This window comes from Poecilia reticulata, chromosome 23 (genome assembly GCF_904066995.2).
Source record: "Poecilia reticulata chromosome 23, P_reticulata-male-v2, whole genome shotgun sequence".
In the NCBI taxonomy this organism is placed as follows: domain Eukaryota; kingdom Metazoa; phylum Chordata; class Actinopteri; order Cyprinodontiformes; family Poeciliidae; genus Poecilia; species Poecilia reticulata.
This window is the reverse complement of record NC_088852.1, coordinates 3961136-4070824: the sequence shown is the minus strand read 5'-3', so window position 1 is coordinate 4070824 and position 109689 is coordinate 3961136. Positions and strand designations below refer to the sequence as shown.

The following is a 109689-nucleotide window of genomic DNA, read 5'->3' as shown; positions in this document are numbered from 1 at the left end:
GGCCTCAATCGGTTTGTCACTCAGGGTTTAATTAACCATTAGGGCCTCCAGGCTGAGGAGTAAATAACAGGTACGGAAGCAGCCAACCAGAAAATCTGCATACCTCCTGCACGCCTCCATTCACCTGGAAGAGTTCAGGCTGCAGTTTGGGAGGCTGTGGATGCAAAGAGGAATGTTAAAAATGCTAAAATATTAGACGACTGCAGTTTTTTCTACGGTCTACCGGTTGCTCAGTTCCAGCTCAGGAAACGGACATCAGTTTCCTTCAGCCAAAGGACTTCAGGTTCTTTTAGCTGCAGTGATTTGGCCTGGTTTCTAACCCACAACCTTCTTATAAGTTGAGTTTCCAAACTTTCTCGGTACAGTTTAGTGAGTCTGATGTTTTTCAGTTTCTGGAGCTGATGATATCAATAAAAACACTTTAAAGTCGTCAGACTTTGTTTGATTAGGGAGAAAAATTGCAAATTTGTTATATTTTCAGCTTGTCTGGTTCTCTTCCACACTACATCGGGTCAAACCAACCAACCCGTTCCCCTCCTCGCCTGTGGGGGCGCTGCACCAAGAACAGCTGAAGGAAACGACATAAAAATCTCTGGAAAAGACACAAGTGCAACTTCCTTATTCACAAAATGTCAACAAAAATGACGCAGCGCCAAATTTTAGCAGTTGTAGGATTTCTTATTTCTCCCTCTAACGCTAAACTCGCACTTTTGTTTTGATTGTATTTACCCAGAATGCCTTGCGCTACAGTTTGCTTCCTGCTATGCTCTCATCCACTTGGCGTTCGCATATGTATTCGAACCGCGACACAGTTCACATCAACCAAACCAAGATGTTGAATTCTGACCTTTTTTGCTCAGATTTCTGACTTTTGATCTCAGGAGAGAAAACGTCAGAATTTTTAGTTTAAAGTTTAAATTATTTTTTTAAGTGACCCTAATCATCTTCCAATCAATACCTACCTTTGATAGCTTCTAAATTAATCTTGGGGTCTTTGGTTGTCAAAATCACCACTTTTACAGCATTTTTGGATCCATTGTAATGGTTCAAACAGCAGAGTCTGCTTTTCTTTTTCTGCATCTGTTTGATTACACATTCTCACCTCCCCAAACAAACTTTCTAGGCAGATGAACTGGAGTTGAGAGCATGCTGAATCTGCAGCCATCTGGATCGTACCACAGGCTCGAGGTTTTAGGGTTAAGATCGTAGACCTTGGCTAGAGAGCACAGTCATATCACTTTTCCTTTTTAACTCAGCTGCTGCTAGTTATAAGAAGTGTTTATGGTCTTTAACACTGATTACCCAGAGTGTACATGTCAAAGCAGAACATTTTCCAGAGCATCGCGTTGACTTGACCTGCATATTTTCTTCCCTCAGTGCATCGCTTTGGTGTTTCTTTCCAAATGACACGAGTGCGTTAGCATCCTGTTAGCTGTGTTTCAGATTCAAACCTCAAATTTCTGTTTTTTTTTTTTATAGGAAACTTTTGTCTCAAACACAAAGTTGCAGAGCTAGAGAACCAACATTTCCATCTAAACTTGGACCTTGCTTGAATTGGATAAATCAGATTCAACAAAGAGGTTTGTAGAGATCCACGCTAAATAATCTTTATTTCTCCTTTTGGGATGAATAAATTAGTTTTTGAAGTGAACTGAAAACGGCAAAATCCACTGCAGTGTGTGTTTGTCCAAAGAAGTGAATATAATCCTTCCACTTTACTGTTTAACATTTAGAAATCAGTCTGTAAATAAGTCCGTTTCTGCCGGCTTAATCTTATACAACTGCTTAATGTCACTTTCATTTAATCATAAAGTTTGCAACTAAAATAATCTGCCACAGATGAATGATCTTGTGTTTTTCTTGTTTGTCTTGATGCACAGATTTGGGGTCAGTGACCGAACGGATGCACTGCAGCACCGGATGCAGCAGAGCTGTTAAAGGAACGAGGAGCATCAGCTCAGCTCAGCAGCGTCTGCAGATTTCATGTTCAAACTCTGAGGTAAAACCGTCATCCATCAACCAGCCTAACTGGGACCATTACAGTGAATGAAAGCTAATTGAAATCTGTTTTTTCAGTGGCAGAATACCATCAGAGTTTGATTTATTTAGAAATTTGTCGTTCTTGTTTGTTCACCTCCGACCTCAGCAAGCGTTTAAAACAGCAGGAAGTTTACACAAGAAGTCATTTGTAAGCGACGACGCTTGACCCGGGGTCGGCGTATCAGCTGGCGCTCCGATCTGATGAATGCTTTTCTGTTCCTCAGGAGCCGCAGCTCTGAGTGGTGTGGATGCTAAACTCCAGCAAACGAAGGACAAAAGGCTGGTAAAGAAATCTGAGAGTCGTCTGAAACGAAGCTGTCCCTCCAGCTGAGTGGCTGTTATGGGCTCATAAGGGCCGTTTATAAGACTGGAGCGCTGGGTGAAGGTGAAACGAAGAACGTTCTCACGTCCTCCGGGGCTGGATAATTTAAGTTTGGTATCTGGGAACCGAAGGTTCACGGTTCACGGTCAGCGGTTGCTGGGATTGTAGCTCCACAGGGAAGTGTTTGGTGTGTCAGAGGCTTTCCACTCACCTTGCAGGGAGCTGACGTCATCCATGTGAGTCTAAGAGTCGAGGAAGGGATATGACTTGACCTTTGGCCTTTGGTGAAATTCAGCCATTTGTCACGCATTACTGGATGTGAGGCTGCGGCTCCTGGCACATCTGGCCACGATGCAGGTCGTGTGTGTGGGCCGCCAGGAATCTGCTGATCCGTTGTTACCTGATGACGGTTCAGTCGAGTGTTTCCAGAGAAGCCTGGCTCTCAAACAACAAGCTGAAGAGAAGTAGTGGCTTTTTGTCAAAAATCAGACTTTTTTCTACAAATTTTGACTTTTGTTTCTTCCAAATTTTGACTTTTTTTTTTCTTCAGAATTTTGACTTTTTTTTCCTTCTGAATTTTGACCTTTTTTTCTCAGAATTTTGACTTTTTTTCTTCCAAATTTTGACTTTTTTTTTTCTTCAGAATTTTGACTTTTTTTTCCTTCTGAATTTTGACCTTTTTTTCTCAGAATTTTGACTTTTTTTCTCAGAATTTTGACTTTTTTTCTCAGAATTTTGACTTTTTTTTTCTCAGAATTTTGACTTTTTTTCAGACATTTTTTCTAGACATTCTGAAGTGTTTTCCTCAGATCTTCTCAGATTGTTTTCCTCAGAAATGACTTTTGATTCTGACTTCTTAGAATTCTTAAAAAATAAAAGTCAGAATTTTGAGTTTAAAGTCTGAATTCTTTTTTTAAAGTGTCCCCTTTGATAACTTCGACGTTAATCTCAAGGTCTCCGGTGGTCAAAAGCAGCACGTTTTAAGCTTTTTTGGGTGTCCATCGATTGGGACAATTCAAACACACCCTATTGTTGAAAAATGTGGCGTTAATCTGTCTGCTGGTGTTTAAAATGATTGAGAAAAGACGCCTTCAGGCCACTTTAAGGTGTTTACATTACAACAATGACAGGTATTTACATTTAGTCTCAAAACAGAAACATGCCCAGTACTTCTAATCACATTCAAAAACAGTTTTGAAAAGTTGATTTATTAACTGAACACAAAACGTTTATTACTGTTAATGTCAACAATTCATTTGTTTTTCTAAAAACGTTCAGATCTTGAATAGATTTTTCATTTTGACTCGTGGGACGAATCGCTGCGACGGCAGAAAATCTGCACCGTCTACGTTTTACAGAGACCATCCTGTGATTGACACGGTGAATCGGTGAAAGACAGCTGACCTTTGACCCCTAACGAAGGCTCAATCGGACAATCAGGACCAGTGAGAATTGAAATAAACCTGCGAGCGCCGAGCGGATGCATATCAAGCATCAAGCAAATCGAACAGAGTCGCAAATATTGAGTGACCTTTTCGCTCCGGGGAGAGAAACCTCTCCTCTCTGCCTGATTGAAATTCCTGGAGAGAAGATTTGAAGCAGCAGATGAAACCGGTCAACAGAATCACCTCGGCCTCAGGCAGCTTTCTGTTTTTTCCACCTCGACTCCATATGCTTAACTCTCATCATGTAAACCATGACGGGTTTTTTTCTGGGTGGAATCTGCTTCATGCAAACAATCTGCTCCTGTTTTTTATTAGATTTATCTTCCCAATCTTTATTAGATTTTCTCCTGCTGCAGGAACATCAAAGTTTCTTGTCATGGAGAAAATCAGAGACACTTCTGTGAGTTTAACAAAAGGTTAAGACGACACTAAAATGACTTTTTAATTATTTTTTCTACTGTAATGTGTAATTTTTCTTCCAATCACACATTACTCATTTAATTTTAGATTTAAGCATAATTTTCAACATTGATCAATGAAATCTAGAATCTTTTTGCTTTGTCTTGTTGTATGAAATGCAACATTTTTGTCCATTACGTCAAAATATACTGTGAATATTTACGATTGTAAACCTGCACATTTTGTGCGTCTGAGTGAATCTGATCAAATCTGAAGGTTATTTTTGTCAATGTCCGATTTATTTACACTTTAAAAACAGATGTAACGAGTGCTGCATAAAAACAATAACACCATAGAATGCAATGATGAAAAGAGAAAAAATAATACAAAAAAATAAGAGTAGCAAGTGAATAAAATAAGGAGAAAAGTTGCAGGTTAAATGCCAACGATTAAAACTAAGTTTTAAGAAGTGATTTAAAATAATCCAGACTGTGTTCAGATCTAATAATCCAATCATGATGTAATGAAATCATAGATAATTCCTTCAAAAGCCTAAAAACAAACATAAGATTTCACCTCTGCTAAAACCTGCAGGTGGTTAAAAACTTCATTTATCAACTGAACCAACTTGCTTGTTGAATTTTGAACAGAAATCAAAGACAAAAACGGAGCTAAAGAACCAATGAGTACGAATGTTTTTGATCTGACTTGGAAAAAAAAATGGCCGCCTTCAACATGTCGACATCCAGACTCTTAAAACCTGCAGCTGTCCTTTACGCTAATAACTAATAACATTTACTAAAATCACACTTTGACATTATGTGCCATGCTTCTTTATGACAAGCCCCCGTTGCTCTGATGCATTTAGTAATTGAAACGTCCTTCAGGAAGACGTGTTGATGATAAACGGGGGGAATGATGAACAGCCGGCTCGGCTGGCGATGTTGGAGGAATTAGAGGAAACCTTTTTACGCTGCTTGATGCTTGTCTTCAGTGATTTATGCTGCAGAACCAGCTCCAGTCGTCAAACCCACTTAGCTTCAGCTTTTATCTGTAAACACTTTGCTTTTTGGGGACACGTTTGATGACCTGCAGCTACGATGCGTTTACCTAAAACATCCTGAACTTCCGCTCACCTTTCACTGGGACTTTAATTACCTAAAAGCAATGGTTTAAGGGGGTAAACTTTCCCTGAGATGAGGTTGTGTGGCAAAAAGCCTTCGAAATTCAATTGTTCTTACATCTTTACAGCTCCAAGAATGGCTTCCAGTTCTCTCCTCCCAGCAGCTGCTGCTGCCTGCACTCGTCCAACAACTTGTCCTGGTTTCCATCGTCTTGCAGTGATCAGCCTCCCACAGACTCTGAGCAACGTTTTTAAACGGCTCCCTGAATCGCATCACCTCCAGGCCGACAGATTCAGGAGGAAAGCAGAGGAATTTCACAGCTGCCATCTGAAAGATGCATAAGTTTGTGAAGTTCATCGACACAAACCTTGTTTATTTCTCAAATAGATAATCGTATGCAGAAGTAGGACTGTCGCAATAACAAATTTCCCAGAAATTATCAATAATATTGAGAATATTTTCAGCTAATATGATTATGATGATGGTATAATAATGACAGTTTGCCTAATTAAAGAGAGGATAGTGGAGAACCATCATCTTTTATTTTTAAAATAGTACATTTTTCAAGTGCTCCTTGTTTTACAAAACACAACAGACTGACTATACGTGAACTTTTAATTTTATGTATAAGTTTGTACATTTAACTACAAATGTTTGCTGCGTATTCTGATATTCACACTTATTCAACAAGACATCATCTGCTTCTCTTTGACATTTCAAAAATATTGTTTTTTGGTTAACAGAAATGTTTTGGGGGTTTTTTGGCTGTAAATTAGTTTATTTCACAAAGCTGCCATGGAAACAGTTTTCCTGCATCACATGATCAACCATGTTGCCACTGGAAAAAACTTCAAGGAAGACAGGAAGTGATGAGGAGATGACGGCGCAACATTTAGTTTCTTTTATGACGTGAACAAACTTATTCAAGTGATTTTTTTAATTGCAGTTTTTTCAACATAAGCAGAATATTGACAGCTTTCCGTACGTTTTGAGCGTCTTTATTACCAGCTCTTTCATCATTCTTTAAGAAAAAGTTTAAAATTGATATCTTCAAACGATGCGTGACTTTTACTCTTTGACTTTTATTCTTTGTTTCTTAATGTCACACTCTAAAAAGAAAATGGTTGAACCAACTTAATTGAATTTCTTCTGTAGGTAACAAGCAATTAAATTAAATTCATCCAACTGAATTTATTAAGTTTAACCAATTCAATATATCATAATAATCCAACTCAATTTGTTAATTTATTTTTAACACATTTATTAAGTATGTTTAAAAGTAAAAAGGTCATTTAAGGAAAATATTTGTGTATTTAGAGTATTAAAATTTAGTTTGGAACTATTTAAAAGTTTGAGTTGAATTTCTGTAGAATTAAATCAAAGATATTTTAAATGTTTACTAGAAGAAAATAAATGATTTGAGTAAAAGTGACTTAAATTTGTCATGTTAAAAACCCGCTAATGAATTAAGCTATAAAAACTTAGGACTGAACTCAATTGTTTTAAGTAAAGTCAAAGCGAAAAGTTCCTTTAAGTTAAAGATTTGTAAGATTTGAGTTAAATGAACACAAAAAGTAAGTTGTCATAGCAAAATCAAAAGAATTAAGTGAAATTAGTGTAAATAAGTCCATAAGATGAACTGCAGCCCAAATACACTTTTTAGAGTGTAGCTGAGGTGACCTGGTGACCTTTTTTTTTGTCTTGTGTTTTTTATTTGTGCAAACAGAAATGCTACTGCAAGAAACTGTGAAATGTTTTGGATTGGATGGATGTGAAATTCCCTTCATGATTTGCTGACTCTTTAAGAAATGTCTCGCATACCATAAAGACGGCTCCAGGCGACCGTCGGTCATAAAAACGGCTTTAATTAACCACTAACAAACCGTCACAAGCCGTTTCCCCTCTTCAAACCTTTTCTTAGGAAAGCAAAATTCCTCGACACGATCTTCCAGTTCTCTAAAGAGATTCCCGTGATTTAGGAGGACGACGTCCACATCGGAGCCGTTTTATCCCAGTTTGACGTTTTCTGGAGTCTCGTTGCAGAAACCAGTAAACTGTAAGCTCATAAAAGCTTCTGCTCAAAACCACAATTACTAGAAAACCACAATTACCAGAACAGCCTCTGTAAAATTCAGCAAATTAAGTTTATAGGTCAAATAAAGTTATAGATGTGAATACGCACAGTGTGTCATGATTTCAGGCTCAGACTGTTTCTCATGTTGCACGGCTGCTGAGGGGAAGTGGGACCGATCAGAACCAGAACCAGAAAGTCACAATGATCCGTTTGTTTTATTGATCAAACTACTATTTTTGCACCTTTAATCCAGTTCAGTGTAAAGGAAAAAAAGCCCAAAAGGAAAAGGCAGGATGTCGAGTTCAGGTGTCAAACTCGAGGCCTGTGGGCCAAATCCGGCCCGCCGCAGCTTTTTATGTGGCCCTCTAGATTCTACACTAAACACTAAATCAATCTAATCGATGCAGTTTATATCTGTTTACTGATCAATTATATCAAACATTTCCTCCAGTTACTGTGTAAATTCACACAAAAACAACAAATTGGGAGTTTATTGCAGATTTTTCTCAAAAATTGTCAGAAACTTTCTTACTTGTACTAAACAGCTGCCTCAGCTTTAATCGATGTCAGATTATAATCCATGATCTATACGGAAAAACATAGAAAGTCGCATTTACCGTCATAAATATGCGCAAATATTTCCAAATTAGTTCCACAAACACTTTTTATTGCAAAAAATCACAAAACCCTGAAGGGACTGAAAAGACGTTCAATAGGTTTATAGTAGAGTCTTTTTTCCAAACTTTCCAAAGTTTTACACCAACATTCACATTTGTTTGAAATCATAAGTACTTCTGTAATTTTTGCTATTTAAACAAATAACTTCTGTAAATAAATTGGCAATAAAAATCACTGAACCTCGAAATGATCGCTATGACGCCATTTTTTTTGCAAGTGTGGGGAAAAACCCTCATTATTTCTCCGCTTTAAGGCGGCCGCTTGGAGTTCAGACTCGTCCCACCTGAGCCGTCGACATATTCTGTCTGACGTTTCTGTTCGCTTTTGAAAGTGAGCAAAACAAAAGACAGAGACGTGAATAATGGGATCACTAATTAGCTGCCGGGGCCCCAAAGAGCAGATCCGATGAAGGCAGCATCCTTAACCATGAGGGGTTTCGCCACCCTGTAAAGGAAGAGGTGAGAACTTCTCCTGGAGTCGCGCTTGGTGTCAAAACAGCTCAGAGGAAATCTCCCTGCCTTCCCTCCTCCACTGCTTAGTGTCTGAAGTCATCAACCAGAACCCGTACGACCGGAGAAAGCTGGAAATCTGGAGCGAGTTTTCCGTTTTAGTCCCGGGTGGTCTTGTTGTTAAACACGGACATCAGGCGTGAATGATCTCGCTTTGCGGATGAAACGGGAAAGAAAACCGTCGTCGTCTGGCACCGGAAGGCAGGAATCAGGGAAAACTAAATTAGGGAACAATGAAGTGAGCTCTGCCCCGTCCACAAGCTTTTGCTTTTCTTCATAAGGAGAGAGAATGTAAAACAGCTGAAACACTGGGTGCTTTTAAATCTCAACTTAAAACCCACCTGTTTAGAGTTGCTTATGGCTAAATTAGGGTTAGAGTGCGGGTTCTGATGTCTTCCATGTTTTTATGGAAGACATAAAAACATTACATTTAATGATGTAATGTTTTTTGTTGGTTTTTTTATTTTTTTAATTAATTTATTTTTTTAATCTCTTTCTCACTGTTTATTTCTGTTTTTATTTTAATTATGTAAAGCACTTTGAAATGCCTTGCTGCCGAAATGTGCTATACAAATAAAATTTGATTGATTGATTGAAAAGCAAGACGACCACGAATACAACAGAGTCTGTCGGCTTGTCTGAGTGCAAAGTGGAACCTACTGCACAGAAAATGGTGGGAAAATTGACCTGAAAAACTCAAATAACTTTTCATGTGGCCCTCTAGATTATAGACTAAACACTAAATATTATGTTACCAATCAAATCGATGCAGTTTTTATCCGTTTAATACCAAATTACATCAATCAGTTCCTCCAGTTATTGTGGAAATTCACAAAAATCAACAAATCCCCACTTTTTTTTTTTTGCGCTAAGACATAACTGTATTGAAGATTTCTTTCAAAATTTGTCAAAAATGTTCTTATTTGTACTAAACAGATGCCTCATCTTTAATTGGTGTCAGAATATAATCCATAATCTGTAGAGCGAGTCATAAAAAGTCACATTTACCAACATGGATATTGCAAATATGTCCAAATTAGTACCAGAAACACTGCAAAATATCGTGAAAAGTATCACAAAATCCTGGAGGGACTGAAAATATGTTCAGTAATATTTAATTTTAAGAATTAATTCTTATTTCAACAGTTTGTGATCCGGTTTTATCAACACATTCTGGCACAACCGGCCCTTTAAGAGCATCCATGATCTTGATTTGACCCAAAACGAAAATGAGTCTGACGCCCCTGACCGTTAATCTGACTCAATCTAAATTTACAGGAATTATTTGCAGATTGAGGATGAAATTTATCAACTTGCAGAAAGTGGAGTTCTTCCTCTGGGAGTTAAATTATCTCTGCATCCTGTTCCAGATGGAGCTGAAGACGTCCTGGTGCATCTGAAACGAAGTTGATTACGTCTGTTTCCTACGGAGCCACTTCAGTACCAAGCATCTGAACAGAATCCGTTTTTTTTGTTGTTTTTTTGGAGGTTCTGGCCCAAAAAAACCAGAACTTCCTGCTAGTTGACCTGAGAACGCCTTGGGCTTCTGAGCCAAGGTGAAAACGCCGCTGGGGAGATGATTGTCTGGGTTTCCTGTTACATCCATGACCCGATCTCAGCAGTGGCAAAATCTGATGGTTGTTGACTGGAGGCTAAAATGTGCCACTTTTAATCCATCCTAATCTCTGGGGTTAAAACAAGATCCTACACTACAAAACCAAAATCTCACCAAGTATTTATCGTCTAGTTTCTGGTGCAAATATTGCAGAAGACTAGACAAAAATACGGTAACTTATTAATAACTTATTGATTTTAAAAAGTACTAATTCTTTTTGGAGATTATTTCACGTATGATTTAAATAATCTGCCAGTTGAACCAGGACTTTAAGGTATTATTGACTCTGAACAAGCTTCTATTTCTTGCTGTAAAGCTACTTGTAAGTTAGTTCTGTTTTATTTTGAGAGGGATAAGATGTTTGCACTAAGACGTATTTGTATTTTTGAAGTTAGTTCTTGCTGTAAAGTTACTTTTAAGTTTTGTTTTAATTCGTGTATCGAGATATTTGCTTTCGGAAAACGACCAATAAATAGTTTGTAAGATTTTGGGGTTTTGCAGTGCATGTTTTTCACAGTATTTACAATATTCTGGCTCCCATAAAAACCAAAAATAATACATTTGATGGTTGCTATAGTGCCTTTGTATCCATGGTGGTCTTGTGTCTCTTGGTTGCAAAGAATCAGTGACCTTTTTCGGGGAACTGTTTGCCTCTCGGCCGTCGACGGCTCCCGATCCCACTGCTCCAAAAACCAAAAAAAAAAGCATGTTTCTGCAGCAGCAGAGACACATTTCAATGAAATGCAATCTGTTGTTGATATTTAAGTTGTTAAACTGCTTGTGAAACGGTCAGCTTTGCAGGAGGGAGGCCTTCCTCTGACTGTTGGCTTCCTTGTGACAAATGCGTAACATCTGCGTTGCTAACGAGGGGCAGCTCCTTCAAAGGGACGCGCGCGCGTGTGGATGGGAAGGAGATTAATTAGGAGCAGAATTTCACGCTTTGCAAACTCAAAATCCATGAACCCACACAGATTGTTTGAGAGTAAAACCCTGAAACTTGTAGCCAAATGAAGGCTAACTGTCTGAGTAGCTGTGCTTTATGTCTGGATGCACCTGAGTCCGTTACGTCAGCGCTCTCATTAAATTAACTCACAGCCCAGTTTGAGTCATGGGGGCTGTAAAGGATACGCTTGATCTCAATTTTGCACTCGTTCCTTTCTTCTCCTTCTCCACCTATGAGGATAAAGCAATCGAGGTTTCACGTACCAATGAAAACGCCGCCGTCGCTCCAGTGGTCCCATCCTGACACTTTAATTGGAGAGGCGTAAATCTGGCTCCTTTGTGCAGGAGAGGGGTAATTATTTCCTCCTGTCTGAGCCACCAGTGATCCCCTCTTTCCTCCTCCTTCAGCTTCATTTTTTTTCTGGCTGTCAGACACTTTCATTAGAGACCTGGTGAGGTTTTTTTTTTTTTTTACTGCTTTATTTTCCACAAATGACACAAACTTTCCCTGAAAGCTAATGTTGCAACAAAAAAAAAACAAACAAAAAAAATAAGCTCCCAAATCCTGGCTTATACCTGCATGCACACACCGTGAAGAAGGAAAATCTGCAGACAGCTTTTGATTTTATGGAAATATGGATGGAGGTCATTTTGGTTTGCAGCGGTTCTGCTTCAGCTGAATCCACAAAAGCGAAAGCCGCCGCAGGTTTGGCCTGGTTTCCTTACTCTGTATCGCTGAGCAAGGTCTCCTCGGTGAGCTCATTCACAGAAAATATGCTAACTGTAAGTTTGCTCTAGCCGTGTGTTTTTTTTCCAGGATCTCTCCTCCACACTTCGAGATGCATTCAGCGTTTCTCTTTCACCATGAAAACCACAATGGAGCCAAAACAAAAAAAATCAATTTTATTTATTCCAGTCATGAAATCCATCCTTCCTCTGAGGGGAAAACCTTTCAAATTAAAACTCTGGTTTAAGAAAGAATGCATGAGGGAAGCAAAATGTCTCCGTTTGGAGCCAAGACACCAACTCCTGTAATGTTCATCCATAATCTTTAACATGCTAGTGTGATCGTTTGCCGCCTTATAAATTATAAAGCTTCTTCCAAAGGGAGACTTCTTAACTCTTTAATACTGGACTCAAATATGGTGGCAGCAGCTGCGTTTTCATCACAAATGTGCGCAACACTTTTTTTGATACGCTAATAATGTCAAAAAGCGGCATTTTATTATCTAAAGTCGACTTTTTTGAGCTTCACATCATGTTAATCATGTTGTTCCCTCATCAAAAACATACCTGGAGAGATGCTTTGATTCTTTAATACGTGTTTGGGAAATCCTTTAATCTCCATGGCAACCATTCAGTGCCTGAGTGGACCTAGCCCCGCCTCTGAGGACGAAGCTCCTCCTCTGAGGTCCTTCAGAATAGCCAGCAGCAATTAGCAAACTCTAATTATACGACCTGCTTCTCGGTGCAACACTGGTAAAAACTTTAAGAGGTTAGCAGAGGAACCAGAAAGTTTCAGAAAGAACAAAAGTTTCTTAAAGAGACAGTGGCCCAATTTAAAGGCATTAAATTACTTTGTAAAATTTCTTTGAAGTCATATTTCATATATACAGCTTTTTTTTCCTTTTAACAACTGATACTGATTGTGCTATAAACTGATTCTGGAAAACATAATACCGGCGTAGCAATAATATCAGCTTTAAAATGTGGATTAAAAAACCTGGTTTTACCAAACAGACTTTTCAATACATTATAATTTACTAAGATACCAGAAATGAAGATGAAACATTGGCCAACATATTCAATGTGTTTGGTTTTGGCGACAGCACTCACCCAAATGTTCTGTAGGTTCAAAGTGTTTTTAATAACTTTGTAACTTTGTGTTTTTCTCCTTGTCCTGCTGCTGAAATGTGCTTTAACTTGATCGACAGAAAAGCAAATCATAAATTAGAATTTTAATAAAACCAGATGATTTTTTTGACGGTTTTTCAGATTAAAAGCAGAGATGGATGCCTGTGACCTGTGATGCCTCTCCATCACTCTGAGGTTTGGGTCCTTCTCTGATCTCTAAGGAAGGAAGGAAGGAGGGAGGGAGGAAAGGAGGAGGAAAAGGGGAGAACAGGAGGAGGGGTCCATGAGCGGAGAGTGTAATAGGACACCGGCTCACTCGTCTCTTCATTCTCCTCCTCCTCCCTCGTTCCTCTCCTCTGTCCTGTTCTGGCTCAGTCGAACCTGCTCTGTGAGCACTTGGATGGATTTCTTCCTGCCACCGTTGGAGACTTGAGGCGAGGAGTTTCTGGAGAAGCTGGGGTCTCGTTTGGTGGGCTTCCTCTCTGCGGTTGGGACAGGCTCTTCCCTGGCAGGTGAGTCCCTCTTCCTGGACCTTTTACTCTGAGGGCTTCTGCTCTGCGGTGCGTCGTTTCCTGCTGGATGCAGAGGGAAGTTGGCGGGCGAACAGGTGCAGAGTCCCACCACTGGGAAATAAAACTTAATCTGACGGAGATAGAATCACTTTGTGCTGCTTTTAAACATCGGGGTCCTGTTTCATATTTAAACGCAGCAGGATTTTCCAGAATGACTCACTGCTTGGCCACACAATCGTGACCTTTGTAAAGGTCTTCTGCAGACATTTCAGCAAACCTTTACAGCTTTTATTCCCTAATCAGTTGGTATGAAATAAAGCTTGACTCTATAACCGCAGCTGCTGCTCAGTCATGAGTTTACAGGCGCGTGCGGCTGCAACAACCCCACTGACGGCTGACTGACAGGGTGTGGTATGAACACGCGCTGTCCTGCTGGAGCCGGGACACAGAGCAACTTGTTTACCACTCAAAGTTCAATTCTTCATGCACAAAAAGCCGGAATGTGGGGGGGGAATGGGGGGGGATGCCCTGAATTGTATAAAAAACATAACTGGGAGCAGATGGGATCCCTGGACACAAAGATTTATTCTGAAAAGGAATTTGTCTTCCACAATGTGGGTTTATGAGCGGCTCCTCTGATGGAAAACTCATCGGGCCGAAAGCCAAGGACAGAAGATAACAAACACAATTATCACCACCCTCCAGAGAAAACACAACATCCATCGCAGCAGCAATCTCCTCTGTGCACAGACGTCTAATTGACGCTGCAGAGATTCCTGGCCGACTCGCGCCGGAGTTTTTTTGGCTCTGCAAAATTAATTGGAGTATTTATTATCTTTGCTCAAAACCGTAATGCAGCTTCTATCGGCGGCGCCTTCATTCATGCCTGCTGATGGGAGGTGAAAGTGTCTGAACTGGAGCCGGCGGGACGTCACCGGGCGCTCGGGAGATGAACTCCCACCATGATGAGTTGAGCAGCTGTGAGTTCAGTGCCAGACGCTCTCGCTGGGAGATCACCGTCTCTCTGAGCAAGCAGGGAGTGGTAGGTGTCAGCCAGGCTCGGCAGTCCAGAGGATCGCTTTACGTCTGACATCCAACATGAACGCCTTCCGCTGCAAAAACACAGTCTGGGTTCTACTGCAAGCATGAAGCAACACGAAACTAACTTCTCAGCAAGATTTAGTCAATAGTTCTTTAATTTTGATGAAAATATACTTGTCCACTGGCAGCTATTTTACTTATGACATTTTTACCAGATTTTATGTACTTTTCCATCAATATCGAAGAATTTACTTAAAATAAGTTCCTATATCTTGCTGAAAAGTTGTTAGTTTTGTCTTATTTCAAGTGAACTAAAATATTTGCGCTAAAAACCAGACAAGTACTAATGAGCAAACATGCAGAAACACAAAATCTGAAGGATTTTTTTGTCTAGTTTTTAATGCAAATATCTGAAGACAAAACTAACATTTTGTCTTGTTTCAGACATTTGCACTAAAAACTAATCTAATTTGCAGTATTAGTAGAGTTGAGGCTGTCGATGCAGTTTGAAGACGCAGGTTTTGTGGATGCTGTTGCATTGTTTCGAAGCCTGACAGGTGAATCCTGCATGTCTGCTTTGTTTTCCATACTGTCACTGTTGGACTCAGGGATGCTGCTCCCCATTCTAATATCTGGAACTTTGGTTTAGTGTTTGGTTTCTCCCATCTGCTCAGCTCAGCTTTGGTTATCTGTCACAGCTGCACCGTGTTTCTAATCTACCACCTGCTCCTGATTCAGTAATCAGCCTGTCCAGCTTTCACTTTCTCTGATTTCTGTTGGTCTCTGGAAAAGCACAATTATATTTAACTCAAAACATCTTATTGCACATGAAATAAGACAAAATTAACTTACTTTATAGTAACTTTTCAGCAAAGATATGTCCTTAACCCTTTCATGCATAGTGGTCACTACAGTGGACAGATTTCTAAAAGCCATTTTCTTGAGCTTCTTGTGGATTTTTATGTTATAAATGCACACAGACCACTGAAGTGGACACTAATGCATCATAAAACACACTATCAACTACTGGCCATCAGCTGCAAATGCAAAAAATAATTTTTTTAAAATCCAACATGGCCGACAGACAAAAAAGCAACCATCCGACCCGGTTCCTCCTCCTGCTGTAGACGACTCTTGCAGGTAAAAAAAAACAATATTATGACATCAGAAAACCCCTAAAGAGCAACAATACTGATGTATTTTTAAAATAGCAACTTTGTAATTGGAGAAATTACAATTGATCACCTAAAAAATAAAAATAACATTTTTTTCCCATCTTTATTATGCCTTAAGAAAATCAAAACAAAAAATGGGGCAAAAATCCTGACACAAAGGATCATAATTCATGCATGAAAGGGTTAATATTTGTATATTTATCATAAAATCAGTAACCAATGATGATGATTATGGCCAATTTGATAACTTTGGTAAATGAAACTATTGCTGATAGCGTGCACTTTTATACAGATACACAGTTACATCTCAAAATGCATAAACAAAGATGGCTGAGTTTTGGGGAAGCACTAAGCTGTGCGTTGGGTAGGTACTCACAGTGTGTGTGTGTGTGTGTGTGTGTGTGTGTGTGTGTGTGTGTGTGTGTGTGTGTGTGTGTGTGTGTGTGTGTGTGTGTGTGTGTGTGTGTGTGTGTGTGTGTGTGTGTGTGTGTGGCTGCACTGTAAGCCCTGCAGCAGTCTTAATGCGCCCCATGCTGCTTTACTGCTCTCAAGTCGAGCCAAAAGGATCTCATTCCTCATCAGTTTTCCATATGTTGCACCTGAACAGTTAAACTCCACTCCGCCTCTCCATCAATCATCCTTCACTTCGCTACGCAAACACACACCCCTCAGCCTATTTGTACACAACACCCCCAAACTAAAATTTTCATTGCATTCGTGTACTTTTCTTTCCTCGTGTCATTATTTTTTTACCACACATTCATAAGTCATGAGATCAGAGATTCAGACTAGCGGTAAATAATGCATGTTTCTTGTTTGTGGCATGCAGGAAGGTCACCGGTGCAGCGTGGGTTTGTACAGCACAGGTGCTGTAGCAGCTAGCTGGGGCGCATAAAGCAGACGATTCTTTCTGCAAGTCGAGAGTTATGCACTGCAGGAGATAACGGCCCGCAGCACAGCGCAGCACAGAGCAGAGAAGTACCTGCAGCCATCAATAATTGAGCTGCTCTTGTCCAGTTATGGAGAAGAAACAAGTTGCATCTGGAGCGCTTCCTCAGCTGGTTTCCTCTTTTGTGCAGATTTGCCTTATCCATATTTAACAGAGGTGCATGTGGAGCAGGGTGAAGTCAGTGACGTGATGTTCTACTCTGGGTTTTTGGTTAAATGTGTCTGTCCAGTGCACACCAGGAACGGTTAAAATGGTCAGTTTGCTATAAATGTCTCTGATTTGTTTTGTTTTATCGGCCGTTCTGGTGAACCAGCGGTCAGGAACCTTTAAAGTCCAAACAGCCTTTCTTCCCCCTGCAACTTCTAAATAGACTTTCTCTAGAGCTGACCCTTGACCCTTTCAGGAAGTACTTTTGATAAAAATGTACAACATGCTGCAGTTTAATGACAAACTGCTGCTTCATGTCGTCAGTCAGGTCAATTGAGTCACTGAAGCAAAAAAGTGTTGATTTGAGTTAATTTATGATTTATTGATTGGGGGGAAATATATTTTCAACTGCAATAGATGTTTTGGATTTACTTTTCTGTTTGCTTATACAGTTAAATCAGACATTCACACACTTTATTACATATTGTTGTTTTTTTTTATTTGAAAATATTAGTTTTTGTCACAATTGGTGCTATATAAACATGTTTTTTGAGAATATTGTGCGTAATTGAATCGTTTTCTCAGACCTGTTGTCCTCTGTGAAGCCTCTCCTGCAGGTGGCGGTGGCGGGTCGTTCTCTGAGAGGTGAAGACGTCGGCAGACCTGAGGGGTCGGCCGGGTCAGCGATGGCGCTTTCCCTCCTTGCTCTCCTCTTCCTCATCAGCTCTGTTTCCGGCCTCCATCAGCCGGTGCCGAGAGTTTTCCTGTCCTTTGGAGGTAAGAGAAATAAACTAGTTTATCATCAGCGTAGAGGTAAAAAATGTCAGGTTTAAAGTTGGTTTTCTGATCAAAGTCCTGTCTTTGACTCGTGACTTGGAGCCAAACTCTGTCCTTCCTTTTGTCTTGTTGTCGACCGAATCCACGACCTCTGAGGGAAGCGGTGCCGCTCGTCAGAACCTCCCTGAATCTGTTCCAAGTTAAGCTTTAATCGCAGCTCCCTGCTCTGCTGCTGCCTCTGGTTCTGATTCTTTAGGTTTGACACAAGATTATGTTCTTGAAATTTTAATGAAATTTCCTTGAAACCGGAGCATGTTGGTTTGAATCCATCTAGATGAAAGGGTCTGACGCTCACGTCCTTCTGGAAGTGAGGAAGTAGATGTTTGATTTGCTTCACTGTGGATAATCCAGAACCAAGAGGCTGTCGGTGAATCGGGTTTCTGCTCTCGGTTAGCAAAGCGCTGCTGTATGAAGCTGAGTCTCTGCTGTGGTTCCTCCATGCTGGGCCTGCTAACTTTCTTTCTTTTCCCTCCATGCTCTCCGGCTGCTCTGCTTATGTTTTCATTCCAAACGTAAACCAGCCTTGAGTCCAACACCAGTAAGCGGCTCATAGCTTGTCCTACAAGTTTAATGCAACAGAAAACTGGAAGCAAATGACTGAAAACAAAGGATATACAGAGCACTGCAAAAGTTTTTATACCGTTTTCCAACATCTGACCACTGATATTTTGTCCATTTCTCTTTTAAAAATGTCTTATACTCATTCAGACTTGATAGAGGATATTTATTAACATAAATTTTTTACTAATATTTCGGTTTGTGCTTGACTAGATTATTTAAACTCATGATGTCTCTCATTTTAGTTTTGGACCAAATCAAGATGATGGATGCTCTTAAAGGGCCGGTTGTACCAGAATGTATTGATGAAACCAGTTCACAAACTGTTAAACTATCAATATTATTATTGGACATCTTTTCAGTCCCTCCAGGACATCGTGATAATTTTTGTGATTTTCTTTTATTTTTTTATTTTGCAATAAAAATCAAAGTGTTTGTGGTACTAATTTACAATATTTGTGCTTATTTATGTTGGTAAAAGTGACTTTTTATTACTCACTGCGTAGATCATGGACTAAACAGGCAGCTGTTTAGTACAACTAGGAAAGTTTTTGAGGTTTTTGTTTTCAATGCAGCGTTTACAGACACATTTTTGTCTCATTTGGACTCGTTTGGATCGGAACGTAAACAGTCCTTAACACAGCTTGATACTCTGTTGAGTTAGTGGCAGTTATTAACAGTAACCAGGCAGAAAACTCGCAAAGTGTGTTAAAAAGTAAAAGAAAAAACTTTTTATTGCTGTAAAGATGATGCATTGTGAAAAATTCACATTTTGCATGTTTTATTTTTACGTCCATTTGAGTTTCTACTGTTTCTAAAAACAACCCAAGTGCTAAAGTAAAAAAAAAAAAACAAGCTACAGTTTTTGGCAAGAAGTTGATGTTTATTGGTGCCTGAAAAATGAAACATTTGATGCATTCAGCAGGCAGTGCCCCTCACCTAGCAACCGTGTTACCTAGCAACCCCAGATGAGCTCCAGCACGTTTGATCAGCTGGTTTTACCGCTGTACAATGGCTGCTGGAAAAGACAAGTGTTTTGTTGTTGACTTGCCATCCAGAAACAACACGCTGTGTTCTTGTTTGTTTTGCAGAAGGCTCCACTTCTGCTTTTCAAAGATCTATGGTGTCATAATTGCGCATCTGTTTGCATCTTTTCTTTGATGTAGGAGTGTAAATGTTGAGTTGTAGAGAGCAGCTAGCAGCAGCTTGCTTGCATTTAAAGTGACAAAGACCCAAAAATGGCTCATTCTGAAAGGAGCCCAAAAACTGACCAGACTAAAATGTCATTATCTAAGAATGTTTTTGTTTATAAATTGTAATGTTTTTTATAGCCCATAAACTTATGGTCAGTCAGGTTTCCAGAGGATACAATGAAATGGTTCCTTGTCATGTTCAAACTTCCTCTCCTCCTGACCGGTCTGCTATGTTCGCTGGCCTTCATTAAATTGTTTGTTCCCTTTAATGTATAATTAGATAATCTTTTGATTTGGAGCAGAGATTAAATCACAAACAGGTGGAGTGCTGTTAAGATATTTTGGGAGTCAATAGATTGCATTTGATTCTAATTAAGGGTATCAAAAGAAAGCAGGCTGAACACAAATACATGTATTTTTCAGAAAAATCACGACTGGATTGACCTACTTTCTGTTGAGCTATCAATTAAAATACATTCAAGTTGTGGTTGTGATGTAACTTAAAGTGTAAACGTGGTGCTAATACTTTCCCCAAGCTTGGTACCTGCACTGCTTCTGCGTCGTTTGAGTCTCTAATCGACCTTTTAAAATGCCAGGGCTGGTTTCCGTTTGCTTTCTGAACGTGGATTGAATTGCGTTTATTTTCCTTACCGGTAGATAACTCATCAACAAGCTCTGCCGTTTGTTTTTAATGGCCGTGTATCTGCACAACATGCATTTCCTTGTTTTAAATTTATCAGTTGATCCTTTTGGGGTAATTTTTTGGATGAGAGCAGCAGGGAACAAGTCAAAATGAGGATGTTTACTTAAGCTTTAAAGGCCAACATCAGGTGCGAGTTCACATTCCTGCTTCGATTTAGCTCATCGGGGGAAGAACCAGGGGATGCTGCTTTGTTTTGGAGTCAGAAATCATCGCAGAGGCGAAGGAATGAGTTTGGCAAAGGTGGAGCACCATATGTAGGGAGACCCCTCGGGATGAAGGAGGAGGTTCGTTTCTTAGACAAACATCGGAGGGAGTAATTCGGTGAGACTTTGAGTGTCGGACTGGGAAAGTGTTAGATGGGAGGTGACGGCGGTTTGGCACCTGCTGGGAGTTAAAAGGGTCAACAATTTGACGGGATTCCTGAAATCCCACATGGGATCTGCTCACTTTTTCAAGCCGGAACAAACTAATCCGAGAAAATAAATCCATACTGTGGACCTTAAATATTCCTCTGTCATTGCCGAAACTCAATCCAGGGGTAAAAGCGGGTCAACGGGACTCCCAGCGTACCCCAACGTCCTGCAGGGAAGCTGCAGCCTCCGGCATTCCTTTCGCTCTATTGGAAGAGGCGAAAGAAAGCAGGCAAACCGCAATTAAAACCGCATAATAAACAGCGCAAAACACAGCTACCCCAAATAATAAACCGTAAAGTGGTGCCTTTCTCTGCCGGGCCTCGGACAATAAACACAGATCCAGCCGAGAGGCAAACCTATTTAAGGGATGCCCAGTGTGATAAAACATAATTACCCCTCCACAGGGGCTTTAAATGTCACTTCTTTCTCAGCATCTATTCTGGTGAGTTTTATGGCAGTTTGATGCCGTTTCTGAGGCGTAATGAGCGTGTAATAAGAAATATAATTACAGTTTTTGGAAATGAATCCAACAACTTTCAGGATACAGTCTGCCTTTTGTGATTATGCTGCTAGCTATTCTGACTTAATTAGGATTTAGGAAACACTCAATTCAGTGGCGTTTATGTAGATTTTTTTCAAATATTATATTCTGATGTCATTAATAGTAAATATCTGAAGTCCAAATGTGTTTTTTGCAGGACAGAAAAATAAAAACAGAGATTTATGTTCAACATTTTGGCAATTAAACCATTATTTCTTGCTACAAAAATACAGCATGTTACCTTTTTTAGTTACATTTATTTAAAAAATGCCATTTATAACCCAGTTTGGCAAATTTAATCAAGTTTTTACTAAGCCTGTCGTAATAAACAATTAATCAATTAAATCGCATTATAAATTGAAAAGAACTTCATAATTTCCATTCTGATGATTTTAATCCATGGTTTTGATTGCGCGTAGTTTTATCAATATATTACTTGAAAATTGTCTCAAATCAAAATTATCGTTTAACAGAGAAATTACTGAAGAAGTCTTTGATATTTCCCACTTTCCCACTTGTCGCATTTTAACCAAACTATTCTCAATGTGCCTAAAAATCAGGGACAAGAAGCTAAAATCCAAACATAAACCTGTAAATCCCCTGTGAACCATTTCGAAAGGCTAAGTTTTCAAAAGTTGAACTTGGTGTAAAACATCTGCATGGTGCAGCTATTAAGTTGTTTTATGTACAATAATAATAATTCACAACACATGCAAGCAGCAGTACAGATTATTCCCACATGTCAAACTGTGAATCGAACACAGTGGAGGAAATGAATCTCCCAGTGAAAACGTTTCATTTGATGTTTATTTGTTCTGCTACTGTATATGAAGCCGAATCAGCCGTTGCCAGGAGCGATGCCGGGTCTCCCATCCGTCCCTCACATTGACAGATGGCTCGTTGGTCTGTTTACGATCAGCATCATTTAACCTCATCAACAGCCTCGTTCTGGCAAACTCTCAAATTCAATACAAAGCGAACCAGGAGACGTATACAGTGGCCGTGCCAACCAGCCAAATCAGGCCAGCTGAGGACCGAGCAGGTCTGCTCTGACGTTTCTGCGGTTGATGCTGATGTTGGCATGCTGAGCTATTTGGAGTGATTGATTAAAACGAGCTCCGTGGTTTAACGAGCGCTCGTTCGGTCCGGCGTGAACCACATGGCTTTGGCATGGAGATCAACTCAATGTGGGAGCGGATGCACCGGTTTCCTTTCATGACTCATTACTACAACCAGTTATCCTTCATAATTCATACGCAGCGGCCGAGTCGTCTGGCTTCTGTCTCTCCTTCATGTAGGAATGCTGTAGGAATGCAGGAAAGTTGGTAAACTTGACTAAAAAGTGTGTGACGGTTCAGAATCTGACTACAATGAGATGTAAAACTCTCCACTCAGTCACTAAAAGTGTGTTTTTCTTCAACTAAACCCTCCACTAATTGTTCGTAAGCTTTTCATCCGAGATGTTTGACTTCTTCTCTCTTATGGACATCCATCTAAAAAGATTGTTAATAAACAGACAATGTGCCAAGCACTACTTTCTCAAAAATCAAAGGTAAACGCTGACGCTTCTCCTAACCGCTCGGTGTGGCTTACTGCCCTTGGTTTACATAAAGCCTGCACAGTAGCTTCTTCGCCCTCTGCTTTTGAGCTTAATGAAGCCTGTAAAGTAAAATCAGTGAAGCTCTGTGAATACGAGGAATGTTTGGTCTTGCCAAGCTGACGCAGTGGAATCAGAAACCTTGTAGAGAAATGGAGCGTGACCGTTTGTTCCCCATGCGTTGGCATATGCTCCTGTCGTAGAAAGTCTTCATATCTGATTAAGTTATGCAGCATGGATGTTAGTAGGAGTCTGTCTCTGTCCCTGTTCAGTTTTGGCAAAGACTTTGACGCCTTCTGAACAGGATTGATTCGGCATGGGGGTTTGCAGTCAGAATAGGCCAACTTTTCAAAAGTTTTGACACACGATGGTGTGATGCAACGTTCAGTATGTTGTGTGGCGCTACGCAAGTGACGTAGCTGCAAAGAGTCAATACCGTGACCGTGAATATTTAACAGGTGTATTATTTCTAAGATACTGAAATTGTAAGAACTGAGGGAGACCTTTTCATATAAATTAGATCAAATTCTGGGCGAAGACAGTTCCACCTGGTTAAGCATTTCCTTGTCCTCTGTGGGTAATAAATACATCAGCAGTGAAAGTCCTCTGACCCGTGTCTCCTGAAAGTCTTCCCTTGCTGTGACAGTCTCCACGAGAGCCTCTGCGACAGTAAAATCCCGGAGATTTACCGTCTGCTGGCTGAGCGGAGAAACCAGAAGCTGATGTGTGTAGGGGAGAGGTCGCCGGCTAAAAGCCCAGTGGTTGACAGTGTGAGTTCGCCTGACTGCCAGCGGCATGGAAAGGCAAAGCCAGGTGCTAATTGGGGCGTCAGGAATGCAAACTAGCTGCTGGGGCAGCATCTTGGTCTGAAGGTCATCTCCAGTTTCAAAGCTTGCTGGGGGAATATTAGCCATATCCTTAACAGGTTTGGCTAGCAGTGAACCCTGCTGTTGACGTTAGCGCTGGATAAAATCACTCTGCACAATGCTCCTCATTCTCATACGTGGATTTAGCGTCTGCTTTGGAAACATGGCTGTCAGAACTAAAGCATTTGCTCCAGACACATGATTCCCATTATAAATGTCTGCATATAAATAATTGTCAGGCAACAGCCATGGGATTGATAGAGGCAGTTGATAATAAGCTTATGCCGACTGAGTGAGCTCTGGCTTCTGACATTACTGCACATTTATGCACGCTGGCTGAATTTTAAGTGCTGAGAATGCACAACAGGCCTGTTGGACAGACAATCGGACGACTCTGTCAGCCGATGCCACGCAACGTGGGTGGTCGACACCTTAGCTTTCCCTTTGCTGCATAAATACCGCAGCAGTTATTACAGTGTGCCGCCAGGGCAAGTCTCAAACAAGAGATGATGGCCAAAGGTTCTGGCTGCGCTCATTTTTCATCGCAACAAGCTGCCCGCCAGTTGCCTGGACACAGACTTTTATTGGCACAGTAGGCGTAGTGGTCTGCACTTCTTTTCCATAAGTGCAGCCATCCAGAAGTGAACTGAAGAGCTCTTAAACCAGCAGGTCAGACAAAGAGCAACAGTATTTGAAACCGAGTCTGAAGCTCTCATTGTCTTGTGTGGAGAGACGAATTGCAGTGGGGCGGTATAAGCTCCTTTACCATTTGGTGAATGGGGATTCTCCCACCAGCTGCCCCTAACAACCACATAACAGGTACCACTTCAAGTATATGAAGAACAAGCCTAATTAGCTCAGAGTTAATGCATGCAGGCAACTGATGAAGACCAGATTTACTAAGGACACTCAAAGTGGTCTGCATGGGGATCCTTTACTGTTTTTAACTACCCAACCAAGCTGACACCAGCTGCCTTTTCATTACGAATGTGCGCTTTTCTTACTGTTTACTGCTAATGTTGAAAAAACACAATTTCACAATTGCAGTGTTTCCACAAATTAAGAAATTTAAAAAAACATGGGAATAAGCTTGGTTCTTGATATGTCATGAAAAACCATTACAGTGGTGAATGTAAGCAGTTTCATTAAATATATTCATAATTATATATATATATGAATATATATTTATAACTCATCACATCAGCCAATCAGAGGAGACGTCGGCGGCTTGTTTCCCCCTTGTGTTATGTAGTGTTATATCACTCCATGCCACCAGGTGGAGCCGTCGACAAGAGCTAAATTAGAAACGATAAGAAGAGTAAGAGTGAATACGACGATATTGCAGAGGACATGACGGTACTGTGCTTTTTCTTTTAGTTCGTGTCTGATGTTCTTTGTTAAATAAATGTACTGAGTTATTCAAGAACACATTTTTCCACACTATTACAGTAAGCAGCAGCGTTTAGGGGAAATTATAGTTGCGATTTTACAGAAGAACTTTGGATTCAACACGTTCCTGTCCGATAAAACAATCGTCCTACTTCTTCCTATCTTGTCCGTTTCGCCAGTAGTAAAACACCCAGCTGTTGATTATTTTCCCAAAACGTGACTTTTGTAGAAATTGGTGTGTTTCCACACTTTGAAATAGGCCTTAAAAAGTTAGCTTCAAAACTATCCGTGCAGCTTAATCCATTTTTGATCAATTTAAAGGTACTTGTGTATGCCGATGAGAACTTGAATGTTGTGGACAGGAAGGATCTCAAACTAAAGCGGAAGAGAAACGCTGAAACCTCCAGTTTTACACTAATAATTATGTCCCTCCAGAAGATTCCTTCAATGCTGAAGTGACTCCAACTCGCTCATTTGGGCCTGGCTGCCAAAATTTCCAGACCCACATTTGCATCGCCCATGAAGATCCCACATATTTTCCAGCCGCTGCGAATCTCTAATATTTTACAATGCTACATTACAACAAACCAGTGTTTGTTTGGGGATCCCAAACCAGAACCATGGCAGCCTTGTTTACTGCTGTCCGACTCTGTTATTTGATCATGCAAGCCATTTTTGGAGCCAAGCCTGACAGAACACACTGAAAGGAGCCTCTTTGTGGCTGTCGCATTTCCTCACTTGGATATCATGTGTAATCACGAAGAAAAAACACAGAGAAGTGAGCGCTGAAGTCTCTTCTGCACTTAATTGTTCCCATACAAACAGGCACATAATGACAGGTCCCCTCCTTGTCAGAGCCACATGTTTTGGTTTTGCGTCCCGTGCTTTTTCACCACAGTCTCGAGACAAAAAGAAAAGAATGCTCCTTTTTAAGTCTGTGGGATGCCAAGCTCTGTTGGCCAATTCACCCTTCCACCCAGAGAAGGTTTTCCTCACAGTTTACAGACAGTTGGAATTGTTTTAGATGTTCTTACTTCATGCATTTGATGAGAAAATGTTCGTTTTAGTCATTTCACTGAGATGTGGTGACTTTTCTTGGACTTTTCACCCCATGTCGGGCCACAGAGAACTGAAACGTGACTTGGTTTTAGAATAAAGACTCGAGACTTGACTTAGACTTTACTTAGACTTAAAACTTGATTTAGAGCTTTTCCTGAAAGAAATTAGGTTTGGCTCGGACTTGTGAATTACTTCAGCCTTGACGAGGACTTGCCATTTAAAATCTTCTTCTTCAAAGATGTGAGAGTTAACTTGGACTTGTCTCAGATTTGAAAATTGATTTGGAGTTTTTCCCTGAAAGAAAAACTCCCTGACTTCAACCTTGACTTGAAGTCAAGTCTTGAGTTATAAAGACTTGACTTTGACGTATTCCTGAAAGACTTGAGACCTGGCATAGACTTGTCTCTCAGATTTTAAACTTTATTTGGAGTTTTTCCTGAAAGAAATTAGGTTTGACTTGGACTTGAAGTGACAGACCTGAACCTTGACTTGGACTTGTGTCTCAGGTTTTAAACTTGACTTGAAGTTTTCTCTAAGAAAAACTTAGACTTGACTCAGACTTGGCTGGAAATAACCAAGACTTTGCTTGGACTTGCCGCTAAAAGACTTGAACCTTGACTTGGACTTGGTTTGTAAAATTTGGGATTTGGATCTTCCTCAAAGACGAGAGTCAGTTTGGACTTGTCTCTCCATTTTTTGAGAGAAAACGCCAAGTCAAGTTTAAAATCCGAGACTTGACTTGGACTTTGACCTAAATATTTGAGACTTCTCTTGTATTTGCCCCTAAAAGACTTGAGACTTGACTTTGCAAAATGACTCTTGAGCATCTCTGGCTGAGATAAAATGCCAAGGGTGGCTTAAAATTGCAGCTCTCTGATAATTTAGCCAATTAAACATAGATTCAACAGTCAACTGTCCCTTTAAGCCCTTCTGATCTGATGATGCCTACCAACAAGTGAGCAGTAAGTTCTGATATGACCTCATCTGCAGCTGAAACAGCAATCTGTTGTTCCAAATTGGATGACCTCTGCAGTATCTTGGCGAAACAAAAGGCTTTTGTGGAGCTTCAACTCAGCTGAACTCTCAATTCTCCCGTCACCAACTTGCCCTTTTCCGCTAGCTGCACCGTCCACCATGCTGATCCGATTGGATTGCATCACAACCTGTCTGCCATGGAGCCAATAGGATATTATGGGTCAAAGCTCATAATCAAAGGCAAGACACAGGAGACTGCTGTGAGGTCCGTAGGGAGGTACAAGGCCCACCTGCCAGCATGCATAATACAAAACCCACCAGCTGTCAACCTTAAGCCTGGCTTTTTCTCTTCTCTTCTTATTGTCCTTCTTTTCTCACTCCGTCTTCATCAATTTGACTTTTTTTTTAAAACGGGAAATTAGCTCAAGAGTGTAATTTTATTGTCACTATCCTCTGCTAATCCACGCCTAACAAAACAAGACAGTTTACAGCAATTCCTCGTTAATTTTTGACAGTCTTTCCTCTAGGGAGTGACCTCAACCCCGAGGAATGCAAATAAACCAAACTAACGAGCGTCACGTACTCCTGAAAATTCCTTTTTATCCCCAAACACGCAGCGCAAACAAAAACTACAGCCTATTTAAACGCAGCATTCAGGAAATCTCATAAATAAAACTGCTACAACGAGGTCTTGGGGTGCAATTGGACCCCAACACCTGGCCAGATTAGTCAGACTCAGCCTGAGGTTATGAGCTGGGAGATATTCTGTAAACACACGGATTGGGTGTACTGTGCGAACCCGGAAAGTCTTGGTTGTTTACAGCGCCCCGCTGTCTCTCCGTCAGAGCAGGTGCTCCATCTGGCCAGCTGAACTTTCAGTTCTGGACTATAATGCTGCAGCAGTGGGAGTGACTCATGTGTTTGCACGAGGCTGAAGGCAGAGAGATACCAGATCCAACGGCACGCAGACTCTGCAGGGTCTCCGTTTGGCTCTTTTTGAGCGGACACACCCCTGCTGCATCTCATCCCAGAGTCACGCTCAACTCGCCTCCCACCCTCACAAGAGAGCATGAAGTCTCTGATTCCCCCCTTCAATGAGGAAACGAAACAGAGTCGCCATAATGTCGAGAAGTCACCACACCCCTGCAAGAACAATTTGTTTCCCTGGTGGAATGTTCTGGATCGGTTCTGTCTGTTTTACATGAAATGCTCTTTGTCTGGCTCGAGTTATTGCGCAACATTGTTTTTGGTGGGGAAGACAAAAACCTAGAGCTACAGATGGAAGCTATCTTAAGCTAAACATGGTGCAAAACATCTTTTATTGATATTTTCGCACATTGACTCTGATTTAAAAACCTAAACCTGGACTGCATGAAACTTTCTTTCCAGTGTTTTTGCTTTGCTTTTAAAGATTTCTTGAACTCTAAAGTAAATGTTGATTAAAACATGGCCAGTGTGGCGTTCTGATGGTATGATCAATAAACAAAGGACCATGATTTCACTGTAGCCTGTTGACACAAAAATGAAAAACAAAATGTCAATTTCAACCCCTATGACGGCAACCCCAGCCTGTTAACCCCTGCAGAGCCCAGTCCGTTACCTAGCAACCCAACCTGAGCTCCAACACGTTAGGTCAGCTGGCTTTATCACTGTATGCACTGTACAATGGCTGCTAGAAAAGACGAGTTTTGTTGTTGACTTACCTTTCAGAAACCACTTGATGCAATCAAGTTGGTTGTGCAGGAGGCCCCACGTATGCTTTTCAAAGATGTACAGTTGCATAACTGCGCATGTGTTTGCAGCCATTTTCATGTGCGAGTGTAAACTCTGAGTTGGGGGGATTGGGGGGTGGCCAGGAGTTTATTTGCAATATATGAACAAATGCAGCTCTGGAAAAAAAAAACCTCCGGGTTATTCCACCAAACCTAGATTTATGAACTCTTCCTAAGTTAAAACATTAATATTGTTGTCTCTAAATGAATATTAACTTGTTTTCTTTGCATTATTTCAGGTTTGAAAGCACATCTTTTTCAATATTTTGACCATTTCTTTTTCTGCAAATAAGAGACATGATGTCACAAGTCCATAGAATAAAAACACAAAACAATGTTCATTTTACTCAGATATATACCTATAAAAATTAAAATCAAAGAAACAGAGATCAGTGGTCTCTTAATCTTTTCCAGAGTTGTGTATATATATATATATATATATATATATATATATATATATAAAACTGTTTTTTTTCAGTATATTTTCTTTTTGTTGACTCTATAAGAATAAAAGTTCAATTTCTGACTATTCTTTCCTGTAAGACTGCCTTTGAGCTCAAGATGAGGCAATTTACCTAAAGCGCAGCTGAAGAGGGGAGTGAAGAGCCGTGGGAAACGTTCTTGTTCCTGAAGAGGTTAACTTGCCTTTATGTGAAGTTAAACACTTCAAGCCTTGCGCTGCGACCGACCGCCCCTGATGGGAGAGAGGGGCGCCTCAGAAAAAAGCCACTTTACCAAAAGATAAAAGGCCGAAACCTCAAAAGCATATGCCACACAATCAGGAAAATGTGACTTTAGCTTAAGGGATTGTGGCAAAGCACAACCAACCTGTTTTGTTGATTAGAGGAGGGAACACAAAGAGCGCTAAGAGAGGGTCAATACAGGAGAGGAAACAGAGGCTGCAGATCTACATTGCCGCCCCCGGCCTTCGCTCTCAGAGCAGATTGAAAAAGTGATAAATATGCATGAGTTTGGCTTCAATAGTGAAGGCCTTTGGTTAGGAATGTTCTATCTGTGGAGCAAACAGGCTGAAAATAACTGTCTGAGGCCGTTTATGGTGGCTGTGTGAACCATTCAACGAGTGACAAACTCTTAACAAGCCATGTAATCACGACTTCCCTTTAATTCAATCAGCGAAGCCAAAGTCATTCACCACTATGTTGCTCATTGACGAGTTTCAGACTTCCTGGTGAACTTCTTCCATCTGAAACTTTTTTGCGTGCAACTGAACTTCCGTTAAAAACAATCCTGTGGCAACTGATGACTCCAATTTCTACCCATTTCTTCTGGTCCTACCTCCATTTCATAAACAAACCAATTTTATTTCCACTTGTTTAAACCATGATGCATCAGTTCGTGTTTTTGTAGTAAATTATGTGCATTATTTAAGGAGACAATCACAAAAAAAGGTAAAATCTCATGGTAATTTCACTGAAACTGTCTTAATTTTTGAACCGTCTACTTTCCCGAAGCTTGTGGAGAAGAAGAACGTTGATGTCACACAGCAGCAAAATGTTTACAGAAGTAATAATGTCATCGTGGATTGATTTGAAAGTTTATTGACCAACGGTAGACGACAAGCTAATAAAGATCATGAACGCTCTTAAAGGGCCGATTATGCCAGAATGTGTTGATAAAACCCTTTAAGATTTTAGTGAATTCTTAAAATTAAACAATGTTGAACATCTTTTCAGTCCCTCCAGGGTTTCACGAGTGTTTTTGTGATTTTTTTTTTGCAATAAAAGTTAAAGTGTTTGCGGTACTAATATATAAAAATATTTATGTATGACTGTAAATGTGACTTTTTATTACTCGCCGTATAAATAATGGAATATAATCTGACATCAGTTGAGGTTGAGGCACTTAAACCCAAATGTTGATTTTTCTACAATAATTCACAGGAAACCGGATGGACTGATTGATGAAATCTAATAGAAAATAGATAAAAACTGCTTTGATTTGATTCATAAAATGATATTTAAGCACACTGTTATCTTGACATTGGTACCAAAGGGTTTAGGGGCCGGATTTGGCCCTCGGGCCTCGAGTTTGACACATGTGGGTTAGATGAACCACATGTTTAGTTTCAGGAACACATCATAACTTACTTGAGTTTGAGGCGCCTTATCAGGATCTTCCCTGGTCAGCAATCTTTCGGAGGATTCCCTAAAATAATCTGAAGAAGGTCTGGATTTCCCACGAGCCAGTGATGAAACACTGTCCACAAATCTGTCCCTTCTATACGTCCCCTCTCCTTTTTTTAGTTTTTGCTCTCCTCGCACGTTTGAAACTTGCCTAAACCCTTCGACTCGAGTTTTCCCTCACTCAGCAGCAGCTTAAGGGATAATAAAGCTGCCGTTTTATTTCTACTTGGCTTTGAACTTGTTTGAGCTTCGTCTCCAACCGTAGACTTTATCTAGTCTATTAATCACCTTAAGTGGTCATGACTACAGCCCTGTCTGCGTCAAGAACGCTCCCTGCTTCATGTGCTGCTTGTATTCAGGAGAGATTAGGTTGTTACTTGAGCTTGACAGAACAAAAAAGGTTTTGCTTTTATATCTCCTGACTTCTCGGTACTATATTGTAGATGGAGGAAGAGCTTTAGTTGCAGTTTCTTTGTGCCAAGTCAATATCTAGTGGCATCTGTAAGGCGTGTTTAAAGAACAGCTGCCAAATCCTGAAAGCCTCGATATCAAGCTTTCTCTTTTTTTGATCTGTTTATTAGGAATTTACCTCAGAAGCTCCTTTTATCTCGGTTTATTTGAACGTTTTCTTTTTACGTCCTGTCTGCTCCTTGCAGATCTGAAGGGGTCGCAGTCGTTTGAGCACTTCAGTATATCTGACAAGGCCATGGACTACAGGATCCTGCACATGGATGAGGACCAGGACAGGATGTACGTGGGCTGCAAGGACCATGTTCTCTCCATGGACCTCAACAACATCACCCATGGCACACTTAAGGTCAGCAGATGGTTTGAGTTAACGCGCGAGGAAAGCCGCTTCCTCCTCTGCAGTCCGTGGCTTTATTACCCCAAAAACAATATTCAAAAACAGGAAAAAACTATTTGCTACAATTGCTGCTGATTATAATAATTATTGGTTATATGCAAATTGCCTTATATTTGCCATAATCAGTGCAATTTTAGGGTTATTTGGAAAATCCATGAAACTGCCAAAGTGCTCTTATAGCAAATTGTGAATGCAGTGAAGGAATTATCTTCTGTGTAATTGACAGGCATGAAGTGGATAAACAGATGGGAAAGCATTTGGTTTTCCCCTGAGGGCCCCACGCTGCATCCTCTTCTTTTCCTCCAGTAAATTGCATGATATATTCATTTTTGCTTGACCTTTGAACCCCTTTCCGGCGGTCCAAACACATTCTCTGCAGATGAAAGCTGCAATTACTCGCACTGAGTTATGAAAGTGCATTATTTTAAAACCGTCGATTGTGTTTTTATTTTACAGTCTAATGCGTTGCTTTGTTTTTGTCGCCTGCAGATGTTTTGGCCTGCATCTACCAGCAAAATACAAGAATGTCAAATGGCAGGAAAGGACTCCACAGTAAGAACCTCATGTGTAACTTTTTGTTTTTTGGGTTTGACAATATGAAGTGATCACAAATGCAACAAATCAGAGAGAAAGATCCAGATAAACTCATGCAAAAATCGACATGTTTCACTTTTAGCAGTTTATCAAAGGTTAGTTATGTTTAAGGTTTTGATATAAACTCTACACAGATTCATTATTAAGAACCTGTTTTGTGTCCTTGATGAGCATTTGTGATCAAATAAATTCAGAATTCTACTTTTTTTCTGAGAATGTTTGGTTATTTATATTTATGATTAGATTTTGAAATAATTCGACACAGAATTAGAATTCTGAGGAAAAAAGTCAGAATTTTGAAAAAAGAAAATCAGAAATTTGATAAAAAGTCAGGATTTTGAGTAAAAAACATCTGAAATTTGAGGGAAAAAGTCAGAATATTGAGGGGGGAAAGTTAGAAATTTGAACAAGAAAAGTAAGAAGTTTGTTAAAAATTTGAAATTTGATTTAAAAAGTGAATTTTCAGGAGAAATGGTCAGAAATTTGAGGGGAGAAAAAGTCAGAATTTTGAGTAAATAAATCTGGATTTTGACTGGAAAAAGTCCCAAATTTGAGGACAAAATTCAGAATTTTGATGGAAGAAGTTAGAAATTTGAGGAAGAAAAAGTAAGAAATTTGTTAAAATGAGAAATTTGATTAAAATAGTCATAATTTTGAGGCGGAAAAAGTGAATTTTCAGGAGAAATGGTCAGAAATTTGAGGAGAGAAAAAGTCTGAATTTTGAGTAAAAAATTGGATTTTGATAGGAAAAGTCTAAATTTTAAGGCAAATAAATCAGAATTTTGAGGAAAAAAACAGTTTTATGAGAATATTTGGTTATTTTTTTGGATTTTGATACAGAAGCAGAAAAATCTTAATTATTTATTTTTCTTCAGTTTCCCTAAATCTCCTCCACACAAATACTGGCCAGCACTGAGGCTGTCACTGGAATATTAACTTTATTTTTCCAGCACCGATTGGAAAGCCTTTGTGTTTCTCTCTGGCACGATGGCCAAGATCAAAATCAAAGCTTTTGTCACCTGTTCCCAAATCTGTTTTCCCAAAATAAATCCTCCCCACCCTGAGGGATTCTCCTCCAGCATCTGTTCGCTTGTCCTAACTCCAAATACGCTTGTATCCAGCAGCAGATTTATGTCGAGGCACCAACTGGAGTCCCTGCTTTTAATGAGCGAGCTGGAGATAAACCGAAGCCTGTTGGAGTGAATCTACATCAAAGGTTGTAAATTAACCAGATCTGACTGATGGAGAGATTTCATTAGACGCCCTGCTTCTTGTTAGCTGCAACAGGATTTATAATGAAATCATCCGGCGAGCCTCAGAAGACAGATTCCTGTTCTCCTTTAATTGGATTGTCCTCAAGTGGTTGCAGCAGAGAACTGATGGGGATAAACAGAAACAACGGTGTAGCGCAAAGAAGCACACATTTTAAACCAATTTAATAAACCAAGCGGAAGCTTCACTTGCACAGCCTGGTTGTCATTTGCTGTTTCAAAAATAGAGGGAGAGCAGCTTCCAGTAAGTGAGTCGTTTGTGAGTAATTGCATGTGTGCCGCTGACACGCTCTCTCAAATATTCGGGTGAGCCGCCGTTTCCTCTGTCGGTTTAATTTCTTACCACTTTCTACTAGTTGCATTTTCTGTTTGACTGTAATTCCTGCCTTATTTGATCACTTTTCCTGTTACTGTCGCTGTTTCTCAGCTTCTGCCTCCCTCCCACGGTCGACTGCCTCAAAGAGTCTTTTTGTTGTTTGCTCAACTGAAATCCTACTTCCTATCTCTATTGTGCTGCGGGAAAATGTTTCTCATCTTTCAGATGTCAAAAATAAGACGGGAATAACTTGAATAAATAGAAAAAAGTCTGTTTTAAATTATGATTTCGCTTATAAAGGAAAAAATGCAAAGTAAACCAACCTGACCATGTGGGGGAAACTAATTGACGCCTGAAACTAGTCTCAGATTTTACTGTGGAGGAATTTTATCTTCTTTGCAGGATTGTTTTGGGTTTTCAAGGATGAGCAGGAAGCTTAACCCTGCAAAACCCAGACAAGAACAAAAAATAACAAAACAGTCTTATCATTGGTTTTTGTAGGAGTACTTTGGAGATAAAAATGTTTTCTGAAAGTATATTGGTTTGGTTTCTCATCTGTTCTTTAGCTCTGATCGTAATGTGTTGCTTTTCACGATATTTTACACTATTACATGTACATTTCTTGATTCTATAGTTCCAATTGCAATCATTCCTGAGCATGATTTGTATAATTGAACTCAATTTTCATAAAATGTCATAAAACACTGTAAATTCATGATTTGGTCAGGTTGGTTTTCATCGCTTCTTTTCCATTTCTGTGCAAAACTTTCATGTTGTGAGATTGTTTGCAGCAGAGGAAAAATCAAAACCCGACGTGATCGCGTTGAATTCAGGGTGAAGGCACTCGGGGGTCGAGAGGGAAACACAAGAGGAAAGTAAAACTTGATAAGGCTCCACGCATAAACGCGGCTCTGATCAGACGCGACCGCAGCAGGGTTCATGTGGTTCTGTGGAGATGAACGAGGGATGAAAGCGAGAAGCAGGATGGACGGACAGACAGTCATAAACCAAATGAGGATGGATAACAGAAACGGGCGTGAGTCGGTGAAATATTCAGTTGCAGCTCACTAATGGCTCTCGGTGGATTTCTGCGCGCTGACCAAGATCTGCAGCAGCTGCCAAAGCTGGAGTCATGTCCAAGATCCTGACGACTCCCTGGATTCGTGTTCTTGTCCTCCCCCACTTTGCTCTCTTTCTCTTTCTCCACACGTTTTCTGCAAGCTTTCGCTCAATTACCAACAGAGTTGATCACTCCCACTGCTACCGAGTTTGGTTACGAGGCAACAACCTGGCAGTGGTTTTCATGGAGCTTTATCGAAACATGCTAAGATATCATTGACTAAATATACCATGATACACATTTTAAAACAAAAAAACATGACATGCAGTCATAGGATACATTATGAATGTGTGTTTTTCTAACTTATTTTGATAAACGGTCTAAATATTTTTCGTTATTTCAACCAAAAGGTGTGAGTTTAGATAGTCTGGTAGGATGGTCTCACTTTTGAATTTATCCATTTTGTAACCATAGAGAAGTGCAGTAGCCTTCTTTCAGCCAGCTGATCTGAAGTGCACAGCACCAGCCACTGGTGGCAGCTTTAAAACTCTTCAGCTTTCTCTGAAATTTATTTTCATAGAAGCCTTAAAGAAGGATATGACACCAACCTTTCTGGTTTTATTATGCAAATCTCACGTTTTGTGCTTCCATTTGGGTTCAACTGCTTCCAAAAACGGTCCAAACATTTAAAAAAAACAACCATCCAGATAGTTTTTGGAAATGTTAATGTTTTATGGGGTCTGGAAATTGAGCCTTTTCAGAAACTTCTAGAATGTAGCGTCACAAATCAGCAGGCGCTGCCCGTCACCTAGCAACCCCAGACAGTTACCTAGCAACCCACGCTGAGCTCCAGCACATTTCGTCAGCTGGTTTTACTGCTGTGTGCGCTGTACAATGGCTGCTGGAAAGGATAAATGTTTTGTTGTTGACTTGCCATCCAGAAAGCACTTGCTGCATTCTTGCAGGTTGTGCAGGAGGCTCTACTTCTGCTTTTCAAGGATAAAATCAGATTATCTAACAATAATGTTGTGCAAAAAATGTGACAAACATGTTTTGTGTAGACCATAGACCTACCTTAACCGGTTCAAAAGGTCACTTTTTAAACCTTATCCCCTGACGTTGGAAACAGCCTGCGGTTGTTTCGCTGATCCTCTTTTTCCACTGGCCTCAATACCACACCAGTGAGCACTGCTGGGTTTATACTATCAAGAGCAAGTCATAATAGAGATAAGGTTGAGATACTGCCTCATGCGGGATATTATTCAGCAGCAATAAATGCGCAGTGGAAATGCCGTACACCTTGTGTTTATATCTGGAAAAACATCCAAGAAAGAGACGGGATATCTGGCCAGAGATCTGCTTGCTCCTTGTAAAAGGAAGCAGTGATGCTTCTGTGCTTTACTGTCACGTATGAAGATGATGCGAATAAAAGTTCTTAGAGCAGCGCTGATGATTAGATTCATTTCAGTTAAAAACCCACAGTGGAAACCTCAGCAATGATTAAAACAAGGCCCCTTTCAGAGTAACTTTGGATATTTGGCAAAAACTGAGAAATGCAGCGAATATGCTTCAATGTTTTTGAAAGAAACCCCTGAGATCATGTAGATAAATACCGTTTTATTTCAAAATGGCCGAAAAAACAGCATTTAAAAAAGGATATTCCTTCAGACTGTCCAAGAAGTTGTTGTTACAGACTAGAACTGGGAGAGGAAACAGTAAAAAGTATTTTTTTATTTTACTTTGTCACAGCAGAAACTTTTGTATTTAACATCTGTTAGAAATATTGCATGATATTCCCCTTTATTCAGATACAAGAAATGACAAACCTCTGGCTAAAATACAAAAAATAACCATCTACTTTTAATCTTTGGTTCCTTTTTGTTTTTAATTTGCTCAACTTTCTTCTCAACGATTTAAAAATGAGTTTAAAAGAACCAGGAAGTATTTTGGAAAAAATGTGTATTTCATTGGATTACCTCTGCGCCAAGTTTTGCCACAAGGGTAAAGCAGCAATTTAACAGCGACATTTAAATCCAGAATTTGATTTACGAGAGGAAAAAAACATTTAATTTAGTTCCTCGTGTTTTGGAAGGTGTTTAAGAGAATCATGGCAACGTATTTCCTCCATAATAAATTCATCTTTCCAGCTTGGAAAGTTGTAAGAAACGCTTTCATGTTGTACTTTTCTTGTCTTTCGCTTCACTTTCCAGCACGGCTGTGGGAATTTTGTCCGCGTGGTGCAGCCGTACAACAGAACTCATCTGTTTATGTGTGGCAGTGGAGCCTACAGCCCCGTCTGTGTGTACATCAACAGAGGCCGAAGACCAGAGGTGGGTTCAAAATGATGGATTCTCTTCATTATGGAAATAAACTAGTCAACCGCAGCTGAGTGAGTAAAAAAACACTGGCTATTAAGAATACCCTTCCAGACTTTTGGCTGTGGGATAACGCTACATCTGGAGCTGTAGGAATTGTTTGACAACTAGTGCATTTCAAATTGCTATAATCACATCACAGCATTAGTAAAGCTAAGCATTGCCGTATGTTTTTAGCGCGGTATTAGATTCCGTAACTGCATACGTGCCAAGTTTTCATGTCGTCAGTTTGATGCTGCGTGAGATAAGGGAGTAGAAGAAGAAGAAACTGGAGGTCTGCGCTTTTCTCGTCACTCACATCCGACCAGAAGAAAAGACAGGGAAGGCCTCCAGCAGAAAAGTAATTACTGTATAATTGTGCAACTTGGCATTTTGAAAATAAATCGCTCAATGGAAACGCGCCAGTTAGGACTTGCTAAGGGTTTTTTTTTTTACGACGCCATAGTGCCATTGCAGATAGAGAAAAGAGTAAATTTATGGCAAAAATAAAGAAATTCTGAGATTGTCAGAAATAAAAAAATTTTTAAAAAGAGGATTTTTTTCAAATATATTCAGCTTTTGAAACTCAGAAATGTTCACTGTTTTTCTTGAAAATTCCTGAGATTAATTAAAAGTGTTTTTTTAGCAATTTTTTTTAAATTAAACTCAAAATTTCCATTTTTTTGGCAGAAATGTACTCCTCCTTTTGTTCCATCTAAGATGGCTCATTGCAGTTCTTTGGTCGTATCAAAATTTGTTTATTCAGCAAAACTACAATAGAAACACTTTTTTGCGTCACACGAGTCACGTGATCAACAGCCGGATGTCGCCTCTGGCTTGAACCACGAAGAAGAAGAAAACAGGAAGTAGCTGAAGGATCATGTTTTTTTAATGACTTATCTCGTGAACATTTCGTATTTCATGGAAATAATCCAATTGCTAGTGATGGATAGATGAGGCGTCATGTATCGTTTCGACACATAGCAACACTGTGTCGATGCTGTGTCACTCAATACTGACACCTGCTGGACATTAAAAATTCCTACAGCCAACGTAGTGATTGGATGATCAAGTCTATACAATAAGATTTAAGTCTTTGTATTTTATTGAATATTATATGCTGTATTATGTCATATCTTCAGTTACATTTAAAATATATTTGATATACAGTCAATAAAGAATGTGAACATGTACCATGAAGTGAAAATGTAAGTGAATGTGTTTGGAATGACTGTTTTTTTCCCCACAAATTTTTATTAAAAACAAAAAAGTTTTTACAACATTTAGAAATTTAGACTGTTACGCTTTTTTGACAAAATTTCTCCTTCTGTAGAAAAAATGAATTAAACACTATATTTACAGCGAACCCTTCCGAAAATAACCCGTGAGGCGAAATCCGTGAAGTAGTAAAACCTTTAGTTTTTACAATTATTATACAGCATAATTAAATACTCTACATTGAAACCAAAGATCAAAACTTGTTTTCAGAGCAGCGGATGTGCGTGTGCATCAATCGGGCCTTATTAATGTGATCCGGAGTCGTGTCATTAAAGCATCTCCTCCAACCTGCACCGCCAGATTTACAGCCGTATCTACGGCAGAGCGGCGGATCTCATCAAACGAGCCTCGGGTCGGGTTTTGCGCTACTTCTGGCCAGTTTTTTTCCAGCTGGCATTCAAAGTTTCAGTTTCCATCTCCTGAGTGGCCAATCTGTATTAAACACCGTAACGGAATTGGCACTCAGGTAGAGAAGAAGCGCGGAGACTGTTTTTATCAATCATATGGTCAATCAGGACGCAGAACACTGTGAAAAAAAACTGCACAAAAAACTCTGCAAAGCAGCAGCGATACCGTGAAAAGTGAATCGCGTTACAGCGAGGGTTCACTGTATATGAAATAATTTATAAAATGCAACTGAGTAATTTGTAGAATGGCTGCATGTCTGAGTTTATCTGGGTGAATCTGGGACTTCATTCTCATGCCTCATAATGCCTCAACATTGAAAAGGTGGATTTATTTAAATAAGAGTTTAGTCAAACATATGCAACATTTAACCTGCAGAACATAAAATGAAAGTAAACTAAGAGTCAGTTTCAGCTGAATTTGGGTTCAGATAGATCAAGTAGAAACTGACAAGAACCGGATGAAACGACAAAAATGAAAACAAATTTATTTTCCAATATAAGATCAAAATGGTCCCACACTGCGGAAACATTTCCTTTGAAGCTGCTCCATAGATGACAATGTAAAAGATCAAGAATTCGTTTGGCAAATGCTTTTGACAGATTCGCTTCCTTATAAACACAGTTTGGCGTGTTAATGTCATTTCGAAACAGTTCCTGTATCGGTCACGTGACTTGCTGAAACCAATACGCGCAGCGACACGGTTTGGTCTGCGGGCTTGATGCGCCGACGCATCAGTGTTGCTGGACCCATCACTACCAACTGCGAATTTGTGTTTTCCGACATTCACAGAATATTGACGATATTTTTTGCACATTTGTAATGGAAACGCCGCAGCGAACCGAACAGAACAACATTCGCCCACGAAGGAGTGAAAACCAGAGTCTCTCTTCACTCTGAGCCTTTTGTCATTTGGGTTTTTTTGTTTGTTTGTTCTCCAGCTCGCAGCTTAATCATGTCACTGCTTCAGGAAAAGAGATCTGTTGAGCATGAAAAGTCGCTGTAGCGGAAAGTTCAGAGCTGTCCGCTTGGTCGTTTGTTCTTTGACGGTGTCCCAGCTTGTTGTGGTGTTTTGAAATTCAATATATTGGAGATGACAAGTTGTTTGACAGCTTGACAAATAACTTTTTTTTTAGTTGATTAATTCACTCTAAATGTAATTACCTAGTATTTCTTTAACCCCTACTTAACCCAGTGTCTGAAATCAACGTTTATTACTGTAATTCCAATATACAGTATCTTCTATCTTGCATTAAATAATGGCATAAAATCCCTTTTATTCATCTCTTTGTTGGTTATGACACCAAATGTTCCACTTTGAAAAGCTTGACAACATAATGAGGGTTGTAACAATATAATATAACTTAAAACGGAGAAATATGACACCATTTGTCTCGATGCTTTTCATTGAAGTGGGACTGATATTTTTAGTTCTTAAGAACAGAGAAACACTTTAAAATGAAGCAGAGATGAAACTCTACATGTACTGGCAAATAATCGCCTTTTAAACAAATCATAATTATAAATGTAAATAAAATATTGTGTTTTTTCAAGCTAATGTGAGTGTCTGAGAACGTCTAAGTCAACTTTAGCCACAATTAAAATGGGAAAAACCAGAAACAATGTCATTTAAATGGGCAGTATTATGTAAAATAACCTTTTAAAAAAAACTTTACATCACTTTATGTTATTTCTTCATCAAAACATACCTGTTGTGATGACTTCCTGGAGGCGGAGTTACAGAAAAGCAGGACTATTTAAAGAGACAGAGACCCCAAATGATCTTTTCTGTAATATTTGATTTATACAGCATTGTTTCCAACTACTGAATGAATAAAGACAAAGTTTATGGCTGTAACAGCATATTGACTTGATAAAGCAATAGGAAAAAACAGGTGTGTTGTTTTCCAAATTGAGTGCAAACATCAACATTTGAGAGCAAATCAAAGCAATATCTTTTTTTATGGTCATTGAAAGTTTATACAAAAATAAAACCAAACTTTAAGAAGTACTCTACTAAAGTAGTGTATCAATCGAATACTGATACCAACTTTTGGATCAATCCAACCCATCTAACCTCTAGTCATAACACTAAAAATCCCTTTATACCTCCTTACGAAGCTTCAAACATAACCTCAAATGACAACATGCTTAATAATATTTTACAGATGTAACAATATCACATCTGTTTGCATTAAAGAAATTGGAACCCATTGGTTGCACAGCTTGTATTCCCACTTTACCTTTTTTCTTCAAGCCAACATCAACTGGGAGAGAAAACTTTGCACTAAATGGTCAATCCAAGGTGTTAAATATGACTCTTTGTCTTTATAGGGTGTCATATTATAAATCCACATGAAATAGATGGTATAATTTATTATTTTACCTCTAAAATCTTCCCACAATCAAACATCCAGGTCAAGTCCCGGTAGATAACTAAAACATTCAGCAGGTTTTTAATCTCCGTTCCAGGAATCCGCCAGCTGCACTGCGTCCACCTCCATAAGCTTTTGGCAAACACACACATTTTCCTGGATTAATACTTCCTAACTGATGTCATCCAGCGAGCCGCATCCTAATGGATGGGACAGGAAGTGCTATCATTCACCCAGGTTGCTCTTGGCCTGTCGAGGCTCTGCCACTAGCAGGGTGTTGCAGTTTGGCAGCAAATCCGCCTGAGTTGGAAAGATGGCCGTCCAACACATCAGCAGGGAAATTCCTTGTCTGCACAAAAGTGGAATGTTATTTTAGTGTCCCTCACGGGCCGGTTAAGGTAAACTGACGAGGGTCTGGGTCTCTGTGCGTTATTTAAACCAAATGGACGGAAAATCTGGCTGTAAACGAATGAAGCGGAAAAATCCCGTCACATTCTCTGTCTTTCTCTGTGTCTTTGCAACAGGAGCAAGTGTTTTATGTCGACTCGGAGACGGAATCAGGAAAAGGGAGGTGCTCCTTCAATCCTCAGGTCAACACAGTCTCTGTCGTGATCAGTAGGTGCTTTCCTTCATCTTCGTTTCGTTATCTCCCAATTCATGTCAATAAAAACAGTGATCAGTTTCGCCTGCAGGCGGTTAACGGCTTGTCAGGAATTTGCTTGTGCTGCTTTTTGTCCAGATGGGACCGACGGCAGAAATGCTGTCGTCAGAGTTCAGGCATTAAAATGTTTTTCAGACCTGCAGCTACTCGGACGTCTCCCTCGTTTGTTTTGAATTAGACTCCTGAATAAATAAAATGCTTATAGTAAGTCTAAACTGAAGTAAATTACTCTAAATTATCTCATTAATTGGTTACATTTTTCTTGCTTTCTGTTGTGTGAAGTGCAGCAAAACACCCCCACAGCAAGATGCTGCCACTCCCATGCTTCACATTAAGATGGATTTCTCAGACATCATCATTTGGAGAAATAAAATAAAGCATAAAACATAAAATTTAGTTTAATCAGACAGCAAGATGTATCTAGAAAGTAACTTAATCTGTTTTAATAACTTTTTGATGTTACAGTACAGGATCAGTTTCACTGGATAATAAATCTTACCGCCTTAATTTAGATTCTTTGAGTTTTTTGTTTTGGACATTTTCATGTCTGGATCATAAAATATGCCCATGTTGTTTATATTTGTTGTTTTTGGCACCTTCAGACATCGGAAAACTTAAACCAGTGAGGTTTGTGAAAGCCCACACATCTCTTCCTGAAATATTTGCTCATTTTTTTAGATTTTTTTCCCTTGTTGTGACACAGTAAAGCTGTGCATTTCAGGTGTTTACTTGTAATACATCCACAAAGTGTTAAAACACATATTAATACTAGTTTGTGGTATCAAAAAAGTTCTCTGCATTTAAAAATGAGAAAAAAAATGACAGATTTTTAGAGGCCAGAAACGGGAAAAGTCAGTTCAGTCTGGTAAAATGTTGAACAGTGACACAATATGTACATAAATATGTGTCTTCAGGCAGAAACTTGATATTTATTTAAAAATTTTCAGGCCAGCACCAAACACAAAACCAGGCGAAAGTTTAGTTTTAATATTCAAAATTGTAACAGAAGTTTGAAACCAAAGAGAAACAGTCTTAAGTCTAAAAGCTCCATCTGCAGATGTAATGACTTAAAAACAGTCTGTTTGTGTTAAATTATGTGCTTTTGGTTGACCGATTTGTCCAATTTGTAAGTGTTTCTGTAAATTTTAATGAGTAATTGTGGTTTAAAGTTAGTTTTTTTTAAATAATTTCCTTATTTATCAAATTCTTTTTACACAAATGACCACATCTTCCTCTAAAACGTGTATAAACAAGTGATTCTAGTTCTATATTTATATTTTTACTAAATTTTCCACCATTTTGATAGTTTTTTTGTTTTGTTTTTGGTTTCCTAACTTAAATTTCCAACCAAATGCCAACAGTCCTTGGAGTTGATGTCTTCGTCAAGTTGAACTCATCGAGTCCTTTGATCTGATTGGTCGAGGGGTATTGGGTTGCGTTTTAGGCGACACTTTGCACCCTGGCTCGGCTTTCCGACACCTGAGCATTGCCGTGCCAGCAGCTTTCGGGCCAGGAGAGGAGCCTCACACGAAACGGTGATCCAGAGTGGAATAACCTGCAGGGCGAAGGAGGGAAGGAAGGAAGGCAGAGGATATAACCAAGCTTCTGGGTTTAATTAAATCACTTTTTAATTTGTTAATCAGCAGGTTTTAGACCCTCTGTGGTCGTCCACATGCCATCGGCATCAAAGCTTTTTTAGCAAACGCGGCTTGTGTGTGAGGTTTAATCATTGAATTGCAGAATATACAAACAAACTGAGCTTTTTTTGTCATGCTATAATTTCAAACTTTCTTGTGCTCTGCGTTTTACATGATAGATGTGCATTTTTATTCAAGTTAATACACTGTAAAACTTGGTTTGTTTGCACTTTTAGGGAGTTTTTTTGCCCATTCATGTTTGAGAAACTTGAATTGAGTGTCTATACAGCAACAAATTCTTAATTGTATTTGAATCTGGGCTTTGGCTGGACCATTTCATGACCTAAATATGCTTTGAACATTGTCATTTTTACTCTGGCAGTAGCAATCAATCAATCAAGTTTATTTGTGTAGCACATTTCAGCAACAAGGCATTTCAAAGTACTTTATATCATAAAAATACAAAGTTACAGAAGACACCACATGAGAAAATCAATAAACGTTACATTTAGCCAAGTGCCATCAATGCACATCAGATCTTGTGATTAATATTTAGCTCATGGCTCAAAATCAACTCTAGTCACATAGGTTTTTAGTGTTTATTTAAAGGAAGTCAGAGTTTCAGTTGTTTTTCAGTTTTCTGGAGGTTTATTCCAGATTTGTGGTGAATAGAAGCCGAACGCTGCTTCTATGCTAACAAGATAGGAATGATTTTAAATCAGAATCTAATCTAATCTCTCTATTGCCAGGCTATGTCTGTGTAATAATAATCTGAGGAAATTTAATTTAAGAAGCATTTCCATGCTTGTGCTATTCGTATAATTTATTAGTTTTCTGTTGTGTGGATTTTAAAAGCTGACAGACTGTTTTTAGAAAAGACTGGAGCAGCAGAAACCTAAATAGAAGTACAAAAAAATGTAATTTTGCATCAAAAGTCCCAGTCAAAGTTGAGATTTAACCAGATTTATTTTTTATTTCCCCTTTTTTCTTCACAAGTTAAGCACTGGTTTGTGTTCATATCCTTCATAAAATCCCAAACTTTCAGGCTGAAAAGGTGTTTTGCTGCATAATAAAGTCATTTTTGCCAAAAGAAAACATTCACGATAGAAAACATTGGCATGTTTCACTCTGCGTATTCATTCCTGCTTTTGTATTTATTATTCTGACTTGTTAGAATAATCTGGTGCCTGTGCGTTGCTGCAGATCAGGAGCTGTTCTCAGGCATGTACATCGACTTTATGGGGACAGATGCTGCCATCTTCAGGAGCCTGACCAAGAGAAACGCAGTGCGAACAGATCAGCACAACTCCAAGTGGCTCAGTGGTGAGAAAACTAAACAAAGCGAGAAATCACCTTTAATCATTGTGTTAAATAATAGAAATCCCTGTTTTTCTGTTTCGTTCAGAACCAGTTTTCATTGATGCCCAGCTCATTCCAGACGGGACTGACCCAAACGATGCCAAGTTGTATTTTTTCTTCCGCGAGAGGTTGACGGATAACGACGGGAACACTAAAAACATCCACACCATGGTGGCCAGAGTGTGTCCTGTAAGTATCTGAGTAAATCCCCTCTTTGATTCGCGGGTCGGAGTTTCCATCTGCAGCTTCTGTCTGCAGAATGACACCGGAGGGCAGCGCAGCCTGGTCAACAAGTGGACCACCTTCCTGAAAGCCAGGATGGTGTGTTCGGTTCTGGAGGACGACGGCACCGAAACACACTTTGATGAACTGGGTGGGTGAAAACCACACTTTATGTTCTGTAACTGTAGCATTTTTGGTCTAATTTCTAGTGCAAATATTTTTGTACACTTGAAACAAGACAACACTAACTTAAAAGTAACTTTCTAACAAGATATAGAAGTCAATCATTCCCTAATATTGATTAAAAACTACTAATTCCTCTTGTAAGTGAATACAATCTGCTAGTGAAATTAGTACTTTTGCTCAATATTAGAGAATTAATGACTCAAAAAAGTTCCTGCACTGTAAAACTGGTTCAGTTTCTAGTGCAAACATCTTAGGACACTTGAAATAAGACAAAACTAACTTCAAAGTACATTTTCAGCAAGATATAGGATCTTATTTGGAGTCAATAATTCCTTTATATTGGTGAAAAAGTTCTAGTTTTATTGGTAGATTATTTAACTTATTAAATGATCTGCCAATAGAACTAATTGTTTTCCATCAATATTAAGGAATAATTTACTGAAAACAAGCTTCTATATCTTGCTGAAAAGTTACTTGTAAGTTAGTTTTGTCTTATTTGCAGAAAACCAGAAACTAGACCATAACTACTTGGTAAGATTTTATGTTTTTGCAGTGTGTATCTTGCTGAAAAGCCAGTTTTGTGTTTTTGCAGTCAGACACGCTCCAACATCCTTTGTCGTTGGCCAAAAACCGAATCCGTCATTACTTTTAAACTCCTGCCTTCACAGTTTAAAGTTTTCCAGCGGTTCAGTTTTCCATAAACACCCCACCGACCATCCGATGTTTAACCTGGATTCTGATTGAAGCTCGTCAGATCTGTGAACAATATTGCCTTTGCTGAGCTTGTTCTTATTTCCTGAGCACAGCAGCGTTTCCCTTCACGTCCAGACAGGAAAGTTTTCACTGACTCGTGCGTCCAGAACTCGTTGGAGACTTGAAGGATGCGGAGGGAAACGTTTGGGAATGTTCATCTGTTTGTCCTTACAGAGAGCGTGTTTTTGCTGGAGACGGATCAGCCCAAAGGCTTGCTGGTGTTTGGAGTCTTTACATCCACAAGGTGAGCATTTTTTAGCATTTCTGCAGGCCTCTGAGGTTTTGTTCATTACTGAGTGGATAACAAGAGGAAGGCCTTTCTTCCACTGCATCGCGTTGCTCGATTGCATCGTTTTACAGAGTCTGTGTGGCATAAATAAAACCTTGTGTGCTTAATATCAGTCTTTGTGATTTCTGCATGATCTGCAGATCCCCACACTTTTTTGCAGTAATGCTTAAGTTGTGAGTTTCCTGCAAATTTTCCACCAAAGTGGTTGAAAACATTGTTTGTGTGATGCTGACTCCCACCTGCAGGTGGCAGTATTTCTTACTTCTGCTGCACTGCTTCCTCAACTGTAAATAGCCTGTTCTCAAACAAAACGTCACATTTACCATGATGCACAAATATTACAAAATATTAAGCAGATATTTCTGAATTAGCTCCACAAATCAGTGACTTTGATTACAAATAGAAAAAGAGTCACTAACTCCTTTAGTTTCAAAATATGTCCAATGTTATTTAATCTTATGAAGTGTTTATTGAGCTATTTATTAATGTTTTAACAGTTTGTTCATGGGTTTTATCAATGCGTTCTGGCACAACCGGCCCTTTAAGAACATCCATAATCTCAATTAGGCCCAAAAAGAAATGAGTTTGACACCCCTGGTCTAAGTGAAAGGGTTTCCTAATAAAGAAAAAGGAATTGTTAAATTAAACCAGAACTTATTATGATGGTATAAAACTAAGACATGCACATAATAAACTGAACAGCTCAGGTTTAGCCTAAAAACTGAGGAAAAAATCTCATCGCTTGTAGAAAGAAATAAGTCACTTGATCCATATTTGGTGTTTCTCAGGTTCATGCAAAGTTTACCGTAACGTAAAAACCATCGATATTGTTTCCTCCGTCTCTCCACAGTAAGATTCAGTTTCTTTTTCCCACCAAAGATGTTATTTTATGTGCTACTCAGAGCTGCTTTTAGTATCTGAGCAAAGCCACGTCCCATATTTAAGAGAAAATAGGAGATCTGCCTTCAGTGGCGTCTGACAACGCTTCCTTTCAGGCTTTTTTTTCGCTCGCACATCCTCTGAGACGTTGTTGTTAAATGAAGAACAGCAGGGGATTTTTTTACCGGCTGCGGTTTTTAATTTAATACATGCGCTTTATTCCTGCAGCTCCGTCTTCAAAGGGTCAGCAGTGTGTGCGTACAACATGGCGGACATCTTGACCGTGTTCAATGGGCCGTTCGCTCACAGAGACGGACCCAACTTCCAGTGGGTGGCCTTCCAGGGCCGCATCCCGTACCCGAGGCCCGGCACGGTAAGATGCATTGTCATCATGGTTATTTTTAGTTTAAAAAAAACAACATAAACCGTAATAAGTTTATTTGTATGGAACTGTTACGACTGGCTCAATGTCATAACAAAACGGGAGACCATGCAGGGGTTAAAGTGTAGAAAAATGAATATTTATTAACAAAAACAACAATGGATTGTGGATATCAGTATCAGTGGTGTAATGCAAATGCTTGGATGTGTTGTATGAGTGCATATGGAAGTGTTGAAGTGCCAAAACAAAGACAAACGCAAATGTGCAAAAAGGAGGGGAGCTGAGGCCTGGCAACAAAACACGACAAGCGTCAAGCGGCAGAGTGGACGCTGACGGGCGACCCAGAAGATGGAGACAGCCAGGTTTAAGTACTCTGCGTTCCCAATCAACCTGATCAGCAGCACCTGTAAAGGGGAGGAGCACAAGGACAGACAAAAGCAACACCTGCAGCCCAGCCCTTAAAGCCCAGGGCCGTAACAGGAACATTTAAGCAACAGGACAGTTTAAATTTATGAAACAAGCAATAAACATCACATTTTGTCAACCGCCATCATCTGTGTTTCTGCTTTTTTGCAGTTTTCTGGGAGTTTGTTCCAGATTAGTGCGGCGTAAAATCTTGTAATAATTGAAAACTTTGTGAGGAAGAAACATTATAATGCAGACAGAAGAGAAATCTATATAAATATAAAATAACACATGTGATTTTCAATAGTTTTATATGTATAAGTGCATCATCACTGCTTGTGTGGGACTTTTAAGGGAAAGCTGACTCTAATTTAATTCGCTTCATGAGTTTATATGAACGGAGGAGTTTTCATAAACACAATGCCAGGGCGGAAAGATAGAGAAGCAACTGAGTCGCAACAAGATCCTGATGATGTAGTAAAACAAAAACTAACAGCCAATAAAATTCTAAAAGTTAGAGAAAATTAGAAAAAGGTCGAACAAGTCAGACATGTTGGAGTTAAAAACCCTGCAGCACTTTGTGACGTTGAGGTTTTGCGACCTTTACGATTATTACATGACCTTTAGAAAATACTTTATATAGGTTTTCATATTTTTTTATAAACAACAACTACACTGCAAAAATACACAATCTTTTAGGTCTAATTTCTACTGCTAATGTCTTATTTTTGTTATTTCAATTGGACTAACTTACAACTTTTCAGAAACTATAATTATTCTTTAACTTTCTTTTTTGAAATAATCTGCTAGTTGAACTGGTACTTTTTCATCAGTATTAAGGAATTGTTGGCTCTTTTATTTTGCTGAAATGTTACTTTAAGTTACCTTTGTCTTATTTCAAATGTGCTACTAAGTAGTCACAAGAAATTAAACAAAAATACTTGATAAGATTTTGTTTTTGCGAGATAATTTCCAGTCTAACATTACGGAAGAAGATTAATGCCACTGGAAAAAAGTAGAAAAAAATCTGACTTTAATCTCAGAATTCTGACTTTAATCTGAGATTAATCTCAGAATTCTGACTTTAATCTGAGATTAATCTCAGAATTCTGACTTTTTTCTCAGAATTCTGACTTTAATCTGAGATTAATCTCAGAATTCTGACCTTAATCTGAGATTAATCTCAGAATTCTGACTTTAATCTGAGATTAATCTCAGAATTCTGACTTTTTTCTCAGAATTCTGACTTTAATCTGAGATTAATCTCAGAATTCTGACCTTAATCTGAGATTAATCTCAGAATTCTGACCTTAATCTGAGATTAATCTCAGAATTCTGACCTTAATCTGAGATTAATATCAGAATTCTGACTTTTTTCTCAGAATTCTGACTTTAATCTGAGATTAATCTCAGAATTCTGACCTTAATCTGAGATTAATATCAGAATTCTGACTTTTTTCTCAGAATTCTGACTTTAATCTGAGATTAATCTCAGAATTCTGACCTTAATCTGAGATTAATCTCAGAATTCTGACCTTAATCTGAGATTAATCTCAGAATTCTGACTTTAATCTGAGATTAATCTCAGAATTCTGACTTTAATCTGAGATTAATCTCAGAATTCTGACTTTAATCTGAGATTAATCTCAGAATTCTGAGGTTAAAGTCAGAACTGTTTTATTTTATTTTTTTCCAGTGGCCCCAATCCTCCTCCGTATAAAATGAAGAAAAAACAGATCTAACTTAATATTATTGATACTTTAAGTGCCATTCTGTTATGGAAATCAAATAAAATGACTCCATGGATAATAAGAGAGATTTTATTGGTTTAAACCTGTGATATTATTTATACTATATATTGTATAAACTGCGTTTCCAGTGTCCCGGCGGAGCCTTCACTCCCGACATTCACACCACGAAGGAATTCCCAGATGATGTGGTGAACTTTGTCCGGAACCATCCGGTCATGTTCAACGCCATCTACCCGGTGGGACGGAGACCCCTGGTGGTCCGCACCGGCGCCAGCTACAGGTACACGGCGGTGGCGGTGGACCAGGTCATGGCTGCAGACGGGAACTACCAGGTGCTGTTCCTGGGAACAGGTGAGAACCGTGTGCAGCCATGTCACTTCCTGTCTTATTTGTTTAAAAATAAAAATGAGGTGATATAAGCCCATTGTACTTAGTCCTGCATAGGTTATAACAATATTAAATTTTAATCCTACTCAGTTCGCATTAAATCACTCTAATGTTTCCCTGAGAGGAAATATCTTTAAAAATGTAAAAGCATTCAGCATTCTTTAACTCACACTAGCAACATTTCACCTTAAATTACATTTTCAGATTCAGTTACAAACATTTTTACTCTCATATATAAAATATGGCATCTAACCTACAAATGATTAATAAGAAACCCATTTAATTTGTTTATGCTTATGTGCAACAAAAGCATTTTAAATAAGTCTCGTGTCACTAAATAACTGTTTTCGCTCAGTTGTTTTATATGTAACTGATTGCTGAGTGCAGGCCTGTTGCACCCGCCGGTTATCAGATGAACAGATAGAAAAGCTCACAGCATGCAGATTGTGCTGCAGCTGAGCTGATAGAGGAATAGATGTGCATTGATTATTTGTACCGATTCACTCGGGTCAATCAGGTCATTCTGGCCTGTTTTCAACAAATGCGTAAAGCCTCAAACAAAAACAAACTTTTAAATTGAGTTAAACCTGTGAGTTAACTCAGAAATACTTTATATAATGTCAAATTAGAATGTTTTTCATTAATATTTAAATTAAAAATCATGTATGGTTTGTTCATAAAGTTCATCCTTTTATTCTTTTGCAGCTATGTCTTTGTTACTGTTGTAAAAATCTTCATTGTTTGCCTTTATTTTTAAAATTCTGACTTCTGCAGAGACTAGTAGACTATTATTTCACACTGAAATATGTGTTTTCTTTTACATTAACTCTAAGTTTCTAGTACCTTTTAGTCAGTAATAGTAAAAAAAATAAATAAAAATAAATTCCTCATAAGCGGCTTTTCTAAAAACACAATTTCACAATTGCTGTGTTTCCATTAAACAAGAAACACAAAATCACAAGTGAATATGTTTGTTCATGCAATAAGTCATTAATGAACATAATTCTCCAATTACTTCCTGTCGTAGAAAACGAGGTTCAAAAGTTGAACATTTTTTACTTTTGAGACTTTTTCCTGAATATTTCTGAGGTTAATTTCATTTATTTAAATTTTTCAGCCTCAGAAATGAAAGTTTTTCTAGAAATATTTTGAGATTAATTTCAAAATTAATAAAAAATCACAAGTGAATACATTTGTTTATGCAATAAGTAATTAATAAACATGATTCTCCAACTAGTTCCTGTCATAGAAAAATGGTTTCTGTTGCAGTTTTGTTAAATGAACCAATTTCGACATCCAAAAAAAAAAAGAAACGCCTCATCCTATTGGAAAAAATAAAATATTTTTGACATTACCGTGTTTCCATATTATTGTCGAAATGATAAAACCACCTGAAACTGCAACAATATCAACTGTGAAGAGAGGATATAAGTGAGAGAGTTTATAAAAGACACTTGAATTAGAGCATGAAAGCATTTTGGAAATAAAAATAATTAGTGAGCAGCAGATTCAGCAGAGAAAGACGGAAGAAAAACAACAGGAGCAACTTAAAATCTCCATAAGCAACACAAGAATCTAAATGACTAATAGTGATTCATCAGAGGCTTGATGACTCAAAACGCTGCATAATCATGTACATTTTCCCAGAGGGACACAAAATGCAAATGTGAAGTTGTAACTCAGGAAGATGAAGAAGCCGATTCATTAATTAGGCGGTCAGAGTTTGAACAGAGGCCTGCGTCTCTCTGTCTGTCTACAAACCACCTAGCTTGTATTTGCATGCGGAGCATATGGAGCGTTTATTTTCTTTTGAGTGTAAATTAGCATCGGGCTGCGGAGAGCGGCGGCTCCGGTGCAGCTGCTGGTGTCTGTGGATCCGCCGCTCTGATGTTTGGATTCCTGAAGAGAAGCCAGCGCCGGCTGAGTCAGGCAGGAGGAGGAGTAGGAAGAGGAGGAAGAGGAGGAGGAAGTGGTGGTCTTATCAGAGGCTCACAGGAGCTGATGATGATGATGCTGGTGCTCAGCTTCCTCCTACGTAGCCTGATGATGATGATGATGATGATGATGATGATGATGGGGGGAGGGGGGGTGGATGCTGAGTCCTGACCTCTTTGGTACCAGATCAGGAGATTCCAGTTTATTCCCGTTTTAAACGCAGTCTGGGAATTTGATCAAAATGTTTTACAGAATAAAAGAGGAAAAGAAAATAGTGTGGAAATAAATATACATCCATCCTTCATCCATCCATCCATCCATCCACCAACCATCATCCATCCATCCATCCATCCATCCACCAACCATCATCCATCCATCCTCCCATCCATCCATCCATCCATCCACCAACCATCATCCATCCATCCTCCCATCCATCCACCAACCATCCATCCATCCACCAACCAACCAACCATCCATCTGTCCATCTTCCCATCCATCTTTTTATCCATCCATAATCCATCTTTTTGTTCATCTATCCATCCATCCTCCCATCCATCCACCAACCAACCAACCATCCATCCATCCTCCCATCCATCCATCCATCCTCCCATCCATCCATCCATCCATCCACCAACCAACCAACCAATCATCCATCTGTATATCTTCCCATCCATCTTTTTATCCATCCATCATCCATCTTTTTGTTCATCCATCCATCCATCCATCCATCCATCCATCCATCCATCCATCCATCCATCCACCAACCAACCAACCAATCATCCATCTGTATATCTTCCCATCCATCTTTTTATCCATCCATCATCCATCTTTTTGTTCATCCATCCATCCATCCATCCATCCATCCTCCATCTATCCATCCGTCCACCATCCATCCATTCTCTGCATCATGAACCTTTTGTATTAAACACATCGACTCAAAAAAAGTGAAACATCTGAAACTTTGAACCAGATCAAATCTGAAATGAACCAAACGTTCTGAGCCTCTGATGGTCTGAATAAATCCTCTGGTAAAAGTGAATCAGCCCTACAACAGTTTCACCTTTGAGCTGTTTCTGTTTTTAGATGACCCTCTGCTCCTCTCTCTCCTCAGACAAAGGGACGATCCAGAAGGTGATCGTTCTGCCTAGCAACCGGTCCCTGCATGGCGACCTGGTCCTGGAGGAGCTGGAAGTGTTTAAGGTCTGAACTCCCGCCCGCCCGCCTGCCTCTTGTCTGTCCTGAAAATCAAACGCAGAGCGGTGACGGGTTCAGGTTGGCACCGCTGAGGCTGATGCAGCACAGCCTGCTGGGAAACACGCTGGCACAGACAGACAGACGTCTGGCTGCTACCCTGACTGACCCTTTGCACATGTTGCTTTATCCTGGCTGAAATCTGCACCGACGCTCCGGCTCCTTTGATCCCCGACGCCACCTGGGCTGCAGCGCTCTATGGAATCTGCTCTGAAAACACTCAGGATATTTCTTCAAGGAAACCAGGAGAAATTGATTTTAGATTTCATTTCTGTTGTTGCGCTAAAATAATCTCAGCAGTTGGAAATAACGGTGCCAATTGTTTTAAATTTAGTTTAATGGCTGCTTTCAAAAATCAGGTTGTAAGTAAAGAGGCTTTTTATGTATTTTACCTAGTTAATTTGAACTTTTTTGTTGTTTTTCATCCAGAATCAAGCTCCTGTCACAAATTTGAGAATCTCGTCCAAAAAAGTAAGGAACCCAAAAACCGTTTTTTGTTTATTTTGAGTTTAGTTTGAAGCGTTGTTTTACAACGGCATAAAAGAATACATTTCCACCAGAAGACCCAGAGATTTTTAGATTAGTTTCATAAATTTTGAAAAGTTTTCTGACTTTAAAAAGTTTAAGATTTTACTTTTGAAATTCTGAAATTTCCAAGTAGTTTTTTTTATTTTATTTCTTATATTAATTCCAAAATTTCTGCATTTTTTCGAGCAAATTTTAAAAATTTCAACCTGAGAAATTACCTTTTTTTTCTAGAATAATTTTTAGATTTTTTTTCTAGCAAATTTCAACTTTTCAAAATCCGACATCTCCAAGTTTTTTGAGAACATTTCTGAGATTAATCACAAAATTTGACTTTTTTCTTGCAAGTTTCATCTTTTCAAACTCAGAAAATTTTCTACAACATTTTTGGCAAGAATTGATTTCTATCTGTAACGACCCTAATATGGTGTCGTATCATTTCATTTCTCACCATGTGTAATTGGTGAGAAGTGAAAATCTTCTGGGGAAAAGCCTAAAAGCAAAGGAAATAATAGTTTCAGCACTCTGCCTCATTCTGCCGTCACTTATTAAGACAGAGGACTGACATCTCAACTGTCTGCTTTTGCAGCAACAGCTGTACGTCAGCTCTGAGTTCGGGGTCTCCCAGGTCTCCCTGCACCGTTGCCACGCCTACGGCTCGGCCTGCGCAGACTGCTGCCTCGCCAGGGACCCCTACTGCGCCTGGGACGGGCTGAGCTGCTCGCGCTTCTACCCCACCGGGAAAAGGTAGAGACGGCTTCAGGCTCTGCAGCTCCGGATAACGTATCCAGGGAAGCAGCTTTTCTGACGCTGACGAGGTTCAAAGGAGCAAAAGATGAAAATATTACACAAAAACATGAGTCATGTTTGTGTTTTTTGTTTATTAATCAGGATTAGATTTATTCAGCAAGTTCAACAAAAACCAAAATTGATTTTTTTTTGTAAGTATATATGGAAGACACAACTGGAAAAGAATAATCAAAAGTGAGGAAAAAAATTTGAATATTGATGAAAAATGTCAGAATTTAGAGAAAAAAAGTGTGAATTTAAAATAAAAAATCTGAATATTTAGAGGTCAGAATTCTGAGAAAAAGAAACCAGAATATTGAGAACCAGGTCGAAATGTTGAGAAAAAAGTTAGAATATTGAACATTTTGAGAAAAAGTCATATTTCCTTATTCCTCTAAGTTTTTTTCCATAGATGTGTCTGCATGTAAAGTGGTTTTACAAAAGAAAACTGAGATGTTGGTGGAGCATAATTACATTATCAGAGCAGAATTAGTCCACAGGTTCACACAGTAGAGTCACTAACTTCATTGTATTTCACTGGAAGTTTCTTCTATGGAGCACAATTAGTGTGTAATTGTAAAGAAAATATTTAATGGATTTAAAAACTTTTTACAAATAAAAATGTGAAAAGTATGACTAATATTTGCATTCTCTGAATCCAAAGAAACTCAAAAGTCACTTAATTAGTTATTACAGTTCAAAAACATTCCCACAGCCTGATGCTGCCAAACCACAGACGGACTTCTTCCTGCTTCAATTTGTAACCTAAAATTTCCCAAAAGTCTGTGATTACAAAGTGACAAAATGTGTAAAAGTTAAAGGATTGTGGACAGGTTTGCTGGGTGTTTTTATAACTTTTTTATTGAGAATATTGTAATTAATAAGTACAACAAATATGAAATCAATGAGCGGTCCAGACTGCGGTCAGCAGCTGATGCATAATCTACTCAATAATAGAACAAGCTGTCCTCATGATCCATCAGCGCACACTTGATGTCACAAATTCCTCATTTCCGTTCCCTTCCTGCCCAGACGTAACACAGAGCGTCAGGAATGAGCGACCTCCAAACGAACGCCCCTGCGGTCTCTGTGAGGCCCAGCTGCTCGTCTCCGGACCGCTCAGCCGGTCCCGGGTCCAGTTCAGTTTGGACCCGGAACAAAAAGCTCAACTTTCTGTGTGTTTTTTATTTTTTTTTTCTGCTCTGAAATGTGTCAGCTGCTCCTTCTGCCAAGCTGTTCCGCATGAGAGCGCCACTCGGCTGAACAACATGGTCACATTTTCCTCATGTCGTTCTGGCACCGAAACCTCCTACCACAGAACCGGGGGATTTTCATTACTGTGTATTTTCACTGTGAGTTATGTGTTATATTCATATTGTTTGGTTTTTTTACAGGAGAAGCAGGAGGCAGGATATAATGCACGGAAACCCACTCACTCAGTGTAGAGGATTCAACTTAAAAGGTATTAAAACAGCTGCTATGAGGTCACTTTTACACTTAAATTGTAAATAAATCTGGTTTTCTGGCTAATTTAAACCACACAAGGACAAATCAGCAAGCCTTAGCTAATTTATTTATTTTTTATCGTCACACAGTCTTCAATCGACGGACAGAAACAGTTTTGTTATCGTCTTCCCGGCAATTTATAAGCCTACTAATGTGGAGGGTTTTATTCATCTGATTGTGTTTTGTACGGAACCCCATAAGGGACATGGGGGATTTATTTTCTTTTGTGTAATCTTGCTAATGTACAACAGCACATGGTGGATAGAAACAAAAGAAAGAGTAAATTTACACCAGAAAGCTCAGATTTATCTCAGAAGTTTTCTAGAAACAACTTGGAAATCTGAGCTCAAAGTTGAAAATTTATGACTTTTGAAACTTTGAAATTTTCCAGAAAAACGTGGAAACTTCAAAGTTCATTTCCAAGAAAAACCGACAAATTTCCATGATTGAAGCTCAAAAATTCCCTTGTTTTTCTAGAAAACTTTCTAGAAGATCTCAAAATTGTCGTTTTCTGGTGGAAATTTACACTTTCTTTTTTCTATCTACGTTGACCTTAATACGCCGTCGTAGAAATATTGCATCCCATCCAGCCGATTATTAACATATTTAATAATCGGCTCATCTTGAATACTTAGTCTTGCTACAACATAAAGTTTTCAATGTATGTTAATGTCTTGTTTGTAAAATGTATTTAAATTTTGTCCTGTTTCTTTGTTTAAACGCACCACAAAAAAAATGCTGGAGCAGAACAGTTCAAACATTTGCTTTCCATTCCTAATCTGAACGTAAACATCACAGAAACGTTTTGAAGATGGAAAAGAAAAACAGAAAACATCCAAACTATTTGGATTATCTTTGAGTTATTTTTATGGGGTAATATCGCCTTGTAATAAGATAATAAATAATAAGAAATTACGTAACAAAATCAGACTTCAAAATGTAATAAAACATAATAAAAACTGTATTACGTAATAATCAAGGTAAAGTGTAATAAGTGTATTTTGCAATGCTTTCTGCTGTTTTTATATGTACTATTCTTATTTTTAGTAATAATGTGGTTTATTCTGTAATAAGTAATCACAAACTGTGTTCATCTTCATCCCTGTACCTCTAATAACAAACATGTTTTGGATCCTATGCGCATTTAAATTGAACTTTTAGTCATTTTGTTCCTTTTCAGACTCATAACCAGAATCCTCTGTATTAACCTGAAGCTGTTCAAGTCAAAACTGTTAAAATGTATTTCTTTTGGTTATTACATAATGATGTTTTATTACAACGCTACATAATGCAGCATTTCACTCCACCTGACAGTTCTGGTTAATAAACACAAACATGTAGCTAATTAATTGGTTTTCAACCAGTTTTCTGCACAAAAGAGTTAAATAAAAGAAATACATTTTGATTGAGGAAATGTTATTATCACTTTGACTTTATACAAAACAGACCAAGCTGCATTTGCTAATTTATTGCAAAAGAAAATCGTTTTTTACCAGTTATGCTTTTTATAAAAATAAAATCTGCACAAATGTCTCGCTCTTCATCCCGATAAACAGCTGCAGAGAATCTGCTCCCAGGTGTTTCCCCCCCGTTTCCATGAAGAGTTTGGGGAATGAGCCATATGGGCGTAATCACCAATTAGCCACAACTCTGTCACCACTCCAGCTTTTTGATTGAGGCATTTAAATGCAAGCAGAGCGGCATGATGGGAAACCGAGTTGGTTTGAAACTTCGAAGGGATTACTTTGCGCTCAAATGGGGGTTTAAGCTGAGCTGCATGTCAACATCTCTGAGTCTCCAGTCAGATTTCCTGCTTCTTCTTCTTCTGACTCGGAGTGTGTGTGTGTGCTTATCAGCTTACAGGAACGCCGCGGAGATGGTGCAGTATGGCGTGAAAAACAACACCACCTTCCTGGAGTGCGTTCCAAAGTCTCCTCAGGCGTCCATTCGCTGGATCATTCAGAGGGACAACGACAGGAGGAAAGAGGTCAGTCTGACGTTTGAAGTCGACGGTCGGCGTTCCTTTATGGAGCCCTAAAGGCTGTTTAATATGTGCCTGATTAAATATCCTCTGTCTGATCTTCAGATTCAATCAACGTTATTAACACAACATCGCAGTTTCACTCAATGACGTGGTATCTGATACATATTTGGCCCTCCTTAGATCAATCCATCAGTCGATTAAGTTTGTTTATAAAGCACAATTCAGCAACAAGGCAGCTCAAAGTGCTTTACGTCATAAACACAAAAGATACAGAAGACATCACATAGTCAAGAATTGAGAAAACCAATAAACATTACATTTTGTCAAGTGCCATCAATATGTTGGTCATTATGGCTCAAAAATCAACTCTAACCATGTAGGTTTTTGTCAGTGTTTCAGCTGTTTTGCAGTTTTCTGGAGGTTTGTTCTGGATTTGTGGTGCAAATCTGGTAGGAATTGTTTGAATGTTCAAATAATCTCTAACTCCATGCTGTCTCTGTGTAATAATAATCTGAGTTATTTTGATTTAAGAAGCATTTCTATCGGAAAAATGCTTACACCCAGCTGTGATTTGTATTATTCATATAATTTATTAGTTTTCTGGTGTAGATTTAAAGAAGCAAGACTATTTTTTAGAAGATACTGCATCTAAATCAGTAGAAACTGTTTTTAGAAGATACTGCTTCTAAAACAGTTTCCAAAATCACCAACTTATATTCCAGGCTTTTGTCAAAAAGCATAAAGTATCACTCAAGTTTTCTGCTTCATGTGTTCTAATTAATCTTCTTTCCTCGTCTTTTTATGGATCAGACCTTTAGAATGAAGGATTCCTGCTTTAGCATCAGAGAGTCTACATGGTACCCCACTTTGATGCCCAAGTGTCCATCTGGGCATTTATTTCTGTGCATCAGTTTGCAAATCAGACCCTCATTAGCCTAGTTGGAGAGCAAGTTTAAGTTTTTTTTTTGGCAACTAGAACTAAAATGCATAAGCATCAGGAGGGAATTATGTAGCGTTGAACCGAGAACTGTCAGAATATGTGACAGAAAATGACTGAATATAAAGATTATTAGATGTAATAATTTAAAGGTGATTCTTATGTCATTTTTACTTCTAATAAATTACCAATATGTAACCAAAAGCTTCATTAAAGTCAATCAAATGTAATTTTATCTTTGAAAAGCATTAATGGAGCCTCCTGCACAACCAACAATAATGCAACAAGTGGTTTCTGGATGGTGAGTCAACAACAAAACACTTGTCTTTTTCCAGCAGCTGCTGAAATAGCATAATAACCACTGACATGCCGCCACAGTGCGACTTAACGAACAGGAGGTTTTTGAAACGGCTCTTTTTCCAGACACCAAAAAACGTGAAGGTATCGCCAGAACAACTGGGTGTTGTTTGGTTTTGGGGGGGTTTCCAATTGCTTGACTAGACTTAATGATGAGACATATTGCTAGACAATAAATTGTTCCAGAAGTTCCTCCGATAATTGATAATGTTGTTGTTTTAAGACCATTTTCAAGTAATATCTTGGTAATAATGCAAGAACAAATTCTCAAAGATCAATAAACTTTAAATTTTAGTTTAAAATTTAAATTTAACACTGAAACTAGAAGACATTGTTAATATCTAAAAATAAATAAAGAAAACAACAAATAAGTTGAATTAATAAGCCTCGGTAAGCAAAATTGTCTTTCAAAAAAAGGGACTAGTTGAGACCAAAACACCAGAATTTTATCAACCAGTTTTGATAGAAAGAGAGAAAAACATTAAATCAGTGCTTTAATTTATCAGGTGCACTGCAAAAAGAATCATACCAAGTATTTTTTGTCTAATTTCTACTTTAAATATTTGAGTAAACTTGAATTAAGACAAAACTAATTAAAAAATATCTTTTCAGCAAGATATAGAAGCTTGTTTTAAGTAAATAATTCCTTAATATTGGTGAAAATGTTCTTGTTGCATTGACAGATAAATGTACTTATAACAAGACAATTTCCCATGTTGTAAGTGAAATACTGGAGCAAGCACTTTCTCACCAATATTAAGGACTTATTTACTTTAAAAAGCTTCTAAATTTTTAGTTTTGTCTTATTTCAAATGTAATAAGATATTTGCACCAGAAACCAGATTAGACATATTTGGTAATATTTGGTATTTTTGCAGCAATTAATTGATTATTGTGCAAATGTTCAAAAAGTGAATTCTGCATGTTTGTGTGTTTGCAGGTGAAGCTGAACGATCGGGTCCTCTCCACTGAGCACGGCCTCCTGATCCGCTCCGTCCAGCAGTCCGACCGCGGCCTCTACTACTGCCTGACCACCGAGAACGGCTTCAAGCGCACCGTGGCCAAGATCCGCCTGCATGTGCTGAGCGACGCCATGGTGAGCGTTCTGGCGGACAAGCAGCAGGCGCCCTGGGCCCGCGCCGCGCACCCCAAAGCCCTGCTGGCCGCCTTCAGCCCCGCCGAGAACTTGGCCGTTCAGCAGTACTGCAAAGAGAGGAAGGACTTCCAGAAGCTCCAGCAGAGGCAGCAGCAGCCGCCGCCGCTGCCCGGGCCCCTCAGGGGGGACCTGGCCAAACTGAGGCCCCTATTGGACCGGAGGAAGAGCCGCAACAGACGCAATCACCTCCCTGAGGTGTGACGCATGACAGCAGCAGCAGCAGCAGAAACTGCCACACACGCCTCCCTCCGCTCATCTGCCCTTCAAAGCGGCTCCAGACCCGCTGCGGACGTCAAAACACAACCAGAAGGTTGGTTCGGGGAGATTTAATCCCACAAAATCCATTTCTCACATGAGGTAATGCGACCAGATGGCTGTGAGTTTTCAACCACGAGTTTTTGGTTTGCTTTGATCGTCACAACCCGATAGGAAGCGGACGTGCTGCGACTTCCTCCGATAAACTCTGCGCTCAGAGGATCACTCACCTTAAATACAGCTGCTTTAATACGTTTATTGGACCTTCATCTATTGCTGTTGTAATTGAAAAAGGTTGAGAAGACACATGGATGCATTTTAGGATTAGAAATATCCAAATATGAGATCACACTTTGCTTTTATTTCTCTGTTCCTGATGCTACAATCATAGTTATTATAAATATTTACAGCCCCAACTTTGGCTTTTTCTCTCCTGGTAAAAATCTATAAAACGTCCTCGTTAATCACATTGAAAAACTGCAGCAAAACCCATTCACTCCAACGAGGTTTCCAGGATTTCTGGAAGAGAAACGAGCCCACAGCATTACAGATCCTCCACCGTGCTGAACTGTCAGTTTGGTTTTCATTCTTTTATATTTAAACTCTGCTCCACTGTGGATCACTTTAAGGTTTAAAAGGTACTTTGGAGACTCCAACATAGCGTTAAAAAGTAAAGTTTAAAGTTAAAATAAACCTTCAGTGAAATTTATTTCCAAATAACTGTTGAAGATGTCATTAACTACAATAAAAACAATTTCTAATTTGGAGTTTTTCATGATACATTTCTATACGTTTTGTTTAAAAACCCAGCATATTGTTTGGATTGTTAGGTTGTTTTTTTTTAGAGTATCAACAAATACCAAAAATTTGAAATATCACATTTTTCAAGAGCAGTATTTGTGATTACTGCTAAAATAACCTAAAAAAAGGAGGAAGAAATGGATTTTATCGTCACTTTTATCACAAAATATTGGTAAAACCTAAAATCCATATCGCCCAATGCTAATTATTTTTGTACATTTTTCAGTTCCAAATAATGATTTTGCAATAATAAAAGCATTTGTTAACAGCTTTTTACCCACATAAATGTTTGTTGCACATCATAACGAGATGGCGCCTCAAATTTTGAATGTCATGCAAAGTGGAGCAAAACATAAAAACCAATTAGGAAATCTGACTCGCCAAAAACAGCAAATGTATAATCTGTGCTACAAATCGATTCTTTTAACTATTTGTTTTGCACAGGAGGTCCACCACTGTTACCAAGCTGCAAATCTCTTCATTTCTTCCATATTTCTGTCTAAAAAAAATGATCCAGCTGTCATCTGATGGTCTGTTGATCTGAGTCTGGGTTCAGTTTAAAAAAACTGAACCCAGCTGTTCACTGTTTCAGTGAACAGCTTGGAGGTGAGGAGTTAAGGCCGTGTCGCTCAGACATAGTGAGGTAGTCTGGTTAGACATTTTGCATTTGTGAAATTTTTTTTTCAACCTATAGATGATGTAGATAGAAAATATTGCTTTTGTACAAAGTATTTTATGTGTCTTTAATATTTTAAATTAATATTCTTGACAAGTTTGGTCAAAATTGTTTTGTTATTTTGTACATAACTTTGGTGTTATTTACCAGCTATGACCGCATCTGCGATTTCAGAAGATTTCAAAGCAGCATGCATGTTCCCTCATTCAGTCTCTGCTTTACATGTCAGACTTTTTCATTTCAACTCTGCATAATTTTATTGTCATGAATTCTATGTATTTGTATTTATTAATGTTGTAGCCTGAATAAATCTGTTCAAGTGAAGCTCAGCTTTATAGAAACGCAAACAGCTAATCGCTTATATTAGCTTAAAATGTAGATTACAAAGACGCCGTCCGTCCATCACCTAAGTAAAATTAATACTTAATTTCCTAAACGCACATGAATGCCTCTTTCGATGTAATGTCTTAAAAACATTGCTTTAAAATCAGCTTGAGAGGTTCTGGTTTCAAGAAACTGATTTGTCAGTGAAAAATTTAAAATAAATCGATTTATTTTACAAGATTTTCAATCTTTTAAGAGCTGCATTTCTACTGAAGACATCAGAACACAAAACGAACAAAATTATGTCACTTTATAAGTCATTATTTTGTTTCAGCTGTATTTTTCAGACACTGGACCGTGGGCTATTTGAGGCTCAGTAATCACAAATGTCTCTGAAATGTAACTCCAAATGTAACTAAAATAAATCTGAAAATATTCAAAAGAAAGTGTAGTTTGGGAAACTAAAATTGGTGCAATACTACTTGACTCAACCGGCTGCCAATGTAGGAGTGTCATTTATTTTCCTTGGCACTGATTGGCTGAACCACCTGCTTGGAGCTTGACTGCCTGGCAACCTCTAAGCCAATAGAATGAAAGCGTTATACTGGTGCGTTTGTTTCCTTCTAGTGAGTGTGCCTGTGGCAACCTATCTACCTATCCATGATGGATAAGTTTATAGAGATGGATGGATGGATGGATGGATGGATGGATGGATGGATGGATGGATGGAAAGCTGAGGTCATTGTTTCTCTAGTTGCTACAATCGATAGTAGCCACACAGATATGGGGAAATTTTTCTGCCATAATCCAAGAGCATTTTCCAAGACTGAAAATGTGTGCTCTCAAATTATGGCAAAAAAATAATTCCCCCATATCATAACTTCTGTTTGGTCTTAATCAAAACATGCAACCTCAACGTGACGTTTTATTAGTGTATAACTTGAATTTCAGGTGAACAACTGACTAAAGGGCATTTCAAATCAATAAAACCAACTAATGATCTCATGATCTTTATCAGCCCTTACCAATTATAGTCACGACTGCATTAAATAAAACACAAGACAAGTCATGAAAACGTTGTTTCTGACTTTTATTCATTTTGAACACACTAGTTTAGCAAACTATATGCACATTTACGCTTCTACCTTTCAGTCATAGGGCGTCAAATAAACCCATTTCTCTCTGCCTGGAGACATAAAGGGTTTACCTGACAGCTGAGGGGGGTTTCTAATTCTCCCTCAAGAAATCCCTGATTCAGTTCATGTTACAGTGTTTCAAATCAAAACAAGAATTGGCAAAGAAATTCAGCTCTCCTGAGCGGTTAAAAAAATCACAGTATTCCTCCCTTTTTCAAATAAAAGGAGATCTGACATTATAAATAAGACATGATTGCAAAAAAATTGCAAGTCTATATCAAAAAGGGTTGATGTCGCCTGGCGGTTTGAATGCACTGTGGTTATATGCGCAACAAACTGGTGAGCCTGCGATTTACTACGCAAGCTCCTTTTTGTTATGGCTCCTCCGCACAATAAAGAAACCAAGAAGACACAGGAGGAAGACGCCAATACCGACACCCAGGAGCACCTGCTGTATGATCTCCAGCATCTGGATACGAGAAATGAGCTCCTTCTTGAACATCTCTGCCGTTTCATCATCCAGCGTCGCTGTCTGTTTGAAAACAGAACGGAAGACGATTACTGATTCACGTCACCTTCCGATTCTGTCAAGTTACACCCACAAACTTCAAAGTACGTTGTGCAAATTTTCTTTACCTCGTTTAGCCAAACAAGAGGGAACAGGGTGTAGTCCTTTACTTTCTTGAGCACCCTGCAAAGAAAGAGCTCGTCGATTCATGTCCAGAGTATAATTTGTCAGTGCATGCATTTTTAAGACCGTCTGTATACGTTTTTGCTGTTTAAAAGAAACTCGAGACGTTCATTGCACTCAATTTTGCTGCTGCAGCAACTCTTATCTCCTAACGTGTAAAACTCTCTGAAGCTGCTTCCCTCTAAATGCCCCGTTCCTGCTTTTAGCATTACATTTTCCCCATCATTTCCCATCTGATTCACAAAGCAAACACACGCATCCTGTTTGGGAAGTGCAAGCAATTTTGCACTCTCTCTGAGTCGGATTGCAGCCGTCCTGGCACAGTCTCACTCTGACCCGATCCAACAAACAGCAGGCAGAGAGAAAGAGATAAATGTTCTCTCACAGCAGCATACAAGGACAAGGTGCAGAGACACGCCTTGAAACTGCAAGGAGGACAACAGTTGTGATTCTTGTGGGAATCGTGTTCAGGGTGAACACCTTGGACAAAATGAGAATATTTTTGGAAATGTGTTTACTTAGGTGGTATTTTGTATTGAATCTTGGATGCGCTGGACATTAGAGAGGCACCGAGCCTTAAACCAGTCACTGCATTACAGTGGATTAGAGTTGGTGGCCATCGTTACTTCCAAACGAGGACAAAAAACCCAAATGAGAAGTATGAGTCAACCGGGAATGTCGGAATATTTAGAGTTTGGCTAACGTAGGTCCCATTCATACCTTCAAGTACTGATTCTGAACTTAACTTTACCCTTTTAACACCCATTGGACACATCTTGCTGAACTGTAGGCAAAACATATTACTGGGCTTCAGCAGGGGGTAGTTTTTCTCAGAAATGTTGAATCTATTCAGTAGGATAGCATTACCATAAGCGCAAATCTTTTGTTTGGCTATGCGTCTGAAAGAGCTGGCCACCAATTACACAGACATTGAGCCTCGCTAACCAGTGGTGGAATGACACAACCATTAATTACCTCTTGTCTAAAACGGCATGCTGTGTCCATGCTTTCACAAACTAAATATAATCATTTCTCAGAAATGTTGATGCTATCGAATGGCATAGCACAAATCTTTTGCTTGGTCTTGCACCTTGAAGAGTTGGCCGCTAACTACACAGGATCAAAAGATTGGCTTACACCTTTAGGAAGTCTACACAAAATTTGGCAAGCCAAAATGTCAAGCATGGACTATCCCGTGCCAAGTTTGACCTTAGCTACAACGCAAGAGGTATGTCCGACTAGCTGATTTGAAATTAAAGAGGGTTGCAGCAAGAAGGTTCTGGGTTCGATTCCCGGCCCCGGTCTTTCTGCATGGAGTTTGCATGTTCTCCCTGTGCATGCGTGGGTTTTCTCCGGATACTCCGGTTTCCTCCCACAGTACAAAAACATGACTGTCTAGTTAATTGTGTGTGTGTGTGTGTGTGTGCGTGCGTGCGTGCGTGCGTGCGTGCGTGCGAGCGTCCTGTGTGTCTCTGTGTTGCCCTGCGACAGACTGGCGACCTGTCCAGGGTGACCCCGCCTCTTGCCCGGAACATTAGCTGGAGACGGGCACCAGCAACCCTCCTGACCCCACTGAGGGACAAGGGTGTAAAGAAAATGGATGGATGGATGGATGGATGGACAATGATACTGGAGTTTGAAAACATCAACAGCATCCTCTTGACAAGTTAAGACTCTGTACGTCTGTCAGTCTTTGCATAAAGAGGGAGAGCTTCAAATGTCCTTTAGCTTCATCTACCGTAACGCTGGCATTGATCCGGTATGGCAACGAAAGAGCTTAGCCAAATATCAAAGCCCTCTGTTTACAAGTTTGACTACAACCCAACCCTGAGTTATAGTGATAAGATATGGAATTTAATGAGATACCAGATACTAATGCATCTAAAATTTTTATCTTCTCTTGATTAGCAAGGTCAGCCTTAGAGATAAGGTAAGGAGTGAAGTTGCTGTTTTCAAAGGAGTCAGTTGAAGTGGTGCTATTATGTGCTGAAAATCCCATTTGGAGGTTTTCAGAAGGAACAATCTCCTTTCTAGGCAAAAACTACCTTAGTATTTCCTTTTATCCTTATAAACTTGATGCTCTGAGCCCTACAGACTGCAGTCTTGTTCATGCATTGTATTTCTGAGAATCATGGGACCTAAAAGGATATTTTTGATACAAATATAGCATGATGCAAATCTTTTTTAGGGTGATTACATTATGTAAATACTGATAAGGTTGGTACACAAACTCATCTAGTGCCTCTACTCGGAGTGTTGTAAAGAAGAGGATTGGAAAAAAGCTTTCCCAACTTCCTGGATACCAAACACAAAATTAAACCTTTCCCAAAATTGTTGAAGAAAATAAAGCACCAACTCACGTGATGACTTTTGATGGTCCGTACATCATGTTCACTTGAATTCTCTTGGCAAAGTTCAGAGTAAACCCAGAGGTCTGGTGGGAAAACAAAAACAATCTCATCTTAAAATTAACCACTGATCTTCCAAAGATAAAACAAGAAAAGCTGATCGGTGACTTCCTCGTACAGGTTCAACATCCAGAAAGGTTTTGTGATGCTCTTCATGGGGGTTTAAGCCAAGCACATCGGTCCGCAGTGATGGACTGCCATGCAGGAAGTGGGGCAGTGAGATATAAATAGGCCTCCCTGTTCAGAAACATAAAGCTAAATATTAAATGTCAGATTGAAATTAGATGGATTGGCTGGTTTTTGGTATTTTCTAAAGTAACTAACCTTGCTGACAGGCACTGATATCCAGCACGCCGGCCAGTGTGCAATTTTTGGTGGTCTTCATGTTTGAGCAGAAGCATTTGTTGTCTGGATTGACCTCAGGGGAGGCCAGAGTCAATGCGTGAAGTGAGAATCGGTACACATCGATTCCTTTCAGATTCATAGTCCTCTCATAGCTGGCTGACACAGACCTGAAGTCACAAGAACCAGAGGGACTGTTCCAGATTCCACAACCATTTCAAACACAACTTCTCTGAAAAGCTCTGACCTAGTTGACTAGTGTGAGAGGAAAATGTAAAAGTTTAGCCTGAATGCCCAACATAACAGATCGGATGAGTGGCTCCAGCTACAGCAGAACATTAATCACCTGCAGATGTCTGAGGAGAAGAAAAAGAGCGGATCCTTCTTGTTCACAAAGGGAGGGAAGGAGGAAGCATCTAAGGAAGAGCAGAAAGAAAACGTGGTCATAGAGATGCAACATGGAGTCTAGTTTTTGTTTTGACTGATGTAACATACCTGTCCCATTAAGCATATCACAGTATTCATCATTCCAGAAACTTAAGCTCCTATGGCACAAAACATAAATTATACATATAAATTTTTACTTACTTTTTTAATATACGCTTATGTACATTATGCCTACGTTGTTTGTTGACAATGTATGGGATAAAATAGGGCTACATCAACTCGAATCTTAAAATAAGCTGATCTGCATGTCTGTGGTTGTCTCCATTGGTCATAGGATTGGACATTTAGAAAATAAATTTGCTCAATGGAAACAAAAAAATTATATAATAAAAAAGAACTTTATATATATATATTTTTAAAAGTGCTACATATGGTGTTTCCTTTGGTTACGTTTGGCAAAACTGCAGTTTAAACACCTTTTCCCGCTTCCCACAAGTCACATGATCAACAACCGGATGTTGACATTGACGCAAACCACGAAGAAGAAGAAGAAAACCGTAAGTAGTTGAATGATAATGGTGCGACATGTTTTTTAATTACTTATCGTGTGTGAACAAACGTATTCACGTTTGATTTTAGTAACGGATCGTATTTAATTAAAACACTGCAACTGCGTTATTGTTTTTTCCACATTAGCAGAATATCGACAAAGTTTTGCTCATAATAGTAATAAAAATACAGCTATTCTAACCTAATTATTAGATTTCCTATGCAGAATCTAACGCAGTGGTCTCAAACTACTGATGAAACGCATTTATTTGCGTCTTTGCTTCAGCACACCTGGCTCCAATATTAGCTCATTAGCAGAGCTCCGTAGAGCTTGACTGCATGCTAGCAAGGCAGTTTTGCCATTTCATTGAACCGTGTAGGACAAGGACAAAAGGTTGCAGGAATGTCACTGATGTAAAGTATGTGGCATCACTTTGGCTTGCACACTTTATAGCAATTTTACACTGGACATTTCTGTTCAATTTGGTTACATGAAAACTTCCGTGGACAGGAAATGGTAGCCTTAAATAGACTGACTTGCTTTCTTTCCACTTGTCGATCTTTCCCACGTTTGCGATGTCATCTTTCCCAGTGAAGACATCGTAAGGACCATCGTATGTGTTATTGTACTGAGAGGAAGAAAAAAAAACATTTGTATTTTCTCTGCAATTAATAATTTAGCCTGCAATACCAAGAACCTGGAAAATTTCTCTCCAGAACCTACAAGTTATTTCTGACAACCTGATTGAAACTTGCTTGTTTATTTGCTGGAACTAAATCTGTTCTTCCCTTTAAATTTAACAACCAATTTTTAAGAACTCAACTTTTTTTTTATCTCAGAATTTGGCCAAATATTTTCAGGAACTTACCAATTACTTAACCTGAACTTCCCAGAATTGGTCAGGAACTTTCTGTGAAATTTTATTTGATCTGACCAAGTTTTATTTTGGAAATTACCAGGTATTTTTTCACCAAATGTTCTCCAAACTTGCCTGTTACTTTTTTCCAGCTCCGATTCAGCGAGTTTTTGGAAGGCATCCCAGGAAAATACAAGTTTTAAGGGAAAGTTGTTTGGAAACTAACAGTAGCTTTGCATTTCTAGCAACTTTCTCCAGATTTTTTTTTCTTATTTCTAGGTCTTTACTCACATCTAAGAAGAAGCCCACATCTCCTCTCAGTATGGGATCTGTGTATCCCCAAAGCAGCTCTTTGACTGTGCGGCGCTGAAATAAGGAAGAGTTGGTGGTCTTTATCAGCGTCTCCACGATGGAATGCAACTCTGTTGGAATCGCTGAATAAGCTCCCTGAAAAACCAAGAAAAATGAGAAAAATGACCCCAATTTGGAAAAGCAGTTCATAGAAACAGATCTTGTTATACAAGGCAATATGACTCGCAAATATACACATTTTGATCCAAAGCTGTTGTGCACACAGAGGTATTTGTTCCCCTGAGAGATAAATCTGAAAATAATCTTTTATGACTCTGATGCTCGAAGGGAACAAGCAGAGACTCCTGCTTATTATTGGAGGCTTATTAAAGTTTGAAGAAAGGGCACGCTCCGTCAATAAAAACAAAAATGTTTGCATTGATCAATTACCACCTCTGATTTATTAAAATGTACATGCGAGCAATTCAATGCTCTATTGGAGGACCAATTCACCACTGAAAACAGTGAAACTATTTTTGGATGGGATTAAAACCACCTTAGGTTTTTTTTTCTCTCATTTTGGACAAAACCAAACCAGAGCGGAGAGGAAACTTATCCAGAAAGCCTTTCTTGCAGGGAGCTTAATTGTGGGAAAAAGAAGGCGAGGTGGAATAAAGCGTAACAAGGTCCACTCTGTGAGACGCAATAGATAAATGGATCAAAGAGCAGATGGATAACAAGGGTTCAAATTCGCTTTTAGATTAATATTTTAGTCTAACCCTCGTCTGTTCTGCTGAAGTTGTCGTCAATAAAAGCAGCTGTCGAAGATAAAAGATCAAAATTGATCCTCCCGCAGTTGTAAACACCTTCTGTTGTTGTTTTTGTGTCCGTCAGCGACTGATCCTCAACATTTTTGTCTAGCAAAACTAAGGATTCAATACTATTTGTATAAAATAAACCAATAACCAGCAGGGTTTGTTGTACGATTAGTTTTGACTGACAGCTGTGGTGCCTCAGTCTGGTTTGTTAATTAAAGTACACAACCCCAGTTTTGCCCACTTAACCGTCTACAGTCATAAAATGGAAACGTTGAATCTTGTACTATCAGAAACACAATTATTACTACATATTAAAGCTTTAAGGTTTTGTTTGCTCATGATACAACATACACAATTATGAGAACATCTGCACACTTACTCTCAATAGTTGGGTGTTCAAAGTGTGGCTTGGGGGCCATTTTTGGCCCTTTTTATTAATTTTGTGTGGCCCCTGACTGCAATTCAAAAATGGCACAAATTTCTTTTTATGGTGAGATTTTCCATGGCAAGTTTATATCTTAAACTGTAGTTAGCCTTTTAAATTCATTTCTTTGGATAGATAAAAAAAATAATAATTATACACCTAAAAAATGGAAAATAATAAGCTCAAAAAAGTTAAATAACTGTAAAAATTAAGCCAAACGTAAAATGTTGCATTGTATTTATTGTTGTGCGTAAAAAAGAGAACTAATAACATTTTAGTGTTTTTTTTATTGGGGGAAAAACAAAATGTTGTCCCCTGAATACTTTCAACTTTGGTAATTTTGACCCAAAATGTTTGGACACCACTGATTTCTGTTCAGGTAGACACCGACTGACCCTTCAAAAAAATCCTTCTATTTCAAATATCAGAGTGGAACAAGCTTCATATGCTTCTGGAAAGAAAACAGTTTGCATAGCAACAAGATAAACTTGAATCCTCTTGGCAACGTTTGTTACGTTTCCAATTGATTTAAACATTTTGTCTAATGGTCCTAGTTGTCTTTTTGTCTCAAATATATATTGTTGCACCTAAATAAGTCTATGGAAGACAATTAGTGCCACTGAAAAACAAAAAAACTTTAATCTTCTGAGCTCAAAAGTCATAAAAATAGTCAGATTTTTAATTTCAGTGGCCCTAAACCTCTTTCGTATATTAGAATTAACCGTCACAATTATATATATATATATATATATATATATATATATATATATATATATATAAAAAAAGAGACAATTTCTGTGATTAATCGTGTTATTTTTTCTTGGATGCTTCCAGTCTTTTCATCACACACCAAGAAGATAGTCACTTTTTCAAAACTCTTTGTACACACACTGTCAGATGTCATAAAAGCCAGAAATCACCTTTAAAACGAGTGTTAGCAGACCAAAGCAGTCCGCCGCAAGTCCACACATCTTGCTTTGGCGTTTCTTCTGACAGTCTCCAAAATCAAAGAGACATTGCGTATTCGTGGCAGAGCTGCATAAAATTAGGAATAAAAACATACTTACAGCCACCGCCACGTTGAGCGTGGTGATTTTGTCTTCTTCTGTTCCCACTGACATGGACGGCTCAAAGATGGCACCGTTTGGCAGCAGGAAGGAGACGGTGTGATTGAGGTGGAACGTGATGTTGTCTCTTGCGAGATATCTTGTCCTAAAAGTAGAAATAGTCAGAAAACATTTCTTCAAGTCCTCCTGAAGAGATGTGTTCAAAGACAGAGAGGTAACGAGTAAAGCTCACATGTAGGTATATGGTCCTTTTTCCATCACTACTGGTGTGGCGCCGTATTCCACAACCTCCAGCGGATTCGTCAGCTCGAAGAGCCAGAACTGCCGATACACCTTTGCCCCTGCAGCCACCCAGTTCTCGTACGCCGTCGTCCCCGGCTCAATGACGGCTTCCTGCACCCCGCAGACACACAGACAAGCTATTTTTAACATGCCTCAAGACTGCCAGCAGGCCAGCATCTCCACTGACACATTAAAAAAAAGAAAAAAAGGTGGATGCTCTCTTTTAAAGGGAATCGGATAGATGTCGCCTGAAAAACCTCCTCTGAAACACTCGCAGATGGTGATCTTCAGATGGATCAGCTGTGTGGAAACTCGAGTCATATTTGGCTTGTTTTGCAGTTTGAAGCCGCTTTCGAAATAGCATACGCCTGATCTCTATTTTCTCCTGATTCACCTTGATCTCCACACACACACACTCACGCACACACACACACTCACTCTCTGACACGCTCTGTCACTCCCTACCCTCTAAAGTCAGGGTGAAACTGAACTCCATACCTTCTCCACAGTCCCCTGAATGATGATGTCTCCCACGGGGAAGAGGATGCCTCCCAGGACGGCCACCAGTGCCCCAACCACGGCTCCGGCGATCAGCCCGCACCTTCTGTTACAGCAGCCCATGGCGGTGTGCGTTTGCCTCCTTCCTCTACGTGTGCCTGTCTCTTGGCTGCCTGTTCTCCTGTCTCTGTGTGTGGCGTGTGCTGCAGCTTGACTGCGTTTGTGTTCCAGGCAGCGGGAGGAAAGCGGCACAGGCAGGGCTGTACCATTGGAGGGGCTGACGGAGCCGCTGAGGCCAGGTAAAGGTGCACACACCCCCCTGGCTGAGGGCCAGGAAAACCCTTCATTTACAGTATGTATTACAGTATGTAATGGCGCGGTGGGTTCAAGGGTCACTCCAGGTATCAGACCCGGTTATAACAACCTCATCAGACTTCGTAGAAAGATTCAAAAGGGAAGAGTAGCTTATCGACTTTGCTGATAAGCAAAGACTTGATTGCTGACATTTAATTTTTATACCAGCTGGAAATGTACAGCTCTTGAAAAAACTGAGAGCACTGCACTGAACTCTATGGAAACCTGCTTATTCCAACAAATACTGATTCCTGAACTCTTCCTGAGTTAAAACATTGGTTTTGTTTCTAAATAAATATGAAATTGTTTTCTTTGCATTATTTGACATCTGAAAGCAAAGCATCTTTTTTTGGTATTTTGACCATTTCTCATTTTCTGCAAATAAATACTAACTTTGTGCAGAGCCATGTTGTCAGTAGTTCATAGAATAAAAGAACAATGTTTTTGTTTTAAAGCAGGTTTTGAATTTCTTACAAAGCATTTTTAGAATAGCGGCAATCAAGGTGGCAGTATGTTGTAGTTAAGATGTTAAATTAGTTCTGGTTTTGTCGACTTTCCTTCATTTTTGGTAATTGAAGCGTTTCATGTTTGTGTTCTTATTCCCTCTGGAATAAAGAATTTTTGCTCTCTCTGTTTTTACTTTCAAAAGTTCTTTAGATGTGGCACCAAAGTATCGTTTTAACAAATGGAAGCAACTGATTTGCATCTGAAAAACTCAAATAACACCTGAACTTTGACCCCAAATCCCATATGGAGGAGGAAGTTCAAACCATGTCTTTCATCGATCGTATCCCCAACTCCAGCATCTCCCTGCCCAGCTTTCTGATCATATGACCAGACGGATATTTAAAGAGGAGCAGCAAAGCAAATGATGTGGATTAGCATTGCTTGCTAACAACTGATAGTTTCATCCAGGAGATGTTACTGGGGATTATCATCTCTGCTACCTGAGAGTGTAGCTATTAGCATGTAAAACATGCGACTGTGATGCAGCTTCAGTCTTTGGTCAGAGGCATCTTTAGATTCGTTGTGAGACTGACTGCTTACAGAGATCTGTTCTGATATTTGGAATAAATGACGTATTGTTTTAATTGCACAATACGTCAAAGTATAGCACAGCTAGAATCCTACAAAGACATGTCATCCACCTAAATTGACAGGAAACAGGAGCATTAATCAAAGAAGCAGTCATGAGGGTGATGGTGACTCTTGAGGAGCTGCAGATGTCAACAGCTCAGGTAGGATTACCTGTATAATGAATACTTTACAAGGCATAATCCAATTTATCTTGTTCATTATTTATTCTGCCTCTTGACCTTTATTTTCTTGCCTCCTGCCTCAGTTTACAACAGACTGGAAAGTAAAAAGCCACTAAATGGATAATTACATTTTCAGTCTCTTGTCAAAAAACCCCCTAACTATGACCGCGGTTCAGTCGTCATATGAGTGATAATGAAGTGAAATGTGTTTATGGTAATCCATCCTTATCAGGAAACGTTCCTATTGAGAAATGATTGCACGTGAGGTTTTTGGAGCCTGATAAGAAGAAATGAAATCTTGTGTTTGTGAGCACGAGCTCGGCCAATAACGCTGATTCTGATTCTTATTATGCTGTTGCAATCCACGTGGTTCCACTGTTTTTATTGCCTTCTATCTCTCAGCATAAATAATGACTGGTTGTGTAACACTTCTGTGCTTTCCGGCACCCGATTAAAACTTAAAGGCATGTCTTTGCTTAAGACAGAGAGCTGACCTATCGTTTCCCATAATGCATCTGCATTGTGTGTTTTAGAGAGAAAGTAGACACAAAAGCGAATGTTTTTTTTGTGAGTTGTAAACCCTTTACAGAAAAAGATGTTGCAGTCGCCCATTGAACAAGAAACAAGCCCACAGCATCACAGAACCTCCACTGTACCTATCAGCTAGCATTAAGTTAAAATCCCAGCTGCATTTTGTTGAGTCCATTCACCAGTCATGTGCTCATGTCTTTCCCATTTTGAAGAGCATCCAATTGCCATTTTCTAGAAACTCTGAGGACATTCTTTAAGTAAATTTAATACATTACAGTTATTAGGTGTGTAAGTAGTAAGTATGAGTTAATTAAATAAATGTAAAAGTTGGATTTTTCTTCTTTTTTTTTAGTGTGATTATGCTGAAGCAATAAAAACCTAATTTATTTTCAGTGTTTTTACTTTTATAAGTCCGTTTTATGCAGCCATTATTTACTGGCTCCAGAGCAAACCCATGTAAGTAGCATTCAATGACCACTAGAGGGCAGCATCATATTTCCCCTCATCACTCCACCTCTGTTAAAACTCTGTTTCAACAAACAGCCTTGCAGATGGTATTAGCCGCACTTGACTGCATTATTTACTTCGCATAGAAAATGTCAGCAGAGGAGACAGAACTTTATTTTTCTTGCTCTGCCTGATTATTGATCAATCATCATTATTAGATCAGTTTTAGTACTTTTGTGATGTTTACATTCGAACATAGTTGATTTATCGCTTACATATAGGGAACTTAAGCAGTTCTGCACAAATGTGGCCAACAGTTTTAAAGCCATGCTTCAACCTGAGCTTCAGTTTGGACGGCCGCTGTGAAGTGGCGGGGTGTGTCCACTGGAGGGCAGCACCGCCTCGTTTCTTCACTGCTGCCCGGTGATTGTGGCTGAAAGCTCAGTTTGTTCAAACACACAACCTTGTTGAACAGTGTGAATCTCACCTGACTGACTCTCGTATTTGTCCTGCCAGCAAAGATTTCTCTTCGCCAGATTCAGTCCGTCTCCAGCGGACTGTGTGATTCATTGCTAATGTGACGCTCACAGAGTGAGCAAGCTTATGCTGAATTATAAACCAATCACTCTTATTATATATTTAAATCAGAGACAAATGTTTTTACCTTTCCATTAAGTGATTTTAATCACTTCTAAACACAGCAGAAAGAAGAATCAAGCTAATCAAGTCTAGTTTTCCTTGAGATTAAAAGAAGAGGCAGTGTAATCAATGATTAAATCCATCTTTAATGAAATTAAGATTGACTCACTAATGGCTAATAAAGTAAGAACAACTAAAACGATCACAGTGATACTACACTAATGCCACAGATTAAACAGCAATCTTGTAGCTCAGCAATGAACCCTTAAATGTTGTCTAACTTGTTAAAGTCTAAGATTTATCAAGAGTTTATCAGTCTCTTGTTTATTTTCCAGGCGTATCATGTGATTTTACAGCACAGTCAAGTAACTATGTTACCTTTAGTTGTTACAAAAAATGCTATATTTCAGATATGACAGAAAATTGGGCCTCTGTCTCTTTAAGAAAAAACTCCTGCTCTTACCGAAACTCCGCCTTCAGGAAGTTGTCACAGTATGGCTCCTGTATGAGTTCAGTAGAGGCCACCAGATGTTTGCTAATTGCTGCTGGCTAGGCTGAAGGAGCTGAGCGGAGGAGTTGCAGGGATTGGCTGCTCTGTGAGGCGTAAGCACGGTAGCTTGGAAACTGCAGTTCTGAGGAGGAGCTGCGCCTTGAAGGCGGGGCTAGGTCCACCCAGGTGTTTTGAATAGTTGAATGGTTGCCATGGAGATTCTCAAACATGTGTAAAAGAATCAAGGCAACACTCCAAGCATGTTTTTGATGAGAGAATAGCATTAAACATGATCTAAAACTAAAAATAAAAAAAATTGTAAGTCAAGATTATTATTTTAACAATTTATATATATGTATTTTTTATTAATAATATAACTTTTACATTCTAATAAAAAGGTTATTTTCTGTTGCAATTTCACACAACATAGCTACAGCTTCAAAAACAGTTGAGAACAAAATAAACTCAGATCTGTTTTTCTGTAAACAGAAGTAAGTTCTTTTGAATTCAAATCCAGTTTGCTGTGTCCTCTGTTAGCACAGTAGATAAATGAGATGGTTCAATCAACAGCTGTGTTTTGTCTTCCTGCAAACCTACAGGAGTTTTGTGTGTGTGTGTGTGTGTGTGTGTGTGTGTGTGTGTGTGTGTGTGTGTGTGTGTGTGTGTGTGTGTGTGTGTGTGTGTGTGTGTGTGTACAACAGAGGGGAAGCACTCAACCAGTCTAAAACAAAAAGGTCAACGTGCCATATTTGCATTTTTTTCTCATCTGGTCACGTTTGAAATTAATACAATGCTTCAATTTTTGGGAGAAAAGTCTAGAAGTTAAACAGTAACGACCAGAGACTGCCAAAGCTTATTATTCATGCTTGACTTAGTTTAACATGTTAAATTATTTAAATCTAAAACAATGGTTGTTGTACCGCTTGATGCGTTTACAATCAGTCTAACATCACTGGTTAGATGTGCGGTTCCCTTGGGAAGAATACATGATGTATGAGTTGGATAATAATTTACATTTAGTCAAACAGAGGCTGCGGAATACAGAGAACTCCCACTATATTGTATGTTAATGTTATTGTGGTAACTTTATGTCAATAATTGTAACCCCTGATATATATATTTACATAGAAAGTGGACATAAGCTTTAAAACTATATTTAAAAACGGTAATATGAGTTCTTTGGTGGCAATGTTTGAATTTTTTAAGTGTTGGCTGTCACGCTGTTTCCGGTTTTGTCTTTCAACTTCAAAATAAAAGCAGCAAAATATAATGTAATTTCTAGCGAAGACCTGCTAACCTAGCAGTATAATATAAAAACCACAATTGACAAAGTAACAAATAAAATCAGATATATAAAAAGCTCCAGTAGCACCAATCTACAATAAGACAATCAAAACTGAGACATAACATTATGCACCGAGTCTCTTTACTTAGATCATTTTTAAACCAAGCTGTGTCTGACTGTCAAGAGCTTTTGATAAATCAATAAAATCTGATGCACACTTTCTTTTTGTATCAGTACCACTGATGTCATTTGACACTTTTATTGCTATAATAGTACAAAAATAACTATTTTTTGTACTATTGTATATATAAAATTAAAATCAGATTATTTTTTCAGTTGCCTTAATCTTCTTTTGTCGATGGGATTTTATATTGTCCTACTTTTCTATAATTTCTTAAGGCTACACGTTCCAAATATTTATTTTCTATTAGCTTGACGAACTTTATTGTGAAGGGCTGTACCGGATGTGACTTTGTCCGCTTGCGGAACTCGGCTGCCGTCGCCTCGTAGCTTCTCTCACAGTACGAGCAGTCGCTGCTGCAACGGATGGACGCGTACAGTGGGGAGCCACATCAACGAGGGACTGCTTTACTGTACAGATAGCTTTCTATCGGATGTAGGGAATTTATTTTTCAACCTGAGGACATTTCATCTGGGTGAAGAAGCTATTTTTCTTTCTTTTTATTTAAAGAAGTCGATTCGCTTCCCTTTTCTTCCCCCCCAACACACACACACACACACACACACAAACAGATCGATTGCCCGTCGTATGAAAAAGGGCGTGTGTTCGGGGTGAGGGGTAGTTTTTTTGAAGATTTCATGTGGTTATATATGGTGTGTTAGATTTTTTTTTTTCCACACCACCTGGGTCTGAAGGACGTAGTGGAGGATGGGGTGCACGTTGAGTACCGAGGACAAGGCGGCGGTGGAGCGCAGTAAAATGATCGACAGGAATCTGCGGGACGACGGGGAGAAGGCAGCCAGGGAGGTCAAGCTGCTGCTGCTCGGTAAGGAAGAGAGCCGAAGCTGGGGAGTGTGGACGGTGGGGAACTCGACTAACTTCTTTCGTGTGTTTGAAAAGAAATAATTAAAAAGAACTGGTGGTCAGCAAAAAAAAAAAACCCCACTTCATTTATTACTTAATGTTAGTTGTGAATTTAAATGTTTGGGTTTTTTTTCATTCCGCACCGTTAGCACCCCACACATTTTTTTTTTTTTTTGCTAGCTCAAGTTAACCGTTAACTCTTCACTTCTTCATGGTTTAAGACACGACGAAACATCTGTTATTACCCTTTTTGTTACTTAAACATCCACTGCTTTGACTCATTTACTGGTAATGTATCGTTTCGAGATGTTTTCTTATATTTTGGGGGGTTGACTTGCATTCATTTTAAGTTTTTTTCTTTCTTCTCAGTGCCATTAGCCTCCTCTGCAGACCGTTTGACTAAATCCTCCCAACAATGGCACATTTCCTCTAGTAGCAGTGGAAGTCGACTCTGAGCATCGAGTCGGCCTGAGTTATTGTGACTGAAAATGTGTTGCCAATAGTCTTTTTTTTATAGCTTTTTTCTAGTTGTAGAGTACATAAGGCCGAGTATCTGAAGGGTTGAACAGATTTTCCTTCACTCCATAGTAATGACAGAGGCACAGCCAAATGGGGGCTGAAGGGAGGCTATGGCCACTCCTATAAAAATGTCTGAAGGCAAATTTTACAAGAGTTGGATGTCAAAGTCTCTTTATCGGGTGAGAGCCCTTAAAAATATTGAATTCAATCACCTTGATTTTTGCCTTAAAAACTCTTGTTGAATATTTTCCTCATTGACTTTTAATTTAATTTAGATAACTTAAATTTATTTATTAATTTCTCTGTCTTTGATTAGTTGTTTTTTTCCCCGTATTTGATTTAAATTGATTTGTGTAGTTCTGGTTGAGAAGTTTGGGGATTTTTACATTGTACAGAACTATGAGCATCAGGATGCAGAAGGAATTTATTGCTGAAAATTCAGTTTGTTGTTCCCATGAAGCTACAAAAGAAATATGCTTGTCCTTTTTATTTTTTGTATGAGATCAAAAATATTTTCCTATCATATCCCAGGGATTTCTTTAACGGCATATGACTAAAATAAAATAAAAAATTAAATGAACCATTATACTTTTTTCCCCAAAATTCCTCTTTATTCAAATTAGAGTTTTATAAATTTAGTTTTATGACCATAAAGCTTGTTTTTCCCACCGAAAAGAATCAGCGGCCTGTCTTTTTATGGTCTCTCTTATTAAGAAAGAGATTCCTAGTTTACTGGGGAAAACCCCATCTGATTATAAATTACGTGGTATTTTGAGTGAAGTGGACAGCTTCCACAATGAAGTTGTACAGAAAGTGGAGTTTTTGCTATTTTAATCTAATGCCTTGGTGCTTACCTTGTCCTTAAAAGATAAGAATTTTGAATTTTGCACAGCCCCTCTCACTACTTTATCTCATTTTGTGTTTAGTGGTCAACCTCAGTGTGTCACCATCTGGAGACAAAAAAAAGAAATAGACTGATGTTATTATCTGTATGTTGACTTGATCAACAAAAATGCAACCAATAGTAGTCAACAAATGGCAGATCTTAACAAACAAATGTATTTTATATATATTGTTCATTTGTCATTTTTGGGTTTTTCATAAATATCTGTCATTATTTATCTCCTCATATTATATGACACCAGCTTCCTGAAGTTCTGCTTTTGGTTTCTGTGGCCCCCATCAAGCTGTCAGTTTAAAAAAAAAACCTTCTGGCCGCGCCTCTGATAATTACATTTCTGATGTTAAATGCTTGTTTAGGGTTTATCTCAAGTTCAACACTAGGACGTAAACTGAAATCTCTTGTGCAACCGATTCAGTAAATTACATCTGCTGTTGTGAAACCAAGTTTGATTTATCTGAGCCACATAAACAGCAGTTTCTTAGCCCTATTGTCAATTTTCATCTTAAATAACCACATTTCCTGTCATTACCCTTCCATTACTTCTGGGAATAACTCATTTTGACTGGTTTTGTGCATCCAAATAATTTTCAAAACCACCAAGTGTAACGCCTATTATTTACAAAAAAAACCCCGTCACACATGCTATTTAAACACACCACACCCTGCACACACTTGTTCGTGTTGGTGTTATAATCTAATGAATTTTTATTTGAGTTATTTGCATTTGGAAGGCAGTTCTGTGTAAAAATGTGCCATTGCCCTAGTGGAAACATTTGCTTCCCTTGTAAATAAAATGACAGCAGGTGAGACGTTTTCCATGGGCTCCATAGGTAGCTTGCTTTGGGAAGTGTTGACATGCATACATGTCGGTATGTGGGTTAGCAGGACACAAAGTGTGAGGCCTGTACCAGTAGCAGGGAAACACCTGACCGAAGCTAAATAATAGGAGCTCTCAGCAGCTTTTCTGGGTGTAATTGTGGGCCAGCGCAAGACAAACACTGTTCCTCATGTGTTTTTTGCTGATCTGTGCAAAAAAAAAAAAAAATCCCAAAGATTACAGAGTCATGCTTCAAAATGCCTAAACGGATCATTCAAGGTTGGGTAAAGTGTCTGTTTTACCTTGTTTGAGCTCGAAATGAGACATTTTGGTGTTGAAGGTAAACACATTCCTCCTGCGCTCTGGAACTAGACAGGGCTTGTTGATTGAAAGTAAGCAAGTCAGGTCAAGTTGTTGTTAACGTTCCTGAAAGCTTTAGCTTGACTTTTCCCCAACCATTGCATAAACACACAGAAACCATGTGACCCTGCTGCTCCAGTTAATGACAGAACAGCCGACGTAGTGGGTAGCGTGGCGCCGCCATCGCCTGTCGTTTGTGTTCGATCCGAATGCCGTGGTAACCAGGTAACCCGCTCAGCCTCTTCGGGTTACGGGCCTGGACCGAGGCCGCAGAGAGCCTGTAAGATGAGAACATCTAATGAATAGTACATGGGAAAAACACAAAGCCAGAGCTAAGAGTCCGCACATAAACAGACGCAGAATAGGACATTATTGTGGAAGTTGCTGATTCACAAGCAGCTCAGGCGTGTTTTACTCTAAGCACATCCTGTCGACGGAGATAAAAAGGTCAACAAAGCTCGTGGATCGAATGTAAATGGGTAGTGTGGCTGAAAGGAGGCAGCGGGTTGTGTATCTTGTGGCTTTGACCCCTTTGCTCAATGTGTGTAAAGAAAAATAATCTAGTGAAACAGTCTTTGGTGTAATATTGGTGTAAGTTACAAAAGAACACTTATTTTTCGGTCATTTTAAAGTTTAATTAGTTTTTGTTTCACACAAAACTGAGAAATCTGAGGTCTTTTTTGGTCAGCAATGCATCATCAGACTCGGAACACAATTGAAACACTTCTACCTCGTGAGGCACCAATCCACTTTTTAAAGATCTGAGGTTTAGTATCAGCCAATACCAATCCGATACCGACGTTTGTATTTTGTTTAATACCCAGACACAAATGTTCTGAATTACACATTTATTTGATAACTCTGTCATAGGATTGTATGATCGCTTCTTGTCGTTAATTAAATCATTGTAGTTTTTTGGTTGATGCATTGCATGTTTGGACAATTATTCCCTCTGGTTTTGGATGCTATGCAGCTGGAAGGTATTAGTGCTTTTGCTCTTTTACTTTTGGACAGTTGCTACAAGGCAACAAGGTATCGGTTTTACAACTAGGAGCAGGTGATTAACATCTGAAAAACTCAAATAATACCTGAACTATGACCCCCAAACCCCATAGGAGTTGATGACCAGGCCTCAAGGATGCAAAGAGAGAAGGAGGAAGTTCAAACCATCTCTTCCATCGATCGGGCAAGATTCACATCCCAGACTCTGTGCTCTTTCTGCCAGACAGAGATTAAAGTAGGTGTGGCAAAAGCAAATGAGGCTCATTAGCAGAGTTCAGGACATAATCAGACATTTCGTCTCTTCCTGGCAAGACTGGCTTCACAATTTTTTGAAGATGACATGAATTAAAACGTATTTTTAAATTCCAATTTATATTCCAACTGCAAACTTGATTAGTTTGTAACATTATTTAACAATAGTCAGTTGTTAAATGCATTGCCTTTATTAATCTTAAAGTAAAACGAGTGATGCTCAGCAACCAGAAATGTTAACATTAGCTTAAGTCTTTATTATGCTAGGCCTGGGTTTATATCAGTGGGATTACAATCCCTGCGTAGACATATTTAAATTCAGCAGTCATTTCATGTTTTATATATATATGTATTGCTAACTGTTAGCATTTTGGGCTAATAGTTTTAGGGATGATACAAAATTTGCTCCTTCCCATTTCTTCACATCAAAAATCTGTTTGTTTTTTTGTTGGATTTTTTTATTTCTACATCTATTTAAACCCATGAACAATTTTCTACCCATGCATTGAAATACTTCTGTTTATTTTTATGGTTAATGTTTTAAATTATGGGTATATTTAAATTTTTAGGAGTTTAATAGATAACTATATTTAACTATTTTAGTTCTGATCACCATTCAGAACTACTGATCAAACCAAAATAAGTGACCTCCAGTTGGTACATGTCATTTATAACAGTATTATGATCATTTTTTCTTCATGATAAACATGAACAGAATATAAAAAATTACTTTAAAACAGTGGTCCAAACAAAGAAGTGTTTGCTGGTGTAAGTATTATTGCTTTGCTTTCTTTGTGTTTAGTGAATGAAAAAATAAAGTCAATAATAAACACATCCATTATGAAAACCTTTTAGCCAAGTACAGCATAATGGCAGTACCGATACAACTTCTACATCCTGAAGCCTGTCTGTTACGGTCTTACGTTAGCTGAACAGATCAATATGCAATGTATAACGTATCTGACATACATTAAAGATTTTATTTTACCTGAAAAGGCTTTTTACTAAACTGTAATCGTGTTAGCCACGCTAGCTTTTACTAAACTGTAATCGTGTTAGCCACGCTAGCACCGAGTACCGTGTATAAGTCCTAGGCACATTCGAACCCTCAAAACCATGAATGTCCGACTTACCCAGCCTTGTAAGAACAATAACCATCAGTGATCTTGTCCACAGCTATATTTATGCTGAGGGTGTGAGGATCTGCTGATTTCCTCATCGACCGGTAGCATTTAGCTGCAACTAGCACAATGTTGGAGGCATCGCGTGGCTCAAACACCTTGATGTCGTCCAAAAAAGATGACATGAACTTGTTGGTTCCCCTGTCCATTGTCGTGGCTGATATTTTGTGAAAATCCGGCAGAAATGCTAAACTAATCGACTCAGAAATACTCTGCAGAGTCAGTCGAAATGAAAAATGTCATGTTTACACATAGAAGCTAAGCACTGCGAGGCTCTGCTTGTGAGACATAAAGTCACCTGGGACTTTTGAGGGGCGTTTCTGGGCGGAGCTTGGTAAGGTCCATGAAATTGACCTCCTGCTTTATGAACTTGCCCACATTCAGGCGGTGCTGGGTTGATTTCTCTTGCTGGTGGTGACTGTTTGGTTCTGGTACCATTATGACATAAAGTTGAAATTAGCATCTGAAATCACTGAATTTTTGCGTATTACCTTCTGCCTGTCGTTCACGTTTTCTGCCTGTCGTTGGGTTCCCGCCGTATTCCCATCGTCTCCAGGACCCAATTATCCTGCTATTCATATCTACACACTGAAATAGATTACAATCTCCTCAGCCTAATTACTCTTTCTATAACTGTTATGCAACTGTGGGCAGAATTTATTAATAGCCCCTGGTGTTTCACTGACTTTTTCATTGTGCTCCTTTGGATGTCCCACAGTTCTTTGTTTTAAAATCGACGCAACAAGCAGCCAGATCAAACTTTCTGTCTTTTTTTTTTTTTCACTCGTTGGCAGCTGGAACCCTGTGATTAACCGCGGTCATTTCTCCCCGTTGGGTAGCACCGCTCGCCAGCTTCTGGAAACCTTCACCAGTGACTCATGCTTGAATCCACCCAGAGGGAGATGTAGGCAAAAAAAGAGGAATCAGATGGCGAGCAAGAGGAACAATCAATCATAAAGGAAGGAAAAAAAGACTTCAGGGGATGGAAAGAATGTAAAAGAGGAAGAGAGATGTGTAAGACTGGAAAACAAAGCTGCTAACGTGTCGAGGGCATTGAGGTTTATCTTGATGCTGAAAAAGGAAGGGAATTTTCCCCGGTGTGCTTTTTGTTTTTAAATCACACTTTGTGTCATAAAAGAAACTTGGAGTTGGAGAAGCAGGACTCGACTCCTATTTCTCTCTGGAAGAAGCCCACCGAAAGGGGCTCAGATTCTCCCAAAATAACCCCAACCAGAAACAGAAAGCAGCTGCTGCAGCGGTTTGGGTCGGCTGCAGCCTTTAGGTGGGCGTATCAAAGCTGCAGCGTAACGAGACTCCGCAGAAAGGGCCCGATAAGGTCAGATCTGTGAAGAAACTTCCAGGCTTTGCAGAAGGACACACCCTTTAATGGCACCACTGGTGTTTAGTTATCACAACACATGGCTCACGTCTCTTCTGTCAATCTGATTCAGATGCAAATTTGATGGGATTAGTCCAAATTTCACTGCTGAAACGCCGACAAAGCAGCTGTGAACATATTTTTGTTTCTGCCAAGAATCTTTCATCCATTAAATGTACAGAGCTGGCCGTATTTAACGCATTTATTCACAATTTTGCAGGAAATACTCAATTAAAGCAGCTCTTTTGGTATGCAGAGTGTGTGTGGCCCCGTTAGCGGCTCCCAGGCAGTCAGAGACGGGGCCAGCTGACCAGTCAACCGTGTTCAGCCAGGCAGCGCCGCGGACGCCTATGTGTGGTCTCTTGGGGATTCACAGTGCCGCATGTTTGGCCTCTGAGGGCGTAGAGCACACACACACACACACACACCAACACTGGAGCGCTGACATATGATCAGAATATAATGTGTCCTCAGGTGATAATCACTCCGCTTTACTTCACATCTGTTGCCGTGACGAAAGAGATGCAGTAGTTTGCGAAAGCAGTTCCAGATTTTGTCGCCACAAACCTCAATGTGTTTCATTTTGATTTTATGTGAGAGAAGACGCAGCAGGGCGTGATTGTGAGGTTCGCTTTGCAAAATAAAATTTGAAAAGTGTGGTGTGCACGTGTATTCAGCCTGACTAGCAAGGAGAGAATGCTAACATGCTAACTTCCTGTTGAAATTAACCAATTAACTCCATGCTAAATTAAAATTAGCATGACGACTTCCTTTGATTTATGTCTTTTAAAGGGAAGTTATGTTTACCGAGTCGACATAATGCTTTCAGTTGTGTTGTGTATTTATTTTGTATTGTTTAAAATATCTCCCAGTTTCTGTGATCTTTAAAAGGACAAACTTGATCTTTTATTAATATATGATTTGAAAATGGTGTCTGATAACTACAATATTATAATTTATCACAATAATTACTTGGAGAATTTATTGTCCAGCAACATTTGTTGTCGTGAAAGACCTAGTGGCGGCGTAATGTTGTGTGGAAGTGATTCTTTATTTGGAACATAGAATTCGGTGACAAAATAAATGGATTTAAATCCTTTAAAATCCTGCAGAACACTTGAGTTATGATTAAATCAGGATGACCGGATTCTTAAAAAGTTTTGAATTGTTAAGAAAAGGAAGTTTCCCAGAATATGTTATTCACAGGTCTTAAATTTGGTCTTGACAGGACTCTTTAACTTTGTATATTCAGTGTAAAAAAAAATTTCTTGTGGGACTTTTCTGTCAGGCAAAAGTTTTGGTCACACTCAGACGGTTGAGGCTACCCTTGGGTATGTTAGCAGCTAGCTAGATAGCTTTTTTGCATTAACTGTGCAAATTTATCACCAGTTGGTCTTAAATGTATTTCTTAAATTTGAGTTAAATTTGCAGCAGCTCTGAAAATACATAGAAGTTTGTGGTTTAATGATATGAAATACTTTGCAAAACACTTTCTCCTTTTCTTTCTGCATGAAGCTACTTCCTGTTTAAACAAAACTAACTTGGTTAAAGGGCATCGTGACTTTTATTTTTGCACCTACATTGAAAGTGGAACTAAAATAAGTATCTTTTACGCAGGCGCTCAGTTTTTTTGTGTGTTTTTTTCTGACTGGATCAGGAGGTGACAGAAATGGTAGAAGTCGGCATGCGGTTCCACTTCCCCATATTCTGTTTCTAGAGTAAAGAGAAGCTGTGACTTTTCCCTGGAGCTTCAGTGTAACACGAGGACGCTGCTGCAGCTGAGCAGGCCTAACGTAGCCGATGGTAAAGCTCATTAGCGCGAGTCGAACAGGAAATGTTTTGGATGGGGGGGGGGCTTGCTTCGTAAAGACGGGGGCAGCAGGTGGTCAACATGGCTCCCACTCCGTCCTGAAAGCAGCCAAAGCAGTTGCCATGACACTCTGAGTGATCTGCACGGCCTCCTCTGCGGCGCCTCATCGGTCAACTTAACTGTCTGATTAGTCAACAAGCTCACAAGGCCTCGCCGCCTCTCCACTGACACCGCGTTTCCCTTTTTTTCCCTCACATGTCAACAACAATCTATCCGTCTAACCCCGAGCCTTCATGCCCAGACAGCATGACGAGCCACCGCCGATAAAATTCCTACCACGCAGTGAGTCGGCGTGTTCAATAAAAGTTCCAGCAACGGGGAAACGAGAGCGAGCATGACGGCAACGAGTCGTCTTGGCGAGTCTTTTTAGGTCGAGTCGTGGAAACGAGGCGACGCTGCGAGTTGAACACCTCCCTTCTGATTGTTTTCACTCTAACGAGAGTTTCTTCTGTTTTCCAGGTGCTGGAGAATCAGGGAAAAGCACAATTGTCAAGCAGATGAAGTGAGTGTCATTTTACTACAACATGTAATAGTTTTATTTAAAAATACCTTCAGTAAAGTCACTTAAAAAAAAAAAAAAAAAGGCTGGACAGAGATTAGTATGCATCAGGAAGGTTGTGGGTTCGAATCCCAGAGTTCTCTCTGGGTACTCCGCCTCCTCCCAGGTTGATTGGCCTCTCTAAAGGACCCTTAGGAGTTAGTTTGTGTGGAACAAAAGAAGAGAAATGTTCTAAAACAAAAGGAAAAAAAATAGGAATTAAAACAATTAATCAGAAGAATCACGATTAATCGATTATTGTAATAACTGTCAGCTAATCTTGTTATTGTCTAATTGTTAACTGGAGTTTACAGGCTCAAAAATAAAATATTTGCTGAAAGAAAAAGACACTAAAGTTATAATTGCACCAAAACTGTATAAAAAAAAAATATGTACATATTGCATTTAAGAATAAAAAAGTCTTAATTTCTCTGTAATTATGTACAACCCAGAACATTTAGGGTGACGGTTTTAGCTTCACCGGGTTCAGATTCTGTAATAAAACATTTTTAAAAAGTTGAGCAAAAATTGCTGAGTTTTTCACCTGCTGTTCAAAATATTAAAAAATATATTTAACTGCAGATGCATCCTTAGTGCTCATTAATGGAATATTACTACATTAAAATAAAAAGTCAATAGAATTTTTATTATTTAAAAAAATACATTAAAATATTAGTTCATCTTTAATGCATTTCTAACATTTTATAAATTATAAAGCTGCAGTAATTGCCAGTTAATGTGGCAATTAATCGATTAATCATTGGAATAATTAGCAACTACAATAATTGTTAAATGCAGCCCTAAAAATATGTTTATTGCCATTAATGTTTTTGCTAAGCATAATGTTCTTGTTTGTTTGTTGTTGTTTTTTGCAGCCAAAATAAACATTAGTTTACACCACAGGACATCATCTAGTCTCTGTTTCTGGACTGAGTTGAAACTGGCAGCTAAAATCAATCAATGAATGAATGAATCCTGTCCACTAGCACCAAATGAATCGGATTTTACGTTTTTAGAAACATCCTCAGTAAATATCATCAGAAACTTTTATTCTGCTCTGCTCTTTTTGGACTTGTGGCGTATTAACCAAAGCAGCCGTGAGTTAAATGTTTTCAATGGCAGCTCCATGCTGAGAAAACCTTCTCTCTCTCTCTCTTTTTTTTTTTTTTTTTCATCTTTCAAAGCGGCGAGCTGAAGGACTCGCATGCAGCACTAGATAGATTGTGTCTTTTTGAGAAAGAAAAGCGAACAAACAGGTGGAGATAACATTCGCTGCAGGGCTGCCAGCTCGCACACGCTCAGCAGGAGCCGCATGCTGCCGACGCTTTTCACAGGAGAAAACAACACGGATCACAGAGTTCTGCTGTCCGGGGTGTTGTTTGGGTTAGTTACTTATTTACAGACAAACGATGGAGGTCCTGTCCGTTTCCAGGATCACTGGGAAATCTCTAAAAGTCTGGAATCTGATGAACGGATTATCTGGATTACTAGGAAAAGGAAGTTAAACTGGAAAAACTGGTATTCCAGGAATTGATTGTGTAGTTTTGCTCATCAATCATCAGTTATTTGTCTGCCTTTGTTTATGAAGTTTCTTCATAAGACGATTAACTTTTTATTTGTATCATCCGTCCATTCGATTTCCCAACATGTCCATTCATTCTTCTGTCTGTTCATCGTCTATCTGCCCTAATTGACCAATTTATTGATTATATATGATTGTAAATTGTCATTATGACACCACAGCTCCTTCATCTAACAGAAAATCAAATGCAGATTTTAACACATAAAATCTACTATTATCTTTTTACAGGCTGAACATGAGTTTTTACTATAATAGTATCTCAATAAGACAACAATTCCCAGAATTCACATCTTCTGAAGTTCAAGAAAGCGAAATTATAATTACCAACATACTTTCTAGAAGAAAACCACCATTTGAGGCTCTAATCTTCCATTGTTTACATTCTTTTGAAGCTTTTATCTAAATAAGATGGAGCTGAAGCATCTGTGGGGAAAGAAAAAACCCCTAAAAGATGATAAAAGAAAGGAAGAGAAAAATGTGAGTTTTTCTTTGTCCTCCTGTTTTGCAGAATCATCCATGAAGCGGGTTACTCAGAAGAGGAGTGCAAGCAGTACAAGGCTGTGGTTTACAGCAACACCATCCAGTCCATCATCGCCATCATCAGAGCCATGGGACGCCTCAAGATCGACTTTGGCGAAGCCGCAAGAGCCGTGAGTGACGGGAGGGAACCGGATCCGAGCAGAAAACCTGAATTTATGAAGCACTTTTACAGCCTCCTTTACGTCCTCCCTCGTTTTCTCTCTTAAAAAAAAAAGAAACAAACCTGCATGTCTGTTCCAGAAACGAGCATTTCAGCTTCACATGTTCAGTTCTGCTTCTGATGGCGGATGAATGTGTTTTCGTGTTGCCAGGACGACGCCCGGCAGCTGTTCGTCCTGGCCGGGTCGGCGGAGGAAGGCTTCATGACGGCCGAGCTCGCCGGCGTCATCAAGCGGCTCTGGGTGGACCGGGGAGTCCAGGCCTGCTTCAGCCGCTCGCGCGAATATCAGCTCAACGACTCGGCGGCATAGTGAGTCACACACACACACACACACACGCAAACGGGCGGCTTGATAATCGGCTGGTTCACCAGATGGGTGAGTCACTCGCAGTGAGAACGCCGCGATCCGCTGGGTTTATGTGAAATTGCTGGCGTTTCGGTGCAAACAAACAGAAAAGGTGCTGCTGCAGCCGAGCAGACGCTGAAACGGAGCCGCAGCATCTGTCTGGACTTTTACTCTGTCAATATTTACCTTCCTGCATCGAGCTAAAAGAAACGCTGCTTAATCTTTGACCTGACACTTCAGTACAACACGCTTTTTAGAAAACACACAGCAGTTCACTTCCCTCTGAAGCTAAAGCCTGAGTTTGTGATACTGCGCAATCTGAAATAAATGATATTATCACAAAGCAGCTAATTTTTTATTTTTTAGAGCAGCTTTGTCTTGTTGCTCTGGAGCAAACACAAGCTGTTCTGCTGCAGGTCACTGCTGGACCATTAGTTCCTCCTGCGCTCTGGTGTTGGAAGACAAAAGAATGCTTACAGATTTTTTTATAACCTTGATGTAATGAGTTTGAGTCATAAAATATTTGTTATGTAATAAATATTCAGCAAACAAAAACTAAAAGTTTCAGCAGTTTGAGGGATTTAAAAAATGGAAGAAAACCTGCTATCAGAATATAAAGACACATCACTGTTTGGATTTTTAGTCATTTTGTTATTATCCTTCCACTTAACTTTACGTTGCTTTATCAGATAAAATCTCAAACATAATATGTTTATTTTAATGTGACAACATGTAGGGAACATCCGCCATGGTTGGAATCGGTGTGTTTTTAGTCGCTGTGAGCTCCCAGGTGGGTCCTGAGGGGCTGCAGCAGGTTCTGGCAGAATGTGGGCCAGCCCCCCAGACAGATGGCCAGTCCATTACCGGCCTCACACATCGGGAGCTTCCTGTCCAGCTACACATTGTCCTACAGTGGGAGGGACTGGAGCAGCCTCTGGGAACCTACTGACCACTGGGAAAACAATTCACACACACACACACACACACACCGAGCTGCAAAGAGATGAGATTAACAACTGGACTCCTGTTTGTTGAGGCAAAGCTTTTGTTCAAGTTTGACAAAAGGAATTGTTGCGCTGAACGTCTTCTGGGCTTTTATTTCACCAAAGATAGAATCGTCCGCTTGTTTTAAAACTTAACTGCAAAATGTTCTGCTGGCGTTCAGCCCAGTTCCACCGACTCCCTGCAGCTCAGAGAACAGACTCTGAAATAATGTTTTTGGTTTCTAAATCACTGAACGGCTTAGCAGCACAACACGTTAAAGATCTGCCGCTGTTGTGTCAACATGGAGAAGCAGCATTCAGCTTCTATGCACCACAAATCTGGAACAAACGTCCAAAAAACTGCAAAACAGGCGAAACACTGAGTTCCTCTAAATAAAGAGTAAAAACCCACCTGTTTTTGAAACATTCTAAGTGAAACATTAAATAATCTGGTCTGTAGCGATGGCAATGCTTCAATTGTGTGCTCTGTGAATTTGTATTTTTGTGTTTTTATGATTTATAGTACTTTGAACTGTACAAATAAATTTTTATTTATTGAAATGTGGTTTTATTTGCTTTAAATTGATCACAATTGGTGCCAGAGGTGGGTAGAAACTAGTTCCATTTACTTATTGCCATTAACGTGAGTAACTTTTTGGAAAGAATTTACTTTTAGGAGTATTTTTACTATTTTATTATGAAGCATCACTACTCTTATGACTTTGTTTAACCAAGAATTCACCAGACACACACCTTCAGTTTTTGTTAGTTTAATAAGTTTTAGATTTCATGAAATTGATATTATTTTGTAATTATTTATGTAAATTATCATCTTTTTGGTCTCTAAAATACTAAAATTTCCACTTTACTTTACAGTCTGGATGCAATTTTTAAATATTAAAGGATGTTTTGTCGCCTTCTTACCAAACACTTTTTTACTTTTTACTTAACTAGAAACATTTCACTTCTCCTACTTTGGTATAATTTCAGCCACTCTGCCCACCTCTGGTTGGTGCAGAAGAAGAAACGCTCGCCTCATTTCCTGCCCTCTTTCGCTCTCTGTTTACATTCCTCTTCCCTGTGTCCCGCTCTCAGCTACTTGAACGATCTGGACAGGATATCCCAGCCCACTTACATCCCGACCCAGCAGGACGTCCTGAGGACCCGAGTCAAAACCACGGGCATCGTAGAGACGCACTTCACCTTCAAAGACCTTCACTTCAAGTGAGAACGTTGGCAGGGTTTTCGACTCAAACGCTTAATTAGCTTTTTTTTTTTCTTCCTGTCACTGACTCATCCCCGCCATAGAAACTCCCTTTGAACGCGTACAGCTGTAGGTTTATGACGGTCTGAGGGTGTTGCGCACATCAGCGGTGACTCAGTCGGGGCCTTTTGTTGACGCCGTAGACAGGAAGTGAAGGGGGGCGGAGGGGCAGCAGGCGCGATGATGTCACGATAGCAGGGATTGTTGGCGATTTCAGCATCACTGCTGATTAGATCAGAAATTGAACAATGGAAGCGCTTAAAGCAGTAAAAGCTTTATTTATTTCATCTTTCTGGCTTTATTTAGAAGCAAATGTGGCTGTTTAAAATCTGTTTTATAAGCTGTAATTAAGGTTTTTGGTGCTTTTATTGACATTTACCTGCAAAATCGTGAACCTGATTTGAGATAAGCAGCATTTGGTATAGGAGTTCACAAGAACGATAAATAAAAACAAAAACCAATAAAGAAAACTTTGAGCCGACACACAATTTATCCATCTAAATACAGCAAAGTGTCTCTTCAAGAGCAGATTTAAAGATATTAATCAAGTTTATCTTCCTGTTAACCTTACAAAATGAATGACTAAATATCCAAAATATCATTTGTTAAATCTCATTTCCAGCTGAGGTCTGTTTATTGCTGCTCTCTGTTTGCATTGTTCATTTAAATCTATTACTAATAAAACATAAATACAGAATAAATACAATCTGAGGCTGTTAGAAAGCCTTTGAGTTAAATGACAATGATAAAATAGCACAAGAGAGTAAAGTACTGAAATATTTCTTACATTTCAGTACAACACGGTAAAGTTTAAAGTCTCATTTCTGTGTTTGGATCAGTATGGGAGGAAAAAATCATACAGTGTGACATTTTCCAACCTTTAATTTCAGTAAATAAAACTGAAATGTAAAACAAACTCACATAAAAACAAAGTATGTGCCGCCACTGCTGCAATGTTTACTTCTGAGTTGAGGAGCAAAGGTCAGATTACATCAAACCCAAAGCAGAAACAAACTCACTCAGTGTGTTTTTCAGACCGTCCTTCAGTTTCTGCAGAGTTCTGGGTGTTTGGACTCTTCCTCACAAAAAAGCTCAACCTATTAAAATTGCATGTTGGTAACTCTTATTTAAAGACCCAATAATCAGCGGATTATTGGATAATCCTTCTGGGTTATTAAAAAAACATAACTACTACATTTACAAAGTAAAATAAAACCAACTGTTGCTAATATTAACTACTAATATTGAAGACTTACAGCATGTAGTCTATCATTATAGATTTCACAGAAAAAAAAAAGTCAAAATGTTCTGCTTTTTCTGGGAGGAAAAAGTTGCGTTTCTCCAATTAATGAAGATTTAATTGAGGAAATAAAGACAAAAAGGTCACATCTTCAGCTCTTGTATTAGCTGTTAGCTTGTGTAGCCTTCCTGTTATCTGATAAAGCGTGCCTCTCTGTTTAATAAAGCGTATGTTTTGCTTCATGTTTAGGCACCTCACTCTTCATTATTCACTATTAACTTCTTTTCTGACCTCTGCTATCGTTAGCATGACGTTTTAGCTCTCAGGTCCGATAAATATGGGATTTATGAGTTTTTGACCAGTAAAGCTGAAAATTGGTTAATAATTTGTAGGGTTTTTTTTTTTTTTCATAAAATAGTGAAATCACATAAATGTTGTGTAGTTTGCATTCGTTGTGGTAACGCTGCTGTCTGCTCACCAGAATGTTTGACGTCGGCGGTCAGCGATCTGAGAGGAAGAAGTGGATCCATTGCTTCGAGGGCGTGACGGCCATCATCTTCTGTGTGGCGCTGAGCGACTACGACCTGGTGCTGGCCGAGGACGAGGAGATGGTTGGTGAAACGGAGGACGGATCGTTCTTTATGGATCGCTGAACACAGCTCCTAACTTTCTTCTTCTTTTTTTCCCCTCCAGAACCGAATGCATGAGAGTATGAAGCTGTTTGACAGCATCTGCAACAACAAGTGGTTTACAGACACGTCCATTATCCTCTTCCTCAACAAGAAGGATCTGTTTGAGGAGAAAATCAAGAAGAGTCCCCTCACGATCTGCTACCCTGAATATGCAGGTAGGACACGGGCTGAATCCAAATGCATGCCACACTTTTCAGATTCCTATTTCTGGAAGTTTATAAATTATAAAACTTGTAAATCACCAAAAATCCCAATAAAATAAATGTATATTTATTTTAATAGTGGTGTGAATACTTCTGCAAGGCTCTGTGTGCTAGGGGTGGCCGATAAGAAAGTTTTATCACAATATTTTACAGTGCTATTGTGATAACAATAAACAATAAATATTTATTACTTCTTTTTAGGTAACTGGCTGTGAATGAATAGCACAGTAATTATAGCTCCATAAACACTAATTGAGCTAATCACATTCACTAACAAAGTGTGATTTGTATCATCACTCTGCTCACAGTAAATGCATTTAATCAGATTTTTTAAAGTTATTGATATTTGTTGACATTCTCATTGAACAAAGTGTGAGGAAAGAAAACTTTTGGAAGGGTTTAAACATTTTTAATTAGATTATCATGTCAAGATTGACAAGAAATTTATCATGATAAATGATAAAACGATGCGATAAATGCCCACCTGTATCGCACATCCTTAAAAAGCCTTAAAGCATCTTAAATGTATGTATTTAAATTTAAGGTCTTAAATTGTCTTAAATCTGTTTTAAAAAATAAGTTGGCCTTAAATATGTTAATATTTACAGGTCTTACATTTTGTTGAATGACTATTTAATTTGTTACTTTCCCAAAATAATGGCCTAAGTCAATTTTTTGCCAAAAGTGTTTTTTTTTTTTTTTGTGTTTGCCTAAATCTTTTAGGAAAGTGACAATGTTCTAGTAGTTAAAAAAATTTTCATGGGACTTTACGGTCTTGCAAAAACTTGCAGTTACCGCTAACCTGCTGCTAATATAACCTTACTAGCTATCTAGCTAACTACCAAAGTTAAAGCTAGCTAACTTTTTGGCGTCTATCGTAGAAGTTCAAATCCAGTTGGCTGGACGATGTTCGTCTTAGCCACTAGCTCACTTCTTTTGACAGAATTTGCAATTTCTTATACATTTCTGTAGTGACAAAGGTCTTAAATAGTCTTAAAAAGTCTTAAATTTGAGTTGTTGAGACCTTCAGAAACCCTGATGCGTTTTGGGCTGCCTCTTTCTGTGCGATGTGCTCCTTCGCCATCCTCATCCTCCCGTCTGGCGTTCCTCAGGCTCCAACACGTACGAGGAAGCGGCCGCCTACATCCAGTGTCAGTTCGAGGACCTGAACAAGAGGAAGGACACTAAGGAGATTTACACCCACTTCACCTGCGCCACAGACACCAAGAACGTGCAGTTCGTCTTCGACGCCGTCACCGACGTCATCATCAAGAACAACCTGAAAGACTGCGGTCTCTTCTGAGCGACGGGGACGACCTGCTTTTGGTAGGAATTTACCCATTTTTTTCTTTTATATTTCTCAAGGCTTTAATTTAGATTTTTTTGTTATTTTTCTCCCTCCATGTGGTGCGTAGAGAAGCGTTGGTTCCAGGGTCGAGCTCTGCCTCTCCATCCATCATTCTTTCATGTCTGCTCTCTCCTCAGGCGGTGGAGCCAGCTCATTGTGCATCTTTTGTAGAGAGGATGAGAAGAGGATCAGTGATGGACCAGTGCTGTACTATACGCCACTTTTAACAGCTTTATTTATGTTTCTGTCTCGGAACATTCTCAACTAGCGTTATTACATCTGTGTAGGCTGTTTGTATCAATGTAAAAGCATCACTTGTTCTTTTTTTTTTTTATGTTTTAATCTTTGTTTTTCATTTCCAAGGAGTAGGAGATTACTGCGTTTCTGCCGCCATTTCTGGAAACGGAATCCTTACTTGTTGGTTGGAAAAGCTCCTTTTTTTTCCTTTCTTTCTTTCTTTTCTTTTCTTTTCCCAAAACCACAAAACAAGGATGGAGGAAAGCGGAACAATTCCGAGTCCAGTTCGTTGGTACCTGTGCCTTCGCATGCCTTTTACTGCGGTCGTAGTCTCGATGCTTGTTCTGTTGCCTGCTGAAGTTGTTCTATCCATAAAGACGTAAACTGTTTTCATACATTAGTGTCTCTACTATCTTCTTTGTGCACATCACTGAGCTGTCAGGAGGAGGAAAGTCTGTAGGTTCAAGGCGATCAACATGTAGCCTCTTTAGCCCCGCCCCTTTTGCATTCCACCTGTCATGACATTCGAAGGCCTTTCCGGCCAATCAGAGCTCAACACTGAGATGTATATTGTTACATTTAGCCCACAAATCTGGGGCTCTGGTTTTTAAACTGTACAAAAAAAACTCTATCAGATGCTCCCAATCATTCAGAAAGCGGTTAGTCAAGGCACTGAGCGTTTAATATACTCAAGTATTTTAAGTACAGAGACCAGGTTTGTTGCATTTTATTGTATATTTTAACATATTTGGAGGAGATTTTCGATCGTTGTAAAGTTGAGGGTGAAGCGATGTAAGCCATTTTGGATTTTTGAGTATGTGGTTAGAGAGGAAAGCATTCCCTGTATTTTAAGAGAAGTGTGACAGTCGGGTTGTTTCTCTGCGGTCCAGAGGACAGACCACACACACACACACACACACAAGTCCGGGTCTTTTCATGTAAAGAAACTGCCACAACTGTCGGTGTATGTGTATGTTCTCCATGTAAAGAGAATCTTTGTAGACTCATCTCCCTTATTTTGCTAATAAAAACCATTTACAAACCGTTAATTGTTGTTTTTGTGTCTGTTGTGGCGTTTAAGAGCCGCGTTAAACAGTGTGATTATATTTTAAACAGTTTGGTTTATCCAAAACTGCTGCGCTGAATCATCTTTAATGCACTTTTAGAGAACAAATGAGATTCTCTAAATTTCTCAATAAATTTTGCATCACTAAAATAACTTTACGTCATTTAAAGTTGGGTTATGTAACTTTTATTTTTTTAAAAATAGTTTTTTTTACAATCGTTAAAAGGTAGACAAAAATCATTTGTATAAATAATTGTAATCCCTTGTCCTGGGAATTCTGAAATGCTCAGAAATTGATTTTATTTCCAAAATTCTGAATTTAATTTACAGAATGTTATACACCTTATAAAAACGTTTTAAATAAATTTTCTATTTATTTAGACTTCCTGTTGTCACATAATTTCAACAGAACCTCTGGACCATTTGAATAGAAAAATTAGTTTCAGAATTGAATCACTAGACACTGAAACATTCTCCATGTACTGATATTACAAAAAAATATGATGAGTGAAAAAAAACAACCTCCAGTACTAACTACAGAAATAAAAATATTATTTTGAGATGAATCCCAGAAATTTTCTGGGAAAAAAATTGTTTCAAAAGAAAAACATTTTTGATATTTTTTATACTTTTTTTTTTTTCTTTCAAATTTGTGACTTTTGTAGCTCAACATTTTATTTTATTTTTTCCTGGAAATTTTCTGATTAATATAAAAATTAGTTGTTTTTTTTATTTACAATGGCCCAAATGCATCACTGTATGTATTTTCCCTCTTAAAAATGCTCAAATGTTTTTCCTTTTTTCACTTGTCACGCCTTGTCCTCTTTCCCGGTTAGATGTTTCCCATAAACAGAGCACTGCATTCCTTACATTCCTCCTCACACCTGGAAGCCCATAACGGAATGTTCGGAATGTTTCGTCTTCAGCTTTAGCATTAGCATTAGCTTTAGCATTAGCATTAGCATTACTGCTGCGTCGCTCTCACCAGGAAAGCTTGCGGTTTTGAAACTGGATCATGTCACAACATGCGGCTTCATTGGAAACACCGACATGTACATACTTAAAATAGCATCTGCTTTAAACCTAACCTCCTATTTGCCTATACCTGTCATGGGAAGGTGCGAAAAGCCGCGTCTCGTCTGTGTTTTTGCATTGTAAATTTGCTGAGCCGAATCTTATGAATGGCGTCAGTGACGTCCTCTTGATCCAGCTATGCCACTTTAGAGAAGATTATTTGCATCGTGTAATATGTATTTAACAAAAATAGCCTGCTGTGAGAATAGAAATTTCATTGTACCAGGGGGAAGTTTTGCTTGTCCAACCGCAGAGGCTCCACGTGTCTCCCAGTTCTGGATTTCTCCAACTTTACATGGACATTTCTCTCTCTGCCTCCAAGTGGAAATTGTTACAGAAATTAATATTATTACGTTATATTCTCTAAACGACGGGGTGTCATAAAATCAAGCTGATGCTAATAGGCATGTCTGACTTTAGTAATGATTGGTTAAATTGAATTTCACCTCCACAAATCAAATTTACCGTTTTCACCTTCCACGGTTTATCTGCATGCAGGCCTTGATGTCAATCTGCTCAAATTGAAACTGAGGCGACATTAAATCAGCTCCAAATGTGTTCAGGTTGTCATGAAACGTGAACTTTACCTTTGAAAAGTGACAGCGCTTCACTAAATGGGCTACTGTTTACACTACATGTGCTCTAAAAACTGGTGTTTACTGTCACTACAGATTAAGACCATAATATACAATTCAGTTCAGAAATACTTTATTTAAATATAAATAAACTTTTATATATAAATCAATCAACTTTATTCATAACATTCTTGCCAAACAGGAAAGTTGACAATAAATATAACTATTAAAAGTTGCCCAGTTCTTACAACTTTAAAATATAAAAACGATAAAATGAAAATACTTTAATCTTGTCTCATTGGGACAAGATTTAAAACTATGCTAAATTTAATTTTGGAAACTTATGACAACATAAAAAGAACTGGTTTTATACTGATTTTGTGGTATAAATGTGTGCTATGCTGACAGAAGGAATCAGCCCATCTAAACAATTGAGAATCACAATTAAATGAGATAAAAATAAACATTTAATTTAATAAATATACTACAGGGAGATTCAGAAAGTAAAGGTATTAAAATTTTTATTTATTAATTTCAGGAAAACAAACTTAATAATTCATGTATAAAATAATGTAGACGTTTTGAGTTACACTCCGTGCCAGTAGGTGGCGGTAATGCGAACCAAACGGTTTTTGCCAACTATCGATAAAAATCAGTAAGAAGGAGAGACGTTAAGCGTGTTAGCAAACACATTAGCCAGCCACGGCTTCAAAAAAATCTCTGTTTATAGTTAATGAATGTTTAAAACAATTCAAATTGCTATAAAAGTCACTTTTTGACAAAATAAAAATAAAGTCCCGGGTGGACTCGAGTTTTCGCTCCTCTTTTATTTCACCTGTGACTTTCCTGCTGCGACAGGTTCAATCTGCAGCAAACTGGAGTTCAGGTAGGCCTGCTGACGTTCATTTCCTCTTATATAATTGTGATTATATATTCTGACCAGAACTAGATCCCATTGGGATAAAAATGAACATTGTGTTTCTTGTGTTTAATCGTGATGTTGCACTGGGATTTTTGTTTTATAACGCATAGTAATTGATGATGTCACACTCGACAGATTCTAGACATTTCAAAATAAAAGGCGTTTTATTAGGTTTTGTGATTTTCTGCCACACAGTGACAACTCCAAAAATAAATTTCCTCTGAAATCTTTCTAAAAATTCACCAAATGTTGTGAAAATCTAATTTTAACAACCCATCCAAAACCGTTTTTTCCTTCCAAACGTGTTCAAAAGCAATCTGGCAGATATATATTTTATGATATATCTGGTGTCATTTTCCTGTAGATTAGATTTTTTGGTTTGTCATTTTATTTCAATCACTCAAAAAAATAAGTATGAATCGTTCACATTACAACTTAAAGGAATTATGTATGAAAAGTATAAACTTTTATTTACCTCCTGTTCACATAAAAAGAAAATGAGAATATTACAGGCATATTTCAAATAAGCACAAAAATATCAACCAATCATATCGCTTTATCGTAATAAACTTCAAAATTCTTTTAAATACAGAAAGAAATTTAGATTGATTTAATCTCACTAAAGATTATTTTTACAGTTTGGAACCGTCATATTTTCAAATTCAAACTCAGGAATAATTTTATTGATCCCAAAGGCAAATTAAATGTCTTCAGAGTCATTGTAGATAATAATGGCTATTATTGCTGCTCTGAATCGAAATAATTCAAAAACCTTAGTTCCTTTTAGGTTGTATTTACAAATTTGTTTTAAATTTTGTCCTGTACATAAAATACTGTACTCAGTTCATAAAGGTTCAGTAAGTTTAACTGTATAAATATTGCAGTTTCACTTACAACTCAAGCAGCTCTCTTCTTTATTGTCATTGTAAAAATGTAAAAGTACTGAGGCGACTTTAAAAATAGCTTTCAGGATTTAAACAGATGGAGTCTGAGCACCAATTCACTCACTCCTTTGCTGCTGTGTTTTATGTAAGGGATGCCCTTTTTTCAAATGTGCATTTTAAACAATCCGGGGCGCCCCGCACGCTTTCACCGCATATTCACCAGCGCTGCTGATCTGCATCCGTGCATGTCTGCGCTTTCGCGGCGGGAACCTGCATCGTCTGCCTGTTGGAAGTTGACAGAAAAAGTCTGAAAGAGGCAAACGAGGGGTAAAAAAATAAATAAAAAATAAAAAAGGCGGCTCCCATGGGGTCCACCAGCCGTGGGAGTTGGAAGTGTTTGTGTGAGGATGAGGATGCTTCATTTATAGCAGCTTTAAAGATGACAGAGCGTGATGATGGGCGGCCATGATGCAGCAGAAGAAAAAGGTGACACTGAGGTTTTTTCCCCCCGCCAGTGAACAGCAGGCAGGGGGGGGGGACATTTGAAGTGTGTGTTCATGTGAGGGAAAAGGAGGAGGAGGAGTGTGTGAAGAGATGAAACAATAGGGGCTTTATTTGAGTCTTGTTTGCTGTCTGTCCTTCGCTCGCTCACTTTCTCTTGGGGCAGCAGTTGGTAACAGAGATAAGACGGGCTTATCGGCTGTGCAGCCATGTTGGACAGGATGCGTTGTAGCGCCACACCACACCCTCCAGTCCGCGCTGCGCATTCTTCAACTCTCTGGTTTGTTCACAGAGCACCACCTCTGCTTCATTGTACACAGATTATTCATGGTTGACTCTGTTATCACACAAGCCCTCTATCTTCTAGGCAATTTCTATTTTCTGCCGCCTTGCTCTGCGTGCTGAAGTGGCCTCTCGAATAGCAAAGAGTGAGTCTGCTTTATGCTGTCAAACATGCCTGAGTGATCAGATCACTCATATTCTTATACACCCAGACTTTTATTGTTGGTGTGATGTCAGATATTTGACATTCTTTGCCATTATTACAAAGATAACCAAGTTCGTTTTCTGTCATCTTTGGAAATCAGAGGTTATTGTTACCTAAGTTTTCCTTGTTTTAACATTAGATCATGTTATCATGAGTAAATGCACTTGTTGTCAGCATTTTGTTAAAAGTTTCAAACAAATAATGAAGATATGGTGACATTAATAACTTATTTGTTGGATTAGTTCTCAGTGTAGTCTTCTGAGTAGGGTTTCTTTTTGGTCAATCCAGAGTCTTAATGTTTGTCATTTAAGTTCAGTTATCTAATTGATCTGATAATTATTTTGTTTATGTGTCTGACATTGGTTTTGGTTGGTTGCCATGTTGGTGCACACAGGTTTGTCTGTATTTCAGCCACGTAGCTTTCGATTTCAGATGAAGTTGAATAGACGATCTGGTTTCCTTATTATTCTATTCCACTGATCCAAAAAACCAACTGACCCTTAACATCATGCTGCCACCACCATGTTTGGTACACTGTTGTTTACAGAGTTGGGTAGTAGCTAGTATTTACTTGTACTTTTACATTTACTTGAATGATTTTATTATGAAGTATTTCTACTCTTACTTGAGTAACATATCTGGATTTTATACCCACTGAGTGAAAAACAAACGTGTTTTAAACAAAAAGTCACCAGACACACACCTGCAGTTTTTAAAAGCTTCATAAATTTTTTTTAACAGAAACTGATTTGGAAAAATCTTTTGTCTGATTTTGTTATTTATATTAATTATTGTCATATTCGTTCCTAAAATACCCAAAATGTCACTTAACTTTACATCATCAGATGGACCAAAGTATAATTTTTGAATATTAAATGATTGTTAACTTAATCCGTCACTTAGTACGTGAGTAAACTTTATACATTTTTAGTCTTTAGTAATTTCTACTCTGAATTGAAAGTGAAGCTTTCAGAGTTTTTGATTGACATGAAGTTGAAGAATTTGAAATTTGTCAACATTATTCGACCAACTTCAAGTTTGTCTTTTTCAATCCACTTTGTAAAGAAATAGATGAAGAACTTTAGAGCGTTTTGGTGCCTCATCCATGCTTGACAAGTTTGCTTCCACCAAACTTCCTCCTTGTCATTGTGGCCAAACGGCTCATTCTGTGTCATCTGACCACAAAATCTTTCTTTAGAAAACCATCTGCTGCAAATATCAGCCGACCTTTAATGGTTAAATATAGCCTGTCAGTTTATGGTGACGTAAAACAAGAAGATCCTTCAACGCAGAAGCAAGAATTTGTAAATCTGGTTGTTTAAAGCAACTACTGGGTAGTTTAAATTCAATTTTTGTTTCTAATCTAATTTATTATAGAATTTCCAATTTGCGCGATTATATGGTCAATGGATACATGCTAGTCATACCACACGTTACTGACCATGTTTTAGCTAACTATTGCATTTCTAATGTGTTTTTCCAAATTTGGGCAAACGAGAATAAAAAGAACTTGACAAGAATTAAGTCAAAATTATATGATATTTAACTCTGTTTTAGGGTATTTTGATGTGCTGAATCCAAAAATCACATTGGTTTTGCTCAATCAGGTCAACTTTCTGATCTATGGATGCAACATGAGCATTAAAAATCCATTATTTGCTCTTGCATATGGATCGGTTTCCTGAGAATTCCTGAGAAACGAGCATTAAAGTGATGCTTAATGATTTTTATTGATCGAATTTGGTACTGAAAATCTGCTGGGTTCAAACTTCAAGATGACATCAGTGATCACACATTTGCAGAGTGAAATAAGTAAGTTTAACATGCTATGCTAAACAGGAACTTGGCTAAGCTGAGCTAGCATCAGCATACTTTAGAAAATGCAGTGTTGAGACAGACTAAAAAGCTTACATGTCAAAAACAAGAAAACAAGAAGCTGTAAAAGTTGAACTGAACATTAATGAAAATAAAATACTTAATGCTAAATAGCTACTTCGTAGCTATGCTACAAACTAGCTCTGACCTAAAATGGCTGCCAAACTGTAGAGATCATCTATAAAGATGCTAAATGCTAAACTGCTGCTCAGTCTTGTAATCTAAAAGGTGATAAAATGCAAAGTTTTAAAAAAAAACTTTAAAAGATCACCAAATTGTAAAAGCTAAACCCATAAACAAGTGAAACTTGATTCTTGGACGTTATTGACGTCGCAACTAAATCAATTCAGAGAAAATGGCAGCCATTGTTACTTGTTTTTAAATTGACTCAGAACCTTTTTATGATCACTTTTCAGATTAAAATGAATCATAAAATAAATATCCAGGTATTTCGGATGAGAAATGTTAACGGAAATCAACTGACAATGTCAGGAAAATGTAATCAATTTAGTCAGAAATCAAATCAGAATAAAAACCTGACCAGACTGAGAAAATGGATGTCAAAACACAGACAGCTTCCAAAACATATTAGTGTGACCGGTGGATTTCTGCGTTGTGTGTGTTGATCAGACAAACCACAAGACATCAAGTCTGGGTTTGGAGGGTCTCCGTTTATTTAATCTGTCAATCGGGGGATATTAGCATTAGCACCTAGCGTGTGCTCCAGTTCTCCAACCCGATCTATACAAAATAATACTTAGCATGCATCAAATGATATAAAGATGTAATAGCAACTCAAATGAAAATATCCAAACACTTATCATTAATACAGAAGGAAAAATAAACATTTGAACAATATAAATGAAAGGATTACAATAGATTATAAAACTTGCCTCTCCCCAGTGGAACGAATAACAAAAGGGGAGAGGAAATTAATAACTTAATATTTATAATAGTCCTGGAGGACCCTGAACAAAAGAAGAAGAAAATAAGGCGGAGTTGGAGGACCAAACCCGTTATAGTAGACACAGAGGAACACGGCAACAATCAAGTAGAAGCAGACAAAACACATGAAAGAACACATTTTGTGGAAATATAAAACTATTAATATAGACCCAGTTACATTAGTAACCCAACATAATCCTAAAAAAAATGTACACAGTGTCTGCAACTACAGAGAAACATTGCCACAAAGAGGTTTCTTCCATTTTGGAGAGAGAAACCCCAGTTAAGTCATCGGCCCAGTTCGCTTTTCCTCATGCATTTCCACGGCTGTGACCAGCAGCGTGTGGGACAGATTGCTGGTTCGTGTGGGCCGCTGGAAGGAAGGCTCTGCGTGTTTAATGCACGACGCTTCTGCCCGTCTCCCGATATGTTCAGGCCATGTTCGCTCCGTCTGCAGACTCCAGCTTTCATCTCGTACACACGCGCAGAGACACGCAAGCAAACACACACCCCCTTTCCTGTGATGTCATTGATTCAAGCTCCATGGCAACAGTGAGCAAAGAAGCGAGAGGGGAGAGAAAACGGGGCGGGGGGGGGGGGAAGCAGATATTCCGTCATAGGAGACGGTGAAGATGTTATAAATAGCTCCTGATGTTTTCACGTGTCCAGCGGCGGGAGTGGGCGGTTCCTGGGGCGACTTGCAACGCGGGGGCGCCTTGATGGGAACGTCGTCGTTGGCAGGTGGCAATTTGAGAGTGACGCCAGTCGTCCGTGGCCTCCGGGAGAAACTTCTTGTCAGGAAAAAAAAAAATGCAGGTTATTTCTGGGGGTTTATCAAAGTGATAAGTGGAGCAGAAAGCACTGTGAGCTGAATAGACCAGGCTTTCTTTCTTTGTGTCCTCAATCGCTCCATTTTCTTCTTCCGAGTTTTAATTCCCTCAAATTTGCTCTACCTTTTTTTCTTGGACTTTGCTTTTGCTAAAAATGTCCTCCTGAAAGTGTCATTGAACTAAATTCGATTCAGTTTCTTGTTTTTAAAATGACAAGTTACAGAACACGCGTCAAACTAACTCGAGGCCCGTGGGCCAAATCTGGCCCGCCACAGCATTTTATGTGGCCCTCTTGATTCTAGATTTAACGCTAGTTGAGCTGAAATCTGATGTTGCCAATCAGATCAATGCATTTTTTTTATCTGTTTACTGCCAAATTATATCAATCATTCCCTCCAGTTTCTTATGAATTATTGTGGAAATTCATGCAAAATCAACAAATCCCCGCACTTTCTTGCACTAATTGCAGATTTTTCTCAACAATTGTCAGAAACTCTACTAGTATTAAACAGCTGCCTCAACCTGAGTTGATGTCAGTCCATGATCTATACAGCGGGAAATAAAAAGTCGGATTTATCGTCATAAATAAGCACAAATATCACAAATATTTCCAAATTAGTACCAACAAACAGTTTGATTTTTATTGCAAAGAAAAATAAAATCACAAAATCCTGGAGGTACTGAAAAGATGTTCAACAATATTCTTTAATTTTAAGAAGGGATTGATATTTCAACAGTTTGTGATCAGGTTTTATCAATACATTCTGGCCCTTTAAGAACCTTCATGATCTTGATTTGACCCAAAACCAAAATCAAATTTCAGTGTTTGTGACTTATATTCTTTACAATTAAGATACAAGTCGTATTACATACAAGTATCTCCACTGACTACTTTTATCTAAACAGGTGAAATGCCATTTATTCTCCAAAAACCTGAAACTGTAAATTCTCTGTTGACTTGTCTGAAAAATGTGCTTCGTTTTCAGCTTGACAGCAGTTTGGTGTCCTCTGAAATTCAAATCACTGCCACAATGACAGACGCTTCCCTTGTTGCCAAACCAACTGAGCTACAATAATGTAGACAGGCTTGTGAATGAGTGTCGTCTCGCCATGACAACACTGAGGCAGATTAGCATACATCCAGCCGGAAAGGGACGTTCTTGTTTCAGTGATTCATTCTACAAAAACTGTTGATTTTTATTTTTATTTATATTTCTTCTTGCTGCTCATTATGAGGTTTCTAGATTTAGAAATATGCATCATTGCTGTTAGCTTAATTTAGCTTAATAATAGATTACTGCCTCATTTGTCGTGGAAGATGAGATCCATTTTTTTTTTTATCTTTGGGAAAGGTAAACATTTATTTAATACTTTAGGAATAAAAACTTGAAAGAAACGCTTCATTTGCGTTTGTAAATTAAAAAGACATTGTCAGAACTAAACCAAGTCCAAAAAGTGTAAAACAAAATTCAAAAATGTAACGCTTTATTTTTTTTTCATGAGTTGTGGAACAAAATAAATCCTATTTTAACTCAAGACTGATATATTGTACTAAAGTATCCAGAATGTAAAAAGTTATCAAATCAAGTGAAGTTTCTTCAAGTCAAACAAAATTAGTGTCAAACATTTTGTGCAGCAATTTTTTTTTTGCTTTTTTTGTTTAGTTTTGAAGACATGAATGAAAGTTTTTAGGTCAAAAGGTCAACCAGCCCCCTACTTTTACTAAATCTTTAAACTTTCATTAATATCTTTAAAGCCAAAGAAGCACAAACAAAAACATTTGACTGATTTGATCTGATTTGCAGAAGATTAAACATCTGATTTGCAGACGTTTAATGGCCTCTTACATTGTTTTTACAACTCTTCCACCTGTAATGTCATTTAAATACATTTGCCACTGAATTTGTATGTCAGTCTCTTTTTAGGTCATTAAAGTGATGATTTTTAATTATCAAATTTGATACTGAAAATCTAGTGGGTTCAGACTTCAAGATGACATCACTGATCACACGCTATGCTAAACCGGCACTTGGCTAAACTGAGCTAGCATTAACATAAAATGGATTACTTTAAAAGGTACAGTGTTGAGATGGACTAGAAGAGTTTACAAGTCAAAAACAAGCAACCAAGATGCTGTAATAGTTGAACTAAACATTAATGAAGATAAACATGTAAAGCTAAATAGCTACTTGGCTATGCTGCAAGCTAGCTCTGACCTAAAATGGCTGCCAAGCTGTGGAGATCATCTCTAAAAAATGCTAAATGCTAAACTGCTACTTAGTATTGGGATCTCTAAAGTGATAAAGTGCAAAAAGTTTTAAAAAACATAAAAAGATCACCAAATTGTAAAAGCTAAACTTGATTTTTGGACGTTATTGACGTCACGACTAAAACATCAATTCAGGGAAAATGGCTGCAAATGTTGTTTTTAAATGGATTCAGAACTTATTCATGATAACAGATAAAAACGAATCGTAAAATAAATGTGCAAGTATTTCGGCCATCAAAGTTTTAGGGATATAGTTTCCAGTCGTGTTGATTTAACATGTCCATATTAATTCAAAAATCTGTCTCGCATAATCCAAACAAAAGATAATGAGTTTGAAAGCAGGTCAGACGTGCAGCTTTCTCTCAGGCTGAACAATGGTCCAGTGAGAACAGCCTTCAGTTGAGGATGTTTGGGATTAAACTGTGTATTTCCACCCTCTTAACATTCCTTTGTGCCCACAGCTGAGGAACATTACGTCCTACAGCACCACTCACATGATTTTAATTTTATTATTTTTGACGGCACCTATCAACAAGCTGGCATTTACTTTCCAGACGCAGCTTCAAATATCACGTTACGGGTCCAAAAATAGCACACTCCTGTTGCCATTCGCAGCGCATCGCCCTGAATTTGAATTATTCGCACTTATCTGGGCTTTTCGTTCTTACCGTAAACAAAAGGTGGGGGAAAATGATCACTTCTATCATCTTATGTCTAATATTATACAAGTCGAAACACCTGGGATCTTTGGATGTGATGCATTTAAGTTCCTGGACTTCCGTAATATTGTGGAATAATCCTTTTCCAACTGGACCCCATCCTCCACTAACTCAGCATGTACGTGGGCTGCAGCCTTCTGCTGCACTTACTGTGAATGAATCACTCCTTATTCATAAGATCATGGCTTGCAATTACTGTTTTCTGTTCTTTGCAATTAAGAAAAACACTCCTGCATAAATTAACATGTTCTTACAGCCCAGGAGCATCTCCTCTAAATATTACATGTGGTCCCTCTATGGCTGTGTTACTCACCTGACTTGAAATTGCTCCACACTAATACATCTGAAATTAAAATATTAGTCTCTTAGCTCACTTATTGTCATGAACGGTTGTGAAAATGTGGTTTTTAAGCTTCAGTTGCTTTGGCAGAAACAAAAATCCTCTTCTGCAACATTAAATGTAAAAAAAAAAAGACTTATTAATGTAATCTAATCATTTTTAATTAAATAAAAATAATAGCAACTGCCGTTTGAGCAGAGGTCAAGTAACAGTTCACACTAACTGAGACTTGAGTCCTACCGTTCACGGCTTAGAGCCGTTCAAAAGAATCGAATCTCTCAGCAGGAATGACTTAGCTTCGCTTCATCCGATCATATCATTAATCCTGCCGTTGTTTTCTTTCCACCGATATCTTCAGATTTTCTTTTGAGTGACCCGGTTTTAATCCATTGTTATTTTTAAACGCAATCATTTGGTAAGCTAGCGGTAGCGTGGCACTTTGAGCTGACGTAACTGCAAATACACGGTTTACTTGCTGACCACTAGAGGGCACTCACGTCCGCGAACCACAGTTTGAGAAAGACTGATTTAAAGTCAAATTTACGTCTTCTGACTAAGAAATATATCTGTTTTTGTTTTGTTTTGTCAATGTCTTGACTGAAGACAGTGTGGATCTTTTTAATCGACCTGGCTACAGGTCTAAATGCTGCTGAAGATCTCAAAGTAAAGTCAATATTCTTGTGCCGGTCATCTGCATTTCTGAGCTCATGAGGCAGAGATGGGGCGATTGATGGGATAGGGAGTGCTCCATACTGGGATCAGACCAGCACTCAATCATTTAGAGGCACTTCCAGTGGAATCCGACACCCAATTACAGTTAGAAAAACTCTTCTAGGCAAAGAGGCAGAGTACATAATCAATGGGAATCATAATTATCAGCCACTCCCCATCATCTTTTTTTTTTTTATCAGATAATTTCCACTCCACCAAACTTGGTGCTGTAAAACTGGCTTTAATTATTTATCCCTGTGCTGAAGCAGTGAGAGAGAGCAGTACGCCGTGTACAAACCCTAATGGCTTTATTGGCTGTCTCAACTGCAATTAAGCTCGTAATTCAACATTGCCTATGTTAAATACTAAATTCTAACTTATGTTCATTTTTAAAAACTATGTGTCACTTTAAATAAGACCTTTAGTTAAAAACAATAGTTTTTTTCTTGTATGTAATGTAAAAATGTGAGTTTTCCA

At 38.8% G+C, this 109689-nt stretch overlaps 3 protein-coding genes and 1 long non-coding RNA gene across 5 annotated transcripts in view; 3 read left to right on the top strand and 1 right to left on the bottom strand.

The window, feature by feature from the left end:
- The window catches only part of LOC145550177 (uncharacterized), a 12219-nt gene extending 9377 nt beyond the window's left edge, over positions 1-2842 (top strand). Inside the window, exons 4-6 of the long non-coding RNA XR_014086064.1 lie at positions 1480-1580; positions 1881-1999; positions 2265-2842. This is a non-coding gene — a long non-coding RNA (uncharacterized LOC145550177). The remainder of the gene's footprint in view (positions 1-1479; positions 1581-1880; positions 2000-2264) is intronic.
- A 10490-nt stretch (positions 2843-13332) lies between these two features.
- sema3c (sema domain, immunoglobulin domain (Ig), short basic domain, secreted, (semaphorin) 3C) lies at positions 13333-63045 on the top strand. 2 transcript variants are annotated; one of them, XM_081604224.1, is made up of 18 exons: positions 13333-13514; positions 17432-17603; positions 31530-31690; positions 32228-32290; positions 37190-37309; positions 41916-42006; positions 44893-45012; positions 45095-45237; positions 45307-45421; positions 46384-46453; positions 47606-47750; positions 50044-50266; positions 53349-53437; positions 53918-53959; positions 54603-54760; positions 56197-56264; positions 58165-58295; positions 60527-63045. In XM_081604224.1, exons 2-18 carry the CDS (start codon positions 17513-17515, stop codon positions 60941-60943), a joined length of 2247 nt encoding a protein of 748 aa, XP_081460350.1. In that variant the 5' UTR covers positions 13333-13514; positions 17432-17512; the 3' UTR covers positions 60944-63045. The 2 variants fall into 2 exon arrangements, with proteins under 2 accessions (XP_081460350.1, XP_081460349.1); XM_081604223.1 differs by lacking the exon at positions 13333-13514 and adding an exon at positions 16914-16932.
- Positions 63046-63871: 826 nt separating this feature from the next.
- cd36 (CD36 molecule (CD36 blood group)) lies at positions 63872-72875 on the bottom strand. Its single transcript, XM_081604225.1, has 12 exons — positions 72549-72875; positions 72001-72161; positions 71769-71913; positions 69460-69615; positions 68849-68940; positions 67871-67920; positions 67722-67791; positions 67358-67545; positions 67152-67270; positions 66986-67059; positions 64571-64625; positions 63872-64466 (listed from the first exon to the last, which is right to left on the bottom strand). Exons 1-12 carry the CDS (start codon positions 72669-72671, stop codon positions 64290-64292), a joined length of 1410 nt encoding a protein of 469 aa, XP_081460351.1. The 5' UTR covers positions 72672-72875; the 3' UTR covers positions 63872-64289.
- Positions 72876-78064: 5189 nt separating this feature from the next.
- gnai1 (guanine nucleotide binding protein (G protein), alpha inhibiting activity polypeptide 1) lies at positions 78065-97063 on the top strand. The gene is made up of 9 exons (XM_081604226.1): positions 78065-78560; positions 87341-87383; positions 89510-89651; positions 89853-90010; positions 92126-92254; positions 94016-94145; positions 94228-94381; positions 95542-95755; positions 95915-97063. The coding sequence occupies exons 1-8, from the start codon at positions 78443-78445 to the stop codon at positions 95730-95732; spliced, it is 1065 nt and encodes a 354-aa protein (XP_081460352.1). The 5' UTR covers positions 78065-78442; the 3' UTR covers positions 95733-95755; positions 95915-97063.
- Positions 97064-109689: the final 12626 nt, after the last annotated feature.

Coding starts and splice junctions, on each gene's coding strand:
- sema3c (XM_081604223.1), top strand. Junction 37,310..41,915: donor ACAGAGGCCGAAGACCAGAG/GTGGGTTCAAAA, acceptor TCTTTGCAACAG/GAGCAAGTGTTTTATGTCGA. Junction 47,751..50,043: donor CGTACCCGAGGCCCGGCACG/GTAAGATGCATT, acceptor CTGCGTTTCCAG/TGTCCCGGCGGAGCCTTCAC.
- cd36 (XM_081604225.1), bottom strand. CDS start 72,671: ATGGGCTGCTGTAACAGAAGGTGCGGGCTGATCGCCGGAGCCGTGGTT. Junction 67,060..67,151: donor CCTTTCTGGATGTTGAACCT/GTACGAGGAAGT, acceptor TTTTCCCACCAG/ACCTCTGGGTTTACTCTGAA. Junction 64,467..64,570: donor CTCTTGTTTGGCTAAACGAG/GTAAAGAAAATT, acceptor GTTTTCAAACAG/ACAGCGACGCTGGATGATGA.
- gnai1 (XM_081604226.1), top strand. CDS start 78,443: ATGGGGTGCACGTTGAGTACCGAGGACAAGGCGGCGGTGGAGCGCAGT. Junction 78,561..87,340: donor GGTCAAGCTGCTGCTGCTCG/GTAAGGAAGAGA, acceptor TCTGTTTTCCAG/GTGCTGGAGAATCAGGGAAA. Junction 87,384..89,509: donor ACAATTGTCAAGCAGATGAA/GTGAGTGTCATT, acceptor CCTGTTTTGCAG/AATCATCCATGAAGCGGGTT.